The sequence below is a fragment of the Phymastichus coffea genome, unplaced genomic scaffold (genome assembly GCF_024137745.1).
Source record: "Phymastichus coffea isolate CEN01 unplaced genomic scaffold, Cenicafe_Pcof_1.1 PCOF00070, whole genome shotgun sequence".
In the NCBI taxonomy this organism is placed as follows: domain Eukaryota; kingdom Metazoa; phylum Arthropoda; class Insecta; order Hymenoptera; family Eulophidae; genus Phymastichus; species Phymastichus coffea.
Genome location: NW_026706881.1, coordinates 1,052,081 through 1,193,172, shown reverse-complemented (window position 1 = coordinate 1,193,172; position 141,092 = coordinate 1,052,081). Strand labels below are relative to the sequence as shown.

Sequence of the window (141,092 nt, the reverse complement as noted above, 5' to 3'; positions counted from 1 at the left end):
GAAGAATAGCATGTACAAGCAACTGCGGCAACAAACACTAGATCATCATCCTTAACATTGAGTCGTCTGTTGAGTCGTTCACGAAGCTTGATTAATTGACGATAATGGCAAACAAGTGAATTCAAATGAACAACCAATCATTCTTCTGAAAGACTACAATCCAGCATCAGCGTTGATTCAAGTTGAAACTACTCACGCTTTCATTGATAAAATTAGTCACAACCGAAAATGTCACCCGGCGAGGGTGCTCTCAATCAAAAACAGATCATAGCAAACGCGAGACTGAAGGAGCAACAAATACTTGGTTGTCTGATTGTTGAAATATTTTTAGCGGAAAAGTTTCGAGCAATCTGGAAAGTACGTCGTACTAAATATTTTAAGTGTAACAGTACCATTGTTAACTCAACTAATCGTGAGATTCAAGAGGCTTTGTGTGAAATTACTATAAGAATTGAAGTCTTTTTTTATAATATCAGAATCATTCTGGAATCGTCATATTCCTATACTGCGTTTACAGTCTACACCATGCACATACACTAGCGGCTATAGCGAGTTTATTACGAGTAAGTTTCAATTATTCAATTGAATTTTGTTTTTCATCCATCGGGATGAAAAATTTATGTTTTGTTTCATTAATTGTTTACAATTTGTTTGCAGCGATATAGCTCAAATACGCGCTTCTAATTGAATTCTCATATAAAAGCTAAAACATCAGTGGTTCATGATTCGACATCTGAATAGAATATTTTAGATACTTGTTTAATTCACTTATTTATCTATGATGCTTTTTATTCTGCTAATATATAATAACAACACTCAATGCCCGCATACAACAAATGCCAATTAGTCGAATACTTTCTTTTTCAATTTTAATAAATTTAAATGCATGTGTATCGATTAATAGGCACTTTTTCACCACTTCTCCCGCTTTTCTTGCTACAACGCTGCGCTCTCGTAAAAAAGGTTCACTCAAAACTTTATCGGATTTGAATGTATTTTTCCCGAGCCATTCGTGCCTCGCTGGTACTTGAAAAACGTGTGTGTTACAATATCGTTTGATTTATCTCCTGTTAAAACTTGACGTTTTAATAAGTGATTGGAAAAATCTAAAATTCATAAACGTGTATCGTTGCATGAACCTTCATTAATGCTTATATTTTTAATAAGCATAATAATACAATTTTTCTTTGATTGTGATTAAGACACATTATCACAAATAGTTTAACCCTCAAAATGATCTTCTAAAATTAAACATTCATAACCCATTAATCGAAATGTCTTTCGCTAATATCACACTAATTGAACATTTTCCACAGCATCAAGTGTATTTAGTGGGCTAGCCGTTCGAATTCTGCAATGAGCAGGTCCAAATTAATCCATTGTCGTCTAGCGAGGAACAAAAAATAATAGCAATCGCGAGGCCGATGTGAACATCATTAATCCATTAAAATAGCAAGAAGTTATAGGTCGCCAGCAACGTATTGGCCAGTCTTCCGTCATCTGCACTCTTTCATAAAGGTATGTGCTTCTTGACACGCATTTCTTCTAATGGCGTAATTAAGTGTAAATTTCTTCGCATTGAATGAAAGTCCGGGAGAATCAGAATTATTTTTGGAGGAACGTGTTTACTATTTCTATATCTCTTGGATCTCTAAAAGATTATTCGTTATTGGAAAATTGAATATTTAATTTGTTTTCATTTCACATCATTGGAATTGACGACATATTTAAAACTAGAAATTATATTGTGTTACTGTTTTTATTCCGTAAAAAAACCACTGTATGTTTATTGCATTATATATCTATCTGAACGGTCATTACGTAAAAAAAATTTCTTTTAGTTTGGCTAGCCCAAGGAAACTATTATAATATGATTCACTTTTTAATTTTTTAGATGAAGCGAGCAAGACCCGGACAATATACTGCTAGACACAAAAGGCGTATTGTCCAACAAGAAACTGCTAAGTCATTGACATATGTTCATAATATTATCAACCAATATTTAAATAAGAAATAAGCTTCGAAATGTAATAATGCCAGTGAATCGAATGCTGTAATTAATCGTGTTCCTTCCATAGATGCGTCTAATATTCTAATCGATAATGAAACAAACATAAAACTGCATGAAAAACATGAATATGTACAAGCCCCAACAGAAATTGATAATCTACAAAAGCAATTTAGTGCCAAACAGTGTAATATTATAGATCAAGAAGAAGAAAAAGAAGAAATCGATGAGAATGTGATTCTAGGATTAGATGAAATGGAAGAAGTTTACAGATATAGTGATTGTGAAGACGACTGTCTAGTTGAAGAAGAAGATGATCATGTAAAAAACACAGGGATAAAGTTGTTGAAGACAGAAGCAGACGATGCGTTTAAAAGTAATGATGAAAATCAAGTATCTACATACCAAAAATTTTTGACGCAAAAGAGTGAAGCTCCAAGAATATCCGAGCAATTACGTCACTTGCTTCCTCGCTGGCAATTAGAATCAAATATAAAAATAAAAGCGATGACTAAGTTATTGCACAAAATAAGAGTTGAAGTACCTTTACTTGATTTGCCATTGGACGGAAGGACTTTGGTTAAAACGCCTAGGAATACAGTTACATATGTTGTTGGCCATGGGCAATATCATCACTTTGGATTATTGTCTTGTTTGAAGAAAATCGTTGCAGGACAAAAATCAAAAGGTATCAAGAACCGAACGATTTAACTGATGATAAATACAGATGGGCACCGGTTGGTATTAGTACAGACAAGGATTTGTGGCCAATTTTATGCTCTGAAAAAATCACTAAAAAATTTTATATTATTGGTGTTTTTTACGGAACTTCGAAACCTGACGATGCTAATGAATTTTTAATATATTTTATAGAGGAAGTAAAAGAATGTATCAACAATGGATTTATTGTTAATGATGAACAATAACAATGTCATAATAGACGAAATAATTTGTGACACTCCTGCCAAAGCCTACATTTTGGGGATTAAGTCTCATTTTGGATATTCTAGTTGTACCAAATGTAATATAAAAGGCATACCTAAAAATGGCGTATGTTTTCCAGGAGAAGTTAGTACTGCTAGAACTGACCAAAAGTTTAACAAGTATGCATATATGAAAACGAAAGAAAGCGAGAAAAAAAAAGGAAACAAATCATCTGGTAAAAAATTTGAAGAACGAGACGGTCATCAAGTGAGAAAGACAATTTTAACAGAAATTCCAAAATTCGGACTAGTATCGAAGGTTCTGTTGGACCCCATGCACCTCGTGTTTTTAGGATTGATTAGAAAATTACTTTTTCTGTGGAAATTCTCTGCTATCGTCTACGATTATCAATTCATAAAATAAATGCCATATCTGCAGACTTACTTAAAATCGCAAATCACGTGCCATATGAGTTTGCCCGTAAGCCAAGAGACTTAAAGAACTTAAAACATTTCAAAGCGACAAAATTTCGACAAATTGGATTGTACACCGGTGTATTGGCTTTTAAAAATCACGTCGATACAAGAGTATATAATAATTTTCTTCTTCTCCATATAGTAATTAACATATTTAGTAATTCATTTTTAGCGAGAGACAATGAATGGATAAATTACGCAGAAAAGCTGAGTGTCAAGTTTGTAAAACAATATTAAAAATTGTATTGGAAAAGATATGTGTCTCATAACGTACACAGTTCCCAGCATTTGGCTGATTGCGTACGTCAATATGGAGAACTTGAAAATTTTTCAGCTTTCAGATTTGAAAATGCCATCGCCCAGATGAAAAGGTTCATAAGAAGTGGCTTTTTACCTTTACAACAACTTACAAAAATTAAAACTCGAAAAATATACCGAAATGAAACAAAAAATTATTAATGACCGCCCCTGCAGCCCTTAGAAATGCCAACTCCCAGCGAATTACAAAGATATTTCCTTCGGCATTCCCCAGCAACACAATATTTTTTTATAAAAGGTGGTTTTCCTGATAGACAAAACTAAGGGCTATATGCATGCCAAGTTTCGTTCGTCGCGCTCCCTAATAACCACCCCTGCAGCCCTTAGAAATGCCAACTCCCGGCGAATTTCAAAGACATTTCCTTCGGCATTCCCCAGCAACACAATATTATTTTATAAAACTTGGTTTCTCCTGATAGACGAAACTCAGAGCTACATGCATGCCAAGTTTCGTTTGTCGCACTCCCTAATAACCATCCCCGCAGCCCTTAGAAATGCCAACTCCTGGCGAATTTCAATGATATTTCCTTCAGCATTCCCCAGCAACACAATATTTTTACATAAAAGGTGGTTTTCCTGATAGACAAAACTAAGGGCTATATGCATGCCAAGTTTCGTTAGTCGCGCTCCCTAATAACCACCCCTGCAGCCCTTAGAAATGCCAACTCCCGGCGAATTTCAATGATATTTCCTTCAGCATTCCCCAGCAACACAATATTTTTTAATAAAAGGTGGTTTTCCTGATAGACAAAACTCAGGCTATATGCATGCAAAGTTTTGTTTGTCGCGCTCCCTAATAACCACCCCTGCAGCCCTTAGAAATGCCAACTCCCAGCGAATTACAAAGATATTTCCTTCGGCATTCCCCAGCAACACAATATTTTTTAATAAAACTTGGTTTTCCTGTTAGACGAAACTCAGAGCTATATGCATGCCAAGTTTCGTTTGTCGCGCTCCCTAATAACCATCCCCGCAGCCCTTAGAAATGCCAACTCCCAGCGAATTACAAAGATATTTCCTTCAGCATTCCCCAGCAACACAATATTTTTTTATAAAACTTGGTTTTCCTGATAGACGAAACTCAGGGCTAGATGCATGCCAAGTTTTGTTTGTCGCGCTCCCTAATAACCATCCCCGCAGCCCTTGCCCTTAGAAATGCGAACTCCCAGCGAATTACAAAGATATTTCCTTCACCATTCCCCAGCAACACAATATTTTTTAATAAAAGGTGGTTTTCCTGATAGACAAAACTAAGGGCTATATGCATGCCAAGTTTCGTTCGTCGCGCTCCCTAATAACCACCCCTGCAGCCCTTAGAAATGCCAACTCCCGGCGAATTTCAATGATATCTCCTTCAGCATTCCCCAGCAACACAATATTTTTTTATAAAACTCGGTTTTCCTGATAGACGAAACTCAGAGCTATATGCATGCAAAGTTTTGTTTGTCGCGCTCCCTAATATCCACCCCTGCAGCCCTTAGAAATGCCAACTCCCAGCGAATTACAAAGATATTTCCTTCAACATTCCCCAGCAACACAATATTTTTTAATTACACGTAGTTTTTCTGATAGACAAAACTCAGGGCTATATGCATGCAAAGTTTTGTTTGTCGCGCTCCCTAATAACCATCCCCGCAGCCCTTAGAAATGCCAAATCCTGGCGAATTTCAAAGATATTTCCTTCGGCATTCCCCAGCAACACAATATTTTTTTATAAAACTCGGTTTTCCTGATAGACGAAACTCAGAGCTATATGCATACCAAGTTTCGTTTGTCGCGCTCCCTAATAACCATCCCCGCAGCCCTTAGAAATGCCAACTCCCGGCGAATTTCAAAGACATTTCCTTCGGCATTCCCCAGCAACACAATATTTTTTTACAAAACTCGGTTTTCCTGATAGACGAAACTCAGGGCTATATGCATGCAAAGTTTTGTTTGTCGCGCTCCCTAATAACCATCCCCGCAGCCCTTAGAAATGCCAAATCCTGGCGAAATTCAAAGATATTTCCTTCGGCATTCCCCAGCAACACAATATTTTTTTATAAAACTCGGTTTTCCTGATAGACGAAACTCAGAGCTATATGCATACCAAGTTTCGTTTGTCGCGCTCCCTAATAACCATCCCCGCAGCCCTTAGAAATGCCAACTCCCGGCGAATTTCAAAGACATTTCCTTCGGCATTCCCCAGCAACACAATATTTTTTTACAAAACTCGGTTTTCCTGATAGACGAAACTCAGAGCTATATGCACGCCAAGTTTCGTTTGTCGCGCTCCCTAATAACCATCCCCGCAGCCCTTAGAAATGCCAACTCCTGGCGAATTTCAATGATATTTCCTTCGGCATTCCCCAGCAACACAATATTTTTTTATAAAACTCGGTTTTCCTGATAGACGAAACTCAGAGCTATATGCATACCAAGTTTCGTTTGTCGCGCTCCCTAATAACCATCCCCGCAGCCCTTAGAAATGCCAACTCCCGGCGAATTTCAAAGACATTTCCTTCGGCATTCCCCAGCAACACAATATTTTTTTAAAAAACTTGGTTTTCCTGTTAGACGAAACTCAGAGCTATATGCATGCCAAGTTTCGTTCGTCGCGCTCCTTAATAACCACCCCTGCAGCCCTTAGAAATGCCAACTCCCGGCGAATTACAAAGATATTTCCTTCAGCATTCCCCAGCAACACAATATTTTTACATAAAAGGTGGTTTTCCTGATAGACAAAACTCAGGCTATATGCATGCAAAGTTTTGTTTGTCGCGCTCCCTAATAACCACCCCTGCAGCCCTTAGAAATGCCAACTCCCAGCGAATTACAAAGATATTTCCTTCGGCATTCCCCAGCAACACAATATTTTTTAATAAAACTTGGTTTTCCCTTTAGACGAAACTAAGGGCTATATGCATGCCAAGTTTCGTTCGTCGCGCTCCCTAATAACCACCCCTGCAGCCCTTAGAAATGCCAACTCCCGGCGAATTTCAATGATATTTCCTTCAGCATTCCCCAGCAACACAATATTTTTTAATAAAAGGTGGTTTTTCTGATAGACAAAACTCAGGCTATATGCATGCCAAGTTTCGTTTTTCGCGCTCCCTAATAACCACCCCCGTAGCCCTTAGAAATGCCAAATCCTGGCGAATTTCAAAGATATTTCCTTCGGCATTCCCCAGCAACACAATATTTTTTTACAAAACTCGGTTTTCCTGATAGACGAAACTCAGAGCTATATGCACGCCAAGTTTCGTTTGTCGCGCTCCCTAATAATTATCCCCGCAGCCCTTAGAAATGCCAACTCCTGGCGAATTTCAATGATATTTCCTTCGGCATTCCCCAGCAACACAATATTTTTACATAAAAGGTGGTTTTCCTGATAGACAAAACTAAGGGCTATATGCATGCCAAGTTTCGTTCGTCGCGCTCCCTAATAACCACCCCTGCAGCCCTTAGAAATGCCAACTCCCGGCGAATTTCAATGATATTTCCTTCAGCATTCCCCAGCAACACAATATTTTTACATAAACGGTAATTTTCCTGATAGACAAAACTAAGGGCTATATGCATGCCAAGTTTCGTTCGTCGCGCTCCCTAATAACCACCCCTGCAGCCCTTAGAAATGCCAACTCCCGGCGAATTTCAATGATATTACCTTCAGCATTCCCCAGCAACACAATATTTTTTAATAAAACTTGGTTTTCCTGTTAGACGAAACTCAGAGCTATATGCATGCCAAGTTTCGTTTGTCGCGCTCCCTAATAACCATCCCCGCAGCCCTTAGAAATGCCAACTCCCAGCGAATTACAAAGATATCTCCTTCAGCATTCCCCAGCAACACAATATTTTTTTATAAAACTCGGTTTTCCTGATAGACGAAACTCAGAGCTATATGCATGCAAAGTTTTGTTTGTCGCGCTCCCTAATATCCACCCCTGCAGCCCTTAGAAATGCCAACTCCCAGCGAATTACAAAGATATTTCCTTCAACATTCCCCAGCAACACAATATTTTTTAATTACACGTAGTTTTTCTGATAGACAAAACTCAGGGCTATATGCATGCAAAGTTTTGTTTGTCGCGCTCCCTAATAACCACCCCTGCAGCCCTTAGAAATGCCAAATCCCGGCGAATTTCAAAGACATTTCCTTCGGCATTCCCCAGCAACACAATATTTTTTTAAAAAACTTGGTTTTCCTGTTAGACGAAACTCAGAGCTATATGCACGCCAAGTTTCGTTTGTCGCGCTCCCTAATAACCATCCCCGCAGCCCTTAGAAATGCCAACTCCTGGCGAATTTCAATGATATTTCCTTCGGCATTCCCCAGCAACACAATATTTTTACATAAAAGGTGGTTTTCCTGATAGACAAAACTAAGGGCTATATGCATGCCAAGTTTCGTTCGTCGCGCTCCCTAATAACCACCCCTGCAGCCCTTAGAAATGCCAACTCCCGGCGAATTTCAATGATATTTCCTTCAGCATTCCCCAGCAACACAATATTTTTTAATAAAAGGTGGTTTTCCTGATAGACAAAACTAAGGGCTATATGCATGCCAAGTTTCGTTCGTCGCGCTCCCTAATAACCACCCCTGCAGCCCTTAGAAATGCCAACTCCCGGCGAATTTCAATGATATTTCCTTCAGCATTCCCCAGCAACACAATATTTTTTTACAAAACTCGGTTTTCCTGATAGACGAAACTCAGAGCTATATGCACGCCAAGTTTCGTTTGTCGCGCTCCCTAATAACCATCCCCGCAGCCCTTAGAAATGCCAACTCCTGGCGAATTTCAATGATATTTCCTTCGGCATTCCCCAGCAACACAATATTTTTACATAAAAGTTGGTTTTCCTGATAGACAAAACTAAGGGCTATATGCATGCCAAGTTTCGTTCGTCGCGCTCCCTAATAACCACCCCTGCAGCCCTTAGAAATGCCAACTCCCGGCGAATTTCAATGATATTTCCTTCAGCATTCCCCAGCAACACAATATTTTTTTATAAAACTTGGTTTTCCTGATAGACGAAACTCAGGGCTAGATGCATGCCAAGTTTTGTTTGTCGCGCTCCCTAATAACCATCCCCGCAGCCCTTGCCCTTAGAAATGCCAACTCCCAGCGAATTACAAAGATATTTCCTTCAGCATTCCCCAGCAACACAATATTTTTACATAAAAGGTGGTTTTCGTGATAGACAAAACTCAGAGCTATATGCATGCAAAGTTTTGTTTGTCGCGCTCCCTAATAACCACCCCCGCCGCCCTTAGAAATGCCAACTCCCAGCGAATTACAAAGATATTTCCTTCAGCATTCCCCAGCAACACAATATTTTTTTATAAAAGGTGGTTTTCGTGATAGATGAAACTCAGAGCTATATGCATGCCAAGTTTCGTTTGTCGCGCTCCCTAATAACCACCCCCGCAGCCCTTAGAAATGTCAACTCCCGGCGAATTTCAATGATATTTCCTTCAGCATTCCCCAGCAACACAATATTTTTTAATAAAACTTGGTTTTCCTGATAGACAAAACTAAGGGCTATATGCATGCCAAGTTTCGTTTTTCGCGCTCCCTAATAACCACCCCCGCAGCCCTTAGAAATGCCAAATCCTGGCGAATTTCAAAGATATTTCCTTCGGCATTCCCCAGCAACACAATATTTTTTTACAAAACTCGGTTTTCCTGATAGACAAAACTCAGGTCTATATGCATGCAAAGTTTTGTTTGTCGCGCTCCCTAATATCCACCCCTGCAGCCCTTAGAAATGTCAACTCCCGGCGAATTTCAAAGACATTTCCTTCGGCATTCCCCAGCAACACAATATTATTTTATAAAACTTGGTTTCTCCTGATAGACGAAACTGAGAGCTATATGCATGCCAAGTTTCGTTTGTCGCGCTCCCTAATAACCACCCCTGCAGGCTTTAGAAATGCCAACTCACAGCGAATTACAAAGATATTTCCTTCGGCATTCCCCAGCAACACAATATTTTTACATAAAAGGTGGTTTTCCTGATAGACAAAACTCAGGCTATATGCATGCAAAGTTTTGTTTGTCGCGCTCCCTAATAACCACCCCTGCAGCCCTTAGAAATGCCAACTCCCGGCGAATTTCAATGATATTTCCTTCAGCATTCCCCAGCAACACAATATTTTTTTACAAAACTCGGTTTTCCTGATAGACGAAACTCGATGCATGCCAAGTTTTGTTTGTCGCGCTCCCTAATAACCATCCCCGCAGCCCTTGCCCTTAGAAATGCCAACTCCCAGCGAATTACAAAGATATTTCCTTCAGCATTCCCCAGCAACACAATATTTTTACATAAAAGGTGGTTTTCGTGATAGACAAAACTCAGGGCTATATGCATGCAAAGTTTTGTTTGTCGCGCTCCCTAATAACCACCCCCGCCGCCCTTAGAAATGCCAACTCCCAGCGAATTACAAAGATATTTCCTTCAGCATTCCCCAGCAACACAATATTTTTTTATAAAAGGTGGTTTTCGTGATAGATGAAACTCAGAGCTATATGCATGCCAAGTTTCGTTTGTCGCGCTCCCTAATAACCACCCCCGCAGCCCTTAGAAATGCCAACTCCCGGCGAATTTCAATGATATTTCCTTCAGCATTCCCCAGCAACACAATATTTTTTTATAAAACTTGGTTTTCCTGATAGACGAAACTCAGGGCTAGATGCATGCCAAGTTTTGTTTGTCGCGCTCCCTAATAACCATCCCCGCAGCCCTTGCCCTTAGAAATGCCAACTCCCAGCGAATTACAAAGATATTTCCTTCAGCATTCCCCAGCAACACAATATTTTTACATAAAAGGTGGTTTTCGTGATAGACAAAACTCAGGGCTATATGCATGCAAAGTTTTGTTTGTCGCGCTCCCTAATAACCACCCCCCGCCGCCCTTAGAAATGTCAACTCCCGGCGAATTTCAATGATATTTCCTTCAGCATTCCCCAGCAACACAATATTTTTTAATAAAACTTGGTTTTCCTGATAGACAAAACTAAGGGCTATATGCATGCCAAGTTTCGTTTTTCGCGCTCCCTAATAACCACCCCCGCAGCCCTTAGAAATGCCAAATCCTGGCGAATTTCAAAGATATTTCCTTCGGCATTCCCCAGCAACACAATATTTTTTTAAAAAAGGTGGTTTTCGTGATAGATGAAACTCAGAGCTATATGCATGCCAAGTTTCGTTTGTCGCGCTCCTTAATAACCACCCCTGCAGCCCTTAGAAATGCCAACTCCCGGCGAATTACAAAGATATTTCCTTCAGCATTCCCCAGCAACACAATATTTTTTTAAAAAAGGTGGTTTTCGTGATAGATGAAACTCAGAGCTATATGCATGCAAAGTTTTGTTTGTCGCGCTCCCTAATAACCACCCCTGCAGCCCTTAGAAATGCCAACTCCCAGCGAATTACAAAGATATTTCCTTCAACATTCCCCAGCAACACAATATTTTTTAATTACACGTAGTTTTTCTGATAGACAAAACTCAGGGCTATATGCATGCAAAGTTTTGTTTGTCGCGCTCCCTAATAACCACCCCTGCAGCCCTTAGAAATGCCAAATCCTGGCGAATTTCAAAGATATTTCCTTCAGCATTCCCCAGCAACACAATATTTTTTTAAAAAAGGTGGTTTTCGTGATAGATGAAACTCAGAGCTATATGCATGCCAAGTTTCGTTTGTCGCGCTCCTTAATAACCACCCCTGCAGCCCTTAGAAATGCCAACTCCCGGCGAATTACAAAGATATTTCCTTCAGCATTCCCCAGCAACACAATCGTTTTACATAAAAGGTGGTTTTCCTGATAGACAAAACTCAGGCTATATGCATGCAAAGTTTTGTTTGTCGCGCTCCCTAATAACCACCCCTGCAGCCCTTAGAAATGCCAACTCCCAACGAATTACAAAGATATTTCCTTCGGCATTCCCCAGCAACACAATATTTTTTAATAAAACTTGGTTTTCCTGTTAGACGAAACTAAGGGCTATATGCATGCCAAGTTTCGTTCGTCGCGCTCCCTAATAACCACCCCTGCAGCCCTTAGAAATGCCAACTCCCGGCGAATTTCAATGATATTTCCTTCAGCATTCCCCAGCAACACAATATTTTTTAATAAAACGTGGTTTTCCTGATAGACAAAACTAAGGGCTATATGCATGCCAAGTTTCGTTTTTCGCGCTCCCTAATAACCACCCCCGCAGCCCTTAGAAATGCCAAATCCTGGCGAATTTCAAAGATATTTCCTTCGGCATTCCCCAGCAACACAATATTTTTTTAAAAAAGGTGGTTTTCGTGATAGATGAAACTCAGAGCTATATGCATGCCAAGTTTCGTTTGTCGCGCTCCCTAATAACCACCCCTGCAGCCCTTAGAAATGCCAACTCCCAACGAATTACAAAGATATTTCCTTCAGCATTCCCCAGCAACACAATATTTTTACATAAAAGGTGGTTTTCGTGATAGACAAAACTAAGGGCTATATGCATGCCAAGTTTCGTTCGTCGCGCTCCCTAATAACCACCCCTGCAGCCCTTAGAAATGCCAACTCCCGGCGAATTTCAATGATATTTCCTTCAGCATTCCCCAGCAACACAATATTTTTTAATAAAACTTGGTTTTCCTGATAGACAAAACTAAGGGCTATATGCATGCCAAGTTTCGTTTTTCGCGCTCCCTAATAACCACCCCCGCAGCCCTTAGAAATGCCAAATCCTGGCGAATTTCAAAGATATTTCCTTCGGCATTCCCCAGCAACACAATATTTTTTTAAAAAAGGTGGTTTTCGTGATAGATGAAACTCAGAGCTATATGCATGCCAAGTTTCGTTTGTCGCGCTCCTTAATAACCACCCCTGCAGCCCTTAGAAATGCCAACTCCCGGCGAATTACAAAGATATTTCCTTCAGCATTCCCCAGCAACACAATATTTTTTTAAAAAAGGTGGTTTTCGTGATAGATGAAACTCAGAGCTATATGCATGCAAAGTTTTGTTTGTCGCGCTCCCTAATAACCACCCCTGCAGCCCTTAGAAATGCCAACTCCCAGCGAATTACAAAGATATTTCCTTCAACATTCCCCAGCAACACAATATTTTTTAATTACACGTAGTTTTTCTGATAGACAAAACTCAGGGCTATATGCATGCAAAGTTTTGTTTGTCGCGCTCCCTAATAACCACCCCTGCAGCCCTTAGAAATGCCAAATCCTGGCGAATTTCAAAGATATTTCCTTCAGCATTCCCCAGCAACACAATATTTTTTTAAAAAAGGTGGTTTTCGTGATAGATGAAACTCAGAGCTATATGCATGCCAAGTTTCGTTTGTCGCGCTCCTTAATAACCACCCCTGCAGCCCTTAGAAATGCCAACTCCCGGCGAATTACAAAGATATTTCCTTCAGCATTCCCCAGCAACACAATATTTTTACATAAAAGGTGGTTTTCGTGATAGACAAAACTCAGGGCTATATGCATGCAAAGTTTTGTTTGTCGCGCTCCCTAATAACCACCCCCGCCGCCCTTAGAAATGTCAACTCCCGGCGAATTTCAATGATATTTCCTTCAGCATTCCCCAGCAACACAATATTTTTTAATAAAACTTGGTTTTCCTGATAGACAAAACTAAGGGCTATATGCATGCCAAGTTTCGTTTTTCGCGCTCCCTAATAACCACCCCCGCAGCCCTTAGAAATGCCAAATCCTGGCGAATTTCAAAGATATTTCCTTCGGCATTCCCCAGCAACACAATATTTTTTTAAAAAAGGTGGTTTTCGTGATAGATGAAACTCAGAGCTATATGCATGCCAAGTTTCGTTTGTCGCGCTCCTTAATAACCACCCCTGCAGCCCTTAGAAATGCCAACTCCCGGCGAATTACAAAGATATTTCCTTCAGCATTCCCCAGCAACACAATATTTTTTTAAAAAAGGTGGTTTTCGTGATAGATGAAACTCAGAGCTATATGCATGCAAAGTTTTGTTTGTCGCGCTCCCTAATAACCACCCCTGCAGCCCTTAGAAATGCCAACTCCCAGCGAATTACAAAGATATTTCCTTCAACATTCCCCAGCAACACAATATTTTTTAATTACACGTAGTTTTTCTGATAGACAAAACTCAGGGCTATATGCATGCAAAGTTTTGTTTGTCGCGCTCCCTAATAACCACCCCTGCAGCCCTTAGAAATGCCAAATCCTGGCGAATTTCAAAGATATTTCCTTCAGCATTCCCCAGCAACACAATATTTTTTTAAAAAAGGTGGTTTTCGTGATAGATGAAACTCAGAGCTATATGCATGCCAAGTTTCGTTTGTCGCGCTCCTTAATAACCACCCCTGCAGCCCTTAGAAATGCCAACTCCCGGCGAATTACAAAGATATTTCCTTCAGCATTCCCCAGCAACACAATCGTTTTACATAAAAGGTGGTTTTCCTGATAGACAAAACTCAGGCTATATGCATGCAAAGTTTTGTTTGTCGCGCTCCCTAATAACCACCCCTGCAGCCCTTAGAAATGCCAACTCCCAACGAATTACAAAGATATTTCCTTCGGCATTCCCCAGCAACACAATATTTTTTAATAAAACTTGGTTTTCCTGTTAGACGAAACTAAGGGCTATATGCATGCCAAGTTTCGTTCGTCGCGCTCCCTAATAACCACCCCTGCAGCCCTTAGAAATGCCAACTCCCGGCGAATTTCAATGATATTTCCTTCAGCATTCCCCAGCAACACAATATTTTTTAATAAAACGTGGTTTTCCTGATAGACAAAACTAAGGGCTATATGCATGCCAAGTTTCGTTTTTCGCGCTCCCTAATAACCACCCCCGCAGCCCTTAGAAATGCCAAATCCTGGCGAATTTCAAAGATATTTCCTTCGGCATTCCCCAGCAACACAATATTTTTTTAAAAAAGGTGGTTTTCGTGATAGATGAAACTCAGAGCTATATGCATGCCAAGTTTCGTTTGTCGCGCTCCCTAATAACCACCCCTGCAGCCCTTAGAAATGCCAACTCCCAACGAATTACAAAGATATTTCCTTCAGCATTCCCCAGCAACACAATATTTTTACATAAAAGGTGGTTTTCGTGATAGACAAAACTAAGGGCTATATGCATGCCAAGTTTCGTTCGTCGCGCTCCCTAATAACCACCCCTGCAGCCCTTAGAAATGCCAACTCCCGGCGAATTTCAATGATATTTCCTTCAGCATTCCCCAGCAACACAATATTTTTTAATAAAACTTGGTTTTCCTGATAGACAAAACTAAGGGCTATATGCATGCCAAGTTTCGTTTTTCGCGCTCCCTAATAACCACCCCCGCAGCCCTTAGAAATGCCAAATCCTGGCGAATTTCAAAGATATTTCCTTCGGCATTCCCCAGCAACACAATATTTTTTTAAAAAAGGTGGTTTTCGTGATAGATGAAACTCAGAGCTATATGCATGCCAAGTTTCGTTTGTCGCGCTCCTTAATAACCACCCCTGCAGCCCTTAGAAATGCCAACTCCCGGCGAATTACAAAGATATTTCCTTCAGCATTCCCCAGCAACACAATATTTTTTTAAAAAAGGTGGTTTTCGTGATAGATGAAACTCAGAGCTATATGCATGCAAAGTTTTGTTTGTCGCGCTCCCTAATAACCACCCCTGCAGCCCTTAGAAATGCCAACTCCCAGCGAATTACAAAGATATTTCCTTCAACATTCCCCAGCAACACAATATTTTTTAATTACACGTAGTTTTTCTGATAGACAAAACTCAGGGCTATATGCATGCAAAGTTTTGTTTGTCGCGCTCCCTAATAACCACCCCTGCAGCCCTTAGAAATGCCAAATCCTGGCGAATTTCAAAGATATTTCCTTCAGCATTCCCCAGCAACACAATATTTTTTTAAAAAAGGTGGTTTTCGTGATAGATGAAACTCAGAGCTATATGCATGCCAAGTTTCGTTTGTCGCGCTCCTTAATAACCACCCCTGCAGCCCTTAGAAATGCCAACTCCCGGCGAATTACAAAGATATTTCCTTCAGCATTCCCCAGCAACACAATCGTTTTACATAAAAGGTGGTTTTCCTGATAGACAAAACTCAGGCTATATGCATGCAAAGTTTTGTTTGTCGCGCTCCCTAATAACCACCCCTGCAGCCCTTAGAAATGCCAACTCCCAACGAATTACAAAGATATTTCCTTCGGCATTCCCCAGCAACACAATATTTTTTAATAAAACTTGGTTTTCCTGTTAGACGAAACTAAGGGCTATATGCATGCCAAGTTTCGTTCGTCGCGCTCCATAATAACCACCCCTGCAGCCCTCAGAAATGCCAACTCCCGGCGAATTTCAATGATATTTCCTTCAGCATTCCCCAGCAACACAATATTTTTTTACAAAACTCGGTTTTCCTGATAGACGAAACTCAGAGCTATATGCACGCCAAGTTTCGTTTGTCGCGCTCCCTAATAATTATCCCCGCAGCCCTTAGAAATGCCAACTCCTGGCGAATTTCAATGATATTTCCTTCGGCATTCCCCAGCAACACAATATTTTTACATAAAAGGTGGTTTTCCTGATAGACAAAACTAAGGGCTATATGCATGCCAAGTTTCGTTCGTCGCGCTCCCTAATAACCACCCTTGCAGCCCTTAGAAATGCCAACTCCCGGCGAATTTCAATGATATTTCCTTCAGCATTCCCCAGCAACACAATATTTTTACATAAAAGGTAATTTTCCTGATAGACAAAACTAAGGGCTATATGCATGCCAAGTTTCGTTCGTCGCGCTCCCTAATAACCACCCCTGCAGCCCTTAGAAATGCCAACTCCCGGCGAATTTCAATGATATTACCTTCAGCATTCCCTAGCAACACAATATTTTTTAATAAAACTTGGTTTTCCTGTTAGACGAAACTCAGAGCTATATGCATGCCAAGTTTCGTTTGTCGCGCTCCCTAATAACCATCCCCGCAGCCCTTAGAAATGCCAACTCCCAGCGAATTACAAAGATATCTCCTTCAGCATTCCCCAGCAACACAATATTTTTTTATAAAACTCGGTTTTCCTGATAGACGAAACTCAGAGCTATATGCATGCAAAGTTTTGTTTGTCGCGCTCCCTAATATCCACCCCTGCAGCCCTTAGAAATGCCAACTCCCAGCGAATTACAAAGATATTTCCTTCAACATTCCCCAGCAACACAATATTTTTTAATTACACGTAGTTTTTCTGATAGACAAAACTCAGGGCTATATGCATGCAAAGTTTTGTTTGTCGCGCGCCCTAATAACCACCCCTGCAGCCCTTAGAAATGCCAAATCCTGGCGAATTTCAAAGATATTTCCTTCGGCATTCCCCAGCAACACAATATTTTTTTATAAAACTCGGTTTTCCTGATAGACGAAACTCAGAGCTATATGCATGCCAAGTTTCGTTTGTCGCGCTCCCTAATAACCATCCCCGCAGCCCTTAGAAATGCCAAATCCTGGCGAATTTCAAAGATATTTCCTTCGGCATTCCCCAGCAACACAATATTTTTTTATAAAACTCGGTTTTCCTGATAGACGAAACTCAGAGCTATATGCACGCCAAGTTTCGTTTGTCGCGCTCCCTAATAATTATCCCCGCAGCCCTTAGAAATGCCAACTCCTGGCGAATTTCAATGATATTTCCTTCGGCATTCCCCAGCAACACAATATTTTTACATAAAAGGTGGTTTTCCTGATAGACAAAACTAAGGGCTATATGCATGCCAAGTTTCGTTCTTCGCGCTCCCTAATAACCACCCCTGCAGCCCTTAGAAATGCCAACTCCCGGCGAATTTCAATGATATTTCCTTCAGCATTCCCCAGCAACACAATATTTTTACATAAAAGGTAATTTTCCTGATAGACAAAACTAAGGGCTATATGCATGCCAAGTTTCGTTCGTCGCGCTCCCTAATAACCACCCCTGCAGCCCTTAGAAATGCCAACTCCCGGCGAATTTCAATGATATTACCTTCAGCATTCCCCAGCAACACAATATTTTTTAATAAAACTTGGTTTTCCTGATAGACGAAACTCAGAGCTATATGCATACCAAGTTTCGTTTGTCGCGCTCCCTAATAACCATCCCCGCAGCCCTTAGAAATGCCAACTCCCGGCGAATTTCAATGATATTACCTTCAGCATTCCCCAGCAACACAATATTTTTTAATAAAACTTGGTTTTCCTGTTAGACGAAACTCAGAGCTATATGCATGCCAAGTTTCGTTTGTCGCGCTCCCTAATAACCATCCCCGCAGCCCTTAGAAATGCCAACTCCCAGCGAATTACAAAGATATCTCCTTCAGCATTCCCCAGCAACACAATATTTTTTTATAAAACTCGGTTTTCCTGATAGACGAAACTCAGAGCTATATGCATGCAAAGTTTTGTTTGTCGCGCTCCCTAATATCCACCCCTGCAGCCCTTAGAAATGCCAACTCCCAGCGAATTACAAAGATATTTCCTTCAACATTCCCCAGCAACACAATATTTTTTAATTACACGTAGTTTTTCTGATAGACAAAACTCAGGGCTATATGCATGCAAAGTTTTGTTTGTCGCGCTCCCTAATAACCACCCCTGCAGCCCTTAGAAATGCCAAATCCTGGCGAATTTCAAAGATATTTCCTTCGGCATTCCCCAGCAACACAATATTTTTTTATAAAACTCGGTTTTCCTGATAGACGAAACTCAGAGCTATATGCATGCCAAGTTTCGTTTGTCGCGCTCCCTAATAACCATCCCCGCAGCCCTTAGAAATGCCAAATCCTGGCGAATTTCAAAGATATTTCCTTCGGCATTCCCCAGCAACACAATATTTTTTTATAAAACTCGGTTTTCCTGATAGACGAAACTCAGAGCTATATGCATACCAAGTTTCGTTTGTCGCGCTCCCTAATAACCATCCCCGCAGCCCTTAGAAATGCCAACTCCCGGCGAATTTCAAAGACATTTCCTTCGGCATTCCCCAGCAACACAATATTTTTTTAAAAAACTTCGTTTTCCTGTTAGACGAAACTCAGAGCTATATGCATGCCAAGTTTCGTTCGTCGCGCTCCCTAATAACCACCCCTGCAGCCCTTAGAAATGCCAACTCCCGGCGAATTACAAAGATATTTCCTTCAGCATTCCCCAGCAACACAATATTTTTACATAAAAGGTGGTTTTCCTGATAGACAAAACTAAGGGCTATATGCATGCCAAGTTTCGTTCGTCGCGCTCCCTAATAACCACCCCTGCAGCCCTTAGAAATGCCAACTCCCGGCGAATTTCAATGATATTTCCTTCAGCATTCCCCAGCAACACAATATTTTTTAATAAAAGGTGGTTTTCCTGATAGACAAAACTCAGGCTATATGCATGCCAAGTTTCGTTTTTCGCGCTCCCTAATAACCACCCCCGTAGCCCTTAGAAATGCCAAATCCTGGCGAATTTCAAAGATATTTCCTTCGGCATTCCCCAGCAACACAATCTTTTTTTACAAAACTCGGTTTTCCTGATAGACGAAACTCAGAGCTATATGCACGCCAAGTTTCGTTTGTCGCGCTCCCTAATAACCATCCCCGCAGCCCTTAGAAATGCCAACTCCTGGCGAATTTCAATAATATTTCCTTCGGCATTCCCCAGCAACACAATATTTTTACATAAAAGGTGGTTTTCCTGATAGACAAAACTAAGGGCTATATGCATGCCAAGTTTCGTTCGTCGCGCTCCCTAATAACCACCCCTGCAGCCCTTAGAAATGCCAACTCCCGGCGAATTTCAATGATATTTCCTTCAGCATTCCCCAGCAACACAATATTTTTACATAAAAGGTAATTTTCCTGATAGACAAAACTAAGGGCTATATGCATGCCAAGTTTCGTTCGTCGCGCTCCCTAATAACCACCCCTGCAGCCCTTAGAAATGCCAACTCCCGGCGAATTTCAATGATATTACCTTCAGCATTCCCCAGCAACACAATATTTTTTAATAAAACTTAGTTTTCCTGTTAGACGAAACTCAGAGCTATATGCATGCCAAGTTTCGTTTGTCGCGCTCCCTAATAACCATCCCCGCAGCCCTTAGAAATGCCAACTCCCAGCGAATTACAAAGATATTTCCTTCAGCATTCCCCAGCAACACAATATTTTTTTATAAAACTTGGTTTTCCTGATAGACGAAACTCAGGGCTAGATGCATGCCAAGTTTTGTTTGTCGCGCTCCCTAATAACCATCCCCGCAGCCCTTGCCCTTAGAAATGCCAACTCCCAGCGAATTACAAAGATATTTCCTTCAGCATTCCCCAGCAACACAATATTTTTATATAAAAGGTGGTTTTCCTGATAGACAAAACTCAGGGCTATATGAATGCAAAGTTTTGTTTGTCGCGCTCCCTAATAACCACCCCCGCCGCCCTTAGAAATGCCAACTCCCAGCGAATTACAAAGATATTTCCTTCAGCATTCCCCAGCAACACAATATTTTTTTATAAAAGGTGGTTTTCGTGATAGACGAAACTCAGAGCTATATGCATACCAAGTTTCGTTTGTCGCGCTCCCTAATAACCATCCCCGCAGCCCTTAGAAATGCCAACTCCCGGCGAATTTCAAAGACATTTCCTTCGGCATTCCCCAGCAACACAATATTTTTTTAAAAAACTTGGTTTTCCTGTTAGACGAAACTCAGAGCTATATGCATGCCAAGTTTCGTTCGCGGCGCTCCCTAATAACCACCCCTGCAGCCCTTAGAAATGCCAACTCCCGGCGAATTACAAAGATATTTCCTTCAGCATTCCCCAGCAACACAATATTTTTACATAAAAGGTGGTTTTCCTGATAGACAAAGCTAAGGGCTATATGCATGCCAAGTTTCGTTCGTCGCGCTCCCTAATAACCACCCCTGCAGCCCTTAGAAATGCCAACTCCCGGCGAATTTCAATGATATTTCCTTCAGCATTCCCCAGCAACACAATATTTTTTAATAAAAGGTGGTTTTCCTGATAGACAAAACTCAGGCTATATGCATGCCAAGTTTCGTTTTTCGCGCTCCCTAATAACCACCCCCGTAGCCCTTAGAAATGCCAAATCCTGGCGAATTTCAAAGATATTTCCTTCGGCATTCCCCAGCAACACAATCTTTTTTTACAAAACTCGGTTTTCCTGATAGACGAAACTCAGAGCTATATGCACGCCAAGTTTCGTTTGTCGCGCTCCCTAATAACCATCCCCGCAGCCCTTAGAAATGCCAACTCCTGGCGAATTTCAATAATATTTCCTTCGGCATTCCCCAGCAACACAATATTTTTACATAAAAGGTGGTTTTCCTGATAGACAAAACTAAGGGCTATATGCATGCCAAGTTTCGTTCGTCGCGCTCCCTAATAACCACCCCTGCAGCCCTTAGAAATGCCAACTCCCGGCGAATTTCAATGATATTTCCTTCAGCATTCCCCAGCAACACAATATTTTTACATAAAAGGTAATTTTCCTGATAGACAAAACTAAGGGCTATATGCATGCCAAGTTTCGTTCGTCGCGCTCCCTAATAACCACCCCTGCAGCCCTTAGAAATGCCAACTCCCGGCGAATTTCAATGATATTACCTTCAGCATTCCCCAGCAACACAATATTTTTTAATAAAACTTAGTTTTCCTGTTAGACGAAACTCAGAGCTATATGCATGCCAAGTTTCGTTTGTCGCGCTCCCTAATAACCATCCCCGCAGCCCTTAGAAATGCCAACTCCCAGCGAATTACAAAGATATTTCCTTCAGCATTCCCCAGCAACACAATATTTTTTTATAAAACTTGGTTTTCCTGATAGACGAAACTCAGGGCTAGATGCATGCCAAGTTTTGTTTGTCGCGCTCCCTAATAACCATCCCCGCAGCCCTTGCCCTTAGAAATGCCAACTCCCAGCGAATTACAAAGATATTTCCTTCAGCATTCCCCAGCAACACAATATTTTTATATAAAAGGTGGTTTTCCTGATAGACAAAACTCAGGGCTATATGAATGCAAAGTTTTGTTTGTCGCGCTCCCTAATAACCACCCCCGCCGCCCTTAGAAATGCCAACTCCCAGCGAATTACAAAGATATTTCCTTCAGCATTCCCCAGCAACACAATATTTTTTTATAAAAGGTGGTTTTCGTGATAGACGAAACTCAGAGCTATATGCATACCAAGTTTCGTTTGTCGCGCTCCCTAATAACCATCCCCGCAGCCCTTAGAAATGCCAACTCCCGGCGAATTTCAAAGACATTTCCTTCGGCATTCCCCAGCAACACAATATTTTTTTAAAAAACTTGGTTTTCCTGTTAGACGAAACTCAGAGCTATATGCATGCCAAGTTTCGTTCGCGGCGCTCCCTAATAACCACCCCTGCAGCCCTTAGAAATGCCAACTCCCGGCGAATTACAAAGATATTTCCTTCAGCATTCCCCAGCAACACAATATTTTTACATAAAAGGTGGTTTTCCTGATAGACAAAGCTAAGGGCTATATGCATGCCAAGTTTCGTTCGTCGCGCTCCCTAATAACCACCCCTGCAGCCCTTAGAAATGCCAACTCCCGGCGAATTTCAATGATATTTCCTTCAGCATTCCCCAGCAACACAATATTTTTTAATAAAAGGTGGTTTTCCTGATAGACAAAACTCAGGCTATATGCATGCCAAGTTTCGTTTTTCGCGCTCCCTAATAACCACCCCCGTAGCCCTTAGAAATGCCAAATCCTGGCGAATTTCAAAGATATTTCCTTCGGCATTCCCCAGCAACACAATCTTTTTTTACAAAACTCGGTTTTCCTGATAGACGAAACTCAGAGCTATATGCACGCCAAGTTTCGTTTGTCGCGCTCCCTAATAACCATCCCCGCAGCCCTTAGAAATGCCAACTCCTGGCGAATTTCAATGATATTTCCTTCGGCATTCCCCAGCAACACAATATTTTTACATAAAAGGTGGTTTTCCTGATAGACAAAACTAAGGGCTATATGCATGCCAAGTTTCGTTCGTCGCGCTCCCTAATAACCACCCCTGCAGCCCTTAGAAATGCCAACTCCCGGCGAATTTCAATGATATTTCCTTCAGCATTCCCCAGCAACACAATATTTTTACATAAAAGGTAATTTTCCTGATAGACAAAACTAAGGGCTATATGCATGCCAAGTTTCGTTCGTCGCGCTCCCTAATAACCACCCCTGCAGCCCTTAGAAATGCCAACTCCCGGCGAATTTCAATGATATTACCTTCAGCATTCCCCAGCAACACAATATTTTTTAATAAAACTTAGTTTTCCTGTTAGACGAAACTCAGAGCTATATGCATGCCAAGTTTCGTTTGTCGCGCTCCCTAATAACCATCCCCGCAGCCCTTAGAAATGCCAACTCCCGGCGAATTACAAAGATATTTCCTTCAGCATTCCCCAGCAACACAATATTTTTTTATAAAACTCGGTTTTCCTGATAGACGAAACTCAGAGCTATATGCATACCAAGTTTCGTTTGTCGCGCTCCCTAATAACCATCCCCGCAGCCCTTAGAAATGCCAACTCCCGGCGAATTTCAAAGACATTTCCTTCGGCATTCCCCAGCAACACAATATTTTTTTAAAAAACTTGGTTTTCCTGTTAGACGAAACTCAGAGCTATATGCATGCCAAGTTTCGTTCGCGGCGCTCCCTAATAACCACCCCTGCAGCCCTTAGAAATGCCAACTCCCGGCGAATTACAAAGATATTTCCTTCAGCATTCCCCAGCAACACAATATTTTTACATAAAAGGTGGTTTTCCTGATAGACAAAGCTAAGGGCTATATGCATGCCAAGTTTCGTTCGTCGCGCTCCCTAATAACCACCCCTGCAGCCCTTAGAAATGCCAACTCCCGGCGAATTTCAATGATATTTCCTTCAGCATTCCCCAGCAACACAATATTTTTTAATAAAAGGTGGTTTTCCTGATAGACAAAACTCAGGCTATATGCATGCCAAGTTTCGTTTTTCGCGCTCCCTAATAACCACCCCCGTAGCCCTTAGAAATGCCAAATCCTGGCGAATTTCAAAGATATTTCCTTCGGCATTCCCCAGCAACACAATCTTTTTTTACAAAACTCGGTTTTCCTGATAGACGAAACTCAGAGCTATATGCACGCCAAGTTTCGTTTGTCGCGCTCCCTAATAACCATCCCCGCAGCCCTTAGAAATGCCAACTCCTGGCGAATTTCAATGATATTTCCTTCGGCATTCCCCAGCAACACAATATTTTTACATAAAAGGTGGTTTTCCTGATAGACAAAACTAAGGGCTATATGCATGCCAAGTTTCGTTCGTCGCGCTCCCTAATAACCACCCCTGCAGCCCTTAGAAATGCCAACTCCCGGCGAATTTCAATGATATTTCCTTCAGCATTCCCCAGCAACACAATATTTTTACATAAAAGGTAATTTTCCTGATAGACAAAACTAAGGGCTATATGCATGCCAAGTTTCGTTCGTCGCGCTCCCTAATAACCACCCCTGCAGCCCTTAGAAATGCCAACTCCCGGCGAATTTCAATGATATTACCTTCAGCATTCCCCAGCAACACAATATTTTTTAATAAAACTTAGTTTTCCTGTTAGACGAAACTCAGAGCTATATGCATGCCAAGTTTCGTTTGTCGCGCTCCCTAATAACCATCCCCGCAGCCCTTAGAAATGCCAACTCCCAGCGAATTACAAAGATATTTCCTTCAGCATTCCCCAGCAACACAATATTTTTTTATAAAACTTGGTTTTCCTGATAGACGAAACTCAGGGCTAGATGCATGCCAAGTTTTGTTTGTCGCGCTCCCTAATAACCATCCCCGCAGCCCTTGCCCTTAGAAATGCCAACTCCCAGCGAATTACAAAGATATTTCCTTCAGCATTCCCCAGCAACACAATATTTTTATATAAAAGGTGGTTTTCCTGATAGACAAAACTCAGGGCTATATGCATGCAAAGTTTTGTTTGTCGCGCTCCCTAATAACCACCCCCGCCGCCCTTAGAAATGCCAACTCCCAGCGAATTACAAAGATATTTCCTTCAGCATTCCCCAGCAACACAATATTTTTTTATAAAAGGTGGTTTTCGTGATAGACGAAACTCAGAGCTATATGCATACCAAGTTTCGTTTGTCGCGCTCCCTAATAACCATCCCCGCAGCCCTTAGAAATGCCAACTCCCGGCGAATTTCAAAGACATTTCCTTCGGCATTCCCCAGCAACACAATATTTTTTTAAAAAACTTGGTTTTCCTGTTAGACGAAACTCAGAGCTATATGCATGCCAAGTTTCGTTCGCGGCGCTCCCTAATAACCACCCCTGCAGCCCTTAGAAATGCCAACTCCCGGCGAATTACAAAGATATTTCCTTCAGCATTCCCCAGCAACACAATATTTTTACATAAAAGGTGGTTTTCCTGATAGACAAAGCTAAGGGCTATATGCATGCCAAGTTTCGTTCGTCGCGCTCCCTAATAACCACCCCTGCAGCCCTTAGAAATGCCAACTCCCGGCGAATTTCAAAGATATTTCCTTCGGCATTCCCCAGCAACACAATATTTTTTTATAAAACTCGGTTTTCCTGATAGACGAAACTCAGAGCTATATGCATGCCAAGTTTCGTTTGTCGCGCTCCCTAATAACCATCCCCGCAGCCCTTAGAAATGCCAAATCCTGGCGAATTTCAAAGATATTTCCTTCGGCATTCCCCAGCAACACAATATTTTTTTATAAAACTCGGTTTTCCTGATAGACGAAACTCAGAGCTATATGCATACCAAGTTTCGTTTGTCGCGCTCCCTAATAACCATCCCCGCAGCCCTTAGAAATGCCAACTCCCGGCGAATTTCAAAGACATTTCCTTCGGCATTCCCCAGCAACACAATATTTTTTTAAAAAACTTGGTTTTCCTGTTAGACGAAACTCAGAGCTATATGCATGCCAAGTTTCGTTCGCGGCGCTCCCTAATAACCACCCCTGCAGCCCTTAGAAATGCCAACTCCCGGCGAATTACAAAGATATTTCCTTCAGCATTCCCCAGCAACACAATATTTTTACATAAAAGGTGGTTTTCCTGATAGACAAAGCTAAGGGCTATATGCATGCCAAGTTTCGTTCGTCGCGCTCCCTAATAACCACCCCTGCAGCCCTTAGAAATGCCAACTCCCGGCGAATTTCAATGATATTTCCTTCAGCATTCCCCAGCAACACAATATTTTTTAATAAAAGGTGGTTTTCCTGATAGACAAAACTCAGGCTATATGCATGCCAAGTTTCGTTTTTCGCGCTCCCTAATAACCACCCCCGTAGCCCTTAGAAATGCCAAATCCTGGCGAATTTCAAAGATATTTCCTTCGGCATTCCCCAGCAACACAATCTTTTTTTACAAAACTCGGTTTTCCTGATAGACGAAACTCAGAGCTATATGCACGCCAAGTTTCGTTTGTCGCGCTCCCTAATAACCATCCCCGCAGCCCTTAGAAATGCCAACTCCTGGCGAATTTCAATGATATTTCCTTCGGCATTCCCCAGCAACACAATATTTTTACATAAAAGGTGGTTTTCCTGATAGACAAAACTAAGGGCTATATGCATGCCAAGTTTCGTTCGTCGCGCTCCCTAATAACCACCCCTGCAGCCCTTAGAAATGCCAACTCCCGGCGAATTTCAATGATATTTCCTTCAGCATTCCCCAGCAACACAATATTTTTACATAAAAGGTAATTTTCCTGATAGACAAAACTAAGGGCTATATGCATGCCAAGTTTCGTTCGTCGCGCTCCCTAATAACCACCCCTGCAGCCCTTAGAAATGCCAACTCCCGGCGAATTTCAATGATATTACCTTCAGCATTCCCCAGCAACACAATATTTTTTAATAAAACTTAGTTTTCCTGTTAGACGAAACTCAGAGCTATATGCATGCCAAGTTTCGTTTGTCGCGCTCCCTAATAACCATCCCCGCAGCCCTTAGAAATGCCAACTCCCAGCGAATTACAAAGATATTTCCTTCAGCATTCCCCAGCAACACAATATTTTTTTATAAAACTTGGTTTTCCTGATAGACGAAACTCAGGGCTAGATGCATGCCAAGTTTTGTTTGTCGCGCTCCCTAATAACCATCCCCGCAGCCCTTGCCCTTAGAAATGCCAACTCCCAGCGAATTACAAAGATATTTCCTTCAGCATTCCCCAGCAACACAATATTTTTATATAAAAGGTGGTTTTCCTGATAGACAAAACTCAGGGCTATATGCATGCAAAGTTTTGTTTGTCGCGCTCCCTAATAACCACCCCCGCCGCCCTTAGAAATGCCAACTCCCAGCGAATTACAAAGATATTTCCTTCAGCATTCCCCAGCAACACAATATTTTTTTATAAAAGGTGGTTTTCGTGATAGACGAAACTCAGAGCTATATGCATACCAAGTTTCGTTTGTCGCGCTCCCTAATAACCATCCCCGCAGCCCTTAGAAATGCCAACTCCCGGCGAATTTCAAAGACATTTCCTTCGGCATTCCCCAGCAACACAATATTTTTTTAAAAAACTTGGTTTTCCTGTTAGACGAAACTCAGAGCTATATGCATGCCAAGTTTCGTTCGCGGCGCTCCCTAATAACCACCCCTGCAGCCCTTAGAAATGCCAACTCCCGGCGAATTACAAAGATATTTCCTTCAGCATTCCCCAGCAACACAATATTTTTACATAAAAGGTGGTTTTCCTGATAGACAAAGCTAAGGGCTATATGCATGCCAAGTTTCGTTCGTCGCGCTCCCTAATAACCACCCCTGCAGCCCTTAGAAATGCCAACTCCCGGCGAATTTCAAAGATATTTCCTTCGGCATTCCCCAGCAACACAATATTTTTTTATAAAACTCGGTTTTCCTGATAGACGAAACTCAGAGCTATATGCATGCCAAGTTTCGTTTGTCGCGCTCCCTAATAACCATCCCCGCAGCCCTTAGAAATGCCAAATCCTGGCGAATTTCAAAGATATTTCCTTCGGCATTCCCCAGCAACACAATATTTTTTTATAAAACTCGGTTTTCCTGATAGACGAAACTCAGAGCTATATGCATACCAAGTTTCGTTTGTCGCGCTCCCTAATAACCATCCCCGCAGCCCTTAGAAATGCCAACTCCCGGCGAATTTCAAAGACATTTCCTTCGGCATTCCCCAGCAACACAATATTTTTTTAAAAAACTTGGTTTTCCTGTTAGACGAAACTCAGAGCTATATGCATGCCAAGTTTCGTTCGCGGCGCTCCCTAATAACCACCCCTGCAGCCCTTAGAAATGCCAACTCCCGGCGAATTACAAAGATATTTCCTTCAGCATTCCCCAGCAACACAATATTTTTACATAAAAGGTGGTTTTCCTGATAGACAAAGCTAAGGGCTATATGCATGCCAAGTTTCGTTCGTCGCGCTCCCTAATAACCACCCCTGCAGCCCTTAGAAATGCCAACTCCCGGCGAATTTCAATGATATTTCCTTCAGCATTCCCCAGCAACACAATATTTTTTAATAAAAGGTGATTTTCCTGATAGACAAAACTCAGGCTATATGCATGCCAAGTTTCGTTTTTCGCGCTCCCTAATAACCACCCCCGTAGCCCTTAGAAATGCCAAATCCTGGCGAATTTCAAAGATATTTCCTTCGGCATTCCCCAGCAACACAATCTTTTTTTACAAAACTCGGTTTTCCTGATAGACGAAACTCAGAGCTATATGCACGCCAAGTTTCGTTTGTCGCGCTCCCTAATAACCATCCCCGCAGCCCTTAGAAATGCCAACTCCTGGCGAATTTCAATGATATTTCCTTCGGCATTCCCCAGCAACACAATATTTTTACATAAAAGGTGGTTTTCCTGATAGACAAAACTAAGGGCTATATGCATGCCAAGTTTCGTTCGTCGCGCTCCCTAATAACCACCCCTGCAGCCCTTAGAAATGCCAACTCCCGGCGAATTTCAATGATATTTCCTTCAGCATTCCCCAGCAACACAATATTTTTACATAAAAGGTAATTTTCCTGATAGACAAAACTAAGGGCTATATGCATGCCAAGTTTCGTTCGTCGCGCTCCCTAATAACCACCCCTGCAGCCCTTAGAAATGCCAACTCCCGGCGAATTTCAATGATATTACCTTCAGCATTCCCCAGCAACACAATATTTTTTAATAAAACTTAGTTTTCCTGTTAGACGAAACTCAGAGCTATATGCATGCCAAGTTTCGTTTGTCGCGCTCCCTAATAACCATCCCCGCAGCCCTTAGAAATGCCAACTCCCAGCGAATTACAAAGATATTTCCTTCAGCATTCCCCAGCAACACAATATTTTTTTATAAAACTTGGTTTTCCTGATAGACGAAACTCAGGGCTAGATGCATGCCAAGTTTTGTTTGTCGCGCTCCCTAATAACCATCCCCGCAGCCCTTGCCCTTAGAAATGCCAACTCCCAGCGAATTACAAAGATATTTCCTTCAGCATTCCCCAGCAACACAATATTTTTATATAAAAGGTGGTTTTCCTGATAGACAAAACTCAGGGCTATATGAATGCAAAGTTTTGTTTGTCGCGCTCCCTAATAACCACCCCCGCCGCCCTTAGAAATGCCAACTCCCAGCGAATTACAAAGATATTTCCTTCAGCATTCCCCAGCAACACAATATTTTTTTATAAAAGGTGGTTTTCGTGATAGACGAAACTCAGAGCTATATGCATGCCAAGTTTCGTTCGCGGCGCTCCCTAATAACCACCCCTGCAGCCCTTAGAAATGCCAACTCCCGGCGAATTACAAAGATATTTCCTTCAGCATTCCCCAGCAACACAATATTTTTACATAAAAGGTGGTTTTCCTGATAGACAAAGCTAAGGGCTATATGCATGCCAAGTTTCGTTCGTCGCGCTCCCTAATAACCACCCCTGCAGCCCTTAGAAATGCCAACTCCCGGCGAATTTCAAAGATATTTCCTTCGGCATTCCCCAGCAACACAATATTTTTTTATAAAACTCGGTTTTCCTGATAGACGAAACTCAGAGCTATATGCATGCCAAGTTTCGTTTGTCGCGCTCCCTAATAACCATCCCCGCAGCCCTTAGAAATGCCAAATCCTGGCGAATTTCAAAGATATTTCCTTCGGCATTCCCCAGCAACACAATATTTTTTTATAAAACTCGGTTTTCCTGATAGACGAAACTCAGAGCTATATGCATACCAAGTTTCGTTTGTCGCGCTCCCTAATAACCATCCCCGCAGCCCTTAGAAATGCCAACTCCCGGCGAATTTCAAAGACATTTCCTTCGGCATTCCCCAGCAACACAATATTTTTTTAAAAAACTTCGTTTTCCTGTTAGACGAAACTCAGAGCTATATGCATGCCAAGTTTCGTTCGTCGCGCTCCCTAATAACCACCCCTGCAGCCCTTAGAAATGCCAACTCCCGGCGAATTACAAAGATATTTCCTTCAGCATTCCCCAGCAACACAATATTTTTACATAAAAGGTGGTTTTCCTGATAGACAAAACTAAGGGCTATATGCATGCCAAGTTTCGTTCGTCGCGCTCCCTAATAACCACCCCTGCAGCCCTTAGAAATGCCAACTCCCGGCGAATTTCAATGATATTTCCTTCAGCATTCCCCAGCAACACAATATTTTTTAATAAAAGGTGGTTTTCCTGATAGACAAAACTCAGGCTATATGCATGCCAAGTTTCGTTTTTCGCGCTCCCTAATAACCACCCCCGTAGCCCTTAGAAATGCCAAATCCTGGCGAATTTCAAAGATATTTCCTTCGGCATTCCCCAGCAACACAATCTTTTTTTACAAAACTCGGTTTTCCTGATAGACGAAACTCAGAGCTATATGCACGCCAAGTTTCGTTTGTCGCGCTCCCTAATAACCATCCCCGCAGCCCTTAGAAATGCCAACTCCTGGCGAATTTCAATGATATTTCCTTCGGCATTCCCCAGCAACACAATATTTTTACATAAAAGGTGGTTTTCCTGATAGACAAAACTAAGGGCTATATGCATGCCAAGTTTCGTTCGTCGCGCTCCCTAATAACCACCCCTGCAGCCCTTAGAAATGCCAACTCCCGGCGAATTTCAATGATATTTCCTTCAGCATTCCCCAGCAACACAATATTTTTACATAAAAGGTAATTTTCCTGATAGACAAAACTAAGGGCTATATGCATGCCAAGTTTCGTTCGTCGCGCTCCCTAATAACCACCCCTGCAGCCCTTAGAAATGCCAACTCCCGGCGAATTTCAATGATATTACCTTCAGCATTCCCCAGCAACACAATATTTTTTTATAAAACTTGGTTTTCCTGATAGACGAAACTCAGGGCTAGATGCATGCCAAGTTTTGTTTGTCGCGCTCCCTAATAACCATCCCCGCAGCCCTTGCCCTTAGAAATGCCAACTCCCAGCGAATTACAAAGATATTTCCTTCAGCATTCCCCAGCAACACAATATTTTTATATAAAAGGTGGTTTTCCTGATAGACAAAACTCAGGGCTATATGAATGCAAAGTTTTGTTTGTCGCGCTCCCTAATAACCACCCCCGCCGCCCTTAGAAATGCCAACTCCCAGCGAATTACAAAGATATTTCCTTCAGCATTCCCCAGCAACACAATATTTTTTTATAAAAGGTGGTTTTCGTGATAGACGAAACTCAGAGCTATATGCATGCCAAGTTTTGTTTGTCGCGCTCCCTAATAACCATCCCCGCAGCCCTTGCCCTTAGAAATGCGAACTCCCAGCGAATTACAAAGATATTTCCTTCACCATTCCCCAGCAACACAATATTTTTTAATAAAACTTGGTTTTCCTGTTAGACGAAACTCAGAGCTATATGCATGCCAAGTTTCGTTTGTCGCGCTCCCTAATAACCACCCCCGCAGCCCTTAGAAATGCCAACTCCCGGCGAATTTCAATGATATTTCCTTCAGCATTCCCCAGCAACACAATATTTTTTAATAAAACTTGGTTTTCCTGTTAGACGAAACTCAGAGCTATATGCATGCCAAGTTTCGTTTTTCGCGCTCCCTAATAACCACCCCCGTAGCCCTTAGAAATGCCAACTCCCGGCGAATTTCAATGATATTTCCTTCAGCATTCCCCAGCAACACAATATTTTTTAATAAAACTTGGTTTTCCTGATAGACAAAACTAAGGGCTATATGCATGCCAAGTTTCGTTTTTCGCGCTCCCTAATAACCACCCCCGCAGCCCTTAGAAATGCCAAATCCTGGCGAATTTCAAAGATATTTCCTTCGGCATTCCCCAGCAACACAATATTTTTTTACAAAACTCGGTTTTCCTGATAGACAAAACTCAGGTCTATATGCATGCAAAGTTTTGTTTGTCGCGCTCCCTAATATCCACCCCTGCAGCCCTTAGAAATGTCAACTCCCGGCGAATTTCAAAGACATTTCCTTCGGCATTCCCCAGCAACACAATATTATTTTATAAAACTTGGTTTCTCCTGATAGACGAAACTGAGAGCTATATGCATGCCAAGTTTCGTTTGTCGCGCTCCCTAATAACCACCCCTGCAGGCCTTAGAAATGCCAACTCACAGCGAATTACAAAGATATTTCCTTCGGCATTCCCCAGCAACACAATATTTTTACATAAAAGGTGGTTTTCCTGATAGACAAAACTCAGGCTATATGCATGCAAAGTTTTGTTTGTCGCGCTCCCTAATAACCACCCCTGCAGCCCTTAGAAATGCCAACTCCCAGCGAATTACAAAGATATTTCCTTCAGCATTCCCCAGCAACACAATATTTTTACATAAAAGGTGGTTTTCCTGATAGACAAAACTAAGGGCTATATGCATGCCAAGTTTTGTTTGTCGCGCTCCCTAATAACCATCCCCGCAGCCCTTGCCCTTAGAAATGCGAACTCCCAGCGAATTACAAAGATATTTCCTTCACCATTCCCCAGCAACACAATATTTTTTAATAAAACTTGGTTTTCCTGTTAGACGAAACTCAGAGCTATATGCATGCCAAGTTTCGTTTTTCGCGCTCCCTAATAACCACCCCCGTAGCCCTTAGAAATGCCAAATCCTGGCGAATTTCAAAGATATTTCCTTCGGCATTCCCCAGCAACACAATATTTTTTTACAAAACTCGGTTTTCCTGATAGACGAAACTCAGAGCTATATGCACGCCAAGTTTCGTTTGTCGCGCTCCCTAATAACCACCCCCGCAGCCCTTAGAAATGCCAACTCCCGGCGAATTTCAATGATATTTCCTTCAGCATTCCCCAGCAACACAATATTTTTTAATAAAACTTGGTTTTCCTGTTAGACGAAACTCAGAGCTATATGCTTGCCAAGTTTCGTTTTTCGCGCTCCCTAATAACCACCCCCGTAGCCCTTAGAAATGCCAAATCCTGGCGAATTTCAAAGATATTTCCTTCGGCATTCCCCAGCAACACAATATTTTTTTACAAAACTCGGTTTTCCTGATAGACGAAACTCAGAGCTATATGCACGCCAAGTTTCGTTTGTCGCGCTCCCTAATAACCATCCCCGCAGCCCTTAGAAATGCCAACTCCTGGCGAATTTCAATGATATTTCCTTCAACATTCCCCAGCAACACAATATTTTTTAATTACACGTAGTTTTTCTGATAGACAAAACTCAGGGCTATATGCATGCAAAGTTTTGTTTGTCGCGCTCCCTAATAACCACCCCTGCAGCCCTTAGAAATGCCAAATCCTGGCGAATTTCAAAGATATTTCCTTCGGCATTCCCCAGCAACACAATATTTTTTAATAAAACTTGGTTTTCCTGTTAGACGAAACTCAGAGCTATATGCATGCCAAGTTTCGTTTGTCGCGCTCCCTAATAACCATCCCCGCAGCCCTTAGAAATGCCAACTCCCAGCGAATTACAAAGATATTTCCTTCAGCATTCCCCAGCAACACAATATTTTTTTATAAAACTTGGTTTTCCTGATAGACGAAACTCAGGGCTAGATGCATGCCAAGTTTTGTTTGTCGCGCTCCCTAATAACCATCCCCGCAGCCCTTAGAAATGCCAACTCCCAGCGAATTACAAAGATATTTCCTTCAGCATTCCCCAGCAACACAATATTTTTTTATAAAACTTGGTTTTCCTGATAGACGAAACTCAGGGCTAGATGCATGCCAAGTTTTGTTTGTCGCGCTCCCTAATAACCATCCCCGCAGCCCTTAGAAATGCCAACTCCCGGCGAATTTCAAAGACATTTCCTTCGGCATTCCCCAGCAACACAATATTTTTTTAAAAAACTTGGTTTTCCTGTTAGACGAAACTCAGAGCTATATGCATGCCAAGTTTCGTTCGTCGCGCTCCCTAATAACCACCCCTGCAGCCCTTAGAAATGCCAACTCCCGGCGAATTACAAAGATATTTCCTTCAGCATTCCCCAGCAACACAATATTTTTACATAAAAGGTGGTTTTCCTGATAGACAAAACTAAGGGCTATATGCATGCCAAGTTTCGTTCGTCGCGCTCCCTAATAACCACCCCTTGCAGCCCTTAGAAATGCCAACTCCCGGCGAATTTCAATGATATTTCCTTCAGCATTCCCCAGCAACACAATATTTTTTAATAAAAGGTGGTTTTCCTGATAGACAAAACTCAGGCTATATGCATGCCAAGTTTTGTTTGTCGCGCTCCCTAATAACCACCCCCGCAGCCCTTAGAAATGCCAAATCCTGGCGAATTTCAAAGATATTTCCTTCGGCATTCCCCAGCAACACAATATTTTTTTATAAAACTTGGTTTTCCTGTTAGACGAAACTCAGAGCTATATGCATGCCAAGTTTCGTTTGTCGCGCTCCCTAATGACCGCCCCTGCAGCCCTTAGAAATGCCAACTCCCAGCGAATTACAAAGATATTTCCTTCAGCATTCCCCAGCAACACAATATTTTTTTATAAAAGGTGGTTTTCGTGATAGATGAAACTCAGAGCTATATGCATGCCAAGTTTCGTTTGTCGCGCTCCCTAATAACCACCCCCGCAGCCCTTAGAAATGCCAACTCCCGGCGAATTTCAATGAAATTTCCTTCAGCATTCCCCAGCAACACAATATTTTTTAATAAAACTTGGTTTTCCTGTTAGACAAAACTCAGGTCTATATGCATGAAAAGTTTTGTTTGTCGCGCTCCCTAATATCCACCACTGCAGCCCTTAGAAATGTCAACTCCCGGCGAATTTCAAAGACATTTCCTTCGGCATTCCCCAGCAACACAATATTATTTTATAAAACTTGGTTTCTCCTGATAGACGAAACTGAGAGCTATATGCATGCCAAGTTTCGTTTGTCGCGCTCCCTAATAACCACCCCTGCAGGCCTTAGAAATGCCAACTCACAGCGAATTACAAAGATATTTCCTTCAGCATTCCCCAGCAACACAATATTTTTTTATAAAAGGTGGTTTTCGTGATAGATGAAACTCAGAGCTATATGCATGCCAAGTTTCGTTTGTCGCGCTCCCTAATAACCACCCCCGCAGCCCTTAGAAATGCCAACTCCCGGCGAATTTCAATGATATTTCCTTCAGCATTCCCCAGCAACACAATATTTTTTAATAAAACTTGGTTTTCCTGTTAGACGAAACTCAGAGCTATATGCATGCCAAGTTTCGTTCGTCGCGCTCCCTAATAACCACCACTGCAGCCCTTAGAAATGCCAACTCCCGGCGAATTACAAAGATATTTCCTTCAGCATTCCCCAGCAACACAATGTTTTTTTATAAAAAGTGATTTTCCTGATAGACAAAACTCAGGTCTATATGCATGCAAAGTTTTGTTTGTCGCGGTCCATAATAACCACCCCTGCAGCCCTTAGAAATGCCAACTCCCGGCGAATTTCAATGATATTTCCTTCAGCATTCCCCAGCAACACAATATTTTTACATAAAAGGTGGTTTTCCTGATAGACAAAACTCAGAGCTATATGCATGCCAAGTTTCGTTCGTCGCGCTCCCTAATAACCACCACTGCAGCCCTTAGAAATGCCAACTCCCGCGAATTACAAAGATATTTCCTTCAGCATTCCCCAGCAACACAATATTTTTATATAAAAGGTGGTTTTCCTGATAGACAAAACTAAGGGCTATATGCATGCCAAGTTTCGTTTTTCGCGCTCCCTAATAACCACCCCCCGCAGCCCTTAGAAATGCCAAATCCTGGCGAATTTCAAAGATATTTCCTTCGGCATTCCCCAGCAACACAATATTTTTTTACAAAACTCGGTTTTCCTGATAGACAAAACTCAGGTCTATATGCATGCAAAGTTTTGTTTGTCGCGCTCCCTAATATCCACCCCTGCAAGCCCTTAGAAGTGCCAACTCCCGGCGAATTTCAATGATATTTCCTTCAGCATTCCCCAGCAACACAATATTTTTACATAAAAGGTGGTTTTCCTGATAGACAACACTAAGGGCTATGCATGCCAAGTTTCGTTCGTCGCGCTCCCTAATAACCACCCCTGCAGCCCTTAGAAGTGCCAACTCCCGGCGAATTTCAATGATATTTCCTTCAGCATTCCCCAGCAACACAATATTTTTTAATAAAACTTGGTTTTCCTGTTAGACGAAACTCAGAGCTATATGCATGCCAAGTTTCGTTTGTCGCGCTCCCTAATAACCATCCCCGCAGCCCTTAGAAATGCCAACTCCCAGCGAATTACAAAGATATTTCCTTCAGCATTCCCCAGCAACACAATATTTTTTAATTACACGTAGTTTTTCTGATAGACAAAACTCAGGGCTATATGAATGCAAAGTTTTGTTTGTCGCGCTCCTTAATAACCACCCCTGCAGCCCTTAGAAATGCCAACTCCCGGCGAATTTCAATGATATTTCTTTCAGCATTCCCCAGCAACACAATATTTTTTAATAAAACTTGGTTTTCCTGTTAGACAAAACTCAGGTCTATATGCATGAAAAGTTTTGTTTGTCGCGCTCCCTAATATCCACCACTGCAGCCCTTAGAAATGTCAACTCCCGGCGAATTTCAAAGACATTTCCTTCGGCATTCCCCAGCAACACAATATTATTTTATAAAACTTGGTTTCTCCTGATAGACGAAACTGAGAGCTATATGCATGAAAAGTTTTGTTTGTCGCGCTCCCTAATATCCACCACTGCAGCCCTTAGAAATGTCAACTCCCGGCGAATTTCAAAGACATTTCCTTCGGCATTCCCCAGCAACACAATATTATTTTATAAAACTTGGTTTCTCCTGATAGACGAAACTGAGAGCTATATGCATGCCAAGTTTCGTTTGTCGCGCTCCCTAATAACCACCCCTGCAGGCCTTAGAAATGCCAACTCACAGCGAATTACAAAGATATTTCCTTCAGCATTCCCCAGCAACACAATATTTTTTTATAAAAGGTGGTTTTCGTGATAGATGAAACTCAGAGCTATATGCATGCCAAGTTTCGTTTGTCGCGCTCCCTAATAACCACCCCCGCAGCCCTTAGAAATGCCAAATCCTGGCGAATTTCAAAGATATTTCCTTCGGCATTCCCCAGCAACACAATATTTTTTTACAAAACTCGGTTTTCCTGATAAACAAAACTCAGGTCTATATGCATGCAAAGTTTTGTTTGTCGCGCTCCCTAATATCCACCCCTGCAGCCCTTAGAAATGCCAACTCCCGGCGAATTTCAATGATATTTCCTTCAGCATTCCCCAGCAACACAATATTTTTACATAAAAGGTGGTTTTCCTGATATACAAAACTCAGGGCTATATGCATGCAAAGTTTTGTTTGTCGCGCTCCCTAATATCCACCCCTGCAGCCCTTAGAAATGCCAACTCCCAGCGAATTACAAAGATATTTCTTAAGGCATTCCCCAGCAACACAATATTTTTTTATAAAAGGTGGTTTTCCTGATATACAAAACTCAGGGCTATATGCATGCAAAGTTTTGTTTGTCGCGCTCCCTAATAACCACCCCCGCAGCCCTTAGAAATGCCAAATCCTGGCGAATTTCAAAGATATTACCTTCGGCATTCCCCAGCAACACAATATTTTTTTATAAAACTTGGTTTTCCTGTTAGACGAAACTCAGAGCTATATGCATGCCAAGTTTCGTTCGTCGCGCTCCCTAATAACCACCACTGCAGCCCTTAGAAATGCCAACTCCCGGCGAATTACTAAGATATTTCCTTCAGCATTCCCCAGCAACACAATATTTTTATATAAAAGGTGGTTTTCCTGATAGACAAAACTAAGGGCTATATGCATGCCAAGTTTCGTTTTTCGCGCTCCCTAATAACCACCCCCGCAGCCCTTAGAAATGCCAAATCCTGGCGAATTTCAATGATATTTCCTTCAGCATTCCCCAGCAACACAATATTTTTACATAAAAGGTGGTTTTCCTGATAGACAAAACTAAGGGCTATATGCATGCCAAGTTTCGTTCGTCGCGCTCCCTAATAACCACCCCTGCAGCCCTTAGAAGTGCCAACTCCCGGCGAATTTCAATGATATTTCCTTCAGCATTCCCCAGCAACACAATATTTTTTAATAAAACTTGGTTTTCCTGTTAGACGAAACTCAGAGCTATATGCATGTCAAGTTTCGTTTGTCGCGCTCCCTAATAACCATCCCCGCAGCCCTTAGAAATGCCAACTCCCAGCGAATTACAAAGATATTTCCTTCAGCATTCCCCAGCAACACAATATTTTTTAATTACACGTAGTTTTTCTGATAGACAAAACTCAGGGCTATATGAATGCAAAGTTTTGTTTGTCGCGCTCCCTAATAACCACCCCTGCAGCCCTTAGAAATGCCAACTCCCAGCGAATTACAAAGATATTTCTTTCGGCATTCCCCAGCAACACAATATTTTTTTATAAAAGGTGGTTTTCCTGATAGACAAAACTCAGGGCTATATGAATGCAAAGTTTTGTTTGTCGCGCTCCCTAATAACCACCCCCGCAGCCCTTAGAAATGCCAAATCCTGGCGAATTTCAAAGATATTTCCTTCGGCATTCCCCAGCAACACAATATTTTTTTATAAAACTTGGTTTTCCTGTTAGACGAAACTCAGAGCTATATGCATGCCAAGTTTCGTTTGTCGCGCTCCCTAATGACCGCCCCTGCAGCCCTTAGAAATGCCAACTCCCAGCGAAATACAAAGATATTTCCTTCGGCATTCCCCAGCAACACAATATTTTTTAATAAAACTTGGTTTTCCTGTTAGACGAAACTCAGAGCTATATGCATGCCAAGTTTCGTTTGTCGCGCTCCCTAATGACCGCCCCTGCAGCCCTTAGAAATGCCAACTCCCAGCGAATTACAAAGATATTTCCTTCGGCATTCCCCAGCAACACAATATTTTTTAATAAAACTTGGTTTTCCTGTTAGACAAAACTAAGGGCTATATGCATGCCAAGTTTCGTTCGTCGCGCTCCCTAATAACCACCCCTGCAGGCCTTTGAAATGCCAACTCCTGGCGAATTTCAAAGATAGTTCCTTCGGCATTCCCCAGCAACACAATATTTTTTTATAAAACTTGGTTTTCCTGATAGACAAAACTAAGGGCTATATGCATGCCAAGTTTCGTTCGTCGCGCTCCCTAATAACCACCCCCGCAGCCCTTAGAAATGCCAAATCCTGGCGAATTTCAAAGACATTTCCTTCGGCATTCCCCAGCAACACAATATTATTTTATAAAACTTGGTTTCTCCTGATAGACGAAACTCAGAGCTATATGCATGCCAAGTTTCATTTTTCGCGCTACCTAATAACCACCCCCGCAGCCCTTAGAAATGCCAAATCCTGGCGAATTTCAAAGATATTTCCTTCGGCATTCCCCAGCAACACAATATTTTTTTACAAAACTCGGTTTTCCTGATAGATGAAACTCAGAGCTATATGCATGCCAAGTTTCGTTTGTCGCGCCTCCTAATAACCATCCCCGCAGCCCTTAGAAATGCCAACTCCTGGCGAATTTCAATGATATTTCCTTCAGCATTCCCCAGCAACACAATATTATTTTATAAAACTTGGTTTCTCCTGATAGATGAAACTCAGAGCTATATGCATGCCAAGTTTCGTTTGTCGCGCCTCCTAATAACCATCCCCGCAGCCCTTAGAAATGCCAACTCCTGGCGAATTTCAATGATATTTCCTTCAGCATTCCCCAGCAACACAATATTTTTACATAAAAGGTGGTTTTCCTGATAGACAAAACTAAGGGCTATATGCATGCCAAGTTTCGTTCGTCGCGCTCCCTAATAACCACGCCTGCAGCCCTTAGAAATGCCAACTCCCGGCGAATTTCAAAGATATTTCCTTCAGCATTCCCCAGCAACACAATATTTTTACATAAAAGGTGGTTTTCCTGATAGACAAAACTAAGGGCTATATGCATGCCAAGTTTCGTTCGTCGCGCTCCCTAATAACCACGCCTGCAGCCCTTAGAAATGCCAACTCCCGGCGAATTTCAAAGATATTTCCTTCAGCATTCCCCAGCAACACAATATTTTTACATAAAAGGTGGTTTTCCTGATAGACAAAACTGAGAGCTATATGCATGCCAAGTTTCGTTTGTCGCGCTCCCTAATAACCACCCCTGCAGGCCTTAGAAATGCCAACTCACAGCGAATTACAAAGATATTTCCTTCAGCATTCCCCAGCAACACAATATTTTTTTATAAAAGGTGGTTTTCGTGATAGATGAAACTCAGAGCTATATGCATGCCAAGTTTCGTTTGTCGCGCTCCCTAATAACCACCCCCGCAGCCCTTAGAAATGCCAACTCCCGGCGAATTTCAATGATATTTCCTTCAGCATTCCCCAGCAACACAATATTTTTTAATAAAACTTGGTTTTCCTGTTAGACGAAACTCAGAGCTATATGCATGCCAAGTTTCGTTCGTCGCGCTCCCTAATAACCACCACTGCAGCCCTTAGAAATGCCAACTCCCGGCGAATTACAAAGATATTTCCTTCAGCATTCCCCAGCAACACAATATTTTTTTATAAAAAGTGATTTTCCTGATAGACAAAACTCAGGTCTATATGCATGCAAAGTTTTGTTTGTCGCGGTCCATAATAACCACCCCTGCAGCCCTTAGAAATGCCAACTCCCGGCGAATTTCAATGATATTTCCTTCAGCATTCCCCAGCAACACAATATTTTTACATAAAAGGTGGTTTTCCTGATAGACAAAACTCAGAGCTATATGCATGCCAAGTTTCGTTCGTCGCGCTCCCTAATAACCACCACTGCAGCCCTTAGAAATGCCAACTCCCGGCGAATTACAAAGATATTTCCTTCAGCATTCCCCAGCAACACAATATTTTTATATAAAAGGTGGTTTTCCTGATAGACAAAACTAAGGGCTATATGCATGCCAAGTTTCGTTTTTCGCGCTCCCTAATAACCACCCCCGCAGCCCTTAGAAATGCCAAATCCTGGCGAATTTCAAAGATATTTCCTTCGGCATTCCCCAGCAACACAATATTTTTTTACAAAACTCGGTTTTCCTGATAGACAAAACTCAGGTCTATATGCATGCAAAGTTTTGTTTGTCGCGCTCCCTAATATCCACCCCTGCAGCCCTTAGAAGTGCCAACTCCCGGCGAATTTCAATGATATTTCCTTCAGCATTCCCCAGCAACACAATATTTTTACATAAAAGGTGGTTTTCCTGATAGACAAAACTAAGGGCTATATGCATGCCAAGTTTCGTTCGTCGCGCTCCCTAATAACCACCCCTGCAGCCCTTAGAAGTGCCAACTCCCGGCGAATTTCAATGATATTTCCTTCAGCATTCCCCAGCAACACAATATTTTTTAATAAAACTTGGTTTTCCTGTTAGACGAAACTCAGAGCTATATGCATGCCAAGTTTCGTTTGTCGCGCTCCCTAATAACCATCCCCGCAGCCCTTAGAAATGCCAACTCCCAGCGAATTACAAAGATATTTCCTTCAGCATTCCCCAGCAACACAATATTTTTTAATTACACGTAGTTTTTCTGATAGACAAAACTCAGGGCTATATGAATGCAAAGTTTTGTTTGTCGCGCTCCTTAATAACCACCCCTGCAGCCCTTAGAAATGCCAACTCCCGGCGAATTTCAATGATATTTCTTTCAGCATTCCCCAGCAACACAATATTTTTTAATAAAACTTGGTTTTCCTGTTAGACAAAACTCAGGTCTATATGCATGAAAAGTTTTGTTTGTCGCGCTCCCTAATATCCACCACTGCAGCCCTTAGAAATGTCAACTCCCGGCGAATTTCAAAGACATTTCCTTCGGCATTCCCCAGCAACACAATATTATTTTATAAAACTTGGTTTCTCCTGATAGACGAAACTGAGAGCTATATGCATGAAAAGTTTTGTTTGTCGCGCTCCCTAATATCCACCACTGCAGCCCTTAGAAATGTCAACTCCCGGCGAATTTCAAAGACATTTCCTTCGGCATTCCCCAGCAACACAATATTATTTTATAAAACTTGGTTTCTCCTGATAGACGAAACTGAGAGCTATATGCATGCCAAGTTTCGTTTGTCGCGCTCCCTAATAACCACCCCTGCAGGCCTTAGAAATGCCAACTCACAGCGAATTACAAAGATATTTCCTTCAGCATTCCCCAGCAACACAATATTTTTTTATAAAAGGTGGTTTTCGTGATAGATGAAACTCAGAGCTATATGCATGCCAAGTTTCGTTTGTCGCGCTCCCTAATAACCACCCCCGCAGCCCTTAGAAATGCCAAATCCTGGCGAATTTCAAAGATATTTCCTTCGGCATTCCCCAGCAACACAATATTTTTTTACAAAACTCGGTTTTCCTGATAAACAAAACTCAGGTCTATATGCATGCAAAGTTTTGTTTGTCGCGCTCCCTAATATCCACCCCTGCAGCCCTTAGAAATGCCAACTCCCGGCGAATTTCAATGATATTTCCTTCAGCATTCCCCAGCAACACAATATTTTTACATAAAAGGTGGTTTTCCTGATATACAAAACTCAGGGCTATATGCATGCAAAGTTTTGTTTGTCGCGCTCCCTAATATCCACCCCTGCAGCCCTTAGAAATGCCAACTCCCAGCGAATTACAAAGATATTTCTTTCGGCATTCCCCAGCAACACAATATTTTTTTATAAAAGGTGGTTTTCCTGATATACAAAACTCAGGGCTATATGCATGCAAAGTTTTGTTTGTCGCGCTCCCTAATAACCACCCCCGCAGCCCTTAGAAATGCCAAATCCTGGCGAATTTCAAAGATATTACCTTCGGCATTCCCCAGCAACACAATATTTTTTTATAAAACTTGGTTTTCCTGTTAGACGAAACTCAGAGCTATATGCATGCCAAGTTTCGTTCGTCGCGCTCCCTAATAACCACCACTGCAGCCCTTAGAAATGCCAACTCCCGGCGAATTACTAAGATATTTCCTTCAGCATTCCCCAGCAACACAATATTTTTATATAAAAGGTGGTTTTCCTGATAGACAAAACTAAGGGCTATATGCATGCCAAGTTTCGTTTTTCGCGCTCCCTAATAACCACCCCCGCAGCCCTTAGAAATGCCAAATCCTGGCGAATTTCAATGATATTTCCTTCAGCATTCCCCAGCAACACAATATTTTTACATAAAAGGTGGTTTTCCTGATAGACAAAACTAAGGGCTATATGCATGCCAAGTTTCGTTCGTCGCGCTCCCTAATAACCACCCCTGCAGCCCTTAGAAGTGCCAACTCCCGGCGAATTTCAATGATATTTCCTTCAGCATTCCCCAGCAACACAATATTTTTTAATAAAACTTGGTTTTCCTGTTAGACGAAACTCAGAGCTATATGCATGTCAAGTTTCGTTTGTCGCGCTCCCTAATAACCATCCCCGCAGCCCTTAGAAATGCCAACTCCCAGCGAATTACAAAGATATTTCCTTCAGCATTCCCCAGCAACACAATATTTTTTAATTACACGTAGTTTTTCTGATAGACAAAACTCAGGGCTATATGAATGCAAAGTTTTGTTTGTCGCGCTCCCTAATAACCACCCCTGCAGCCCTTAGAAATGCCAACTCCCAGCGAATTACAAAGATATTTCTTTCGGCATTCCCCAGCAACACAATATTTTTTTATAAAAGGTGGTTTTCCTGATAGACAAAACTCAGGGCTATATGAATGCAAAGTTTTGTTTGTCGCGCTCCCTAATAACCACCCCCGCAGCCCTTAGAAATGCCAAATCCTGGCGAATTTCAAAGATATTTCCTTCGGCATTCCCCAGCAACACAATATTTTTTTATAAAACTTGGTTTTCCTGTTAGACGAAACTCAGAGCTATATGCATGCCAAGTTTCGTTTGTCGCGCTCCCTAATGACCGCCCCTGCAGCCCTTAGAAATGCCAACTCCCAGCGAAATACAAAGATATTTCCTTCGGCATTCCCCAGCAACACAATATTTTTTAATAAAACTTGGTTTTCCTGTTAGACGAAACTCAGAGCTATATGCATGCCAAGTTTCGTTTGTCGCGCTCCCTAATGACCGCCCCTGCAGCCCTTAGAAATGCCAACTCCCAGCGAATTACAAAGATATTTCCTTCGGCATTCCCCAGCAACACAATATTTTTTAATAAAACTTGGTTTTCCTGTTAGACAAAACTAAGGGCTATATGCATGCCAAGTTTCGTTCGTCGCGCTCCCTAATAACCACGCCTGCAGCCCTTAGAAATGCCAACTCCCGGCGAATTTCAAAGATATTTCCTTCAGCATTCCCCAGCAACACAATATTTTTACATAAAAGGTGGTTTTCCTGATAGACAAAACTAAGGGCTATATGCATGCCAAGTTTCGTTCGTCGCGCTCCCTAATAACCACGCCTGCAGCCCTTAGAAATGCCAACTCCCGGCGAATTTCAAAGATATTTCCTTCAGCATTCCCCAGCAACACAATATTTTTACATAAAAGGTGGTTTTCCTGATAGACAAAACTAAGGGCTATATGCATGCCAAGTTTTGTTCGTCGCGGTCCCTAATAACCACCCCTGCAGCCCTTAGAAATGCCAACTCCCGGCGAATTTCAATGATATTTCCTTCAGCATTCCCCAGCAACACAATATTTTTTAATAAAACTTGGTTTTCCTGTTAGACGAAACTCAGAGCTATATGCATGCCAAGTTTCGTTTGTCGCGCTCCCTAATAACCATCCCCGCAGCCCTTAGAAATGCCAACTCCCGGCGAATTTCAAAGACATTTCCTTCGGCATTCCCCAGCAACACAATATTTTTTTAAAAAACTTGGTTTTCCTGTTAGACGAAACTCAGAGCTATATGCATGCCAAGTTTCGTTCGTCGCGCTCCCTAATAACCACCCCTGCAGCCCTTAGAAATGCCAACTCCCGGCGAATTTCAATGATATTTCCTTCAGCATTCCCCAGCAACACAATATTTTTTAATAAAAGGTGGTTTTCCTGATAGACAAAACTCAGGCTATATGCATGCCAAGTTTCGTTTTTCGCGCTCCCTAATAACCACCCCCGTAGCCCTTTGAAATGCCAACTCCTGGCGAATTTCAAAGATAGTTCCTTCGGCATTCCCCAGCAACACAATATTTTTTTATAAAACTTGGTTTTCCTGATAAACAAAACTCAGGTCTATATGCATGCAAAGTTTTGTTTGTCGCGCTCCATAATAACCACCCCTGCAGCCCTTAGAAATGCCAACTCCCGGCGAATTTCAAAGACATTTCCTTCGGCATTCCCCAGCAACACAATATTTTTTAATAAAACTTGGTTTTCCTGTTAGACGAAACTCAGAGCTATATGCATGTCAAGTTTCGTTTGTCGCGGTCCCTAATAACCATCCCCGCAGCCCTTAGAAATGCCAACTCCCAGCGAATTACAAAGATATTTCCTTCAGCATTCCCCAGCAACACAATATTTTTTAATTACACGTAGTTTTTCTGATAGACAAAACTCAGGGCTATATGAATGCAAAGTTTTGTTTGTCGCGCTCCCTAATAACCACCCCTGCAGCCCTTAGAAATGCCAACTCCCAGCGAATTACAAAGATATTTCCTTCAGCATTCCCCAGCAACACAATATTTTTTAATTACACGTAGTTTTTCTGATAGACAAAACTAAGGGCTATATGCATGCCAAGTTTCGTTCGTCGCGCTCCCTAATAACCACCCCTGCAGGCCTTAGAAATGCCAACTCCTGGCGAATTTCAAAGATATTTCCTTCGGCATTCCCCAGCAACACAATATTTTTTTACAAAACTCGGTTTTCCTGATAGACAAAACTCAGGTCTATATGCATGCAAAGTTTTGTTTGTCGCGCTCCCTAATAACCACCCCTGCAGCCCTTAGAAATGCCAACTCCCGGCGAATTTCAATGATATTTCCTTCAGCATTCCCCAGCAACACAATATTTTTACATAAAAGGTGGTTTTCCTGATAGACAAAACTAAGGGCTATATGCATGCCAAGTTTCGTTCGTCGCGCTCCCTAATAACCACCCCTGCAGCCCTTAGAAATGCCAACTCCCGGCGAATTTCAATGATATTTCCTTCAGCATTCCTCAGCAACACAATATTTTTCAACGAAAGGTGGTTTCATTAATAAATATTGGTAAGGTCTATGTGCGTGTCAAGTTTCGTTTGTCGCGCCCCTGAATAATCACCCCTTCAGCTTTCTGCAATATTCGCTCATTGCTAATTCAATGTAAGTATATCTATATTTTTTATTACTGAAATTTATTTGTCTAAATATTCCGCTTAGTATTATTAAGTGAACAAGGTGTCAATAAAAATACCTTATCAGTTCCTTCATTTATAGTGGGGTTGGTAGGGCCTTCGGCATAGTTGCCGCTGCTGCTAGAGCGACTATAAACAGAGTTATGCCTGGGAGAGAATCGAGCAATATCATCGCAAATAATTATCTATTATTAATACTATTCCACATTGTTAATGATGTTGAATAATTTATAAAAAATTTTAACATATATTTAAATAAATTTATAAAATATATTGTCATATATATTATATATATATATATATATTGTGACGGTAAACGTCAAATTAGCGCTGACCATTTAGCTTAATTGCTGCATGTGAGGGCAGCACCTGCCGGGGGGACAGAATAGGTAACGAAGGAATTCGGCACGCGAGCAGACGGAACGCGCGCGACAAGATTTGAACCAGTGAAGCATAGACCATCGTATTGTCCGTCCGCTTACGCTATCGTTCATCAATTCACGTGCCCTTGACATCCACACGCTTCCGAAACAGCCGCAATTAGTAATCCAGGATTGCCGCCGCCAAGGAGCTGCCCAGCTACGAGTCAAAGGCCCGATCGAGAGAGAGAGAGAGTGTGTGAGGTTTCGCCATCGAGGGCGAAACCGGTGCGTGCGCGCTTTCGCGTCCCGCGAACAAAACATTAAGTGACTGTTCGGTGCTGTGCGATTCGCCGTGATTTTCTCCGATCGCCCGCAATTATAAGGTAAGCTGGCCAGCTTGATTTCGCGATCGCGAGCATAAAATAATAACTTGATACTAACTCTCGATGCGTGCATGTAACGGCTCTAATAATAAAGAGCAGCGAGCGTACCGGCAAAACGTGTTGTCGACGAGCGAACGTATACGTAAACAAACGCGCGGGCCGACCTTTTGTGAGTTTAGAAGGATAATAAAAGATCCGATTTACCTTACTAACAAGTGTTTTCATTGATCCTCTCTTCTCACATAGCTTCCACTCAATTTAGTTTAGGTTATAAACGATAATCGGTTGACCGGCGTATATTTTCTCGTGCTCTCCCGGATAAGCAGTGAGCATTAACGATTCACGCGTGTCCCCTTAGTATAATCACGCGACATAATAATTAAACGGTCATACCCCGTTACAATATATATATATATATATATATATATATATATATATATATGGTCAGAGAAGTATCCTTTATTCTGAATGATATTTTTTGTAGAAAAATTGTATATATATATTACATATACAATCATTAATTAAGTTATCTTCCTCTAAATTTTTCAGGCATTAAGACCTGCACATTATGTTTACATACTTATAGAACTATTACACGATTTTACGTTTCGATATGTCTCCGTCATCTTGCCACTCATATATTTCCATATAATCTTTTCGACATAGCCCGAAATATTATATAGGTTAACTAACTCAAATTTTGCTATGCTTTGACAAAATTCATAATTTTACGTTTACCAATCTCATTCAAACTAAAAATTACTGTGATAATACGAATTGTCCTAATTGAGTGTATTATCTTTAATCAGTTTTAAAAGTAAGATTATTAAAACCAATGATTATTAATGAATTTCTGTAACATGCATGTCAATATGAAAATTAAAGTTAGAATTGGATATTTTTTCAATAAAGTGTACATCTTATTGTAAGATTTCTAATGTAATTTTATGATTCTTGCAAAAAGGTGTTATAGTGTTTTATTGAATCTTATTTTATTTAATTGAAGTAATTTCAAACGACGTATACCTAATCATATATTTCATTTAATCAAATTTAATAAATTTTAATAATTTACAATATAAACAATACCTAATCATACATAATAAAATTTTACTTTATTTAGATTACTGAAGAATTAATGAACTATCAAATCTCATCTGTCCGACTGTTTTTTAATAAATTTTAATAAATGGCGGATGAAGCAACTTTTTATATTGGTCATATTTAATTGTAAAGGACTTACTGAATTATTTTCCGTAAATATTAAGATGATGAATTTCAAATTATATTTAATTAAATAGATTTTTTTATTATTATTAATGTTTTCGATGAACGAAAGCTATACCCAATCGCATTTAAATTAACCACTTTTTATGAAATCTACTATTTCTTACGACTAGTGTTATTTAGCCCGCTTCGCGCGCTCTTTTTTTTATGTTTTTCTATTATTTATTACGTTATTTGAACCTTTTACATATCAACTTCAAGATTTCAATGGACATGAATAAGTCATGCTGTTTAAAATAGACTACATACGTTAATATTTATTGATGAATAAAAATAGAACATGTACCCATTTTTTATTTAAAATCGATGAACTATTACTCGTCCTAAGAACGCATTATACTATTATACTATTATACAACACTAAACTTACATATTCAATAGTAGTGATTATGGCTTCAATCTTATATTATTATGAGTAATATTTCAAAGTATAAGAAAATTCTAAATTTCCCGTTCTATTTTTGCATCGACAAATCACAACGCTGGATGTCAGCGACTCATCTTTTTTTAAAGATAAGATAGGAATAAAATATGTAAAAAGTATAAAAATAAAAAATTAAAATAATTATAAGGCAAGGATAAGGATAGGATAGAACCATTAGCTGCGCCTAACAATTTAATTTTGTTGCTTTTTTAACGTATTGGTTCATGGTATCAAGTTTTCCATAGGATTCCTGTGTATCAACAGATATATTATTTTAATTTAACTGTTTTTTCCATTGTTCATCTGAAACCATTTGGAGAGTTTGTTTACATTTATAAATTACATTTCAAAATTTATTTAAAATAAATTCGCAGAATTTCATATAAAATATCAATTTACCATTCTTCTCAATATTTATCATATTTATCCGAAGCTAAACTTTACAATAAAGATATATTCAATTAATTTATATGAACAATAAATAAATGCAATTGAAGTGCATTAAAATTACTTTATCGTATTTTTTTAAAGTTTTTTAATTCCTACAAATTATTATACTTATTTGTATTGATAGATGTAAAGTACTTCAATTTATTATTATGACCGATTTACTCATAATTGTGACACACATGACGAAATTCAGTCAATTAGGTCATAAATAAAATTACTTCATTCAGCATCACTTTTTCATATAGGAAAATAAAAATATATAGGATTAGATACACTGTACGCGTTTTTATCTTCTATTTTATTTCTTATTGTTATATTAATATTAACATATTTAACATAAATTACTTTTTACAAATGTAGATTTTTCCATTTTTTTAAAAACCCATATCACAGCGGAAAATGTGTAATAGTGATAAAACACGTTTTCAAATTTATGATTTATTATATCAAAAACTGCAATAAATATAATCTTATACTATTTTTTTCTCAACGGGTTAATTTATTATTAAACTTTTATTCTACTTTTTGGATAAACATTGCAAAATTACAAGTTTTATTTTACACATTCAAAAACCAAATTTTCGATTATTAATAGAAAATATTTAGAGCAATTTCAACCTATATTATTTGTATAAAACGATTTCTTCGTTGTTAGTTCCATATTATGAGTGTATAAACAATATTACAGTCTACTTTTTTTACTTTCTTATCTTCAAAATTATCCGTAGGATAAATTATGATGATTTAAATTTTTATTTGTAAAATCTCAATTCTAAACCACACCTATACGCTTATTTTCCGCCACATAAAATATCACGCAATTATATCTCAGCCATCAGATCACTATACGCTTCAACGTGGCATCCATCACTTTTTTATAAAGGGAAAGTAATTTTGTAATCATACTTAATTAGTTTATATTACATTTTTTGAGCAGGGAAGGTATATAAAAATGAAATATAATTTTAACATTTCCGTTATAGTATATTTTATTTATTATTTTAATATATTTTAATAAATTAATTTTAATTATTAATTTTTTCTCTGGAACGGTATAATAATCTGAAAAAAAAAATAAAATAAATCTTAATCTTTGTATTTCGTGTACATATATTGATAAAAGCATAAATAATTACTCACGCTCGAATTTGTATGGCTGGCAAGAGCCTCGTATTGGGTTTTCCAATAGTTGGCCTGGCTTCGCCAATAGCGGGTGCTTCGCCTTTTCGCTGTTAATTTCTATAAAAACAAGATAATATGGTTATTTGCTTGAGAATATGAACCTGTAACTATATTATATGTATGTTATACTTACATATTTCAATTTTGAAATTGAGGTGCCCCTTTCCTCGTATTCATCATTGTAGCTGTAAAAATTCATTTTAACTTTAAATTAAATAGGAAAGGTGAAAAAATAAAGGTGACAAAACATGAGTTTGAAGTTCGCAACGTTGCGCTCCAACGAAACAAGAACGTTCGGCGTACTATTTTCACAGAGTTTTTTGCTTTTACAATGACACTGTAATCTATTGTTGATATTAGTATTGAAAAAAAAAGCAAGTTTAATACATATTTAACTATAAAAGAACATAAAAATTAGTATATTTTCCTAAAATTTCGTTTCCGTGATTATGACGTCTTTACTTATAATAACTTTTAATTGAAAACTTTTAAATTTTAAAAATGTCTATTTTAAAAAGTCGTAGGGGTAGTTTGCAAGGGTTCTGAGTTGACTGGCTTTTTCCACATATCCGCAGTGATAATACCTTTGATAAAAAGCACCGTTGCGATTATAAATTTTAGGTAATTGAAAGTTGATAAGTAAAGATGTAATAATCATGGAAACGAATTTTTAGGAAAATATACTAATTTTTATATTTTTTTATAGTTAAATAAGCATTAAACTTACTTTTTTTCAATATTAATATCAACAATTGGTTCCTGTGTCATGGTACAAGCGAAAAACTGTAAAAAAATGAGTAAGTGGAAACCGACCTTAATACGCCGAGCGCTCTTGCTTCGTTAACGCGCAACGTTGCGAACTTCAAACTCATGAAAAAACTACGCGCACGTAACATAGCATAGAGAAAGCGCGAGCGAGGGAGAATGACAGTACGCGCCTAAAGGAGATGTATGCGATTTAAAGAGAGAGATTGATTGATTGATTGAAATAGCTTTATTAGTGCTAAAGCCTGCTGAGGCCATATAGCACGAATCAAAATACAATGTTAAGTATAATTAATTAAAATTAATTAAACGAAAATAATAACTAGAAATAAATGGATATAAACAACAAAACAAAAATAACAATAAGACAACTTAAAGTTGGCTAAAATAGAAATATAAGCCCAGAAAAATAAACTACATGAGGTATAATAAGTATAGTAAGTAGGCCCAGCGCAGTAAGACAGAGAAGTCAAAGTAATCAGTATCATGCAGGCTAGATTTGCCATGTTCAGATCGAGCTAAGATCTAAGTTTATATAGGATCATCCAGCAAGTTGAATGTGTTCTTGACCAAATATTCGAAATAGGCCACTTTGAATGAATCGACTAAGGGCTTTAGTCTGATATGGACCGGAATTTTGCACCAACACTTCATAGCCTGCATACTGAATGACCTCTCATAGGTACTAGTACTGGCAAACGGCAAATCAAACAACGACGACGCAGTTTTCGCACACGCTCTTTCTGAGCGCTTAACATCAGTGCTTAGTTTCGGGAAGGCAGCAACCAGATATTCGGGTTTACCAATGACAAGAATCTTATACGTCAAAACCGCCATAAAATACTCCCTACTTAGTTCAATAGGCAACCAAGATGCCTTTTTATAGAACGGTTCCAACTTTAACTCACGGTTCAATCCGAACACAAAACGCACAATATTGTTTAACATAACCTGTAGCTTTCCATTAAGGCAATCCGGCAGATCACAATATACGAGGCAACAGTAGTCGAAGTGAGGGAACAGAAGAGCAGAAGCAAGCTGCTTTTTTAATTGCCACGACAGGAAGGCGGCCCTCTGTTTGAGTCGCTTCAGATCACAAAAAATCCTCGCACACACCTGCACTACGTGCTTGTTCCACTTTAATCTATCCGTCAGGGTGATGCCCAGATCTCGAATTTTGCTGACAAGTTTGATTGTAGAACCATTAATGAGTATAGGAGGAACAGCATTTAGGTCGAGGCGCATCATGTTCTGCTCAGACCCGATGATGATCGCTGTGACCTTGGAATAATTGAATGATAGGAGGTGCTCATCAGCCCATTCAACCACTAACCTAATGTCCTCATTTAGCCGCTCAACACAAGAAGGTATCTCGGTCCTCTTGCACTGCAAGTAGATCTGGAAGTCGTCAGCAAATAGGATAGCCGTATCCTTGTAGTGCTTTAGGCAATTTATGATACCATTGATGAGTATTAAGAATGCTATAGGACCGGGACTGGATCCCTGCGGTATGCCCGAAGTAAGGTCGAGAAACTCGGTGAGTTCACCATTTAGGTCAATAACCGCTTGAGATCGGCCGGTCAAGTATGAGTGGAACCAAGTGATAAATCGATCGGAACAGTTCAACAAACGCATCGATTTCAGCAAGATGACGTGGCTGACAGAGTCGAAGGCCTTCCTGAAGTCAAAGAGGACTAACAGGGTGACCATCTCCCTATCAATTCCTCGCCTAATGTCGTCAGTCAAACTCAACAATGCTGTTTGTGTACTATGGTGCTTCCGAAACCCTGATTGGGAATTTGACAGCAGCATATTCGCTTCCAGGAATTGGATCAATTTGTTAGTGACTAATTTGTCAAAAACTTTAGCGAAATGGGACAGGTTCGAGATCGGGCGTGTATCTGACTCGGTAGTGGGCTTAGGTACCTTTTTTAGAGGAATAATTGTGGCCCTTTTCCAAGTGTCGGGATAGCATGAAGTAGCAAGCGACGTATTAAAAATATCCGTCATAAATTTGGAGATCACCGGTAGGATATCCCTAAAATAGACAATTGATAAGCCGTCATAGCTGGCCCCTTTGGCCTTCGAAATGCTAGCCAGTGAGGACTGAAGAACCTCGTGATACGATAGGGGCAGCATATCGAAGACCTGTTGATCATTCATTAACGGAATGGTCAAAATGGAATTCAGATCATCCTCGGTGCACAGAGGATGAGCCGTTGCAGCAGAGGCATAATAGCTATTTAATTTGGCTGCATTAAATTGGATCAAAGGCGAATTTAAACGCGCTTCCGTAATGCCAATCTTACTTAGCAACGACCACTTCACAGAGACGCAACTAGTCATGTTTATATGTTCAGTAATGAATTTGTCTCTGGCTCGAGCTACGTCTCGCTTCAACCCCCTACGACTCCGCCTAAAATTAGCCAAGATGCTATTGCTGTTTGCTCGGATTGCCCTAGTATACAATTTATTTATAGTTTTGGATCGTTCTTTTAACATATTATTGAACCAAGGAGCAGGACATTTCCTGACCGTTCGCTGCGTCAATGGAGCATAGCGATCCAGCAGAGTGACAGCAAGGTTTCGAAAAATATCAAGTGATAGACACGGATCATACTTGACCACAGCGTCGAATTCTGTAGCTTCCAACCCTGCTATCAACTCCGATGCATATACGCCCGATTCAAAGTTTCTAAAGTCACGAGTTCTCTTAAGAACCGGAAGTAATGTTCTGGATTTGACTTTATAGTTAATAATCAGATAATCATGGTTGGAGATGAAAGGCGCATCAGATTTTTCGAAATGCTTGATTTTCTGACTTGAGTCAGTTAAAATAACGTCGAGCCATGTGCCGGCTGCAGTGATATGGTATGTCGGGCCAAATGGAACGTTGAAGAGATTATAATTATTTATAAGGTCCTTTAATGACCTACTGTAATATGTAGAGCCCATTAAATTCGAGTTCAAATCTCCCATGATAATTAAATTTGCGTATTTATGAGAGTAAAAACTGAAAATATGGAAGAAATTGTTCAAAACGTGCCCATTTGGGTGTCTATATACCGATGCTACCAGGAACCGTACATTGCTAGATAATGAAAGCTCTGCTATTATAAACTCCGTTTCATCGACACTTTTATTTGATGTATGCGATTTAAAGAGAGAGAGTGTGTGAGAGAGAGTGTGTGAGAGAGAGAGAGTGAGAGAGAGTGTGTGAGAGAAAGAGAGAGAGGTGTGCATTGAATACTTTTGATAAAATGTTTGAACTATTACACTCCGTCACTTACATCTATGCTACTATTACTTTTAGGATTGAAAAAGTTGATCGGTTGCCACTCGAATTTGTTGTATGGTTACGTCTTGTACTGATATAAGGAAATATTTAATGAGCAAAATTGCACGAATGTGAAATAAGAAATGTCTAGACAGTTTGAAAAACTATAAAGCGACTATTCCAGAAGTAAAACTACAGATGACTCGATTGCACCGTCCCAGTGTACCGATCTACATACTCAAAGCTCAGTTGGACTTCTTTTCCCCTTTGCAATAAATCATTAGCTCGCACCTGTTACAATTTCAACGATGATTGCCCCGGAATAGAGAGAGCGAGAGAGAGATTGATTGAAATGTGCTTTATTTATGCTAAGGCCTATTTGGGCCATATAGCACTGTACAATATTAGATTTGCGTATTAACAATATATAGATATAAAATATGTAATTTGAACATAGCAAATAGATAACAATAAAATAATTAGTCTAGATATAGAACAAAGTAAATAATTGTAAGTACATAGATCGTAGTACAAATAAACCTAATAATTAAGCTATATAATCTTATGTAATAGATCATTAAATATTTGAAAGTTTTTGAAAATTTAACACTTAAAGAAAAAGAAACAACCTCTCGTGAGTATTCTGATTAGGCGCGCAAGTATATAATAACAATTTATATAACAAATACAATTCATTATTAATTAAGTTTTAATTAATAATTAATTAATTAAGTCTGATCTCATGAACTGCAGGCGGAAATGTATTTGAATTCATGCTGTCACCAAGATTTCCTCCTCGAAAATACTATTTATATTGAGAAGATGATTAAAGTAAGCAACCTTAAAGGAGTCAACAGTCGGTTTCGACCTAATCTGAACTGGGATTTTGTCCCAAAGTTTCATTGCCTGTATACTGAAGGATTTTTCATACGTACTGGTACTGGCTAATGACAAGTCGAACATGGAGGTTGTTGCCCTCACAGTCGCTCTCTCAGAACGTCTGATGTCTGGACTCAGTTTAGGGAAGAATGGGACCAAGTATTCAGGCTTGCCCAAAGTAAGGATCTTATATGTTTGCACCGCCATAAAATAATTTCTACGAAGATTTATAGGTAGCCATAATAACTTTTGGTAAAAAGGCTCTAATTTGGTTTCGCGATTTATTCCAAACACAAAACAAACTATGTTATTCAACATAACCTGAAGCCTATCATTTAGGCAGTCGGGCAGGTCACAATATACTAGGCAACAGTAATCAAAATGTGGAAAAAGGAGAGCAGTAGCTAATTGTTTCTTAACCTGCAATGTCAAGAAGGAAGCTCTATAACGGAGGCGTTTTAGATCACAGTATATCCTCGCACATATCTGTGAGATATGGCTATTCCACTTTAGTCGATCATTCAAAGTAATGCCGAGATTTCTCAACCTACTGACAAGCCTCACAACAAAACCATTTATAAGAATAGGTGGTAGGACGCTCAGGTCAACTCTCATCAGGTTTTGGTCAGAACCAATGATGATGGCGAACACTTTAGAGTAGTTCAAGGTTAGCGAATGGTCCTTTGCCCAATCATATACCAGCTGGATATCCTCGTTAAGTAGCTCAATACAGGAGGAAATCTCAGACCGCTTGCACTGCAAATATATCTGGAAGTCATCAGCGAATAAGATACTCGATCTCTTGCAATGCTTGAGGCAATCAATGATACCATTGATCAAGATGAGAAATGCAATGGGTCCCGGACTAGATCCTTGTGGAATGCCAGATGTAAGATAGAGGAAATCAGTCAATACCCCACTCAAATCAACAACCGCATGTGATCGACCTGTCAGATACGAATGAAACCACCTTATAAACCCATCAGAACAATTCAAACGGCGCATAAGCTTCAGCAGGATGAAGTGGTTGACGGAATCGAAGGCTTTTCTGAAGTCAAAGAGGATGAGAATTGTGACCATCTCCCGATCAATTCCACGCCTAATGTCGTCCGTCAGCCGCAACAGGGCTGTCTGCGTTGAGTGGTGCTTCCGAAAACCAGATTGAAAGTTAGTCAGTAAACCATTAACCTCTAGGAATTGTATCAATTTGTTTGTGACCAATTTATCAAATATTTTCGCAAAGTGAGGTAAATTTGAAATAGGTCGTGTATCGGATTCAGTAACAGGCTTAGGTACTTTTTTAAGAGGTACTATGGTAGCTCTTTTCCACAAATCCGGATAAACTGATGTGAGAAGAGAAGCGTTAAGTATGTCGGTTATATACCTAGTGATCAGCGGGAGGTTATCCTTGAAATAACCAATCGACAGGCCATCATTGCTTACACCCCGTGATTTAGAAAAGCCAGCAAGCGATAATTGAAGAACCTCTGAGTATGAAAGAGACAATATTTCCAGGACAGGCTGACCAATTTTCAACGGGATGTTGAGAATAGTAGCTAACTCAGCATCACTACATAGTGGGTGCGCACTCCCAACTGAAGCATAATGCTTGTTGAGATCACTTGCGTTAAACTGGGCAAGAGGCGAGTTAGAACGCGCTCCCGTTACACCAATCCTGCTCAACATGGACCATTTTTGTGACGTACTACTTGCTTTTTGCAGATCCTTCAACAAGTAGCTATCCTTAGCCCGCATGACATCCCTCTTGAGTGCCCTACGACCCTCTCTGAATTCGGCTAGCAAATTAGAATTTTTCGCTCTGATTGCCTTCTGGTAGAGTCTATTAAGAGATTTACTACGTTCCTTTAGTGTATTGTCAAACCATGGGGCAGGGCATCTCTTAACCCTACGCTGGGCAAAAGGGGCATAGCGGTCCAACAATTGTACAGCTATCCGCTGGAAAATATCTAGTGAGATATTTGGATCACCTTTAATATTTTCATGGAAATCAGAATTCTCAATGTTGCTTATCAGCTCAGAGGCGAACAATTTAGCGTCAAATCTTCTGAAATCTCTGGTTTTCTTAATAATAGGTGAAAACTTTCTAGTGTTAATTTTATAATCCACTATTAAATAGTCGTGGTTAGATATAAAAGGAGCAATTGACCTTTCAGCATACTCAACTTTCGATTCTGAGTCGACCAAAATGACATCAAGCCATGTGCCAGCTGGGGTAATATGGTATGTGGGGCCGTACGGTATGCAGTACAAACCAAAATTTGTAATATGATCCTTCAAGGATTTCGTATAGTAAGATGTGCCCAAGAGATTTGAATTTAGATCACCCAAAATAATTAAATTTGTATATTTATTTGCATATAGGCTAAGAGTATAGAAAAAATTATTAAGGGCATGTCCATTTGGGTGTCTATATATGGAGGCGACAAATAAACGCTCATTTGAGGCTATAGTAAGCTCCACAATAATATATTCTGTTTCATCTGTGTTTTTAATAGCTGATTCGTGTAATACTTTGAAGGATATTTGGTTATTGATATAGAGCGCCACACCACCTCCCTGCATATATCTCCGGAAGTCAAAGTCTTCAGTTTTCCAGTTTGGATTCAATAATTTTCTGTCATTTCTTAACAGACTATAGTTCTCAATGAACACTTCATTATCCTGAATATCTGGATTAAGCCAGGTCTCACATATGGCAAATACATCAATTTTCTTTTCGGCTACCAATTCTTTGACCTCATCGACATGCGCTCGAAGGGAGTTAACATTTGCGTGAGCAAACCTAATATTATTGCCGCTCACAGGTTTTGGCTTAACACATGGATCCATTAGTTGTCACTCTATTTGCCTAAGGTCTTCCTCAGAAGAGATAGTAATAGTTTCGGATTTGTCCGATTTGCGCACAAAGACCACTGCATCTTTAGCCCAAACGTGTTTATAGCCTGCCTTAGAAGCTCTGTCCTTCGCAAGTATTTTAAGCTCATATATCATCTTGGGGAGCATTTCATAGAGCGTTACAAAATCTTTATCCGATCCCAATCCAAGGTCATTCAGGCTAATATTTCCATGCGCTCGTTTGTTTATGAGAACGTGCTCTCTAATTTGACAAGACTTAAATTTAACAATAATTGACTTTTTATTAGTCACTTTCGCTGACTTTTGCGGCTGGTTTTTCGGCTCGTTTGCTTGATTTTTAACATTAACAAATCGTGCTGAGAGGATATCGTTGGTAAGGTTTTGTAGCTTGAGAATGTCTAGTATTTTAGCTACGATATCCATCTCTCTGCCAGGAAAATCAGCCGGTAAGCCATTAATTTTGACCTCTGCAAGGGGAGTACCATGACTCCTTAGCTCTTTCAGTTGGTCTGTCTCGTCCGCCTGGACTCGAGCAGCAATCTCAAGGGCTTCGATTTTAGCAGACTGCTCAGCTTGCGCCTGATATAGCTCACTCTGTCTAGCCAGTACCTGGCTTATCATACGCTGATTGCCAAGCACCTTACCAAACAGAATAGCATCCCGCTCGTGCTGTTGCAACGTGCCCCAATTTTCAGGGATTTTGTCCTCGCACTCGAACATCATACGAGCAGACTGCGCATTTCCCGGGGAACCCGCCGACGACGCAGTTGGAGACAGCGCAATAGACTTATCCAAGTCGAGGCCCCTGGCCTCGGAGACCTTCCGCGCACGCGCCTCAGCCTGGTCCAATGCTCGCGGCAGGATGGGAGCTCTAAGCGGATTTTCCTCTGAAAGTAGAGCTGAAGACAGTTTTTGCCTGCAGCAATCCGCAGTTTTTGCACTCTCAAGCAGTTTGTTAAAGCACTTTCGGTGGCAAATCCGCTGACACGTGGAGCAAACCAGTCGATCTGCGCTATAATTCACACGCTGCTTACAGTGGGAACAGCTACGCAGATTTTTTGCAGGTCCCATGATAAACTATCTATTTATACACTATTTATAAACTATTTACAACCTAATTTTACGCTATTTTCAATCGATTTGACGCTATTTACAATTTTGGTTTCAACCTAATTGCAGTCCACAGCTTATCCACGATCGGCAACTAAACTACGCATTAATTCACTTGGACACTAGATTGAATCCACGAAACTTTCAAATTGTTAGTGACTTCGCGCCAAAGACGGTGACAGCACACTGTAGAATCGTAGCGGTGTGCGCAGTAGTCAGCGCATGCGTGGCCGCTCCAATCACTGAGGATAGACTAGCACTGGCGTAGCAAACCTAACCTCTTCCGTCGTTGTGATGTGGAAAACAGCGATTTATTTAATCAAGCCTTCATCCGTATTGTAAATGATAATCACAATGAAGGCTTGCAGTATAGCGCACGCAAGGTTGCCCTGAAAAAGCCGCCCGGGGGCGAAATAGTGCAGTTAAAAGGCCTTAACCCTTTGAAGCACAGTGTCCATCCTGATGGACACATTGATTTATTGCTTCTTTTGCCATTTTAGAACAACATTATAGATTTCAACAGGGTCTTTTGCATTCTTTCAGTTCATTAATAGTTCAAAAACATAATTTTGCAGTTGAAATCAATATATTGGGTTATTTTTTAATATTTTTAAATGAACAAAGAAGAAAAAAATTGAATTTTTGGGGAGAAATTCATTATTGACGCGAATAATGAGAGTATCCCTTTCAAATTTGGTATACAAAGGTTTTTGGGGTCGCTGAATAATAATTTGACATCAGATTTCAAAAATTGTGTATCCAAGATGGCGGATCTAAAATGGCGGGCAAGAAGATTTCCTATATTGATACCAATACTCTAAAATTCATATCTAAAGGGTTTTAGGGGTCGCAGATAACGATTCTGATATCAGGTTTCCGAAATAATGCTTTCAAAATGGCGGATATGTATATTTTTATATTGGCTTGAATACTCTCAAACTCATATCTAAAGTGCCTCAATCTCAGTGATAATCAATATCATACTAGTTTTCTGAAATTCTGCAGCCAAGATGGCCAAAGGATATGATTGATGTACATGCTTATTTGCATGACTTGAAAGTATAATATCTCAGAATAGTGGATACTTCTTTCACTAATTCTCGGCATTACCCGGAGCTTACGACGAGGACGTGATGAGTTCAAGCTCCATTTACGTTTTTTTTTGTATTTTTCATATTTTATATTTTTTTTGTATTTTTTATATTTTATATATTTTTTTTATTTTTTATATTTTTTTTATTTTTTATATTTTATATTATTTTTTATTTTTTATATTTTATATTATTTTTTATTTTTTATATTTTATATTATTTTTTATTTTTTATATTTTATATTATTTTTTATTTTTTATATATTATTTTCTGCATTTTTTATGTTTTATTTTAGTCAATGAGTGTCAAAAAATATATGGATGACTCCAGAAGAAAAGAGCCAATCTTTATTTATTTTTCGCAGGTCGGGGGTTGAGGGCCTTTTGGCGATTTGTATGAGCACCAAACACTTTGTATTGAATGTACTCTCCATGGGTCTGAGGGCCATATATATATATATATATTTGTTTTTTTGAGAGATTCATTCACCTAATCAGAAAACAAAATACTAGAATATTTGAAACAGAATACTAAATTATATTATTAGATTTGTTATCAGCACGACCGAAAACCCTTAGAAATTACGTTTCATGAAAATGAAGTCCCTAAAAATGAAATTTGATATCCGAATTTTTGGATCCGCCATTTTGGATATATTATTTCGGAAATCTGATATCAGATTCGTTATCAGCGAGCCCTAAAAGCCTTTACATTGAATTTTGAAGTATTCAGGCCAATATAGAAAATAAATGCCTGTCCGCCATTTTGAATTCGCCATTTTGGATACATCATTTAGGAAACCTGATATCAGATTCATGATTATGAATTATTAGTTATGAATTTTAAAGTTTTCAAGCGAATATAGAAAAAAATCTATGTCCGCCATTCTGAATCCGCCATCTTAGATGCAAAATTCGAACAATCTAATATCAGATTCATGATCAGCGACCTCAAAAACCCCTATATATAAATTTTCATCTAAATATCCTGGAGAGAAAAATGTATGCTTCAAAGGGTTAAAGTAGACAGAAACAAAACAGTGACTTGTCAATACTCACGAGAGAGAGAGAGAGAGAGTGAGAGTGTGTGAGAGAGAGAGAGAGTGAGAGAGAGTGAGAGTGTGTGAGAGAGAGTGAGAGTGTGTGAGAGAGAGAGAGAGAGAGTGAGAGAGAGTGAGAGTGTGTGAGAGAGAGAGAGAGAGAAACAGTACTTACGGTTGTCGACCATGCTGCCATCGCCCACGTCTATTATTTTGTCCATTCCAATGACCCAATGGAATGGGCGGGTTATTTTCATATGGCCCATTCCAATGGGCCATTGGAATCGGCGGGTGGACCACTTGTTCATTATGATTGGGCAGCGACAACGGTTCTTCATTACTTGGCGGCGACAACGGTTCTTTACTACTTGGCGGCGGCAACGGCTGAATGTCATTCGGTGGTGATTTTGAGGATATTTCCTCCACATCTTCCTCCTGGAAATTAATCAAAGAATTGAAATATTATTATAAAAAAAATTATTCATATGATGATATAATTTTAATTACCTTCAACGACGACTGGCTTTGTCCTCCTATCGCAGAGTTTCAGCTTGTCTGGACGCGTTAAGAGTAGCGATGAATATGACTTCACTATAAAAAATGAAACGAATAGCGGGTGTGGGGGGAGGGGCTGTGCTATACTTGACGCATTTCAATCTTCGCGGAACCTTTGTTTTCGTAAATTTGAAATTGACCGATAAGCAGAGATTTGTTTGAGGTCTACTATAATAAGAGATCTGTCCCAAAAGAATCAGACTTACCTCGATGTAAAATTCAACATGTGTTGAATTAAAAATGATTATAGGGAATGAAATTGCATGAAATTGTCTCTTACGATTGCAAAAAAATCGTAAGCTCTTGAGGGATAGCTTCTCGCATTTCTGCTTCTTAATATTGGTCAGAGTGATAATAAAAATTTTTTCATTATGAAGTTTGGAGGGATATGTTATTTTGTCCACATGGATTAATATTTAGAGGCAGAAAATTCAGAAGCTATCCCTTTGCATTGATTGTCATCTTTGACTAAAGTCCTGACAATAATGACAGTGCAAGAGGAGCCTGTTGCTTAAAAAAAATTACGTCAACTCAACTTTTTAAAAGCTAAAAATGCTTCAGGCTCTTTCATTACGTACAGGACTTTTGTCAAAGATGACAACCAATGCAAAGGGATAGCTTTTCAATTTTCCTGCTTCCCAATATTGATCAGGGTAATAATAAAAATTTTTTCAGTATTCAGTTTTGAGAAATATGTTGTTATGTCCACTTAGATCAATATTTAGAAGGATAAAATTGAGAAATTATTCCTTTGCATTGATTTTCACCTCTGACTAATGTCCTGTGAATAATGAAGCAGCTACAAGTTTTGTTTGCTTTTAAAAAGTTGAGTGGACGTAACTTTTTTGAAGCGTCAGGCTCATCTTGCACTCTGACTATTGTCAGGACTATTGTCAGAGATTACATTCAATGCAGAGGAATAGCTTCTCCTATTTTCTGCTTCTTAATATTGGTCAGAGTGATAATAAAAATTTTTTCATTATGAAGTTTAGAGGGATATGTTATTTTGTCCACATGGATTAATATTTAGAGGCAGAAAATTGAGAAGCTATCCCTTTGCATTGATTGTCATCTTTGACTAAAGTCCTGACAATAATGAGAGTGCAAGAGGAGCCTGTTGCTCAAAAAAAATTACGTCAACTCAACTTCTTAAAAGCTTAAAAAGGTTTAGGCTCTTTCATTACGTACAGGACTTTTGTCAAAGATGACAACCAATGCAAAGGGATAGCTTTTCAATTTTCCTGCTTCCCAATATTGGTCAGGGTAATAATAAAAATTTTTTCAGTATTCAGTTTTGAGAAATATGTTGTTATGTCCACTTAGATCAATATTTAGAAGGATAAAATTGAGAAATTATTCCTTTGCATTGATTGTCACCTCTGACTAATGTCCTGCGAATAATGAAGCAGCTATAATATAATATTAAGAATCAGAAAATTGAGAAGCTATCCCTTTGCATTGATTGTCATCTTTGACTAAAGTCCTGACAATAATAAGAGTGCAAGAGGAGCCTGTTGCTTAAAAAAAATTACGTCAATTCAACTTTTTAAAAGCTAAAAATGCTTCAGGCTCTTTCATTATCTACAGGACTTTTGTCAAAGATGACAACCAATGCAAAAGGATAGTTTCTCAAACTTCAAATATTAATATTATTATTAATATTATATAAATATTAATATTATATAATTAATATTATATAAATATTAATCTAAGTGGACATAACAACATTTCTGAAGACTGGTATTAACAAAAAATTGACTTTACATTGAGTGCATGAAAATTACTTGAAAATTACCCATTTATTTGATCTGAAATTCCAAACTCTTACAAAAGTAATTCTTTCTTTTGCAATAAATATATGCCTACAACTTCCTTTGACATTTTAATTATCGATTTACACCGTAGATTTTGTCGTGTAGAATAAAAAAGACTATAAATCTGTGTTCAATGAAAGGTTGAAAATTATTGCATTAGGTCAATGAAAATTGCTCTTTTAACTTATTAAGTTTAATTTTGACTAAAGATTCCAGGTTTCATATACATTTCAATCAATAACGTGAGCCGATGACTGCATAAAGTCAAGATCAATTGAAGACACATTTATTTTAAAATAAAAGAATCACTTGTATAAGATTTTACGCTTTCATTGCAATCGTAAAACAATTTCTTGCAATTTTATTCCCTATCATTTTTAATTCAACAAAAAATTTCAATAATAAAAAAGTTATAACCGAGCAAATTTAGTAGAACTAATGGGCTTATCGACCTTTCAATATCACTAACTTGTGAAATATGCTTTTTTTAAAAAAGTCATTGGAGACATTTTCGCATTAAAATGAGTCATATATAGAATATATACTATATTAAAAATAAGAAAAATATCTTTCGACTTAATGAGTGAGGGCCAGATAATTGAAGATTTACTTCGTTTATATTATTTATATGATCTGCAATAATTGCAGCGACACGAAGTACAGTTTGCTTATTCATTTTTCCAAATAATGTAATATTCTACACTTGTAAAATAATCTAATTAAAATAATAAATGATATTTAAAAATTAACTAAATATTTCTTCTAAATCACGTATTTCTTCAAAAAATCACAATATAATGACACTGTGACAAAACTGGATATTCGATGTTAGCTGTTCAAAGTCAACTACTCGACTAATCCTTGTGAGAGAAGTGCCGTTAGATGAAAGAGCGATAAGCGTCATTTGTTTTGGATGTTTGCGATAAGGAATTAAATTCGTGAAAATCAACAGGTATATTTAATGTGAAGAATGAAGGGAAGAAGGAAATGAGAAGAAGAAAGACCGAACGACACGCGCTTTTTTGTTTCTACAAGTCATTTGAAAACGAATCGTCATACGGGTAGGATGTAAAAATTACAAAATACATAGCTTCAATCGACGAAAGTTTGTTATGAAATTTGAAATATTATAATAACCAATATCACATTTTTTCAATGCGCGGGAGCTGCAGTTGAGGACCCAGACAATAGGGAATCTCCTTAAGACGCGCCGACACGCGAGAGAGAGAAAGAGAGAGCGAGAGAGCGAGAGAACGAGAGAGCGAGAGAGAGAAAGAGAGAGAAATAGAAATGACGATCGCAACACCGCCAACACATGATATGGCATAGTTCGCACTCTCTCGATTTTCATTTCTTTCCAAACTCTGACAACAGACGCACGGACGGAAAAATAAAAATGGGCCAGAAGCATTCAAAAGACGAGGTAATTATAAGATTTCTTTATTCGTTTCCATTGTAAGTAAGGCCATGAGGGTGAAACTAAGGGCGGGCGATCGCTTAAACTTTTTTCAGACATCTATATATGGATGTACTTAATATTCATAACGCTTTCAATTTAAAATATTTGTCTAATAACAAACCGGAATAAAATAACTTGTAAATTTCACTTATTGCTTCGGTATATAAGGCCGTGGGGGTAAAACTAAGGGTGGGCGATCGCTTAAACTTCTTTCGCACATCTATATATCGATATCCTTTATATATATACCACTTTTAGTTAATAATTTTTGTCTAATAACAAACCATCTCAAAATAACTTGTAAATATCACGAGTTTCCATTGTAAATAAGGCCATGGGGTTGAAACTAAGGGCGGGCGATCGCTTAAACTTTTTTCAGACATCTATATATGGATGTACTTAATATTCATAACGCTTTCAATTTAAAATATTTGTCTAATAACAAACCGGAATAAAATAACTTGTAAATTTCACTTATTGCTTCGGTATATAAGGCCGTGGGGGTAAAACTAAGGGCGGGCGATCGCTTAAATTTTTTTCGCACATCTATATATGGATGTACTTAATATTCATAACGCTTTCAATTTAAAATATTTGTCTAATAAAAAACCGGAATAAAATAACTTGTAAATTTCACGTACTGCCTTAGTATATATGTCCGTGGGGGTGAAACTAAGGGCGGGCGATCGCTTAAATTTTTTTCGCACATCTATATATGGATGTACTTAATATTCATAACACTTTCAATTTAAAATATTTGTCTAATAAAAAACCGGAATAAAATAACTTGTAAATTTCACTTATTGCTTCGGTATATAAGGCCGTGGGGGTGAAACTAAGGGTGGGCGATCGTTTAAACTTCTTTCGCACATCTATATATGGATGTACTTAATATTCATAACACTTTCAATTTAAAATATATGTCTAATAACAAACCGGAATAAAATAACTTGTAAATTTCACGTACTGCCTTTGTATATATGTCCGTGGGGGTGAAACTAAGGGCGGGCGATCGCTTAAACTTTTTTCAGACATCTATATATGGATGTACTTAATATTCATAACTCTTTCAATTAAAAATATATGTCTAATAACAAACCGGAATAAAATAACTTGTAAATTTCACGTACTGCCTTAGTATATATGTCCGTGGGGGTGAAACTAAGGGCGGGCGATCGCTTAAATTTTTTTCGCACATCTATATATGGATGTACTTAATATTCATAACACTTTCAATTTAAAATATTTGTCTAATAAAAAACCGGAATAAAATAACTTGTAAATTTCACTTATTGCTTCGGTATATAAGGCCGTGGGGGTGAAACTAAGGGCGGGCGATCGTTTAAACTTCTTTCGCACATCTATATATCGATATCCTTTATATATATACCACTTTTAGTTAATAATTTTTGTCTAATAACAAACCATCTCAAAATAACTTGTAAATATCACGAGTTTCCATTGTAAATAAGGCCATGGGGGTGAAACTAAGGGCGTGCGATCGCTTAAACTTTTTCCGCACATCTATATATTGATATCCTATATATATATGCCACTTTTAGTTAATAATTTTTGTCTAATAACAAACCATCTCAAAATAACATGTAAATTTTTTTATTTTTACTAAATAGCCTGCTCTGGGGGTGAGACTAAGGTTTGGCGATGGCTTAAACTTTATTCGTACGTTTCTATATTTATATACTTTATGAAACAGTCCCTCTTAGTAATTAATTTTTGTCTAATAGAAAAGTACGACTAGTAATTTTATAAGTACGTGTAGCATGGTATGTATGGACAACTGTAAGGGTAGTTGTGAGGGGTGTAATCGATATATGAAATTATTTGCATCACCTACACAACTATAGTGTTCTCTAGAAGCGATAATTTATATTATATATTTATATTTTTATTTTTGATATTTTCGTTCAACTCGAACGTTCGAAACTTCAAGCTCATCCGAAGGATTAAGTTTATCTGAAAGTAAAAAAGTTTATAATCAAGTTTAATACGTTACTTGAGATACTGCAAAAAAACAAGAATGAGAATTCTTGAAAATATGAGTTCAGTTGTCACTTCTTTTTTATTTTACTTCGTTGTAACTCTCATAGTTTTTATAATGAAAATGTATTATTTAACGAATATGTATTTAAAATTTGCAATCATTGATATAATTAAAAATTTTACATATTATTGTAAATTAAGCAATATATATTTGCATGTTTAATTATTGTAGTGATTGCTAGTTTCATTATCGATTCAATTTACATATTGTACTTTTAGATTGACAATTTTGTACCTGTCCAAATTATCTCATGTACAATATGTAAGGTTTCTTTTGCAAGTTTGCGTGGTGCGCTGTTTTGAAACAGATTCCTGATTAATCCACTAGAAGCTTTTCCAACTTTTCTCTGAAACATATAGTTGTTTCTCAAATTGTCCGATTTATTTATTGTTCATTCTGACAATAAAAAAAAATTCGCTCAAATACATTAAACCAAAAAATTTCGTCGAACTTATTTTCGCAGAGAAAAATTAGAAATTATAATTTGTTGAGGATAAAATCTGAAATACACAGTTAAATTATTAATCATTTGCTTTTAAATCGCAAGTTATTAATGTAAATAGAAACAATATAAATCGAATAATTTATTAATGCGATGATTTAATACTTATTTAAAATAAAGGGGAAAAAATGATCACACTATAATTATAGAACTTGACGATTCTTATAAACTGTAATTATTTAACTAATATTATGTAATTATTTATGTAATTATCATACAAAATATTTGAATAAAAGTTATTTTCTTCAAATAGCATATTTTATTATGAAAAAATCACAAATGTATTTGTTTTTTTACAATTATTTATTAGTTCCAGCAACGTCTCTGAAAAGTTGCAGCAACGTTGCACGTTCGCTCTAAATAAGTTTCGCATCGTTGCAGGAACCTTTCATCTCGCGGCGTCGGAAAAGAAATTTTTTTTCAAACGTCGCCGCAACGTTTTATAAATGAACTCATCGCGGATTGTTCACGTGATGACCGCGTATGAACGTTCCAGCGAGGTTACAGAAACGTTTCTTATTCGACGTTGCCACGACGTTCCTCTAGACTTTAACAGAAACGTTTCGGAAACAACTTTTTGCAACTTAAGCGGACATTGAACGGTCGCTGTAACCTTTCTGAAACGTTTCTAAAAGGTTTCCGCATTGGTTGCTTCGTTGCAAATTCGCTATTGTGGCAACGTTCTCACAACGAACTGTGTTACTTGGGATATGATACATCGCCAGTTATGGCACAACTTTTTATTGATCATATATGATACATTGTCAGTTAAAGGGTTAAGTATCATCAATAAAAAATTCATCCAAAGTTCATTCTAAATTTATACCGAATTCATATGAAATTTGCATGTTAATTTTCGGACAATTCGGATACGAACTCCGTACGAATTATGCATGAATTGTGCATAAATATATTATGAATCACATATGAATTTCATATAAATTTTGAATGAAAATTCATATGAAATTCGTATAGACATTTCAGCAGGGTTGTATTATTCGCTTTTGTTTTCATTCATTTTTTTTATTTAACAGATTTCGTGCAATAGCTGGAATCCACCCTATTTTTCAACGTCAAAAACATAAATGGAAACCAACACTGACTTGTTATTGCTTATCTTTTGAAGAACATGCATTTTAATCGAAAATGAATTGCCAATACATTCCTACTTACGGAGCTAAAATAATATCAGCATAGCTATATCAGGTACAGTAACATAAATCATGTTATTTTTTTCAAGGCAATGTAAAAAATATTTTAAAAAGTGTCCACTGCATCCCCATCTAGTTTTGCAAGTCTGATGTCGTGGTCAGTCAAGTGAGCCCGCTGCGGTTGCATAGACGAGCAGCGGCAAACTGCTTTACGCTGCAGCTTCAATGCGTTTTTACGAGGCGTTATTATACCTTCGTTGTGAATTTAGCTACGAAATAGCTTAAGGTGCGAGAAGATGATCGAGGGGCGGACAACGAGACTGTTTGAGCTATCCTCGAGCTTTGAGGAAAAGCACACGAGTAATTGGCCACGTATAGCTGACAAATGATACCTTGCCGATGACTTACGCATGAGAGATAACAACAATATTTTGGCGATTGCTAACGACACAATCCCCGATTGTTTTTATTCACTAAAATTCGCATATGTGTAAATACGTCGTTTTTATCATTTTTTGATGGGCATGTTAGAAGTTAAAAAAGAACTGTCAATCGTTTCCTTACGTACTTTAACTATTCCTTATGGTCGTTCAATTGAGTTCGCCTCAAATCCATCGACGTGCAACAGTACGCCACTATCTCGTAACATATTTACGGCATCGAATATCTAGCGTAGTTTCATGCGATATAATTGTTTGCAAGTACTTTCAACAAGATGTGTGGATGCGTTCCATAATTCATGTGAACGCTTTGGAATAACTAGATGTATACCTGGAGTCAGGTATACATACCGTAAGACCGCAAATACATAATCGAAAATCAAATTGAAATATAATTTGTTCATATACGACACATAGAATAAGACTATATTTCTTCTGAAACGTAATGAGCATGCGTACGCGAGGCGGTTCACGGTACAAGCGAACTTTGAGCAAACGATCGTTGAATATTGACTGACCTCACCGACATTACGCGTAGAACCTCTCGCACGTTTGATGACGATCTGCATATAAATAACGTAATATCTTTATATTTAGTATGTAAATATATGAAATAAAAAGAATAATTTATTAAAAACTTTACCCTTGAAACAATTGATAGATTGAGAATAAAAATAGCAGGGATTGAAATTGTAAAATGATCCCTTTAGCAATGTTTTGGAAACGTTTTTATATGATTGACGTTAAATTATTGAGAAACGTTTCTGAAACGTTCAAGAAATTGAAATTGAAAACTAACAGCACTGGAAAAAAATCGCACGGCAAAGTTGCAAAAACGCATCGGTAACGTTGCAAAAACCTAACGAAAAAATTTAAAATCTAGAACAAATCAGTTATCAAGGTTACGATAACTAAAATTTCTAACATGTTTCTGAAACAAATGCATACGGATCCTGATATGTCTTGGCAATGATTATAAAACAATGAATATTTTCATCGATGCCAAGAAAAAATCGGTTAGCAAGGTCTCTAAGAATTTTCGACAATGTTTCAACGACAGACATGAAACGTTTCCTCAAGGTTACGTGGAAACAATTGCAGACATTTTGCCAGTTGTAAGAACGTTTCTGGAACGCTTTCAACGCTTTCAAATGAAACATTCCTATGTTTCTGAGAAACGTTTCAGAAACATTGCTGAAACGGACAGAGCAGTCAGGGATACTATTCCAATAAGTATGGCCATATTCGAAATTTATGTAATGTTTACTCATTAATGCGCATCTGACTCTTGATCATAGAAGTATTTGATCATCATTTGAATTAATATTAGCGGTATATTCTTTGGACAGAAATTTTTAGTAATCCTTAGCACGTAGGATTAGTTTGTAAACACTGTAATGCGGTACATTACAAGGCCTTTCCTGAGTGCTGCATTATTTGCAACACCTCAGAAAGGCTATCCCCGTCCCTTGCCGCCCCGTAACCGGTTGCATAAAATAAAGATAAGCGCGCCCTATTCAGAACTATTACTCTTTTTTATGTCCGAACAACCACGCCGGAGATATGGATGAAACAAACTTGTCAAACGCGATCCGACGGACACTCAAAGAGCAGACAGAAAAAAGGAGCGCACCACGGAAAAAGAGAGCGCACGCACACACTCACTCACATACACTCCCGACCACGTGTTGCCGACCGGCGAAAGAAAAAGGGAAAACTTGACTGGGAAATGCAACGGAAATGCATGTTGATGACACATGCAGATCCGTTACACTCCCAGACACCAACACTAACACGCACGAGGCACTGACACTCCTGGGGCGAGTAGAAAATCGCCGATGAAGTGGCAGCCGACAATCAGCTGTGTCGGGCTGCCGAACACCATCGGCGACATCCTGAGCGCCACACACATGAATACCAGCAACCACACACACAAACACCCGGGAGAACATCACAGAACCGACACGGGAGCGCCCCAGGAGGCGCTCCAACAACCGGCACAAGGACACGAGACGTACGCGCTAGAAACTGAGCGGCCATCTTGAAGCGCCGATACAGACTGAGAGCGAGCGAGCGAAACAGACTGAGACAGAGCGAGCGAGACAGAGCGAGCGGAATAGACTAAACAAGAGCGAGCGAGACAGACGATACAAAATGATAAATAGAATAATATGCAAATGCGAAGATGAGGGCGCTACAAATGAAACGGCGTATATTATATACATATCTCTGACAATAAAATTAAAATTATAATTGGAAAATAATGAGCGTGGAACAAATATCGAATTGTAAAATTCGCACGCGGCCGACACCCCTATTATGATAGCGAGCGACAACTACCCCCTTTAGGTTTAAATAATAAATTAACTGACCGAATTTGAACCTCTGACAAAATTCGCTAGTGACGTCACGACCAATTAGCAAATTAGAATAAAATTTGATTTCCGTCCGGATAGACAAATAGATAAGAGTAGAGGTAGATCTTTTCCAACAACTAACGATAGCTACCTTAGTGGGGGGTGAGAGAGGGTAAATAACGACGAAAGTAGGAGAGTTAAGGAGGGCGCTGTATCCTTCTAATTTACATACGGACCAATAATAAAATATTCGGAGGGCGCTACCGATATCCGAATTAGCATACCGACCAATAATAACATTTCTTCTCGGAAAGAGGAGAAGAAAAGCGATCTTTGACCGCGAGAAGCCGATTCTCGTCCATTTTGCCACTGAATATCTGGATAGAAGGAGCCTCTATCAGCTAATCTCGCTGCCGAATTATTAGCGCTAGACGCCTTTCAGATATTTTTGCCAATTTTGTTTGCCAATACCGTAAGAAAAAAATTGTAAGTAGGCAAAGTGTTACTCATTTTTATTTAATCGTGGAGTGCGGGAATAAATCGTTCAGTGCCGAAGGTCGTCGCGACGCGTGGATCCGTCGACGCCGGTGCCTATCGGATCGTGCTGACCTGTCCGCCATTCCGTAGATATAAAGTGAGTGTTCGGTTTTACGAAAGAAAATTGCGATTTAGGATTCGCGCTGACCTTTCGTTAACTATTCATTAAGTGTTAGATGTTACGAATAAAAATTGCAATTTAGGATTCGCGCTGACCTTTCGTTAATTATTTATTACGAACGTATAGGTTTAATCAAATAAAATTGTCTTGATTAGCTATTTGTGTTGACCTTCCCGCCATTTCGCAAACCGAATGTGAGCGTTAGGATTAACCCATGAAAATTGAGATCGAGGATATTCGCGCTGACCTTTCGCTAATTATTTATTGCGAACATAGGTTTAATTGAATAAAATTGTCGTGCTTATATAGTTGTTGATCTTCCCGCTATCCCACAAATTGAACGTGAACGTTAAGATCAACCAAGGAAAATTGTGATTTAGGATTCGCGCTGACCTTTCCGCCATTTCCTAGATTTAAAGAGAGTATTAGGTTCATACGAATTCGAAGCAGTAGTTGAATTATTCGCGCTGAGCTTTTTGTTAATAGTTCGTTACGAACGTAGATTTAGCCGAATAAAAATACCGTGCTTATTCAATTTTGTGCTGATCTTTCCGCCATTTCGTAAATCGAGTGGGAGCGGTAAGATCAGACAAAGGAAATTCGCGACTGAGTTATTTGCGCTGACCCTCTCTCTTTGTTAATCGAAGACCGACCGGAAAATCATTAACGTTCCAATTAAATTGTATCCTTACGGATTTATAGTTATTCAGATTTTTACCGACCCTATTCACTCCGACCTCTTACTTTTACATTATTAAGATATCAATAAAGTGATTAATTATCTATGTATATATAATTTACTTTGATATCCCACCTCGACTGTATGCTAGTGATTTTCAGCCGTGAGCGGTTACATACGGGTATCACTAATTCGCTATATTTTTGGGTCACTCGATAGGTAACATATGCGCGATTTCGAACGTATTCACGACCTGAATCAAGGAGCCATCACCTGAGCTGCCGGCATACCCTAGTCAAGGAGACGTAGAAAAAGTAGGAGAGTTGGACACCAAGGCCTGAAGAGAGAATACAACGCGTATCCCCCGTTTGCCCACTCTGCGCAGTCGCCGTTAAGCAAACCGGGATACGCGATAACCCTACTGGCCTTACCCCCGACGATCGCCGTAATCAGCCGACGGTCTGGCGCCCTAAATAATCGGGGGTAGAGCCAAACAGGCCTTGTGGCGGAGGAAACTCGGAGCGCGGTCAACACCCCCGATATTCCCTGCCACAACACTGTCAATTACACTTGTAACTCGAACTTGCACAGTGTTATATTCCCCTCAGAAATTACCTTTGTGTGGTACATTATATTATTTTATCATCTTAATATTTCTTTTTCTTCGTGTAATTATAATCGTTTCACTCGGAAGGGAGTGATGTAACGGCCACGCACTGAGCGTGCGCATCTCACACATACAGACAGTCACATATACTTACTGGCACAAACACGCTTTTACACTACTTCAACCATTTCCAAGCGATGTTCCCGCTGGAACCGGAGAAAGGAGAGAACTTCTTGGACTCGAGTTTGATATCTTTGCTTAGGCCCGGTCCCATAGGTACGTACGGATGCGGACGGATACGGACGCGAATCGCAACTCTAGTAACATCACTAAAAATATCTAGTTCGATTATTTAGTACCAACACTACCGGTAGTGAGCAAAAGTGACGGTTGTTTAAAACTGTAGCGCCGAACGTACCACATTTAATGAACGCCTATTTAACCTTTACATTATTGCAGTCTATAAGATGGCAAATGATAGAGAATTGATAGACTTTAGTGGAATTAGTAATTAATAACTACAATTAGTGGAATTAGGCCTTAATTTTATGGAAGTATGTACTTGAATATATGAGAAGAAGAAGAAAATATATATAAATGATATGTATTAATCATCCCAAAAACTTTTTTTACATTAGCATACTCATCAATAAGCAATATTCATGAAAATTTGAAAAGTAAATTGTAGACCTGACATTGCACATTAAATGTGGTACGTTCGGCGCTACAGTTTTAAACAACAGTCACCTTTACTCACTACCGGTAGTGTTGGTACTAAATAATCGAACTAGATATTTTTAGTGATGTTACTACAGTTGCGATTCGCGTCCGTATCCGTATCCATACGTACCTATGGGACCGGGGCCTAAGCAAAGATATCAAACTCTTCGTCAAGTCAAAAAACATGCGCGCCTGCGCACAAGTCAGTTGATGGTATAAAGAGCTTGCGTTAAGTTAAATCCCACTGGTACCAATAAAACCGAACAGAACATACGCACTGAAATCGCTCTCGATGGATTCCATTATTAAATTGTCAATAAAGTTGTACTGTCTTAAGTGGGAAATAATTAATTCATAGATCAATAAATTCTAGTAATAGTGGTATTTTATTAGTTCAACCTTTAATTACATTGCTATCCAACAAATCCTATACATCTTTCCGTTTCCAAAAGCCACCGCCATCTATAGTAAAGTAAAATAAAATAATATAAGTGAAGTTAGCGTACAAACATGAAGTCAGCTGAAAGTTATAAATGTGTACATATGTCGAGCTGGTCGAGCATGACTGCGTGATGCAGTAGAGCTGTGATCTGTAATTCATTCATTCAGTGGCTGTGGTAAAAAGTAAAAACTGTCAACATTTATAGTGCCTCTTTCTAACTTAAAGTTAAATCTCTTATATTTTTATTTTATTCCTTTCTTAGAAGTATTAAGAAAGGGTTTAGTTTTCATCATTAACTATCAAACAATATAAAGTCGTCTTCTCACTCAGCGCTTGTCATCAGTCGTGCATTTAGAAATTGTTTATTTGTGATACTTGCAACTATTAAAGTTCTATCATGGAAACCACAAGTGAAGCTCATGAATACATTAATTTTATGGAACTATTAGGTCGATTGAAGGTAAATGTCGACGAGAAAACTGCAACTTAAATAAAATTCAATTTTATAAACTTGTTATATGATCCTCAAAATATTTAGAAAATTATTCTATAACAAAAAAAGAAGCAATCAAGTACTTAATGACAATTCAGAAAAGTTTAATAGAATGCATGTTTAGTAAGAGTAACTCATGTTCAACTATATAAAAATATATGCATCAAAACTCAAACAGATTGTATATCAACTAGTAGTGTGTTGAAACAAAATTCTTTTACTTTTAGTAGTTAATTTTTAGTTAATTTAGTAGTTATCTGTGACCGATACACCTATTATTCCTCATTTCCTTAATTTAATCGATCAAAACATCTCATTCATTTCAGCACCTAAAAAGGACAGGTTGGGTAATTAAAAATATTCCTGACCCTGAAACTATTTCAGGACACATGTATAGAATGGCTGTCTTATCTTTTTTAATTGACCCAAAAGCAAACCTTAATAAGATGAAGTAAGTGATTGTGTTTACATTTATCATCATTTTTTATCAAATGTTCATGCTTAATAATTATTTTATTTGTAAATTCTTATTATTATTGTTTTTTAAATATTTATTAACTAATAACTCAATATTTAATTAAAGAATGATAATCGAAAAAAAACATTATGTTGCACATTTAGTTTGAATTAGTAAGAATAATTGTATTCTTCGCAGAATTATGGAAATGGCTTTGGTTCATGATTTAGCAGAATGTATTGTTGGTGATATTACACCACATTGTGGAGTTTCTGCAGAGGATAAACATAGAATGGAAGATGAAGCAATGGAAGAAATTTGTAAAAATCTTGGAGCCAGAGGTGTTGAAATGTTGAAAACATTCAGAGTAAATAATTTCTTATAAATAATAAGATACCATTTTTGGAATAGTTTGGTTTACTAATTTTATGAATTTTGTATAGGAATATGAAAAACAAGAATCACCAGAAGCTCGCTATGTTAAAGATCTAGATAGAGTTGATTTGTTATGTCAAGCATATGAATATGAAAAACGAGATGAGTGTCCAGGGGAATTACAGGAATTTTTTGATGCATCACAAGAAAAAGTAGAACATCCTTTTTTAGCAGCTATTGTCAAGGAAATCAATCGCAAACGTAAAGAAGTCACTCCTGAAAAACTGCTGAATGGTAATTGATGATAACTTTAAATAGAATACTAATGCTTCAATATGTTAATTAGAATTATTTAATTTGAAAATTAATTCTACCACTTTTTACTATTTTTGAAGTTATAATTTGTGTTATTATTTGAATTCAGTATGTTCAATGTTTAATTTTTAATACTGTTGTTGGAGTTCTTAGTTAGTGCTGTTCAAAGTAAAATATTTCTGAATATTTTAATTTATATCTTCATACATAGAAATTTTAATTGGCAATTATGTGATGTTTTACCAAACTTGTGTTCTATAAGTAACAACTTGAGATTTATAAAAGTATTTATAAACTTAATTATACAGTAACATATTTTAGTTGACAGTACATTATAAGCAATAAAGTACTCATTTCAATAATTATATTGAAATGAAGTTAATGTTGGACTGAGAATGTAAATAATAAAAGCATTATGGTTATAGTGATAGTGCGCAATTATTAACATGTGCTTATTGCAAGTGATTTGGTTTTATATGAAGCATTATCATTTATTTTCTAAACATTATAAATTTGAATTAATTCAGAAAGAATTTTTTTTTTTAATTTTATAAGTACATGAAATAGTGAATCAAAAGAATATTAAATTTTAAGTACACAAATGTGTATGTCAATATTCAGAAAGAATGTAGTTATAATGGAAGAATTTAATATGCAATCAATTTTTAGATATCAATAGATAGTATGAGATATCTCAGATCATAGAAATAATTACAAGACTTTAACAAATTTTTATAAGTACAAATAAAAATATATTTATGACCTGTAAATAAACTGAGAATAATTTTCAAAAGTAATATTTATGCAATAAGAATATTATATATCATAGAATATTGTGCATAAAAAATAATAGCTAAAAGTATGTTTCTGTAATACTATCTTGAATAAAGTTAAATTTTTCTTAAATTATCTTTTAAAAATAACTTTATCTTATTAAAAAACAATAATTTAGGTAACATGATTCATAAATTGAAATTATATGCATTTTGATTGGAGCAATTTCTGTTTCCAGCAATTTTGTGTCTAATTAAAAACAATACATATAATTTCAATAGGTTTATTGAGAATTAAACTAACTTTAACAAATTAGAGAATAGCTATAATCTTTCTTACAATTATAGTACATTACGATACAAGTGTGTGAAAATAGATTCTTAGAAAATAGAAAATAGAAACTCTTCCCGAACATGTGCCGTACCGTATTTTTTGATACGATGTGTGGAAAGTGCGATTTTCAACGCACGTTTTTTGATGAGCGTGCAGGAAAAACGCACTTTCCGCACGGAGTGTCGAACAAAAATTATTTGACAATTCATTTTTTAACTGTAAGAAAGATCATAGTTCTTCAAATTTGTTAAACTTGTTTTGTCTGTAATATACTTTATAGCCTTGTAAAAAGCTTCTGAAACCTTGGTGGTTAAAATTAACAATTTGCTCGAAAGTAACCCTGTAAGGATTAATTTCAATAAACTTCTTGAAACTATGTATATTGACATTTTTATGAGTAGCTCGCAAAAGCAAAATTTTGATTAATCAAACATGGCTGTTTAATGTATGTTTTAGACACTTTTTTAAATATCTATATAAAATAAGAATCTACAAAAATTATCATAAAAAATATAAGCTTTCCAACCATTGGTCAAAATATAACTACAAGCAAATTAAGAGAGTGAGCACAGAGAAAGAGGAATTTCGAATGCTAAAACAATAAAATTGATTTTATGTATAAATTATTAACATAGGATATTTTATCTTTAAATTTTTTATAAATTTAACAGCATAAGTTGTCCTCACAAAGTGTGCACAATAGCAAATTTAACTTTGCATAAATTTAGTGCTGACTCGATTATTAGTGTTATATAATAAATATGACTAACTTTCATATTATTTTACAAACATAACTTTGTAATTTTATAGTTAGTATAACTTTTACATTGACCAGGTAAATCATGGTTAAAGACAAAAAATTATGAGAAATGAAAATACTCTTCAAATAACATCATATGTAATGAAAGTTTTTACTAAGATAATATTTGGTACACATAAATATGTTTTTTATTATTTAGATTATAATGAGCCTTTAACTATAAATTTTTTCATTGATTCAAATAAAAAATGACGCTTTAAATGGATATCAAGCACTGAAAAAGTTGGATTTTTAAACATGTTTGGTAAGTAGGAGACCTCCTCTTTTCTCCACACATAGCAAGTTAAGTTTTTCTTCTTCCAAATGGCTAAAAATCACCTACTTATCGATAGCCCACATCCTACATCCATGTTAACATGTAATTATTTAACTAATGGATTTTTATTTCTTTTGTTCTTTGTGTAAGTATACCTGTATACCCAGGAGTTTATCCTATTTTGGAAGGATCTTTATTAAGCTATTTTTATTAAGCTAGGAATGATTTTACTACACAGGGAACTGAATGTCTTGTACCAAATGAACTTTCCATTCAATGGTAAAGTATAATCTTGAAAAAATTCATCCGATAGATGCATTGTGATTCATAAGAGCTTAAATATCTAACGCAGTGAAGGGGTTAGAAGTAAATACGTGTACAATGAGGGAGAGCCACGTGGGGCGATGAAATTTACATAAAAATGCCGGTTGATGAACAGCTGGTCATTCGCGGCTCACGGTATGATCAGTTATTGGATACCGGCTCGCGGTATCAAGTCGATCGAATGCCGTAACGGGGACGCGAACTGTAGTATTATACCCTGTATCTATGCCTATACTTATGCATGAGTAACTGGTTTACATGTTGCTACGATCGAGTTCGCTTGCTCGTTTCGTCAACGTGCGCAACCTATACCACCACAAGTCACGACACTGACCACTGTGAAGACAGTACCTAGGAACTGCACTCAAAATTTTATCAAATTGCCAATGTACACTACTGGTGCACCTGACTTGTTTTGTCACACGACTCACTTGACTGTATCTAGTAGATTAAACGGCTCCATTCGAGAGATAAGGCAGCAGCTGCTCAGTCGGCAAGGGCAACATAAACACGGCGCAGTCCTAAAGCCCGCGAGTCGCCATAACGTACGACCATCGTCCATCGCTGGCCGATATCGTTTCGTAAGTATTACTACGCTTGCGCACATTCGTTTTCATCATCCTTTACTTCGCGTATATTACGTCATTTCGAATGCTAAACATTTACATCAAAGCTCTAATTATCTACAGTTTCATTTCGCTTTAGTTTTCTCCTAATCAAATTCAATGTATGACCTATAATATTTATATATATATATTATTTTTTTTCAACGTCATCCCTTAACTGCCGCATCGACCTGTAGATTACCCCTGCATATTTCAAATGCCTATATTTAAGAATTAAACATTTACGATAATTACTAGTGTTAAGTTCTGCCGTTTGGCACATATATTTAATTTTTTTCATATTTTTTCAATATTAAATTTGATGTTGCTTAAGTAACTACTAGACAGTATAGATAGAAAAATATTTAAAATAAATACTTTATTAACTAGCGTGCACGAAAGCCCGGTGTAGAGCATCCTTATTATACCCCACAGTTGTAGCAGTTAAGGCTTATTTCTTTAATTTACTACAATTCGATATTGTATTTTATTCAACAATCTTCGCTATTTTCCGGAACAAAAACAAGTTGCATATTATAAGCTCATTTACAGATTTTCATTTACAAAGAAAACTGCATGACTTGGAGATTAAATTGATCGTACCAAAAAGCGATTTGTGGCAAAAGAATAACTGATTCGTATTTACGAATATCAATATTTTAATGCCTGTGATGTTCTGCTTACGTTGATATATCCGAATGAATCTAATTAGATACTTACTTGAAATTGATAAGATGCTACTGTTTCCTCAAATTAATCAATAATAATTAACCAATGTTAAAGACTTACTAAGCATTTACTAATGATCATTGATGGAATAAAGGGGTTTAGAGATTTTATAGATATCTCTCCACTTATATGTTGTAAAAATGTTTTAATTATCACAATGTTAAAGTTCATTTTATGTATCGAATGCAACATTACAAGCTGACAAACATTTGAATGGATTTTCATACATAACTGAATAAATTGCAGTTTCAGATTATTCAAATATCTCTGAATTAATTGTCTTTTAATGGCTTTATAATAATTCCAAAAGTAAATTAATGGATAAAGTAGCATACGAATCTTTATTCAGAAATAAATTACGAGGATTGGTCCACAAAGCAACGCAAAATGTAGATCGATAAATCTTGTTTATTGGTACTTACTTAATTGGTCATCAGTAGACAAAATTCGATAATTGACTAAGAATTTGATAACGTGAATTGCGCAATGGAGTGATCATACCAATGTCAATCCGACAAATATTCATAAATTTTGACTGCAAACAGACTTCGCGATCGTCTTTATGAACGACTTATTATATTATCAAGTATGTTATCTTTTGTTTGGAAATTATTATTCAATGTGAAAAACATCAAATTTAGCATTTTCACTTCACATATTCACGGAACAAAAGAAATTCCGTTTGGAATATATCTTATTGTTAGAAATATCATTCTTGGTTCAACAATGTTTGATTGGTATTATACATTTTGTCGAATAAAGTTATACTCAGAATTATCTGTGGGTGTATAATTTTGCAAATATCATTTGAAAATCATCTCATATTAAGAGGAAACCAAAAGGTTTTTTGTTTTCGGAATTGATGAATTATAGACAATGAATATATATGTGCAACCTTTTTAAAAATAAATAATTTAGATTTAAGCAAATTACGACAGTGAAATGACACTAATATACTTGAAATTGGTATGTTTAAAAGCCGGTTTTATAAATTAATGTTTTATAGTAGTCACTTCTTTAGTTGCTTGGTTATTGATCACAACAGAATTAGGCACAGAAGTTGTACGAATGCAAATAGAAAAAATTTGGTTTAATGTATTTGCAAAGGATATATTTCTACGTACAGACTCATCGAAATTTATTGAAGTTATACTTTATTTAATGTTTTTTTTTTTCTCGTCAAATAGAAATTTCAATCTTTAACTAAAAATGACGCATGTGCTGTATTAAATTGTTAATGAAATAGTTTACAACATGTTTTATTAATCATTCAACTGGCACATATACGCGTATAACTACGGGACGTTTTGTGAGGTAGAATCTGTCGATTTTTTCAACCTTTTTAGTGAAAAAGAAACGTCAGAAAGAAGCAATTGTTGGTTATTTAGCACCGGAAAAACCTTGTCCTCGTCAGATCAATAAATTGTTTCATCGACTTGTTCACCATTTGTGAACCGAGGATAAACCAATATCAATATTATAAGTACTTTATTGCTCAAATCTTTGATTGATGAAAAATGTTGAATGTATATGAAGTGGAAATCAGATTGTCACTCGGCTCGAGATGCACTCGATCGTTATAGTTGAGCATTCGCTGTTTTCTTTCATTCGGATTATGCACAAGGACAGATCATGGCGTCTGTGTTGCTCGATATGCGCTCCAGTTGGACGATTTGGCGCAGCCAAAGCCAAATATATCGAGAGGCATGGGCGTAATCGATGTTTAATGACTGCCGTTGCTTTGTGCTTATTGTACAATAAGCACAAAGCAACGAGCACCATTGAGCAATTAAAGTGCGTAGGTATAGGTAGAGTGTATTTGAAAAGACGGAAATGCAGGTGTGTGTATGTAGGAAAGCTATTATTCAGCCTGGCGGATCGGGCAACAACAGTTGCGATTATCAAGCGAGCGCGCGACGAGTAGGTCCGAAAGTGGGGACTTGCAAGAGAGCGCTGAAAAGCCAAACCGTAGTTGAACAGCAGCAGAGGAGGCAGTCATCGACGGGTTGCCGCGCAACCGATCTGCCTCCGTCGCGCCAGTTGCTGTTTAGTCGATATATAGGTCCGAACGCGAATCCTTATTGCACTGGAGACTTGAACGCGGGCAAGTCGATCGCGATCCGTGCTAGCGTGATTCTCTGCATTTGCCCCCCTCGCTTATTCTTGCAAGAAAGGGTCGACGGCGCCGTGTAATTCGAGCCCTTTCCGCTGTTCGTCCCAGTCGTACAATTTCTCTTATTTTCTTCTAGCCTTAGCACTTTGTTCCGTTGATTTCTTATGCCGAGCGTACACTCCCAGCCAAGCTTTATCCATCAAAATTAAATTTAACGCGTTGTCAGCTCAAATAAAGTCTATTCCAGCTGCAGTTCAGTCCAGGGATCGAAGATGAGCGAAACAGCAGTCAACGGGAACTCGAGCGAGGATAACTGGCAAAACGCAGACGAGCTTTTGTCCAGATTCGACAAGAACAAAGACGGAGCTCTAGACCTTGGCGAATTCCAGGAACTTTGTCTCGAGCTCTTTGGCACGGACGAAATCGATAGACACGGGGACAAGCTCGTCGATATCTTTCAGGCGCTCGACGCTAATTCGGATGGCTTTCTCGACGACTACGAATGGCAAACGTAAGTTTCACTATATTCAGCTTTAGCACATTTTCAAGGTATGCTGACGCTTCATTTCAATATGTATTTCATTCTTGCGCATTTCCTTTTCAAAAGAACTCGTTTCCATTATCTGTCTTGTTGTAATGTTCATTCTAGTTCTTAGCCAATTGCTGAAATATGCTAATTCCTTTTCAGCTGCTACGACAACTGGCTGAAGGTTGTTATAAAACCAGTCAACATATTTTTGATCGTCGATGTACAAAATGATTTTATCGATGGAACACTGGCTTTGAGAAATCTGGGCTTAGGTCAAGATGCAGCTGACATCGTGGGACCAATTAATACCCTTATTACAGACTGTCATTGGGACAAAATTATCTATTCCCTCGATTGGCATCCACCTAATCATATTGGATTTTATGATAATTTGCATTTGCGTGAGCTACATCCCGATTCTAAGGTATACTTAAGTTACATCAAACCTATATCATATCTTTTAGCGTTATTGCAAAGTTGCTAATATACGTAGGTTACCACGCATTTGTTATTCAATAAACGAAATAAGTATGAAATTTTGCATCTATTGTCAAGTGGTATCCAAATTAAGTTTTCGTTTACATGTTAAAGTTAGTAAAATTGACATCGGTGGATCTAGCTATTCGAATTTTATAAAATACGATTAATTATATATTTATTAATCAACTCCAATTCATACACCAATTACAGGTAAAAAAGGAGGATGCTAAAGTTTTTGATACAGTGTTATTTTCGAAGCCTAAACGGGAACAAAAGTTGTGGCCGATTCACTGTGTTTTTGATTCATGGGGTGCTCAATTACACAAAGATCTCATTATAGCGCCAAACTCTATACAGGTAATTATATTAACTCTTGAATGTTTATCGGTGAAACTTTTAGCGATTTCTTTCTTTCACGCCTAATTAATATTAGTTAAAACCAGCGCATTCATAACAGTTCATAAATTTTAGTCAATATAATACATGTAGCTTTAATGATGAGCAGACTTCTCGGTTGATTTTTTTAGCAAAGAAAGAAAAAAAACAAAATAAAACAAAAGGATATTACGCAACCACACTGTGATAATCGCCAAGGGCTTTCATTGTTTTTAGTATTATATAACTAATACGTCATTTAATATCTATACATACATAACATAGTCTTATTGACGATTAAATAACAAAAACAGCGAGTGACTGTGAAAGATATGTGTTAGGTGAAAACTACCAGCAGATATAAGATATTATAAGAGTTTAATATTGTACTGTATAAACACAAATACTTATCAAAAGTATTGCAGATATATTCCTTTAAAAACTATTATCTAGATATTTCCTTTTTTCAAATATAAAAAATAGAAAAATATTTCTTATTTCAACTAAAAAATAATTTTTTTACATAGATATTTTACGCGAAACACGAATACATGATGCTAATGTCACTGTATCTATAGGCTCTACCTAAACATATTGTGTTCAAATGAAATGTTGATTTTCTGAAAATAATTCTTTTTCTTTTTCCTTTTATAAAAAAGAGATAAGTCTGAAAGTGATCCCAGTTTATTCGTAATTTGATTGATTGAACTATGGTTACGCGGGTTACTATTTGTAACGGCATGTATGGGTCTGTAAGCGAATTGGTAGCAAAAATAGCAAATCGGTGGTAATAAATAATTCGAGTTATTATCAACTGATTGAATAAATAAAAAGTAAGATGATTGGTAGATAAATCAGAAAAGAAATAAAACACACATTCACCCAACGGCCTAACCTTAAAATAATATGGTAAAATAATCTTAATGCGCTTAACTACATTTATTCTTAGGACATGTAAACTTATTGAATATTTATCTTATCAAGTTTAACTTCCAATAAATATAATCAACAATAAAGAGAATCATAAATCGATGTTTTACACGAAGTACTCTGAAGTTACTTCAGCTGTTATAGTGCTGTGTAATTACTTGAAAATATTTTCAGAAATTAAATTTATAAATGTAATTATGAAGTCGAAAATGTGAGGGATGAATAGATAAAAGATGATACAGTAACGTTGATTGCTGAAAATGAAAATTCTGGAATTTAGTTTGTGAAAAGCACTGCCCCAAATAAGCTGAAACTGACTTTCAGTATTTTTATTAACAAAATACATCTATTAATATGGGGATATCGTACAAAAGGTTTAGAACCATATTTAGGCAAATAAATGTTAGAATATAAAAAACATATAATTGTCAGGTGCAGCTTACAGTTCGATTTATTTAAAAAACAAAAAGAAAGAAACGAACTTAGTGCACTTCCCATTACCTATAGCTAAACACCTAAAATTCTGCTACATTATTATATTTGAAATTTCAATTAAATCAACAAATATAATTTTAATTGAATTTTTATTTGCCAATTAATATCGGCGGATGTTATGTCAAAGCATAGAATTGTTTGATGATGTGGTGTATTTTAGAATTCCGCTTATCAATAGTTATGATTTGATTCAAGCACGTGAAATTGAATATTAGTACAAATGAAAGATGAACGTGCGAAGCACGCTTAATGACACTGGTTGCAATAAAATCGTGAAAATGAGACGAACGAGCGTAAAAAATGTACTAAAAATGTTACAATGAAGTGATGCAAAAAGTCTTTCATTACATTAAGTAGGCCTTACTTCTTTTTAGCATTAGATATTGAAAGTACATGTTGATGAAAATAACAATGAATATTTGTTAGATAAAGAAGGGTCAAGATCCAGAGGTGGACAGTTATTCAACATTCTTCGACAACAACTTGGAAAAAGCGACAGAGCTACCGCAGATCTTGGAACAGTTGGGCGCAACGGACATTTACATGTGCGGCCTGGCGTTCGACGTGTGCGTCTGCTCATCAAGCTTGGATGGCTTACGACTCAATTATCGAGTGGCCCTCATTGAGAACTGTTGCCGCGGCGTGGATCCCGTGCAGATGGCTGGGGCTAAGAAAAAGATCACCGAGCGGGGCGGTCTTATTCTACAATTGGAACAAGTCAAAGCTCACGTGGAAGGCAAGACCAGGAGCCTCGTGATGGCGTTACAGGGCGCCAAAGCTCTCGCTAAGCGACGATCTTTGCTCTAGTGAACAACTCTGTCGATTCAAAGTCGCAATGCAGGACCTGCTAAATCAATATGTACTGAAAAACACGGAGATCTGAGTAACATTAATCACGTCAAAAGTAAATAGCAATTCAACCGAATACGAGCAAGTTGCGCTTAATAAATAAATTTATATATTTGACAATATATTTCAAAATTATGCGAAAATTGCAAATTCTAGCATATTACTGAAGCATATATTCTTTTACAAAAATGTCCATTTATATCAATATCGATTTCATGGCACCCCCGGATGGCCATGTTGCAATTTCAATGGCGATACCATGTCCTGCGGTAAACTTTTCCGTTATCTGTGAGATCATTGGCTAATACACTGTATAGTTAGACACAGACTTGAAATTTTAACTTCACTTTTGAGCCTAACCTTAACTTTAGCTGTTGGTAATAAATATATTTTTATTATGTAAAGCGAAATCGAGTTGGTATACAATTTCTGCCTCAACTATGCATCAAATTAGCCGATGACGTCATAACTGAAAACGTTATTGACACATGCACAACACATGCGCTTCAACGTACTTATCACTGCCCAAGCACACACGCGGCCCGATAAAACCGGCATTTCATCTTGTTTCTCCACTTTATTTGTTTTTTATTAGTTACCGTTTTTTTAGAAAGTACCTGAGTTTTTCCGAGGTCGATTTTATTTCGAAACATATTTTTGTAACTTATTACTTGTGATACATATTTTGAACAAATTGATTGAAATAAAAAATGAACAGAAAAGAAACGTTACTTTTCTGCTTTCATGCAATGCAGTTGTATAAATTTTGCTTGCGGGTCGAGTCTATAATTCAAAATCCAATTGAAAATTGCTTTGATGTATTTAACACTGGCTTTTTCCTTTCGCGGATTACGTTGTGTGCCTCGCATCCAGTGTTTCTAAACCCTTTTACTAATCACATTAGCGACTAGTATTTATATACACGCAAAATATTTTATAGAACTTAGTTGTCATTCCTATTTTTAATGTTAGGTTTTAGATACCTTATTTTTTACGGTTTTAAGTATACTCACAATTATTAAAATAATATCAAGATCTGATAATAACTAAAAAAAGATTTCGTATGCCATGTACAATTTTTTTAAATCTTCTGGTAACGGTAATCCATTTACAATTCGATGGTTGCGGTTATAAATTTGAATATTAAATAGTATACACACTTATAAATTTATCAATACGTTACTGTGTAATATAATTGTAATTATTTGATGTGTATTCATTCATCATAAATTCAAGTTTACCGTGTTATTGGTGAATCAATAAAAACTCGATGCTTCACACGCTTGATTTTTATTTTACTAAACTCGACTATTAAAACATACCTTCATTTGAAAAATTATCTATGACAACTATAAAAACTAATGGAAAATTATATACAGGTTGACGATAAGTAATAAATAATTTAAATATATAAATAAACAATGACGACGAGAGATGCTTTTCGCAATATAGCTATATCATGCTGATGACGAAGATATAGGTATATGCGTAGGTGAATGCAAACGACGAGCAAAATTAATCAAGCAATCAAGACTTTCCGAGCTATTCGATCAATTTTATTGGCTGACTCGTCGTCCTCTGACAATTCACAAATATATCTCTGCCGCGATCCACAGTCTTCCCCCCTGTACAGAAATATCCTCGAGACAGGGTTGTACTCAAGCTTGAGGCACCTGTAAATAACGCACGATAAGTTGGAAAAAGATCGGTTAGTTAGGAGTTGGTGCTTACCTTCCGTCGCCGACGACATTTTGCTTGGTGTCGTGCTGAACTGGTCTCGCGCTTGCGGCCCAAATCCACAAGAGACCTGGATTCAGTCCGCCCGTCCAGTAGCTTTTGTTCTTGACCTTCTTGTCGCTTTGCAAGAATGCCACAACATCTTGATTTTCCTCGACGGTTTCGAATTCGACGAGATTTCCGCCCATTCCACGGCACAGACTCGCCGATGACTTCCAATCGTATTCGCGAACACTGAAGTGGTAGCAAAACTGCCCCACCCTCGTGTAATTATCCGGACATGGCTCTAAGGCGGGCAACGTCAAACATTAGTATTCTGATTGACCGATTATACGACCAATAGACAAATCAGAGCTATCCGTACCTTTGGATTTGTTGTTACCCGCAATGACGTAGTATATGAGCTCTTCGGCTCTTTTCAAGCGCTTCTCCAAGAAATCCACTCGGTAAACTAGTTTTTCGATCGCTCCTGTCACGGCCACGATCATTTCATTGCATATTATTATAATTATTAGCAGCTCACTCTCATCCCGGCTATTGCGTCAGTGAATTACTCGTGAGCGCTAATTGCTTACTTTCGCTAAATAAAAGTACCGATAGTTCGCAGGTTGATCGCGATTAGTCAGTAATTCAGCCATTCGAGCGTTCAGATTGACGATAATCTTTCATAATTACTCAACAATCATGCAACGATTGTAAGTTGATCGATTTATATATAAGATCTTACCGAGTAGATAGAGATCAGTTTCGGAGACGTCCCTCTTGTTGGGCGGAGAACCTTTGTTGGTCGGCGACACTTTGAGAGTTGTGTCGCCAAGTTTCATCACTCGTGAACTTCGGCAGCAGTAGTTATCGCCCGTAGAAGTGAGCCAGTCCTCAAGAATTTCGCTCCAGGGACCAATTGATTTTGTTTTTGGCAAATTTATGCTTTCGCCTACTATTGTTTCGTTCCATAAAGGCTCTCGTGCTGAAACACATTCCGTCATTATTTACTAAAACTGAAAAGTAGACTTTATTTATGAAAAATTGACTTGTATAATATAATAGCGTACGGATGAACAGACTGTAAACACAAACAATAAAAAAATCCGACTTATTGTACAGTTTGAAATCGTGCAATAACCCAATACAACGTGTAGCAGAAGTCTTACGATGGTTCTTAATCGTAAAGCTGAACAATATGAATAACCGCAAAGAACAAGCTTTGAGCCATTATCTGCATAACAATTGTATCGTATCCCAAAGTAGATTATTTATAAAAATGATTGTATAAATAAAGAGTCATAGGACTGATAAGAAAGAATTACCATGTCTAGCAAAGACCGCACTGAGCGTTGCAGCGACGAGGAGAAGGCGAAGAACGTTTAGCATGGTCGCTGGCCTCTGAAACAAGATGTGAACGTCGATCAAATAATGCGCCGTAGCGAAACGTCGGAGAGTGAGGAGATTCGTTGGTGTGTTTATCCGAGTGAAATGGTATAATGAGCGGCGGCTCGCAGATCGCGTGGAAATTTGCATAGCGCGCGAAAGGTGGTCCTACGGTGGCTCGACTTTCTCCTGGAAATACCGGGCTTCACTGCCTCCAAGTTGATCTTTCTACGCTCAGTTCCAAGAAACTTACATTTGTCGTAGAGCCCTCACGGCTCGACCCTATGCAGAAGTCCAAAAGATTTGTCGCGCTTGCAACGTCGCGCAGTCGCTCGCTCCAATAACTTGGCAGAGAAATATGACTACGAAAACACTCGAGCGGCAAGTGCCGCTACGTTAATTCAAAGCGAAACTGAAAGTCGGCAAGAGGAAGAAAATTAGAATCGGGCGTGCAGCGACGCGCTCGCGAGCTAATGGCTTGCCAGAAGTGGGTCGTTGCAATTGCGTTGCAAACGGGTACAAGCAGACAAGCAGGCGGGAGTCTGCCCAGTCACTCACGTGTTGACGAGCGAAGGCAAAGACGAGGCAGAGGAGTCGTCGCCGGTCAGGAGGACAATGCGCGCGCGACGTGCATCGCTAGCGGACTGAGTGGGTCTCGAAGGCCGGCCGGAGCGAGCCGTGCGACGGCAATCCTGAAAAGCAACTGGCGCCCGGGATCCGCTGCGGGCCACTTTCTCCCACCGTGGCCGCGGCTCGCCCGCGCGCCCACCGCACATCAGCCACACTTTCTTCGACCTTGTCGCACGTACGCGCATAGGTCTCTTTTCGACAGCGATGACGTCTGTGCGAGCGACCGGCCGACCTGCCGATCATTATCACTCGGATCTCCAAGTCGCGTCCGCGACTGTGAGACGCGGATGCACCGTCCGTCGTAGTCGCTCGGGTTGAGAAAGCGGATGTCTGCTGGTCTTCTCAAGCGCTACCGTTACTGCATCGATACATCGTACACTTTAGCCAGCTGACAAATAGCAAATCACATTTCCACCTCGGACGGCCTGTCGTCATTGCTACACCATTGACGATAAGCTTTCTTTTATTTTCTAAAAAATCACACATTTTATTATTCGTTCACGAGTCCCGTCAATTAAATTTGTTCAACGCTTCTTCTTCGAGTAGAAGCGACAGAATTTCAAGAATAGCCATCAAATTGTTTTTTAGATCAAGAAATTAGCATCCACAATCGGTTGATTCAAACGAAAGGCTATTCCGTGTAAATCCATTAACCTACTAGCCTTATTGTTATGATGATTCAAAACAGATTTGGATATCCTACTTTACAGCGTTACTTGTACTTTCATTAGTGGCAATTAGCAACGTGTATCAACTTGTCACTTGAAGAATCATTAAAAATCCGTCAATGTGCTACGTTATGACTTGTCGTTGACAAAAGATTGACCGATAAAAAAGAATGCGGCCTACTAATCGTGATTTTCACATTTATTATAGGCCTGTCCAGCGAAGCGAGCAAGCGGAAAGTTGTATCGATTCTTTGTCGACTTGTGAAAGCAGTAAATCCAGGAAAAATGAGTTGCGTTGACGATTGTATGAGGTAAGATTTTTATTAAACGACGCAAAAGGTACATACAAAGTATTCTCGGCACGACTGCCGAGAATGTTGCAGTGTAGGCAATAATCTGTACAACACAAGAGATGCGGGAGTCTCTCGATCGGAAGCTTAAAAGTAGACGGTCAAGTTGAGCTGTTCGTTGTTCGCATGGCTGGTGCTTGCTCGAGCTTCCGCTGCTATTTCCACGCTGTCGACCGTCTGCTCGACGAGACAGAGACAAGCAAATGAAGGCTCGAGCGGAACTGACGAGTGTTGCGGAGGTCGGAAAAATGCGAAAGGTCAATTTACCCGATCGTCGTCGTCCCACGAGAGTTTCTTCACTCTCCTGGACATGGACTCGGCAGGCCAGGTCGGCGCCAACGAGTCCGGCGGATCCCCCGAGAAGTTGGAGGAGTTCTGCGAGCCCGTTTCCAGATTGTTGATGTTGCTGCGGGCGCTCAAGTCGTTCATGTTCTGCACGAGGCCGCCGACGTTGGGTATGTTGGACGTCGCCGAGAGAGCGGGTGGCTCGGGCGCAGGCGCCACTTTGTGCCTCGAGTACAGCGGCATTTGTCGGCTCGACATCACGCCTGCGAGTCGGCGTTCATGGCCATGAAACGAACCGTCTGTCGACGCACTTACCATCAGCCGGGCCCATTTACTTTTCATTGTCGCGTTGTAGCTGTCATTGTCCTCTCCGAATACCGGATTGTCAATGTCATTGGACGCGCATCGCCTCTCTCGCGATATTTCCAGGGTGTCCTGTAGAATGCTGGCGCCCAATATCTGCGGTGTAGGGCTCAAAGCCGACGGGACTGGCGACTTTTCTCGGTACCCCGTGCCAACGGAACTCACGGATCCCCCGCTCTTCGGCCTTTTGCTGGTAAATCATTGAGCTCGATGAGAATCGCCTGGCTTCGCACCACGATCGGGGCAACAAGCCTCCGTTAACTTACTGCTTGTAAATATACAAAATGAGAATGAGTATGACGACTCCGAGGAGGCCGAGAACCGCGCCGAAGACCGCGACCAACAGGACGCTGCTGCCGAGCCAAGCGGGAGCTGCTCTCGCTGCTACTGGCGTTGTGCTGGCCACGTCGGGCAGATGTACTATCACTGGTATCATGCTCGATCTGTTCAGCAACAAATCATTCGGTGAAAATCATTCTACCAGCACAGACGAGCAATTACCTTGGAGGTTTGCCCGTGTCGGAAGCAATTGCGACTAGCCGAGCTATGCTGCCGTTGAATGGTCCCATTGATCGCAGAATCAGTTCTCCGTTATCACGAATTTCAAACGACCTAGACATATATGTTCATTTATTCCAAATGCCTATCGGCTACGCCCATTGCTCTAATATAACATTACCTAGCATCCGGTCCCCTTAAAGACAATGAAACTCGGTCACCGCGGTCGCCGTCTGCAGCTTCAAGTCTACCTGTAAACATCGTACATTGCAATGCTTAAGATACGCCCATGAGAATGAATGAAATATTTTCTGTTAATGTACAAAGTCAGCAGCACTATAAAAGATGTCTGCAGTGATTTTGATATCAAATAGAAAATGTTTAATTACCAACGATGGAACCTTCCCTCAAGGTTCTAGCGTGAAATTCATATCTAGGGTGACGAAATCTTGGCTCCCATTCGTTGACATCTTCTACTGAAATATTGACTCTTGCCGTGTCGTTCTGCAACGGGAACAAATATTAGCAATCCTATTGAGCTGAGTATTCATATCAAACTATCAGCTTACGTTATGCTTATCGGTAACATGAACCAGAAAACTATGTTGAATCCTTCGCTCGTAATCTAAGTTCCCTTTGAGAATCAATTCGCCCGAGTCGGTAATGTAAAATCTCTCCAAATCTTCGGTAGCACCAACTAGCCAAAATTTAAGATTCTGCCAATTACAAGCGTGTAATAAGGTCAGTTTGTTTATAATCAGATTATTTCACCGTCACATGTTTGAAAAGTGCAACTTACCGGGTCAATTTTATTGACACCCGCAGTGAGAATAACGCTGCCGGGTGGCGTATTTTCGGAAACACTTGCCTGGTAATCTTTCAGCACAAATCGCACTGGTAAACGTCCACCGATCACTCCTGAAAATTCAACGTCGTATCATTGCTTGGACGTAGACTTACTGGCAGAAAATTATATTTCTTACCATTTACGGAATCATCTTCTGTACTTCCTTCTCTAGAAACAATAACGGTCGCCAAAGTATACCGATCGGGATTGTCTATTTGAGTTGCCTGAAAAACGAATATTTTTTTCGAACATCAAAAATATCAATTTTTTAAGAAATCAACGCAGATAGAAGAACCTGCACCGGAATGGCTGGGAAAACGTTCGTTTTAATGGAAATTATTTGTCATCACTCAATACGTAATGTACAAAATACTTTCAGTCCGGTCAACTTTTAGGTCCATTCCGCTCTAGGTTGGTATACCTTTTGCTTACAGACCTTAATTACGAGTGTTGCCGAAGAAATGAGTTCGTGATCTTGCAGTGGACGAATGATAATCAAATCGGCCGTTTCGGAGTTGAGCGTGAGAAATGGCAAAATCGCGCCTTGTATAGAATACCTTACGGGAGCGCTGATGCCTACATCTTGGTCTACCGCCTTTATCGGTGCTGGATCAACGCGTAAAATTTTTCTCTAAAAACATTGCGATTTCATTTATCCAACTGATCAGCATCGCCTCACAATACCTGTTATTTACAAAATAACATCATACCGTTTTTATTTGCAATGGAACATATACTCTGTATTGGTCATTGAGGAAGGCAGGATTTTGATCGTCCGCGTCGATGACATTCACGTATAGTATAGTCGTCGATGATTGTGGCGGATTTCCATGATCCTGAAAATATTTCGTTCTTTTAAATTCATTCTTTTTTCAATGGGAACCGTAGCCAAGGACAACTGTAACCATACTTGCGCGCGTATCCCCACGGAAAAATTGCTAAGAGTTTCGTAGTCCAGAGGCTTGCGCAGAACTAACGTCCCCTCCAGAGCATTTGCAAAGACGAAAAAATCCTGTAAAACAAGAAACCTCATTGAAATTCGATCGCTGCATTTTATCCCTATCTTATTTACATAATATCGTTTTACTCCATAATATTTACGTGCGCTTCAAATGTGTTATCATTCAAATTCTGTCAATCAATTTTTATCGTGACAATAACAAATATACATCAGAGCATCGTGCATATATTTACATGCAAATAATCACAATAAACTGCTGTCGTCATCATAGAAGCATATCATTTACAGCGTAATTAACGTCTCGAGTTTTTTTAATGTTACCTCTAGCGACACTTTTAGCCAAACTTTGCAATCCACGAAAATAAGCTGCGTGAGCAATTTCAAATAGTTTTACATATTGAGCATAAGGCAATTAATTGTAATATTGGATGAATGACTCGAGTAGTGTCCCGGCAGAACCTGCCAAGTCGACATTTTGTGAAAATTGAGTGACCACTGAATTCTTTGAATGTTTCGAGTGAGTCTTGTTGAAGGTATCATCATGTGGTACGAGCAAGATCTAAGTGATGCCAATCGATTGAGTAGTTTTTCTTGAAAATTCCGGGCGATGACGGAGAAACGAGCCGAGGGATTCTGCCGGGACATTATCGAATGAAATACTCAACACGGGCCTACTTACAGCGTGAGGCCCCGGCAGAATAGAATATTGAACAGTTGAATATGGTCCCGGCTGATCGGCATCCACCGCTCTAACACCTTGCAGTACTCGTGTGCCCACCACAGTCACCTATAAGTTACGAGAATGTCAGCTGATTAATCTCAACATCAACAGCACACAATGATGCGTTGCGTACCTCGGATATATTGAGCACGTAGGGCGCATTGATGAATTGTGGAGCATTGTCGTTAGCGTCGGTAACTCTAATATTTACAGGTATGATGAAACCCTGAAATTAAGCAAAAGGTGCATATGAGGAATAAAGAAACATAGAAGAAAGCGCAACGGGGTCATACCGGGTCGAGTGTATGCTTTCTCTCGCAGATAACATTGATGAAGACGCTGGCAGGCCCGTCGACACCCTCTTTGTCAAGGGCTCGAATGAGCGTCAGATTCCGCGAGTAGGCTGAGAACTGGACCGGGCTGTCGTCCTCTTTGAGCCGCAGATCAATGTCACCCTGGGGCCCCGGATCGCCGAGGACGCCGAGGACGCCGATCACGTCGCCGACCTTCATGTCCTCGCTGACGAACAGGTGGGCCGCAGTCGCGCCGTTCTCCAGAAAGCATCGCGTATCTCGTATCACTGCAAGCAAGTGGGACGATCGCTGCTGCGTGTCGGTGCTGCGTGCCGTTGAAAGCTTTCGAGCAATGCAGCGCAATTCGGAGACGCAGCAGCGTGAGAGCAACTTGTGGCGCTCGCAAGGGTCCGAAATAATGCGGCGAGGCCAGGCTCGCTTCGACATCCGGCTGCGCGCCGTTACTGCGGTTTTTCGCGCTGCCCGTCCTGTGCCCGCGGGAGAAACCCGTTTCGCGTGTCATCTTCGCCTTCCTCAAATTTCACGCTACTGTCCCGAGGCGCGAGCGAGCAACGACGAGCAGTGCGCCCTGTCCTACTGTCCTGGCGCGATGCTCGTGATGCTCGTTTGCACACTGGGAAATGCCCGCCTTGCAAAATTACGAGAGCAACGGAAAAACAAGTATTATACACGTATGCCGTGTACCGTTGCTCCAATTAGTACATTCGCTTTTCGCGTGACTTATATAACCGTCCGCTATCCGCGCTAAAACGCTAGACAGAATATGCAATAAGCAGCGCGATGGAACGCACGTTCAATTAATTACGAAGCCGCGCCGCTGGACAACGCGCTTCCATGCACGAGGCGCTTACGCTGCGCGGCTCCGTGTAGCTGCGAGTTGCGCAAAAGCCCGCTTCGAACAATAACAGACAACTGTACCGTTTTCGTTCTCGTTGCCGTTGTAGTTTTCGTAATCGTACGAGCGAGCAAAGCCGTCTAGTCGACGGCGAGATGGACTGGGAAAAAATTGGAAAAAAGTCGGAAGAAATGTGGAAAAGCAGAGTGGAGCTCGTCGAGGCCCGTTGGTAGCCGTTCGGCAGACGAGGACCGAAGGGCCTAGCGAACCACTGGATGTTCCATTTCGTAGGATGCACGCACACTTGCTCCACATATACGTGCGAGCCGAGAATAAAACGGCGAGATAGCGCGTGATAGGCGTATAATGTATACACGTGGCCGGCAGGCAGCCGCAGGAGCCCGGCGCGCTTCCTCGGAGCGGAGTTCCGGTCAAGCTGGCCGCGCCGCGCCGAGTAGCGCCGAGTAGCACCGAGTAGCGCCGAGCAGCGCCGAGCGCGCCCCCGCGCACGTCCTTATTTCGCTCGCTCTACAAACTCATTTTCCTCCTCGCTTCGGACTTTCGCCGAAAAGCGGCGGCTCGATCGGTCGGTCGCTCGCCCTGACAACCTCCTCGAGCGCCGCAGCGACGCGTCCAGCTCGGGGCCTCGCGTCACGCGATACTTCAAGACGCGCGCATCGCTCGTGCGTTTCGATCGCCGGTGACGAGCGCTGCGCCGATCGCGCGCAACATAAAAACATTCCGATTGCTCGAGCGCTTTCCAGACGCACAGCCTACTCGGAACGGCTAGTTAAGTTTGCCCGACTCTTGCAACAGGACTGCGCGATCAAGGCGAAGGATATGTATCTTTGCTTGCTGTTTGGCCCCATTCGAATACAATAATAGCTTCTTCGCTACAGTATACGTCTTCACAAACGACTGTCTCGTAAAAACGCAGCCAAGGCGCAAATAGCACTGGCTCAAGGAACTTGGCTCTTACTCATTTTATTGCACTTACAGCGAAAAGATTCACCAAATGACCGGAAATTTACCGGCAATTCAGTCGCTTCCTTTGCACACACTCCATCCTCATTTTCAACGCATCACCAACATTCAAACATGCATACATTTCCATCCTACAATATCGATTTTATATAGTATTGGAAAAAACGTCTACTAAAACGAACTGCAGTTACCGATCGAACGGCAAACCAATGCTCCGTTTGCGTTTTCTCGACGAGCAAACCAATCATTTTTCTTGATTATAATAATTTCGAGAATAATAACAGATACGTTGCTTGTTTTTATTGAAACGCGGTTTATTGCACAATCGCCCGGTCTGCATTTTCGTTTCAAAGTGCAAACTCGTTGTGAAATAATAACATGTATTCACTTGAAATACAGCCAATGCATATTTGAATAGTTACAAAATTGATTAATATTTTGCGTGGCTGGATCGAAAATCTTGCCTGAAACGAAATTTGCGCAGCTATTGCATCTGGGGCCTACTTACAGTTAACCGCTATTTATTCGCGTGCTTCGACCAAATTCAAGTGGTCGTTAAACGGCGATGCAAGTACTTGTAATAGCGCTGCTAGTGACGCAATGTCATCTCCGCGTGACAACGAAAATAGATACGCCAAGGCGAATTTTTCCGAGCACATGTTACGACGCTTTAGTATTGCGAGTTCATTAGCCAGAGTAAATACAAAGCTCAAAGTGAAATGAGACGAGCAACGGTTCTACAGAACTGCATAATAAGACGCGAGTTGAAACTTACATTGACCCGAGGCTCCATGAAGAATGCAGCAAAGCAGTATCAGAATTTTGAGAATCATGAGCTCCATGTCAATCCGAGGTCTCCATCAAGCTGCTGGAATGTTGCCTCGTACATCTGCAAGTGGTAAACTTTCTGAAAGGTTGTTTATCGCTATAAGAATACTTGTTTTACTCCTAATAATATCGTAGCAAAGCTTCGATTGCGTCACGGAGGTTTGCCTGCGTACTAGCCCGATCGATCGATCCAGACCACGTGCGATCGAACGAAACTCGATTTATGAGGCGCTAATTCGGGTGTGCGGTATATACGTATACGCAGCCGAGAGGAGGAAAGGGCAAAATCGCGCGCGTGCTCGGCCCAGCGTGGATCGAGCAGGTGTCCAGACGGCAGAACGGGGGGCGCGGGAAGAAGCGAGCGGAAGAAGCCGAGCGAACTGCGAGAGGTTGCGTCAAGGAGCCGAGGAGCAGTGCCAAGCGATAGCCTCGGACCTTTCCCCAGCGCCGCAATCACACGGCTGCTCGCAGGGAGGCGCCGGTGGCACGGGGGAAATCTAATCTATATCTCGGACGATACGGATTATTCGCCGGCGCGCGAAAAAAAGTGAAAACGAACGCGCGCTTTCGGACGGGCATGAATTAACGCATCTGATTTCACCGTATCGACGCCGAGATTAATGGGCTCGGCGAGCGAGAAGGCGAACCAACGTAGCGCTTCCCCGCGAGCTGTCTATTGTTCATCGCAAGGGTCAGTTGCGCCCGCCTCCGCTGAGTTTCACTGCTGCTCGCATTACAATTAAGCCTTACTAATTTCACTCTGCTATCTTATAAACATGAAAAAACTTTCGCTGTCGGGACGGTTCGTATCACGAGATGCAATATACTCGTACTTCTGTATGCCTTTCGCCATTGCTCGATGCGCGTAGTTCCTTAACAATCAGCGAATAACAAATAAACCCATAGAAAATCCAAATTTGCTACCGGAGAAAGCCGAGATGAGTTGAAACGTGAAAGTGCGGCTTGCCGTGCTCGTAATCGCAACTAGATATATAACACAAGATAGATTAATTGCGCGCAAGGTGTGCAGCGATCGAGAGGATATATACGACAATGGCGGCAGCGGCGGCTGCTTTATTGTCTTTTTTTATGGCGCGGTTATTTGGCCGCAGCCGACTCGTCGGACGCTGAATAAATTTGGCGAAAGCGAGGCGTGCGTGATAAGTCTGAAAGGCCGAGGGGACGAGCGGATGTCGGGCCCTCGCGTGCGCCGCGTTCCGTACCCGCGTTCTCGCGCTGCTCTGGACCGGCTCTTTCTCAAGCTGGCGGTGCGGCGCCTCGTTGCGGCTAGAAAGCATGCCGCACGCCTGAACGAAACGTCGCGCTTCGTTGCCGCGCTGTTAATTTGACGGACGCCGCTCTCGTGCAGACTGTCGCGCGATTTTTTTCGCCGCCGTTGCCGCCGTTGCCGCCATTGCGTGTGCTGCGCTCTTGTTGCTTTTACGCGGCGCTGCCTCGTTATGCGCCCGACTTTCCATCGGCAGACGAGGAAGCGCCGAATCCAACGAATCCAATGTCCGTGACAAGCCGCTTGCGTCGCTCTTTTTCCGTATTTTACGCAAACATCCTGGCTTAGCATCGAGCATTGCATCGACGACGATCTGCTAGCTGCATTTTACAAATTGTCTAGCAGCTTGGCAGCAAATCGTTCGTTCGCGAGCGGAACCGACTGGCTTTTACGTCGATGAATCAATTGGCCGAGGCTCGAGTACAGTGAGCTTTCGCTGCGCGTCGAGCATGACCTATGCTATAAGCGATCGATCGACAAAAGAGAGCGCGGAGAGAAAATACTCGAACAGAAATCATACGTTGCGGCAATTATCGGGAAAAAACCTGCAATCGCATCGAAGCCCAAGGGAATGACTCGGCAGCAAGGCAAAAGGAGTAGCCGCGCACGAATGCTGGTTCCTTCGGCACTTATTTGCACCCTGAGTCGCACATGGCAAAGAATGCGACGGCAGCGATTGGTCCTAGAATCTCAGTCGCGACGCAGCCGTCCGTCCGTTGATTGGCGAATGCGGGTCGGCGTGGTGCGAGGCGTACGCGATCCGAATGGTTCCGGCGCACGTAAGTTCCGCTGAACAAAGGACAAGCGTGAGCTTGTAAGCCGGAGAGCAGGCAAAATGCCGCTGGCGTTTGGCCAGAGGAAATCCGAGAGACAGGCAGAGAAGAGAGCTGCGCTTTCTTGGCTGCTTTGGCTCGGAGCGACAAATCGATGGGAACACGTGGGGGGCGAGTATCGAGCGTTGCTCGGGGCTGCACGGGACATCCAGTCGGGAAGCATAGCCCGTGGCCGCCTCTCTTTCCCGAACGTTACGTCTACTTGGCTGAGCAACAAGTGTCCGAGGCTCGAGTTCGACGATAACGCAACGCGCGCTCAAATAGAACTCCGCGAACAATGCCGAACGTGGTCGAGGTGCGTGTGCAACATTGCGATGCGAACGCAACGAAAACGCTAATAAAACGATAAAACGGGGCGCGGTGCGCGATGAAGCAAAATTGTACGGACTCACCACGAAATTCCTATCGAGCGTGCCATGAAGGTCCGTTCTTTCCGGCGCAGCTGCCTTGTGTGTACAACAGTGCATTCACCCGCATTCATCGATAATTCACTTGCAGCGAGCGCGCTCGCACGCGCGCCGGATCAATCGACGTGCAACTCTTGGCGCTGCAATTGTTCTCGGTGCAATCACTGCTCGATCGACATTCCCCGCTCTCGAGCGAACTGCCGACGGGCCGACGGGGGCGCTCGGCGGATTTCCGACGTACGCGGGCAGGAGACGCGCCGCAAGGACAGACGGCCGGCGCGCGCGTCCGCTCGGCGTTGCTTGCGTTGCGATCTGGACGGCGCGGCCAAGTAAGGCACATACGCGCGCGGACGCCGGAGCGAAGCACCGGGGGAAAGGAAGTCGGCGGCGGCGGCGGCGGCGGCGGCGGCAGCGGCGGCGGCGGCGGCAGCGGCGGCGGCAAAGCAGAGAAGAAGGGGAGAGAAGCAGCCATCCGCTACCGGACAGGTGTTTGCCGAGGGGACACACTGCCGCGAGCAGCTCAGCTCTCGCACGCCTGCCTCTTTTGCCTGACGCTGTCGCTGGGACAGGAAAGCGGAAGGCGAGCCCGATGTGTCCCCGCCAAGCCGAGCTTACGCGCTTGCAACGAGCTGCACGTGGCTTCGCGTGAATCAGCTCGCCTGCGTCGCGTAAACTCGGAGGCGGAATTCCGAGCGCGTTGGGCGAAGCCGCGCGACGGGTCGTGCAATTGGGTCAGGGCGGAGGGTCCGAGCGATCAAGCGCGCTTCACAGGCGATCGAATGGGCGTGTTACGCGTCGACAGGTGGAGAATCGCGCGAGCGCGTACGAGCAGCAGTGCCGCAAGGTCAGCCAGCGTCACGCTCCGCTGCCCGCCTCTGAACCCTTTTCCCCTTTGCACCGAGGCCACGCTCGCGTCGGCTCCGGCCTTATCGCCGCCCAGACATCTCCATACTCGCTATTATTATTATTATTAACATGACGCACGCCCTGTGCTGCGCTTCATCCGCGTTTCTTTCTTCTCGGAACAGTCCTTTGTCCCGTCCTCGCCTCGCGTTCGCAGTGCACGACGAGCGCCTCGGAATCCCAGCTGCTGCGTCGCCTCGTCCTTTTCACCGATCTCCCTGGTCCTAGCCGCTTTTATAATGTGCACTTTATCCGATTAACCTCGTTACAAGTATTATTAGCATTGAACGAACTTTTCCACAGTTTTCTTTTTATGCAGTGTTTTTATCTAATCTGTGTATACCCGTCAAAGTCCCATCCTCGGAGGTTTTCCCATAATTAATCCAGCCATATATGCACAGCAACATTACACCATTAGCGCTCTCCAACAGAAAAGAATATGTAATTGTGCAGGATTGTGCAATGCCGCATTATGGTCAGCGCATACTGGCATCTCGTTGCATAAGTTTGCCCTTCTCCAAGGAGAGCCTGGACAACTAACTCCACTTCCATTCAACAACGTTTTCTTCGTATCAACGACTCAACGTGAAAATCAATCAAACGACAGCTCAATCATTTACAGCTTGATAACATTGAACTCGGCTACCACCGACAGATATGACATCAAATTCCGCGTTTATATAATGATTCATCTCAAATTTTTGGCTCCAATCAGGCCTCACCTTAACTACTTTACGTACAACTCTCTGAATAATTAGTTGGTGAATTCTGAGTGAAAATACGAAAAATTGAAAGCTAAGTAGACCAGTGCGTGGCAATTCAATTGGCACAAACGTTAGTAATGAAGAAACCGCAAAAAGAAAGCGGTCGATGATATGTTTGTTGGAAGAAAAGTTGTCATAGAAATTTAAATAGAAAAGAATTTGAAAAACGGAAAGCGCAGTTCTGGAACAAGATGGTCCTGCAAAGGTAATCCTGAGGTGCAGCCGGTGCACTACGAGTACATCGTGGCCCTGGAGCAGATCAGTATGAAGGTGCGAGTCGAAATACTGCGACTGTCTGCAAGATGACCAATACTGAAATGAAGCGACAAGATGATGAGATTACGCTGATAAGGTGCAAGATCCAACACGAGTAGTCGAACAAGAGAACCTGATGGTACTCTCGGATTGTAGCTCCTGCATTGTAAAAACAGCTGCATGGCCGAGGGTGTGGACAAGCTCCAACTGGCTAAACGACTTGATATACGAGCCACTGCTGACGAATACACCAATCTTGTGGGACGCTCTGGACGATCTTCAAGAGCACTGCCATATGTTCGATCGTCTTATTTCCACATGGTCTGTCGAATTTGTCGTATCGAGTCCACGTCTTTGTGCACCATAATAATTGACATTGGAATCATGCATAAAAAAATCAATGGCGTGCAATGTTCATTTGAGCGTAAAAGTCATCGGCCAGTATCGTTGAAATCGAGCTGATTAAAATCAGAATGAAAAAAGCTGTACAAAGCGAGTGCCTGAACGCCGTCAAGCAAAGAGTAAATTCGCAATAAAAGCTGCAAAGCAAAGAGAGAAAGAAGATAAAAAGATCCGAAGAGCGAGAGAGAGAGAGAGAGAGAGAGAAAGAGAGAGACAAATCGGCGATGGCAGCGGGAGCAAGAAACGCGTTTCCTTTCATCGCGAGGCGCATCGCCTTGCACTTCTCACGGCTCGCACTGGGCGTACAACCATTTCACGGGCTAATGGCGCGAGTCGGATCACCCGCCACTGGCGACTCTATACATATCTGTCGTGGACTTTTCACGGCCGTATAATTGCAAAGCACTGCGAATAGCCCAGTTCTCACGGAGCCTAGCTTACGATACGACTCGATGCTATTTATTTCCATTTGTCTCGTCGACTGCTCCAATGCTCGACGACTGCTGCTATGCTTTTAGTAGATCTTGACGTGGCACTTCAATCTGACTTACTCGCGGGCTAGTCGACCAACAACGATAGTTACAAGGTACTTCGACGGAAATAACAACGACGTCTATGATTTCGTCTATTTGTACGACAGGATACATAAAAATTCATTTTACATGTGACTTGGCGTCTCACTCTTTTATTAGGTCGTATACAGGTTATTTGCAAAATGTCTAAACTGTCGAAAATGCATTAAAATACTGCCTAATGCTGAAAAAAATATCTAGACGACAATTGGACAATTATTTTTAAAATATTTAGAAATACTTGGCAAAAATGAACTGAGAAGGCGGTGTTTATTTCTGATAGGTGCAATGCCATTAGGAGCAGATTAAAATCGGGTCAAAATCCAGCGCAATAGCTGCAGAATGACGTGACGCGTAGTTTACAAAAGACGTTGCTGCACTTGACAGGAAGTGCGGGACGCGCTCAGCTGCAAATCGATAACATTATAGTTGCAAGAGAATGATTGCCGTGTTTGCTTGCGGATCAATGAACTCCGCTTTATTCGAGCTGCGGAAAAATCTATTGTAGAGAGTTTTCTGTATGCAGAAAGAAGGCAGCAAAACGCTTGATTTATTTTGTATCTTTATACATGTATGGAAAATAAAATCATGGCGCACAGGTAAATTTGGGAAATACTTAAGAAGCGAAACACCCATCTGCAGACATTTTTAGCTCGATTCGCACGAAAAAGATTGTCACTTACATTTGCCAATACAACAACATCGAGACATGGAACATATTTACAGCGAAACTTTTCGCCGCTTGTGATTACAAGTGCAATTACAAGTGAATTATTTTAAATGCTGCCTTTAACAATAGACTCTAATTATAACACCTATACTCAATTTTTTAAACTTCATATGGTTTTCCATTTCTAGAAAGTTAATCATTTATCAGCTGTATAATTATAATTATATATAGCATGCCGAGTCTCTATATCAAGCTTTTACTCGAGAGTTTTGTACTTGTAACGTATACTTTGGTAATTGTCTAGCAATATTTTACGGACACATACACGTACAATTATCATTTGAACATGATTCCGACAATAATACCGAGGCACAATTGCACGACTGCTACAAGCACCGCGATAATAAACGCGAATGGACAGTTATGCAACGTAGCGGTGCGAAGCAATTGAGATTTGCAAAGAATATCTCTGCGAAAGTCATTATTCAGCATTATAAACTTGGTAAAAGTAAAGTATCATTGGTGGAAATGGCGTTTAATGATTGCGAAGCAGATCGCTTTCACTGGGAACAATCGCAACGATTTGTTCCGAGCGGCGCTCCGGTAAAAGTGGTGGTGAGCCGAGAAGAAGATTGCTGCCGCAAGCTTAAATCATAACGGCGAATGCGATATTGAATCGGAGTCTGGTAACTGGCAATTGGGCGAAGCACACTCGTAGGCGTCATCTAGAATCAGATCGGATGCCGGCGATTCGCTGCGACACGGCAACAATAGCAGCTCTCGGCGAGGGCGACTCGAGGCGAACGAAAGGGACCAGCTGCGAGAGCTTTCTCATCACAGCACCGGTGTTCCGCTCCACTGGATCTGCGCGTCCTGCCACCTTAGCAGCGAGCACGTGAAACGGCGTCATTCAATGAGATTGTCGCCGACAGCCGTTGACGCGCGCTTACTTGCTGTGTATGAGCTTCTCGAGGGGCGTCGCGGCAATGTCGACGGTGTCTCTGGCTGCGCCGGCGCCCTCGATGCCAGACGCGCTCTCGCGGGCGCGCGTGTCCACGGTGAGCGTGGCGTGACTGCCGCCGCAGGTGTAGTATTGCAGGTCGAACCTGGGCCCAAGGTCAAGCGAGTAGAGTAGCGAGGCCTGGCTGGCTCTGCTCGGTCTTACCGTCTCTCGGCGTGATAATTGCGCAGCAGCTCTCTGTTGGTGTTGAACAGGACCCCGTGGTGGCCGAGGCACAGCGACACCCAGATCGGCAGGCTGGGCGTCTTCAGCCGGGAACCCGGCACCTTGTTCGCCTGGCCGTCGCCCTCGTGGATGAGGAAACCGATCTCGCTGCGCACCAACACGCCCCATTGCGGTATGGCCTGGGAATTTTCGGAATTGCGCTCATTATTTGGATAGTGCTCCCCGCCCTCGAGCCATCTGCATTCGTTAGTCTGATATTATGCAAATTCGACCGCCCAGCTTTCTCATTGCGTTAGATTTGAGCTCTGCACCTCGCGTCATTTGCACGACCGACAATCAAGTTGCCTTTCGCGCTGCGTAAATAGTCAAAATACCAACGTATGTGTTTTCGTCTCCGACGTGCACTACGCCATTGTGAACGTGGGGCGATGCTCGCCCAGTGATCGCAAGCAACACCAGGCTTATCGGACCTTCTTCGGGAGATCCGCCAAGAATCGATGCTCTTGGATCTTCCAAGTCGTTGCGAACTCTGCAAATATTTTTCATTATTTATGATTTTACCAATTTTCACTCTGCGAGCTACGTGACGAATCTACAAACTTTCCACAGCATTACTTCTAATCATTTATCAAATTATCGACGTTCGAAATATTTTTTAGCTCTTTTGACGATTAATTATTGATCGATGATAGACGCAGTCGAATGCTATTGTTTGCTTTTTTAACAAAAAAAACAGCGATATCAACTAATACGCTGCTAAAAATATCGTAATATTGATATAACACCGTTACACATTTTTTGAATAATTTATGTTACGAATAATTGTAAGTATTTTCAAGCTTTCAATCCAATATTTTACAGCGCCCGAATCTTACTTTTAAGTCCGACCATCTGTAACAGCAATGAACAGTAACGTCATGACTCGCGGTTTTTTTACAACATTCATCAATGGAATTATAAGTAATCTCATGGGAATATTTCAATCTTTTAGCAACTATGCAGTTGACACGATAATAAATTGTTTTATTTAGGTTGCAATGTAAATATACACACTACACTTACATGTTTTGCGGCGCATACTACAGTCGACAGAATTTCTATACTTTACTTTAACGACATTACATCACGCAAATTTTGTAATGTCGTTATCAATGTTGCATTGCGTTGCGAGTCTAAATACAAAATTTGTCAATTTATAGAATTGTGCAAAAGCTCAACGGCTCGACTTGACCCGAGCTTTCGAGCACCTGACCATTATCTCGAGCAGACCATTATCTGAGCATTCGAGCATCAAAACTATTTAGATTTACTAAGTATACAGTTGTGAATATTTATTTGAAGTATACGATCTAATTGATTTGTCGAAGTTATACGATCACTGTAGATATTTTCAATGTATTTTTTACGAAAGTTCGCGTTTGAGCCAGTTCTGGCTTGGCCGAGCTGTGGCTCGAATTACTTGAACTTTTCAAACTTCTAAAGAAGTATAATCTATGTCATAGTTCTTGTAATGCTGTTTCATTATTATTTACCGAATATTACTAAAATCAGAAATAATTTATTCGATACGAGGCGAAGATAACGTACTTGGATAATCCTCGGGATAATATAGCACTGTATAAAAGTAATTGAGCTCCAGGACCTCCTTCGTCTTGGAACTGCAAGAATTTATATTATTTGTCCATTCACGCAATATGCAAAGTTTCGGAAATAATCAATACATACCAAGTATAAATATCGTTTAATAAAGATTTCTAAATCTTCCAAGGTAGTGAATTCAAATAAATGTAGCTGTAAAATTCAGGTTTTGGAAATGAAATTGTTGTTTTCTTCTTTTCTTGCTTTTAGGACGGGAAAGTGGGAATACGCAATATTACGCGGAAAGAACGCGTCGACAAGAATGGAGCTTGTATCGACTTGCAAAAACTTTGTTCACGCCTTAACCTTTGGTTCTCACCTTCATACATTTGGCTACTTGCCACATCAATTAAGTGCTCAGAAATGAACTGGGTGAAATCGTTGGTAGGAGTTAACGAGCATACAGAGTGCACTTCGCAAAGGAGTTTGCCACTATATCGAGGTGAAATAACATCCGTCGTCTTAGCAAGACAGGTGAGGAGCGCCGTTCAGTTATTTGTTATTACGCAAAAAGAACGTGTCGAGCGGCTGAAAATCGGTGTCGGATCGGCTTATACTTACCGTTGGATCAGAGCGCGGTCGAGTCGAGAGAGGGCTCGATGCGAGTCTCCGCGGCTGCTGTTTCCATAAAAGAAGAAGCGAGAAAAACAAGAGACGCGAGACTCGGAAAAAGACCGACTCTGCAACTCGAGCGCCGGTATCGCTAACAACATTTCGAGATGGCAAACCGACGTACAGTCTCCGTCAGCCCATCCTGAAAGTATTGCACGCTGTGCTGCAGGTAGGGGGTGTCCTGCGGCAGCGCGACCACGGCCCTGGGCAGGCAGAGGCCGGCGGTGCAGCCGGCGCCCTGCGCCGCGAAGCCCCCGGCGCAGCGCCAGACGATCTCGGCCAACGAGGCGTTCAGCACCTCCAGCTGCTTGTCGTAGCTGGGCTTGAGCAGCCTGCAAGCGAGCGGACCAGTGAGCGAGGCAGCGGCGACGGCGGCGGCGGCGGCCGACACGCACAGGTCCGGCGAGCAGAGCGCCTCCTGCTTGCTCAGCCTGAAGAGGAAGTGCTTGAGCATGGTGGCCTGCACGGCGCTGACGAGGCCGCGCGTGGTGTTGCGGGGCGCGCGCAGCCCGAAGCCCAGGCCCTGGCCCGCCGGGCGCAGCGTCAGCCCGGTGCGCGCCCACTCGGCCTTGGGCGGACTGGCGCAGCTGCCGAAGACCAGCGCGCGCAGGCCCATGCAGGTCTGCTCGTCGATGGGGGTGCCGCCCGCGACGGGCGTCTTGGCCAGCGCCCTCGAGGTCCTCGGGTAGAGCACGCGCTCTGCAAGCAGCACGGGTTACTCGCGCGCACTCGGCCGCGGCTCCTCGGCGCCCACCTGGCTGCAGCTCGTCCGGCTCGGCCATGAGGGCGGCGCACTTGGCCGCCCTCGCCGACAGGCTGAGCAGCCTGTGCGAGGCGTCGCACACCGTCGAGCTGTCGCGCCTCATGCTCCGCGGCGAGCTACTGCGGGCCGAGCCGGCGCGGCACTAGCGGCAGCCCGGCGCGCAGCCCATTAGCGCTACGCGGCCTCGCGCCCTCGCGCGCTCCGCGCGACCGCGTAGCGCGCGCGCGCCTCGTGTCACTGCCGGCGAGCCTCGGCCGTGCGCGTCCTAGCGCCGCGCGACCTATTTATAGCCAAGCGCGACTTCGCCGCCAGCCTGCCGAAACCGTGGATTCGCGTGTGCGCCACCGACACCTCCGATTGTTTTCGAATTCGACCCGGAACAACCGACGCCTGTCAAACTTTCCGACAAACTGACAAATTCATTTCTAAGTTTCTCACTCCGCCTGTCGATCTCTTTTCGGAGACTTGCCATCTTTCCGTAAATACGTTTCAGCCTCTACTACTGTCAATTCTCGTTTTCATTCCTCGCTTCGTTTTTCACTTTTCCCCCTAATATTTCACTTGGAACGATAGACATGGCTAGGACGTGCGACGCTATATTGCTAAATTTGGAAAAGTCAGGTTTTCTTGTTGGAAACGTATATCGCGGGAAATCGGCAAACGTCGTATCAACGCTACCTTTATCTGAATGTATGAAATACTAGATTCGTTGTTCAAGGATACACGCCTCATTATATGCGGGATCGTCAAGGACTTTGCGTTACAAATGATTGTATATAGATATACATATTCCAGTTGATATATCATGGAAGATAATTTATACGTTGGAAGAAACGTCGAGAAGAAGCAATTATACGAAACAATATAATAACGTTGATGATACTGGAACAAGTTTCGATTTTAATGCGATACTGTTTACACCTAATTGGTCTTATCTATTGAACATCTTTTGTAAAAATTGAAGGTAGAAATAAGTCGTTTCATTTTTATTAATATTTGTTTACGAAATACATAGTACGATATAGGCAATAATTGCCCACTTTTCCTAATCAAACTTTGAAACCTAAATATTGCAAACGTATCTTCTCGAAAAATATGATCTAGATTGGCCCTGTTTTCAAAGAATTAAATTAACCGAATTTATTTAATTAAAGTGGAAAGTAGTGGTAGCTTAATGAATAAAACGCAGGATTCCTAAACGGAGGAGGTCTGGATTCGATTTACGGTGGATACCAATAATGTCTTTTCAAAAAAGCAGATATGTATAAAGTTAACATAGCCATAGTGGTTCCGAAACCGACCTTAAGTTGTTCGTCCAGTAATGAGAGATGAAGGTGGGGTGACGTCCTCCGGTTGTCTATAGGAAGTTTACACCAGGAACTAAATATATGTGAATAACGACTATTTTGGAATGAGCTAGGTCGATGCATCTTGATGGTCAAAGGTACAGAGCAAAAAGAATCGAGTATTGAAAAGGGAGGAATGTCTACTACACTATGATAGTGAGAAAGATACCCTAAAAGTCCAAGAAGGATAGGCAGAACAAAAAACAAATAGAAATGGCAAATGAAATCGTTATAACCTGAGCACTTTATTAAAATTTATTGAAAGATATTCATTGAAAAATTTATTTAGAGATGAAGAAACAAATTGGAATCGCGAACAATTTATCGGAAGAATGAAAAACGATATGCTGAAATCGTCAAATCTCCGGTAGATCAATCCCAAGAATCTAAACGCGTAAAATATAGATATTTTTATTACTATTGTTAATACTAGATTTCAGGTTCTTTTCAAATTCTACAAAGTTATATTCCTAATATATTTATATGCATTATCTTCGGTTCTCTATAGTTATTGGAGCATATGAAGAATTCGATAACTTTTATTATATCACAATTGCCTAAAAAGGCGCACACGATAATCAATCAGAACTTCTAAAAATATGAAAAAATCGAAGCCTAAAGATAATTAATAAAAGTACTTTTATCTCACGCAATAATTTTCAGAAACTTATTTGACTTGATGTGCAAGAGATGAAATTATGCAAAAGCCAAACTTTTCACTTTTCGCAACAAACACTGACATAGTAAGTGCACCGTCAGTTCATTGACATAGCATTCAATACGTGAAGCTGCATTTAAAGTACAAGCGTGCAATCTATTTTATTGACTATCTAACATTATCTATAAATTGATATCAATTATTTATTTTAATTATGTATTAACGATCCCGTTAATTATATATTAATGAAGAAAAAAATATTTTATATTTATTTTATATATTTAATTTTGTAAATGGTTGTCAGATATATGAAAAAATTACTTATTTAACATATAAATAATAGGGATAATTATTAATTATTTATTTTAATCAGGCCATAGACCGAGTATTTAACGCTGACTGAACATCGTCATGAAGTTAAAAAAACATTTATATTGTATATTTTATCGATCGTAAGAGAAGGAATTCGTATATAAATTAATTAATTTATCTATTATAGATTACAGAAATGTTCTGTATGTGCTTCGTTTATTGGAACAATTAAACTTAATTTGATATAACTTCAAAGTTTAAATTTAATAAAAATTAAAATTGAAGAAATCATATAAATTCTATAGAATGTTGAAAGAAATTACACGTAAAAAAATTAATTTGATATATTGAAAAAATAATCAACTTGGAATAGTCACCGAATAAGGCTTTTCTAAAATAGATTTGCGAATTTCGACACGTGATAATACATGAACGATTAGGTTTTAGGCGTCAAATTCTCAATGCGCTACCCTAGTCGACAGTTCAAGCACGAATATTACTTTCTTCGCCTCGCAAGCTGTCTTTTACTCATCAAGTTTTATGAGCTTCAAGGCTTCGCGTACAGCTGTAAAAACGCTTGTTTAACCTTGTCTTTTTGTACTCGTTACACAAGGTATCAATTGTTAAAGTTTTCCGACATATTTTCAAATCGATGCATTCCCCGAACAGAAACATTCATAAAGCTGAGGCTGACTTGTTTCCGCTGATGCAGATTGACATTGAAATACGAGAAAACTTTGACTGGCAACGACATCCATCAAAACGTCGAGTTTATTAGAATCTACTCAGTATAGGTCGAAACAGTGATTGCGCTATTAACAATCCGATGAAATATATTGAAAAATAGAAATGAAATAAGATCGAGAAAAAAATTACCTTCTTTGTAAGCGATCGAATAATTTGCGAAGCAAGGATGCATGACATAAAGATGGAGTGAAACGTTTCATGCTTCACTTTGTCGATCCGATTTAAAGTATTTCACAACACTCTCTTTGAAAAGCGTATCGCCGAGACACTGTTACATTTAGCATATAACGAAAGTCGATTTCGTAAAATTGTCATAGACGTGACATGTAGCAAAATTAAAATCAACTCAGGGATGGTGAATGAAAATCAGCGGCGATAGCTCGCTCGAAAGTGAACATGTTGGATCGCGTTATGAACGGATTGATTAGCGTATTTAATGCGAATCTTTCGTGTGAACAGTTAGCTGCTATGCTGGAAGGAGCTAGTATAGGAAGATGGCATGTCTCGAGCCGTGACTAAGAAACGAACATCGCGCGTATCGTGCGGAAAGAATGAAGATGCGTGACGAGTGCGTATGATTGAAAACGCAACGAGCGTCTTCCCAGATGGTACCGATAGCCGATAAACATCGCTGTATTTTCAGTAAAAGCTCGCTCGAAGCTTTCGGGAACAAGGCAATCTATAGTAGAAGCGAAAGAATGATAGTTACTTTCAGCGTCTACAACTCCATTCATTGCGAGAAATGCCGTCGAAGCTGACCGAAAGCACAGCAGCAGCGTCGCGCTTTTAATCGACTGCAAGTAGCGCGTGGCTCGAGGGCCAACGGACGTAAGTACGTTGATACAAGAATAGGAAAAAATGAGCGGCTAGAAGTTGCTGCTGACGGCAAAAAATCGAAAAAAAGCATTGCTAGGGAACAAAATAACAGAGAGAGGGAGAAAGAACGGCGGCGGCAACGGCGGCGGCGGCGGCGGCGGCGGTAAGGCAGCAATGGAACAACGAGAGCTGGCTGAGAACGGGGCAAGCAATCGAAGGAGAGCCAATGCGGCGCAAGGCGCTGCGTACCTCGGTCTCGGAGATAGGTAGGCTTCTCGCGGCGCAGCTCGGCCGGCCGGCAGATGAGCGTCCGGGGCAAGCCGGCAACGGGCAGCGGCGGAGGCGTCGGCGGCGGTCGCTCGTCCGCGAGACTCGCCGCGAGCTCGTCCATGGGCGAGCCGATGCGCGATTACATGCTTGCCGAATCGCAGCAGAACCGGATCCGAGGCGGGCGGAGTCTCCAGCGCGCGCGTTGCATGGACTGAGGCGGCTAGCGCTCTCGGCGTTGGCCCTCGCCGTTACGGCTCGCAGGCGAACCGCGAGCCCAGGCAACGTTGCGAGGCTCTATCGGCACGTGCTCGCATGCATGAATCGGCGTAATCGCACAAGTGGCGCGCGCCCCACCCGCGGCCTTCTCTATATAGCCCGAGTCTCTCGCTGCCTCGCGGCTGATGGCCGAGCCCCGGAGCCTCGCTGCTCGCGCACAGCTGAGCTTTGCCGTGCGACCCCGAGCCAGGCCGCCGCTATCTGTTCCAAGGCGCGCAAACTGCGCCCGCGAGCTCGTTAAAGCGTCGATACTTCGATAGCAGCCCAGCGCGGGCACACCTGCCTATTCCGCCGCGGCGCGCTCTTCGATTAACCTTTTCAGCCCGATCTTCTCTCCTTGCCCGGCTCATCGATTAGCTAGCCACGGTGCAGCGCCGCGATCTATCCAAATCTTGATTCGCCGTTCTTCTTGTAGATGCACTTTTGCCATGCGCAATTGTAAAAACTCCTTATCTCGACGATATTTGCCCGTGCAGGAACAAAGTTCTTAATCGCGCTACTTTTGCCGCGGATATCGTGCCAAAGACAAACAAGCCTACACGTCACAACCAATGCGATCGCTTCTTTTCGGAATAACTTGCACGTCCAGTCAGCTTCTTAATAGTTCCGTGCTAAATCTTGCCTGCAACTATTGAGTTGCCGGGTGCAGACCTCGTTTCAACAATAATTATATATATATGTCAATTCCGTAGTTGAATGTTGCTCTTTCGAAGCAATTCAGCGTGGACAGGTGTTGCGTGCCACTCTCGAGACAGAGAGCACATTTTTTCCCGTTGCTAGAAATTGACCGAACAATTCTATTTTCACTTAAGTAGGCGATTACCGGATGGTGCTAAGTTTCGCGAGTATCAAGGGCTTTGATTGACTTTGAGAACTCTGGCAAGTCCACGCCATTCAACGGGAGAGAAAACAAGATCAACTATATCCATGCACGCCAACTAATTAAAATCGACAATTATTGCTTGCTGATTGTAAATCCACCACCGATCGAGTGCAAGCAACGATAGCATCGAAACCTAAGAAGCGAATGCTTGCACTTTTTTTCGATTATCGTGCAGTACATACGGTTACCGCGCGCATCATCGGAAATTGCTTTTTTTTAATTTCAGGTTTCATACAGCTATGGCCCGATATCATATTATGTCAAGGTCCCTGCATACGTCCATAGATATACAAGCAAGCTAATGGTTCATTCTCGCTGCAAAGTTCAGCTTAGATAGGCATCTTAATGCCGAGAAAGAAATCGACTTCAGCTCGTTCAGCCAAATCATTTTGTCCAAGACCTTTTGAAAATCACTTTTCCAGTACACGATACGGCAAAGTGATCAAAACATAACTATACGTTGATTTTCCAAAATTCTAGTCTATATATATATACGAATAAGCTGAAATCGATTCACGGTCCTTTCCTTACTCTAATATACTCATTTTTAAATGTTTTCCGTATAACGAAGCTTATTCTCAATTGTGATATTGTACTTGAGAGATATATAAAGATTGGAAGACAGTAATTATGTAGATGTAACTAGAAAAACTTACAAATACATTAGACATGTAATATGAAAGTAGTATTCTGATCGTTGCAATAAAATGGGACATATTTGAGAAAAAGGATTGATTTAGAATAATATGCTACGTTCACTGGAATTTATAGGTCTACTAAAATATTGTGAACCGAGTCTTTACTAATGTTTTGAAATTGCCGCCACAATTAAAAATAGTAAGCGGAAGAAAAGAAATTTTACAGTAGCTGATCGGCAGCTAATTGCACGGTAAGTGTGCTTGTTACCGCGGCGCTAAGGCTCAGCCGTGGAGCTCCTTGCATCATGAAAGTGTTCAAAGTTGCGTAGAAATAGTTGTGCACGGCGTTGATCGAGCGTAAAATGTTGAGAAGCGCAGCTAGACTGCAAGCGTCGATGGGAAATTGGCGAACGGCGTTGGGCAAAAGTAGGATAAGGAAGGGAGCGAGAGAAGAGGGAAGCAAGTGGGTTGGCCGAGCGAAAAGCTGGCGATTAAGCGGCGGCTCGTGGAGGCATGGGCAGAAGCGTGCAAACTTACCGCCAAAGCTGGATCGATACTGGCGCGAGTCCGTGCTCGCGTTGGCCAACGCTCTCGCCACGGCATTGAGCTTCCATGGGCCGCTGGACTTGCTCGCCGCCGGCTTATTGCCCTCAGCACGCCCGCTGAGCACACACAAAACACGCCTCTTTACATCTACCGCTTTCTCCTGTCGCGCTTCGCTTTTACCATCTCTTATCTCCTGGCAAATCAGCCCCTTCTTCTCCGCGTTGCTCCATCTCTCTCCGCTTTACTTTTGTCTTCTATTGCGGCCATCGCTACTCTAATCTACACTAAGGTGTATCTATTTCCTTGCAAAACAGCGTATTTTTCTTTTTCCCAAAGCCCCGTTCTAATCCTAATTGAAAGATACGCGTTTTCACAGCGACAGACTACGAATTTTTCTTACTTTTACTGCGAGTTCCTCGTTAACCCAACTCCTACTGAAATCGACGCGTTCAAATGTTGAAAAAAGAAAAACCTTGACTAGAACTTTTATTTACTCCAAATCATAATAGGTATTTGTTTCGTTATTTCCTCTAACGTGGATATTTGATATGGTCTCTACCGCGCCAATTTCGTTCAAATCATCGTAATTCATAAAGTGCAATGTACGTTTGAGCCTCTGTCTTACCTATTGTCCGCATTACCCATTGTCACAGTACTGTTATATATTACAAGTGTAAGCGAATAGAATAGACGAATGCAAGTCTAACGGCTGGAGTGCAAGAGTTGAGTATACGTGCCGAGTATACGGCAGCAAATATGAGTGCGTTCGGCAATTAAGCTTGCTTAGAGTTCTGTATCGGAGAAATCGCCTCGTCTTTGGCATCCAACTAACGAGCTGCAGGCTGCTACTTCGATAAATCGATAGAGGACGAACGACGAGTTTAATTTGATTGGAGCTTGCGATGCGCTCGAACTGTATGCCCAAACTGGAGTACGCTCTCGCATGGTCATTTTGCGCGCACTCGTTGCACCTGACGGAGGAATACGCTAATATGAAATGTACGACCGGCAAGGCTTTTATAGCGATAGAACAAATGCACGCACGTACGCCAAAGGCCTGGCAAGGCAAACGGTCGGTAGACCGATGTACGACACATCCAGTTACCTCAACTGATTTCAAATTGCTCAAGTGCGATAGTTACCACAAGACATAATAGGCCAAATCGTCGCCTTCTATATTTCAACTGGCATTGCAGCATTCGCAGGATCACATTGGTCAGCAGTGGACGCTCGTGACTGAAGGGCAGTCGACGCTGCACTCGAGTGGAAGGAGCGCACGCTACGTCGTTGCATCGAATCGCCAAGAGTAATCAGAGAATCGAGAACCGACAAATCGTGTAGCGTGACGTTGGTTCGTTGCAGGTGGTCTAGCAGAAGACCAAGAATTGAGCAGCGCTCGCTGTAGCCGAACCGTCGTGTCCGAGAGGCTGAGCTCCGGCGCGCCGGACTCGCGACAGCCGGTTCAAGCGCGCCGAGCACTCGCGGAGCTCCACGATCGCTGCCGCACGCGCTGGTAGGGATAGTAATGCCAACTCGAAGCGAAACAAAGACGCCCAAATAAAGACAGGGGAGAAAAGTGAAATTGAGTATCCGTCACGAAAGTATCGTGGCTCGCGCCTTCCTCCCGGTAAATCGCTTCGACCTTCTGGCCTAGCTGCCTTCGAAGCTTCGCGCCCGCCAACCAGCTGCGCCAGCTCTTATCTTCATCTAAACGTCGTGCCGTCTTCTACTCGATCCGCGTGAGCTTATTTTACGACATGCCATTTATTAATTCTCCATATTACTTTCCTCCCGCTCTCCGTTTCTTCAGTTTAGCTGACAACCTTACAAGTTTCAAGTAATGTTCAAATGCAATGCGTTACAATTACATTTAGGGTTTAAATAGAAATACATCTGACTCGCGCTTGCATGCCGAGTACAGCCAGGCGATATTGACTGTTTGATTTGATATGTGTCTACTTAAGAACAAGCTTCAATCAGCGTTTCATCAATTGGACACATTTACTGGCTTTATTTTAGTATATTTCAAGTGCATTTAAGCTTGCCTTAATTACATAGATTTGTTCAAGTCGTATAATGAAATACAATGCAAGTGATCTCGATCACAGCTAGAATTCTAAAAAACTTTAGTCTTATCGAACTCGCACGCAAACATGGCAAAATGCATTGGGAAAGAACAAATTCACGAGTCGCAGGAGTTGAGATAAGCGTATCATCGTAATGTAAGTATACCAAAGGAAAAAGTAAATTTGGAGAAGGTCGAGAGCTGAGAAAATGGAGAAAAGCTAGCATCGAGCGTGCAGGATTGTGGCGTCGCGAGCGGCAGGTACCAGGGCGCGAAAGCTACATGAAGCAGAGAGGGGGGAAGCAAGGGTGGCAGGGAGCGGGGAGTGTGGCGAGCACGTTTATCGTGCCAAGCGTGACACTCGTGCGAGTCGCAATTGTACAGTTAAGCTTTTTAATATTTAAATATCAAATGACTAGGTCACTATACTTGCAATACTATTTTTCTCAACATTTATTTTACATGATTGTGCTTGCCTAAATACAATCAAGACTTAAATCAAACGAAACATTTAACTAATAGCTTGATAGGGTTTATCTTTTATGAAGCACAGACATTATAAAATTTGTCAAGGTCAAAGAAGTATGATAATCTCTAGAACGATTCAAATGCGAATGTTTTAAAATTGATAATTAAAACATAAAACAAAAAGATTTACTCATTCAGTAGTAAAGCACATGCTATAAAATATAAACTGACTTCGCAAAAAGAAAAGGATATCACTGCCGGCTCTTATGTTGTTATCTCTTGTCTTAACGGATTATTACGACTTTGACAAGTAGTACTTACAGTATTTACACACACTTAAGTACATTATACGACCGGGGTGTGTAACGATCGCATGCCTAGTTTTCTTCTTTTCGAACAGAGGATGGTTAGTTTAACGAATAACGTGATTTATTAATTACATTTCGTAGTAAACAATGCTTGTACATTTAATTACTATCATATTTTTCGGAATGCCCATTAAATACCAGCCTTTGTAGATAATATTTTTACTTTCATTGTTATATACTGTAAAAAAATAAAATATTTAAAAAAATAATTGCTCTTTTATAACATATCGCGTAGTAAATGAATAAAAAGATATCTACGCTGATTATACCACCATAACAAATATTTAAAAATCACTTTCGAACTTGACCAGAAGCTTATTTTTGCCAACATTCTCTCCTACTTTGCATAAAATATCATCTATTATTCCGTCAGATGTTGCTTTAATCAAGTGCTACAAGTTAAAAACAATTATTCGAAAATTGCACGTATCAAAATTGAATACAATTCCAATACTTTATAAATCATGAATGTACCTCCATTTTCATTGCGACGATGACGAGTAATGGATCACCAGCTTTTACTTTATCTCCCCTTTTCACCATTATTTTATCCACAATCCCTGGCATTGGACTAACAGCTGAACCAGAAGTTGTGTTATCTTGATCTGATAATTCTTTTACATAGTCAGGTGATGGTATAGTCAATCGCCACTTGCGATCCTAAAAGATTAATATTTATTATGTTTAACGTTTCTCAAACGTTTTATTTTTAAAAGAAATCAAAGTAGAAACAAATTTTACGTTGGTAAACAAGTAAATTTCGTTGCCAACTTTTACAATTCGTGACTTTTGAATAACGCCGTCAATGTCCGATTTTAACTCTAAAGAATTCCCTTGCTTTCTCAAGGTGCCACTGACGATCCTCCAAGGTCCAAGATCATTAGTTCTCATGAAATACACATCAGGTTCAGTGTATTTTATATCAACAAAATGTTTTTCTTCTCCAATATGAAAATCAATGTGTCTGTTTAAGAAATGATTCAACCTTGCCCTAGTTTCCACGACAAAAGGATTAACAGGATCGGCAGTTGTAATAGTATTCTTTAAAGAGCTCATCTCTTCGTATAAAATTAAACCTAGAGCACCTTCAGCTAAAATTCGATTTGGAACTTGTAATTTAGGGAATAATGATTCATAATTTTCCTCTATGAATCCGGTATGAACTTCGCCGTTGCGAAATTTCGGGTGCAAACAAAGATCTTTTAAAAATTCAACATTTGTCTCCAAGCCTGCAATCTAAAGATTAAATGTTAGTGTGAATTGTGAAATGTGTATGTCATCAAATTGGAATATATTTCTCCAAACTCACGTCATATTCCGAAAGCTTGGATCTTATTACGTTTAAAGCTTCGTTTCTATCTTTTCCCCAGACAACCAATTTCGCTATCATTGGATCGTAATGAACGGATACTTCGTCATTCTGGCGAACACCGGTTTCCACTCTTATATTTTCAGCAATTGATGGAGGAGTCAAATGTATAAGTTTTCCAGCTCCAGGCAAAAATCCACCTCGTGGATCCTAAAAGATAAGATATATTTGAATTAAAGATTTCTGCTTTCAATGTTGATATTTTAAATATTCATAATTACTTCTGCATAAATTCTAGCTTCAAAAGCATGACCATTTAATCGAATTTCTTCTTGTTTCATTGGCAATTTCTCACCAGCTGCAACTTTTAACTGCCATTCAACGAGATCTGTACCTGTTATAGCCTCTGTGATTGGATGTTCAACTTGTAAACGTGTATTCATTTCCATGAAATGAAATTTTTGAGTATGTCTATCCATTATAAATTCTACAGTGCCAGCACCAACATAGCCTACAGCTTTTGCTGCTTTAACTGCAGCAATGCCAAGTTCTGCTCTAAGCTCTTCTGAAAGTCCAGGCTACAAATAAATATTTAAATAAAAAGCTCTTAATAAAAAGAAAGTTATGGAAAAAAAAAACTCTAACAGCAGGAGCTTCTTCAATAACTTTTTGATGTCTTCGTTGAATAGAACAATCTCTTTCAAACAAATGAACTGCATTCCCGTATCTATCAGCAAAAATTTGCACTTCCACATGCCTTGGTTCAGCAACGTATTGCTCCAAGAGTACAGCTGAATCTCCAAATGATTTTTGAGATTCAGTTCTTGCAGACTCTAATGCTTGGAAAAATTCAACTTCTTTCAAAGCAATTCTCATTCCTTTGCCTCCACCACCTCGTACTGCTTTAATCATCAAAGGAAAACCAATTTTTTGAGCTACCTTCAACAAAGTTTCATTAGATTGGTCTTCTCCATGGTATCCTGTAAAATTTGAATTATGATTACCAAAATCATTTGTATAATGTCATTAAAAATGTATATCAAAGAAACCTTCAATTATAGGTACTCCAGCTTTAGCCATAATAGATTTTGATGTGCTTTTTATTCCCATATCCTTAATAGCTTGAGCAGGTGGTCCAATGAAAATAACATTCCGTTTTTCGCATAATTCTGCGAATTCTGTATTTTCTGATAGAAACCCATAGCCAGGGTGAATGGCTTGACATTTGGCATTTTTGGCAATGGCTATAATTTTATCTTGTCTTAAATAACTTTTAGTTGAAGGAGCTGGTCCAATATAATATGCTTCATCGGCCAACTCAACATGCATTGAGTCCTTGTCAACATCACTATAAACTGCTACAGTCTTTACTCCAAGTTTTTTGGCAGTTCTTGTAATGCGGCATGCTATTTCTCCTCTATTAGCTATAAGAATCTAAAAATTTATTAATCAAACATTTTATTAAAAATCAGTTTAAATTCAAAAAATTCAATTGTATTTTAAAATTTCAAAAAATTACCTTACCTTATCTATTTTAGTATTATAGTTTGATAGTTTTATTGAAAATGTTCGTTTTTCATAGGTTAACGTTGTTCTGGAGAGCATAAAATTAAGTATTTGTAACATAGATTGATAATTCTTTTTTATTGATCGATTGAATTTCAAATAAATTAGCTTATATCAAAAACTTACTTTTTGATGAGTGATTTTAAATGTTTTAGTCTATACATATTTTTATAATAGAGTAAAATATAAATTAATTTACTACAATTCGAAATTAAGGCAAAAGATAAATTTATTCCAAAGCATATATATATATATATATATATATATAGATGATCGACGAAAACACATTGGCCCCCTACCTATCGTACATACATATGTGCGTATTTACTTACGTAGTTTACGTACACACATAACGTATGCGATATATATATATATATATATATATATATATATATATATATATATATATATATATATATATATATATATATATATATATATTATAATGTTTAATCTCGTCTTAATGATCTTTCATGTGCATGACATGTATGAATGGTCACTATGTAATGATAATATGAGCAATAATATTTATTTGTTGAACAAATGGTAATAAATTGTGATATTTTGGTTGAATTTCTATAAAAATCGAATGAAAACGCTATATTCAAATTTAATTACTATACTGATCTGGGAGTTTTCAACTTTAAGAAATTCTTTTAATAACAAAAACTCAATTATACGGGTTATTAATAAATTTTACTATCCTTGCTAATCAGGCATACTTTTTCTATAATTTTTCCGGATCAATTTTCGTCAATTTCCGCCGAGTTCCTCCATCCGTTAGAAAGTCATATTTGTTTTTAACTCTGTGAATACTAATTGTTTAATTGAAATATAAATTAAAAAGCAAAATTTATTATTTTTAAGTTTATAAACTGAACCAACTTTGACCGAAAAGTATTGCATAATCATTGAGAATATCAACAATATAGTTTAAATTTGTCAATAACTTTTTGTAAACAACTACTATAAAAAGAGCAACTGGCTTTTTGGAGAAAGCATCTTGAGAACAATTGTTTAAGCTGTCGCACGCCTTATTATTGTTATTTTTTTTAATTGGATGGAGATTTCAAAGAAATCTTATCAAACGAAACCTACTCGATCAGTATAGTATAGTAAAACATGTATCTATGTGGTGATGTGAATTGTCATTGTAATTGCTGAAAAGTATTTTTTTGTAATTTTTACATAAAATCACTTAACATTAAGACTCAAAATGTTCAAGTTTGAAAGAATAATTATTCAAACGTGTAAAAATAAAAAATTCGTTAAACCAATATCGTTCGCAACAAAAAAATTTACCACTGATAAAATACCTACTGATACCTCGCAAAGTTCTGGCACTCAACAAATTTTGCACGAAAATTCACACGAAAACAAAAATAATAATGAAAAAACACCATCAATTAGTGATTTTGTAAAAGCATTTGCAAAGCAGGTTATGTATACCAAAGAAGAAGAATATAAACAGCAAACAGAACAGAGTCAATCATTTTCTAGCTTGCTAAGGCATTCTAATTTGATGCATGTAAATTTCATAAAATAACTTCATAATCAAATTCTATTTTCTAAAAATTTTTTTTGTTAATTCATTTTAAATAATATTTCTTTTCTCAGCTGGGAGATCCTGAAGGCAAAATTGTCATAGGAAAAATTTTTGAAGTTGTCAACAATGATCTGTACATAGATTTTGGTTGGAAATTTCACTGTGTTTGTACTAAACCAATAAAAAATAATAGGTATTTAAATAAGTTCAGAAGAGTGAATGAATATATATTTTATTTTATTTATTGGTTAATAAATAAATTCTATTTTAGTGATTATGTGAGAGGAGCTAAGGTGCGTTTGAGAATAAAAGAGTTGGAGCTTTCTACAAGATTCCTAGGATCTACTAAAGATATAACTATACTAGAAGCAGATTGTGTACTCCTAGGCTTAGTCTCAAGTCCAACAAAAACAATTAAGACTGTTGATAAATCTACTGCAACAGCAGTCTGAAGAATGCAATATATAAATGAAATGGAAACGTAAAATAAGATAGTTTTAGATTAATCAATGTTCAATAAAAATTAAATACATTAATTTTTCAAGTTTAAGCTGTGTATTATTGCAAGTTCTATGTAAACTATACAACTTAAGTAACAATTATATTTATAATTCCTTTATTTGAAAGACATCAATCACAATGAATTACTTTACATCTTGTCCTGTAGATGTCGTATATGGTGAACTGTAGAATACTACTATATATACATACATGTAATGTATATAAATGTACATATATATATGTCTATATACATGTAATGTATGTACATACATACATATAGTCTCCATGGAACAGACTAAACTGAGTAAAAGAAGAAAAGAATGCGTAAAAACTTAAAGGTTAGGTTCTCTGTGTATTATGAGGTTTCTGTTTAACAACAATCTCGCGTGTTCGCCGACTCTTGCAGACTACGTAAAAACTAAATCTATTCACATCATTATTTTATTTTATTATATTTTCTTTCAGAAGATAAAACTCCAAAATGGTTTGTACAAACTTTTTTTACTGTTGCAGTTATAATATCGATTCAAACAAAAATTTAAGATTAAATTAGCTAAAAAATCGTTTGCATGAAATTTCTTACAAATGTTTCATGATTTTGTCCATATTTCAGGAATCAGACATTTGCAGAAGTTGTAGAAGATCTTTAGATGAAACAAATGAAAATAATATTTTTCAAAAAGAAATATTAATAAAGTCAATTGACTTACAGAGTATTAACAACAAAAAATGGTCTATGAAAGTGTCTTCTGCAATTGAATTGATTACTGGACAAAAGGTACTTGAAAACCTATTCTGTAATTATCTTTTTTCTATAAAAACGTTTTATTTACATTAGCTACAATTTTTTTAGGTTCTACAAGAAATGAAGCTACCACGAAAATTGTGTCAAGTCTGTTTACAGAATGTTGAGGCTTTTGTTAACTTTCGAATCCAGTTAATAAGATCTGAGGAAATTTTACTTCAATTAGGATATTCAGATTCAAAAGAAACAATTGACAACAAATGCAGGGAAACACAAAATGTACCACCATTACACCCATCAATTTCTGTCTCAAATGTGAATAATATAATAGAAAAATCTGAAAATAATGATAATCTAACAAAAAATGAATCAAGTAATCGTCTTTCAATCCTGAAACCAAATGATGAGCGTACCCCTAAATCAGTACCTGAAGATCTTATAAATGTTGATGACAGTAGTGTATCTCTTGATATTAATAGTCATGATTATGATAAAGGGACAAATGCTTTTTTAATAAGTAAATTAGAAAATGATCAAGAAAATAATAATCATAATGATTCAGATAATTCTGCTAATAATCCAGAACATAGAAATGAAGATATAGCTATTAAACAAATAGATCATGATATTGAATCTGAAATAGATGTTTGCTCAGGTGAAGATGATGAAGTTTTAGAATTAGATGTACAAAAACAAAGGAACGAGACGGTTGAAATAAATAGTTCATCAGAATCCGATATTGAAGTTTGTGACTATGAACCTGTTGGGAAAAAAGCCAATTATAATACATTTTCTCCTCCTGTAAGATATTAGCGAACTATATAACAATTTGTAAATAATTGTATGTACTATATATATATATATGTATATTATATGTACTAAATACTAAATTAGTTTTATAATATTGTGAATATAACATTGTTATAGAAAAAATTTAACATATTTTTCAATACATGAAGATGTAATGAATAATTGTGAATGTAATTGTAACTATAAAGTATCTCAAAGTAACTGTGATAAGAATTTTTAAATAAATTTTGTTTGTTTGAAAATTGTGTTATATTAATAAAAATTAGGAGATGAAAATTAACTCACAAAAGTTATGAAAAAACTGAACCTTATAAGCAACTTATCAATAACTCCACTATATTTAGTTTTCTGTAATAAAAAATTCCCAAAGGTGAATACTCTGATCGGTAGAAATTGAATCTCAGCAGCGTTTTAATTTAGTTTTTACGAAATAAATGTGTTAAATTGTTAACAAAAATAGCACGCAATTTTTCTATCCAATCAAAATATCAATATATAAGCATAATAAATATAATAAATATTTATTTTTTATTATAGCGATATAAATATACATGCATTTGAAAGATTAGTAGATATGCTCACAAAAGAGCTGTACTTATAAAAGTAGGTTACTTTTCAAATAACCAGTATTGTCAACTACTCTATAAGATAGGCAATAGGAATAGATTTATTTTCTTGAATAACCGTCAATGTTAATTATTCCTTAGAATTGAATTTGTTGAGCCCAGATCAAACTATAAATACTAATTAACATAACTAATTATTCAAATAAAAATAACTTATCCTTAATAATGGTATAAAGTTGGAGACAAAGAGCGAAGTATATCATATTCAGATTCGACTCGCCTAAAACACGAGTAATTTTTTTATAAAACGCATATTTCAAAAGTTATAAATTTTTTAAAGTGTTAATTTCTTAAAATGAAAAAAACAGTTTACTCTATGAATCTTCGCTCACAAATTAATATAATCAATTATTATGATATATATCACTCGCAGACGTAGTTTTTGCAATCAACAACTCTTTCTCAGCGATTCATGTAAATACACATTGAAATTACAATTGGCAAGTCAAAATTGTACAATAATTAAAAATAATCATTATAATCATAATAACTTTCATAATTTTGAGTATTGCATATAATTATTGTCATAGTTGATAAAATAATAAATATAATTATTACTATAACATTATAAGTATCATTATAATATTTATTGCCATATAATATATGTATAATAATTGCGAAACTGCTCTATAATCTTTTTCGATACTCCGTGCGCAAAGTGCGTCTTTCCCGCACACTCGGCAGAAAACATAGGTTGAAAATCACACTTTCCACACGTCGTATTAAGTAATTTCTTTTTAAGGTCTTCCAATACGTGTGCCGTATGACTCACCGAAACAGCATTACTGTTTATTGCAAAAAGTACGTCTTCCAGTGATCTATTCTAACAATGAATATATATATATATATATATATATATATATATATATATATATATATGTATATATCTATATCAATTTGTAGACGAAGATCTACAGAATGAGTAACTTTTTTCCATTTTGAAAAATATTAATTAGATCAAAAGTTATTAACAGCCAAAGTTAGTAAAAAACTTTATATTACCGACTTTAAAAAATTTGTAATTTTTGAAATATGCATTTTATGAAAAAAGTGCAGCATACCATATTGCCTTAAAATAAGCCATAATTACTAAAAAAAAGTCCGGTTGAAAAAATTCCTTTTTTCCTAATTTGTTTAAACAATTGCATTTTAAACAAATGTCTACCATTTTATCGAAAGATCTAGTAGTGGATTCGGATTCAGGAGGTAAAAATATATGCTGATAAGTTTTTACTTGGGTGGTCGTTAATGCATACCGAAAGGTACCCATGCAGCTCCCGGACTGTTATCGACGTTGTCTACTGATCTTTCCAATGTTATATTTATCGCTATAATGAGATATAATTGTATGATTATAATAATATTGTGGTTGGATAGAAAAATTGTGCGTGATTTTTATTAACGATTCAACGCATTAATTTATATAATAATAGGATTAAACGCTACACAGGTTTGATTTCTAATGATCAGAGTGTTTAACTTTTGGGATTTTTTACTAACGAAAACTAAATAGCGCAGAGTTATAAGTGAGTTTTACTTTCCTCGATAATCATGCGCAGTCTTTCTATAATTTTTCCAGCTCGATTTCCTATTGAGTTGCTTGAACCTGTAACTATTTTTCTTATCAGTGTCGACAAATAGTACACGACTACACGTGTTTGACATCATATTTTCAATTTCAATGCAACAGACAAGTAACATAAAGTATGTGTAAAAAGTAATTGCATTATTACGGGAATTAATTTTTGTAGTTTTATAAAGTTACATGTATTTGCGTAAAAGATGTTTCAACGCACTAAAAATTTGAAAACAATATTTAACCTTTCAACATTTCAAAAATTACGTCTTGAATCGAAAACCAGAAGATTTTTTAGTGAAACAAAAGATGACAATCCATCCAAAGAACCAGAAAATGATTTTGTTTCAAAACTTTTGAAAGATTCTACTACGTATTCTGAATTGAACAATACAGAATGGGCAACAACTCCTTATCCTCAAAGTGCTGGTGAAGTTGCAGAGGATTTAAAAACTAAAAAACCTGTAATAGATCCTTCAGAAACATCAGTAATTTTATTTCCTGGACAAGGCATTATCAAAGTAGGAGACGTCAAAGAATATTTGAAATTTCCAAGAGTTAAAGATTTATTTGATATTGCAAATGATATTCTTGGTTACGACCTTTTGAAAATGTGCTTAAAAGGTCCACAAAGTGTATTAGACAGGACTGAATTTAATCAACCAGCAACAGTAGTACGTTCATTGGCAGCTCTTGAAAAATTACAAGAAGAAAGACCTAGAGTGATAGACTCTTGTGTAGCTGTAGCTGGTTATAGTGTAGGTGAACTTACAGCATTGATATTTTCTGGAGCTATGCCTTATGAAGAAGGGCTTCGATTAGTTGCCGTTAGAGCTGCAGCAATGCAAAGTGCTTCAGAAATGTCGGCACAAGGAATGGTGTCATCTTATTGTACACCTACAGCAAAGGCATTTCAAATATGTGAAAAAGCTCAGAAATGGGCTGTGGATATTGGAGCATCTGATCCAGTTTGCAAGTAAGTTTTTATTGTTACACTTATCTTTGGTTTTATTGCAAGAACTTACTTTACTTATTACATTTATCAGATAGTCAGATGAATCATATTAATTAATTAATTGTACTTATTTGATTAATAAAAGTTTATGTAATTAATTGCTTTCAAGGATTGCAATCTATTTGTATACCCAAGGAAAAGTTTTTGGAGGATCTGATGAAGCTCTTCAGTACATACAAAAAAATAGCCAGAATCTTGGTTTGAAAAAAGTGCAGAGACTACCAGTATCTGGAGCATTTCATACAACTTTAATGCAACCAGCTCTTAAATCATTTATCAAAGCTTTACGTAAAACTCCATTTGTTGAAACTAATGTTCCTGTTTACTCCAATTATTCTACAAATACATATACCAGAAGTATGAAGGTTAATCATAAATATTTAATTAAACAAATTGTGTCTCCGGTAAAATGGGAACAAATAATACATAAAATATATGAAAGACCACAAAATATACCATTCCCAAGAACATTTGATATGGGATCAAAAGGGACAATGAAAACGATATTGAAGATGATTAATGCCAAAGCTGAAGAAAAATGTTATGTGTACTAATTATTAATATGAAATAATTTTGTATATAACATATAAATCAAATGTAACAAAAGATAATGTAAAAACTGTAGATATGTTGAACAAAAAAATTAAAAAATTAGAGAAGGTTTTTCAATAAAATATAGTGAAAATATTTTATTCATTTATTTTATTGATAATCATCAGAACTCAGAAGAAAAAGAAATTAAAGAACAATGATGCAAAGTTTCATCACCATTCATGAAATGAAATATTCACTGAGAAATATTTCAAATATGTTACACAATCATTCACGTAGCATTCAAACATTTTTTAAATTTACATTTAAAATAAAACAATTATTTTAGATTACATTGAAGTGCCTTGTATAATATTTTATAATTTATTATGGCTCGAGATTCTTAACTGTTATAATTCAATTTTGCATCAAAGTTAATGTTCATTTATATGCATAATGTAACAAATTTTTATGAATAGTTTTTGAACACATTTTTGTAGACTAGTAACATTCAATGGAGATAGGTATATTTTTAAAATATGGAAAACATCTTCACACTATCAAATGATATAGATTTGTTTGTAATTTCCATAGACCTTTAAAATAGGAGGGAATCGGTCATAATTATTTATTTTCAAACAAAATAAAATAATTTCCCTGCAATAAAAATCTAATTGATAATAAAACAAAAAATTAATTTTAAACAAATTTTATGCAGTATTCTCATCAGTACAAAATCTTAAATGTAACAAGCAATTTACTTTGTCGGTATTATACTGATGAATTTTTCTAAGTGCTTGAAAAGTGATTAGTATTAAATATATACTTGTAAAAAATTTTCAAATAGTACAATAAAAATATAAGATAAATCAATAAATTTGAAAATATCGATAGTTCTCATTGATTAAAAAACGTTGATTTCAATAATTTTTAGAAAATGAATCTTATTACATAATGTGGATCTGTAATTTATGATAAATTTATCATTTGCAATAAGCTATATATTATTTTGTATTCACACAAAGTATAATAATATAAATTAATATTCTATTTTTTTTCTTATTTTGTAATATAATATATAAATATAAAACTGGTCACTACAGTTTTGTTAATATTGTCGATACATCTGTTAAATGATTTTGCAATTTATTACTTTTTTGTTTACAGTAATTAAAAAAAAATAAATATCTTCAAAATTTCAAAACTAAAAGGTTGCAATATATACTTTAATTAAAGTTGTAAGAACTCTATCAATATTTCTTTTGTAAGTCATTAACTCATTGAGACTTTAATAACAATATTATTATTGACATTTCAGTGTAATAATGAGTTTGAGTAATTTACTTATTATAATAATGATTTACCAATCATTAAAATGACTGGAAATCAAGTTATTGGCAATTCTAAGCAATAATAGAATTCAATCTCTTTTTTTTAATAGCAAGATGAATTTTGAATTCATCTAAAGCAATATTCGTAGTCAAATCTGAGCTATTAGCTTATTATGCTTAAATATTTCTTATGTGTCGTGGTCGACGTATTAATAAACAACAAGAAGTTAATCCAGAGCTAACTTTTGCAAGTTCAGAAATCGCTAATGATTTTGTAGAAAACTCGACTTTTTCATCAAAAACTTTACTTGATTGAGGTATTTCATCATTTGCTCGATGAATAAGAGTGCCATTAACATATAAAACGTTGGCTGCTTCATCTTCGGGAACAGTCAAAGTTTGATAAGTATAGGTCGCTTCTCTTTCAATCCTCTGAAAAGATAAATTTATAGTAATATAGTATAGTTCATATACAAATTAAGTACTGATAAAACAATTATATACTTTAAGCACTTCTTGTGATTCTTTTCCAGCACCAACACAAATGACATCAGGTCCGGCTATTGTCACTAAAGCTTTGAGACGTTTAGATTCAGCTACCTATGAATAAAAAGTATATTTAAATTCTAGTAATGTTCATGTTTTGCATAAAAATAATTATTGCTAGATATACCTTTATAGGAGCACAAGGATACTCTGGAAAAGCTGCAGCAACTGCTCTTGCTCCAGCTTCATTTGTGAATTGTGATAACCCAACAAAAAATTCCCTTCCTAAAAAATACAATTATTTTAAGAAACACACCTTAACAATATTAATATATGTCAATTTGAAATGAACCTGTAAATAAGACATCTCCACCATCTAAACGTGCACTTTTATCAGCCATTTCAATTAATGGAATATCCAATTCTTTTTTAAAAACTGCTCTTATTATTTCAATCTGAAACAAAATTTTATTCTAATTAGTTTTTAATTCAAGATAGTAATAATTAAATAGTTTTAATTATCTGTAAATTATACTGATATTACAATAGGAAGACTAAATCACTAAAACTTAATTTTGATAAGTATTGTTGATATAATGTAACAAATAAAAAAAGTAGTACTAAAATTTTGCAACTGCTATTAGTTAATAATAAAACCATGAAAGTATTATTATAGTTAGATTTTCTATCAATTAAGTAATAAAAGTTAAAGAATTGCTGATTAAAAGTTGTAGAAAATTAAGAGATACCAGACATAGATAATATTCACAACAAGGTGCTGGGCATTAAATAATAATGTATACAATTTGCACGACCTCGTGAGGCAATTGAAAAATTAGAGTACTGAATGTGCTTTGTATTTAAAGAGACGCGAATGAGATCACGCAACGATCAACGCACCGGTGGATATGTAATTAATCAAATGGTATATGTTAGCGCGTGGAATGTTTGGTCAATGGGCTTCATCGGTTTAAATATTAAGTTTACATACCTCTCGAAGTCTGGATGGTTCATTGGGTCGAGCGATAAGGGCAATGCCATTGCAGACAACAGCCGTGTCCTCGACGAAGACGCAGAGGGGCGAGCTTTCATCCGGTGGCATCTCAACGACATCGATCCCGAGCTCGCGCAGTTGCTGAGCCAGCGCCTGGTGCTGCTTTCGAGCCTCGTCCAGCTGTACATCGCCCCGACTGCGTAACGACTGCGGAATCCGGCATAGCACCGCGTGCGTGTAACGCACCGACATGCCTCTTTCTTACTTTTTAGCCAAACTACGTAGCTTTGAGTTCTTAACGTGGCTAAAATTTCACTGACTGCTCCGTAGCTGCCTTGCAGGATCAATCCCAATCAGCAACCGCGCACACGCGCTCTTTTCTGGATCCTTGTTAACGCTCTTTCCTCAGCGTATCCTATAGAATACTGTACAGTGTCACTACCGGGGCTCACTTTTATTTGTCGCTACTTTATATATAGTGGCTATAGTCTATTTTGTTTCCCTTGACAGTCGAGTCGCGACCGTACATACATGCTCCTAGATTATATACGTCAGAACACATACGTTACAACGTGTTTATAGCGCATACACTCACGCAATGTTTTCTTTTTAACCCGTTAGTACGAATAGTCTCTATCCTAAAAAATTCTAGTATTTTTACATTTACACTACATTATAAAAATTATTTTTTAAAGTTTATAATTGAAAGCAATAATTAGAAATATATTTAAAAAATTGTTATACTTTTTTAATGGGAACGTTAGTGACAAGAAAAAAAAAATATTTTTTTTTTAAATATAGTTTATTTTCATTAGCCGTGAAAAACTTTGATTACAACAGTAAATATTTACCTAAATGATACAACCAAGATCCGATTATAAAAAAAAATTATAGTAACAAATTTTTATGAAAAAAAAAATTGTTTCATATAAGTATTAAAAGCCCTTATAGTTGTAAACAATTAACTACTATTAATAATATTTTCCGATTTTTTTACATGCTTATTTTTCTATATTTTATAAAAAAAATAGCATGGTATTTTTTTAGAAATACTTCTAACTGACTTAAAGTACAAGTTGAAATACATATTGTGATGAATACATAAACATTTATAAACATATCAATAATCTATAGATGATTTCCTTTCTTTTTATATATAATTATTATATACATTATTTTTATAACAAATACCTAAATGTAATTTAATATAATAAATTACTATATTAAACATATAAAGCTATTTATATCACAGCTGGTAGACCGTTTAAATGGCATTTTCAATAAAATCAATGGAAAAACGTCAGTCGAATGATTTTCCTGATATCATGCATATCTTTGGAAATTATATACCTAAAATATTTCTTTGTAATTTAAACCAATCTACAAATTTTTGCTTGGGAGTTTTTTGTTGCATAAGAACTCTTGCAGCTTTATGAAATTTCTCTTCATTCCTGCGAATATACATGGCAGCATCTTGCTCCAATTGAGCGATTTTTTCTGGTCTTATCTCAACCATTGTTAACATTTCTGTTAAATAAGGATTAAATCTATAATATGCATGATCTGGTAGAAGATCATTAAGCATAATATGTACACCTAAAATAAAAAAAATAGATAGATTTACTAAGATTTAAAAGATATCAATATCAATTATTCCCATACCTTCGGTATCTGTTGCGCTATCCAGAATTTTGTAAAACTTATCCTTCCAGCTGGATGCCGTTGCTTCTTTTTTATTTTCAATAGAATTATTTACATTAAATGGAGTTCTTCCAGTTCCAAATGATACTACACATTGTATAGAATTATTTGGCCACAATTGTTTAGCTTCATGAATAGCAACTGCACAAGGATTGTTGACCATTATACCTAAAAATAAAAATAATTACAATGAATCATACTGAGTTATGAAAATAAACTATGAATTGCAAATTTTATAGGTTCTCACCTCCATCTTGGTGAAGATATCCTCCACACTTAAATTCTTCAAAATAGCTTGGAGCTGCTGCGGATGCTCTAACTGCTTCCCATAATTTGTGTTTGTGAGAGCCCATATATTGACTTTCTACACCAATAGGAATAGTGTAATTTCTAAAAACATAAGCCATTACACGTTCATGATTGACTACTGCTGATATGGCCGAAAACTGAAAAAAGTAATATTATTTTTGTTATTTTTTATGAAATATATGATTAAATATTAACAATTTTTCTTTAAATACAAATACCTTTGGTGCAATCGGATCACGTGTGGTTTCAATTAAATCTTTATTGCCAAGTTGTTCTTTTAACATTTGTTCCCATAATGCTGTGTCATAGTAGGAATGGCTCCAAACTAAACTGCTGGTACCACGTAGTGTGCTCTGTGTAAATATCCTTGTACTCAGTTCCTTATACAATTCAGAAATCTCATTTAAAGACTTTCTTTTATAACCTCCTGCAAAGGTGATTGATTTGCTGTTATAAATATGAAATAATTTGTTAAACCATACAATTCTCTAATGGCCTTTCAGTGATTAGTTCATATAAAAACTATAAGATTATGAAATTAGCCATTAAAAAATTTGTAAATTGGATGATTAAGGAGTATGATTACCTTTTACATCATCTCCATTTATTGCTGCATGAAAAAATGATATTGATATCACGTAATGTCTTGATGTATTTAGATAATATTATGCAGTTAAAATTTAATACATACCTAAGACTGCTGATAAAATAGCTCCTGTGCTCACTCCACAAATGTAATCAAACATTTCATGGACTCTACAGCCTGTTAACTGTTCCAGTTTTTTGAGCATTTCTAAAACTAAAACACCACGAATACCACCACCATCAATAGCTAGAATCCTTATTCCTCGACCAGGTAATGAATCTACATGGCCTAAGACTGCTAAAGCTTCTCGTATGGATCCTAGAAAGTCAAACCATTTGTTTGTACATTCTAATAATTTATTTTATGCTTGTAATGAAACTTTCAATGTCTACCTCTAATTTGTTCATCTTTGGTTGATTCTCGAGTCCTCAGAAGGATTCTAATAGCTCCATCTTTAACAGCATGATGCCTGGCATCAGGATATTGCTCAATGTGTTGCAGTAAATCTTCTATCCTCTTCCATTTTGAAGCATTTGATTCAGCATAGGCTATACTAGTTAAAATATGTCTTGTTCTTGACATAATACTGTTTTTTGTAACACTAGTTTTCAAGTTTGTCTTCCATTTGGGTACTGCAGGTGTCTGTGGTACATCTTTGGTTTTACCAGTTAATTTTGGCATTAAAGCTGACAGTACTTGTGGTAAATAGTAATATGGATCCCTTGAATCTACAGTACTTGACAAATCCTTGACAAATCCAAATTAATGAATTTTAATGATTTTCTTTTTAAATATAACATAAGAAAGGTGTATTTTCAAACTATTACCAATTTAAGTTGCTGTTGTGGAATTGCTTTTTCTTTAACAGGCAATGTAGCAACACTTTGCACAGCTCTATCTTTCTCATCCATGTTTTTCTTTACATTTTGTTCTTGAATCCTTGACTCATCAACCGGATACTTTCTTACAGATGCAATTTGTGCGTACGTTAACTTTTGAAAAAGATCCATCCATTCCTTACTCAATATCAGTTGTAAATTTTTGTCATAGCTATTTTTATTGAAAAATTCTTTGAGTTGACTGAGCAGCTTTAATCTATTGTGTATGGACATCTTAGTTTTATTTAGGATATTTATTGATCCTGTATCAGATAGTTGACTTGCCAATGCATTTGAATTTTCCGCAGCATTTCTGCCTGCAGCACTTTCTGTCAAGGATCTGCAAATGTTAATGAACACAAATGCAAGTTGAAAAGATAATCATTTCAAAACAACTCAGATAGTGAAAGCAAGCTTAATAATTTGATAAGGTTGTACAGCTGTATAGCCAATAAACTATCTCTCTTAACCTCAACACCGTCGGTATAAAGTTTATTCACGGTACCATAATATGATATTAAGAAAGAAAATAAAGAAAAAAATATAAATTAAAAAATTACGTTTTAGATACGTATAGATGCTAAGCACTGGTATTTATCGCCGCCATATTCAAAAGATTGCATATCAATAAACTCTGAATTAGCTGGTATATCAGGTGGCGTATTGAGCGCACGATCTTCTATGTGATATATGGATCGAATTTCAAACGACATCTTAGTCCGAAAATTTTTTTTTTAATATAAGTAATTATTTGCAAGAACTGTTTTCAATTGAAAGAAACTACTTTTTTGTTCATTTTTGAGTAAAAGTTTTTTCGGTAAGCATGAAATTTTCGTTAAAATATTGTCTTGTATTGTATGTATGCATATATACATACCTCGAAAGTGCAACACATCTTCGGCAGTGTCGCACATGTTTGCTTAGAGACATAGCCTGTAGATGTATTTTTGGCTGATCGCTCTATTTGCTCGAGTTAACTTTCTGTACTAATCAGCTCCTCTGATCTATCGAAATTGTAATGTACGTTGAGCTTTTTATATTCTTGCGAATGATGCAATCCTATTCTAAATTGTATTTTCGTTAGCTTTTGTTCCCGTCTTCTCCCCGATCGAGATACGTAACTTCTTTTTCAACTCGACAAGAATACTAAATGAATATTTTTAGTTTTCAGGGTAGTGTGTAAGTTCAGTCTTTCCTTTGTCTACACTTTCGGTACTGATAATACAAATTATAAAAAACACTATACGTAGACAGCTGTACTTTGAAGCTTCTACAATATGGTCTTGTTGCCTATTTAGATAAAAGTCTATAGAGTTGTTCAGATAAAATAAGTTAGTTAAAAAAAACGAACGAAAGTCACTTATAATGCCTTGCTAGAAAAATAAACAGTAAAAAAGGTCGAACGATAAATATCGCCGTAATATGAAAGTGAGAAGTACGTTTGAGTGAGCGTTAATGGTTTACTGAATGTTGTTGAAAGCTTCGCGGCTTTTTATAGACGTTAGAACTTGTACGCTGACGTAGTATAGCGCTTCAGATGTCGCCAGGTCGATCGTACGATGCAGCGGCTTTACTATTTACAACTATTACGCGTGGCGAGCGCTCACCTCACCGAATTGGTATGCTCTGTTTTCTTTCCTGTCTCGAAAAAATTTGCACGTGAGCTTGCTTTGCGTGATCAATCTGTGTGCCGAAGAAAGTGTACGAGTCCCGAATGCTACTTGTCAAAACAAATTTCTGTTTGTGTTTTTCAACTTTTCACCGCGCTCCGCCCATTTTTCTTATTATTCACCTTCTTTATCCGGCTCTTATAGTTTGTTTTCATAAGGGAATTTCGCAATTTTCATGACGCAGTTGTTACTTTGTTATTGTCAATCGGTCGTTCGATTACCATTCCTTTGCAATCACAATGAATTAACTGCAGTGTAACGTTTTAAGATTCTTCCAAATATCATAGTGCAATTTTTTCTTGAAATTTATTCTTTCCAAACTTAAAAATAAACTATGATGGTGCACACAACTGAACACTTATAGTCGTCAATTCTGTTGATTTAATTTTTAAATACTTGAATAATCTAATTGAAATGAGATTGCGAAAAATCATTTTATTTATTCGATGTCTCGAGGATTTGCAAAATAACTTTAGTACTCTCAACCAATATTTTTTCTACAAATAAAATAAACGATAATATAATTGATGACGTAAGTTTTGGCTGCACTATAATTTTTGTTATACTCATTAATTTACATTTCCTATTTTAGCTTGACGAGTTTATTCGGCTCATTTTATCAAAACTACGTATCAACTGATAATAGTTACTGCCACTCTTCGTCATGCAATATTTACATTTTTTTGAAGATAGTATAAGATAATATAGAAAGTATTAACACTTCAGAAGACAATTTCTTTATTTTCCAATCGGATTAGAATATCCATATTGGATATATAAAAACAACATTTGTTCTGACAAATGAGCTATATTATAAGTATAATAACTTTTAACTTTTGATAGTACTGTACTACGTTTTTTGATAACCATTTACCAGTACGTCAAGTTCGAACAAAATAACTTGTCATTGTTAAGAAAATAAAATACATAATCTTTTACATTATTTTCTTTTTTTTACAATTAAATTGTTTGAATGGTGCCTAATTCGAATTGATCGCGCTTGAATAAATTGTCAGTTTACTTATAACTTCAGTCGAAAATCAAATATGAGACAGTGATCTTTTTACAAATAGGTTATCATCGTTTTGTACTCAAAGCGGGTAAGCTTTGGCAGCTATATAGTGTTAATAGTGGCGTGAAAAATGAAAGGAGGGGGGGGGGGTGCTAGAAATCGAAAGTTTTCAACAAGAAATGTTTACAAGTACTGTTTTCAGGGTCGTACTTTCAGCGAGTACAGCGAGTCAAGTTCAAGACTAATAAATGTCGCTAGAGACCCCAAGATCGAGTGCCGGACTCACCACCCCGCGCACATTTGAGGAAGTATTCTCTGATTACGATAATTTTCAGGAGTTGCTGGATGAAACCGAAAAATGTATCGACGAACAAGAGGTACGCACTGAGAATGTTTTAAACAAGCATCGATGTATAACCTTATAAACGAACGTTTTTTATTATAGGAATTGTGGTCTTGCTCAAGCTCTTCCAGCCATTTGTTGAATAACGATGATGTCAAGTTGAATGTAACTGAAAATTTCTATTGTAACAAATATTTCAGTGTAACAGATATATGAACTCTGATAATGTCGCCGTTACAATGCTATAGGCAATAGTATCGCGATTGGTCAATGCATGTTTCGACTACAACAAATGCGAGAGCGAAAATTTGGACAAGCTTTCTCTCTTAGAGATTAAATTTACCGAAGAATTGATGGCCAGGCATCGACAAATGTCAAGTCGCGTATAGCTAATTAAACTCTATATTAGCCCGACCAAATAACGGATGTTCATAAAAATTCCAGGCAACTGATGATCGAGTACGAGAAAAAGATACGAGATTGGTTTTCCGAAAAAAACGTTTTGATCGAAAGGCTGAAGCGCGAAAAATACAATGCCGATATCGATAAGATGAGGCTGTCGGAGAAACTGGAAACAGTATCAAAACATTTGCTGAGTCTGGAAGACGCCTTCAACGACGTGCATAAGTATAAGCTTTTTGCAATTGATGTTACATAAGACCCACAGGAAACTTTGAAAAAAAAAGACTTTTCTTAGGAAGTATGAACGTGCAAAAGTTACTATAGAGCTTTTGAATCGCAACACGGAGATTTTGAAAAGTAGCATGCACGATCACGAAGAGTGCATGCAGCAAAAACAGCAACAATTTGATCGGTTGAAGGATCACGCCGTGGAAAGACTTAACCAGTGAGTATGTTGCAAGCAAAGTTTTATGGAACGAGAGCAAAATGTTAATCAAATAGAGGAATCAATGGATTAATGGCCGGGGAACTAATAATGGAGGCGAAAAGGGAGGGCTGATAATGAAATATAAACCTCGTTAAAGAAAGCGATTTCCCCAATGAAAGAGGGGCGTCGATTACAAATCAATGTTGCCTTCGCCCGGTTTCAGAGCCAACGTTCAGCTCGACCTGGCCGAGAAAAGTTTCGCCTCCGAGCGCTCGTCTCTGCTCGAAGCTTTGAAAAACAGTGAAATTCAAGCTCGGCAACTCAGCGGTCAGCTGGAGCAGAAAGATCGAGAGAACGCCGAACTGTTCAGGTTTACGCTCTTTCCTCTGCAGATCAATCGAACTTTGCTCTTGTACAATTCCACGACTGCTCCTTTTCAACAGAATCTGCGACTTCCTTTTGCAAACTTTCAAGGAGCCGAAGAACTATTCTTCCGACGACTTGATTCAGTCCAATGTGACCAAGTGGTTAAACGATACGCGTACGGTTTCCAATGTGGACGACGTGCGAAAAGTGGAGTAAATTTTTTTAGCAAACAGTCTGGTGAATGAAATTGGTTTTATGTCGATCACAACTGCTAGAAGCATGATAGCATGAGCATCGTTATCGAGCCCAACGGAACAATAAGATGAAATTGTCGCAACGCAGTAAAGTCGACAAATTGGCAAAGCGAACAATTTGATTTGCGGACCGACCGGCAAACAAGTCGATCTTCTAGACTAATACGATGTTTGCACTCGCGCTATGACGACGCGGAGCGAGATTGCCGAATGGGGCGAGAGGGAGGGAGGGTAGGCGCACGCACGTGTAGTATTCAGCCGAAGAACTCGAGACATGACGTAACTCTGATTCGACAAATAATCGCGCAGAAATCACAGGCCAATTGCGCGTGACGCAAGTAGACTTTGGCTCGGTCAGTGGCATGCTAGGTACACGCACGACACAGTTGTATCGTAGCTTAGCATAGTAAACAAAGCTAAGACGCAGGAGCGCCGCTCGAGAAAGCGATTGGACAGAGGCTCGTTGCTTGCCGCACCGATTGGCTCGGACGGAGGCTCGTCCGAGTCAGACCACTTGGGAATGTCGACAACAGCTGTTCGCGGAATCGCAGCCGCCTATCGGTCTATCAGTTTGTACTCGTATTGCCAATTGCCAACGCCTGGACCTGCGTCTCTTGACTTCACTGGCCTACCACCTCACCGCATTTCTTTGTTTTCCCTGCCAGCTTTTGAATTCAAACTTTCATATAACTTACTTTTGCAAAAGAACAGCGTTGCCGAAACAATGCCAGCAGGCTGTTGTACATTATGCTATGCAGACGAAAACTACACTGAAAAGAAATCTTTTTATCAGCAGAAATTTGTCTCTTATTACAAGTCTTTTTCTTACTCTAAGCAATATTATCTGGTTAAAAAGAAGACTGTGGAAGGTATTTTCAGAGCTACGACAAAACTCCAAATCGTTATTTATTCGATGTAATACTGTAGCACTCCATAAGCTGAATTTAAATCTGATAGCAATGACATCGATACTGCCGACCACATTTCAAAATTACGCTATTCTTCAACATTATTTTTTCAGTATACATATAGAAAAATAAAGTTGCTTGCAATTATTGCTGATTTTTATTAGACTTCTGCAAACGCTCTGCTCAGCTCAACTTCCAATTCGTGACACCTTGAATCTCGAATTTTTGGGGACCCCAAGTCAGCTTCAACTATCAAGTTGACATTTTTATTGTTTATTAGTATATTCAAATTGAATATATTAATATTTAGATTGAATATTAGTATGTTCAATCTGAAACTACTATAAAATTCAGCGGTTTTTAATTTTTTTTCTTAAGAAATCAAGCTCAGCAGGCTTAAAAAACTCCCTAGTTTGAATTGTTCGAATTTTTCAAAAAGCCTATACATAATTTTATAAAAATTTTTCGAGCTTCGAAAATTGAGTCATGACAAGACTGAGATCTAATTTTATTAGATCCATTAAAAAATATTCTTTGTAGACTTATAGAAAACTTTGGGAATTCCAAGCAGCTCAAATGTTCAAACTCTAGAGCGTCCCGATTTTTTCAAAATTAGTTAGCTTTTTCAAAAGTTTTTATTATTGCATGTATATACCTACTCCTAATTGTAACGAGTAGCAGTTTATAAAACCATTTAAGCAGATTAAGTTCTTGAATATTTCGTAAAAATTGTAAATGTTGTCATAAATTTACGTGGGTTTCACGCAATAAGATAATTCGCATTTGAAAATCTCAAAAAGCTCTGTCATATCCTTTGTTCTAATTACAATTTAATTAAAGTATTTAAAATTTGTCGATGTAAAAAGTATTTGACTATACAATAGAATAAATGGTATTTATTTGAAAAATGTGAAGAAGGCATTATATTAATTATAACAATTAATTGTTCAGTTTTTTTGTCAGCACAGTATGAAAACTAAGCAATATTTATGCGTAAATATTGTATAGGTGCTTGCTTATAAACACAATATCACATCTAAATTACAACCCCCTATAAATGTATAGATGCGTAGCACGTAGAAATGGGGGCAATGAGTTGTAGCTTATAACGCAGATTTATTGCCCAAGCTATCTGGTTTAGGACGATTTTCGTAGTCGAAAATATATGGAATACGTGTACAAGTAATTCGACGTGCAGAAAAAATATTTGATTCTTCAGTAGGTTCAATAATTCAGGTGATTTCGATAAGGCTTAGTGCTAGCATAGCTCAAAGTTACGTTTGAACATCAGCCTACTCCAACTAACTCGTAGGTGGATCGCTTAGATACGTGTGTAGCAACAATCTTGAATTGCTTAATTGCCAAGATCGAATAAAGATCCAATTTTTTACCGGCAATTAGAGGTGCAAATCCTTGTTGGATCTAAATTGGTCGGACAATCTCAATTTACTTTATGCTTAATTATAAATGTTAAACAACAATCCAATAGTTGTTAATGTAATGATTGATTTGCAAAATTTTTTATGAAAAAACTAGAGCAAGGAATTATTTTGAAATATTTGGTAAAGCTGTAGCCGACACGGATATCGTTATATAAATATGCGTTAAAAACGAGATCATTTACTCCATGATCATATTCTTTCATGAAGCAAAATAATCGACATTCGCATACTCATACAAACACTTTTGATATTTAATTTATACTCAAGCAGTTCTGGACATTGGCAACTGTTTTATGAGAAGAAAATAAAAGAGGGCACGAATAAATATAACGATCAAACTCAAGTTATAAAATCAATAACAAATAGAATGCGTATTC

General features: G+C 38.9%; 13 protein-coding genes and 1 long non-coding RNA gene across 22 annotated transcripts; 7 read left to right on the top strand and 7 right to left on the bottom strand.

The window, feature by feature from the left end:
• Positions 1-50,528: 50,528 nt before the first annotated feature.
• On the bottom strand, positions 50,529-62,022 carry LOC131667772 (uncharacterized). The gene is made up of 3 exons (XR_009302217.1): positions 61,784-62,022; positions 50,704-50,755; positions 50,529-50,627 (listed from the first exon to the last, which is right to left on the bottom strand). It is a non-coding gene; the product is annotated as an uncharacterized LOC131667772 (long non-coding RNA).
• Positions 62,023-75,050: 13,028 nt separating this feature from the next.
• LOC131667769 (5'-deoxynucleotidase HDDC2) lies at positions 75,051-77,578 on the top strand. Its single transcript, XM_058941444.1, has 4 exons — positions 75,051-75,514; positions 75,874-75,998; positions 76,203-76,371; positions 76,448-77,578. The coding sequence occupies exons 1-4, from the start codon at positions 75,452-75,454 to the stop codon at positions 76,679-76,681; spliced, it is 591 nt and encodes a 196-aa protein (XP_058797427.1). The 5' UTR covers positions 75,051-75,451; the 3' UTR covers positions 76,682-77,578.
• Positions 77,579-78,602: 1,024 nt separating this feature from the next.
• On the top strand, positions 78,603-87,570 carry LOC131667768 (nicotinamidase-like). Of its 4 annotated transcripts, none has more exons than XM_058941443.1 (5): positions 78,603-79,782; positions 82,896-83,159; positions 83,337-83,601; positions 83,868-84,014; positions 85,884-87,570. In XM_058941443.1, exons 2-5 carry the CDS (start codon positions 82,921-82,923, stop codon positions 86,262-86,264), a joined length of 1,032 nt encoding a protein of 343 aa, XP_058797426.1. In that variant the 5' UTR covers positions 78,603-79,782; positions 82,896-82,920; the 3' UTR covers positions 86,265-87,570. The 4 variants fall into 4 exon arrangements, with proteins under 4 accessions (XP_058797426.1, XP_058797425.1, XP_058797423.1 ...); XM_058941442.1 differs by having other exon boundaries at positions 78,604-79,782; positions 82,886-83,159; XM_058941440.1 differs by lacking the exon at positions 78,603-79,782 and adding an exon at positions 82,470-82,597.
• Positions 87,571-87,825: 255 nt separating this feature from the next.
• Positions 87,826-90,090, bottom strand: LOC131667739 (uncharacterized). Its single transcript, XM_058941392.1, has 6 exons — positions 89,970-90,090; positions 89,351-89,426; positions 88,771-89,010; positions 88,408-88,512; positions 88,038-88,329; positions 87,826-87,979 (listed from the first exon to the last, which is right to left on the bottom strand). Exons 2-6 carry the CDS (start codon positions 89,412-89,414, stop codon positions 87,826-87,828), a joined length of 855 nt encoding a protein of 284 aa, XP_058797375.1. The 5' UTR covers positions 89,415-89,426; positions 89,970-90,090.
• Positions 90,091-91,036: 946 nt separating this feature from the next.
• On the bottom strand, positions 91,037-101,227 carry LOC131667758 (protocadherin Fat 4-like). Of its 2 annotated transcripts, none has more exons than XM_058941428.1 (18): positions 101,208-101,227; positions 97,643-97,756; positions 95,028-95,314; positions 94,868-94,960; positions 94,693-94,800; positions 93,963-94,064; positions 93,763-93,888; positions 93,489-93,683; positions 93,189-93,276; positions 93,005-93,123; positions 92,775-92,921; positions 92,595-92,709; positions 92,387-92,456; positions 92,209-92,319; positions 91,974-92,150; positions 91,680-91,897; positions 91,327-91,607; positions 91,037-91,236 (listed from the first exon to the last, which is right to left on the bottom strand). In XM_058941428.1, exons 2-18 carry the CDS (start codon positions 97,707-97,709, stop codon positions 91,147-91,149), a joined length of 2,394 nt encoding a protein of 797 aa, XP_058797411.1. In that variant the 5' UTR covers positions 97,710-97,756; positions 101,208-101,227; the 3' UTR covers positions 91,037-91,146. The 2 variants fall into 2 exon arrangements, with proteins under 2 accessions (XP_058797411.1, XP_058797410.1); XM_058941427.1 differs by lacking the exon at positions 101,208-101,227 and adding an exon at positions 100,209-100,522.
• Positions 101,228-103,224: 1,997 nt separating this feature from the next.
• Positions 103,225-112,347, bottom strand: LOC131667730 (inactive ubiquitin carboxyl-terminal hydrolase MINDY-4B). 2 transcript variants are annotated; one of them, XM_058941379.1, is made up of 9 exons: positions 112,117-112,347; positions 107,621-107,924; positions 107,350-107,557; positions 106,701-106,766; positions 106,563-106,633; positions 105,354-105,504; positions 104,955-105,154; positions 104,740-104,895; positions 103,225-104,669 (listed from the first exon to the last, which is right to left on the bottom strand). In XM_058941379.1, exons 1-9 carry the CDS (start codon positions 112,256-112,258, stop codon positions 104,624-104,626), a joined length of 1,344 nt encoding a protein of 447 aa, XP_058797362.1. In that variant the 5' UTR covers positions 112,259-112,347; the 3' UTR covers positions 103,225-104,623. The 2 variants fall into 2 exon arrangements, with proteins under 2 accessions (XP_058797362.1, XP_058797363.1); XM_058941380.1 differs by lacking the exon at positions 112,117-112,347 and adding an exon at positions 107,980-108,230.
• A 4,219-nt stretch (positions 112,348-116,566) lies between these two features.
• Positions 116,567-120,477, bottom strand: LOC131667708 (methylcrotonoyl-CoA carboxylase subunit alpha, mitochondrial). The gene is made up of 10 exons (XM_058941331.1): positions 120,383-120,477; positions 120,215-120,284; positions 119,740-120,124; positions 119,336-119,670; positions 118,972-119,268; positions 118,691-118,900; positions 118,123-118,617; positions 117,856-118,041; positions 117,640-117,773; positions 116,567-117,559 (listed from the first exon to the last, which is right to left on the bottom strand). Exons 1-9 carry the CDS (start codon positions 120,418-120,420, stop codon positions 117,666-117,668), a joined length of 2,124 nt encoding a protein of 707 aa, XP_058797314.1. The 5' UTR covers positions 120,421-120,477; the 3' UTR covers positions 116,567-117,559; positions 117,640-117,665.
• A 675-nt stretch (positions 120,478-121,152) lies between these two features.
• Positions 121,153-122,352, top strand: LOC131667709 (small ribosomal subunit protein bS1m). Its single transcript, XM_058941332.1, has 3 exons — positions 121,153-121,784; positions 121,874-121,995; positions 122,074-122,352. The coding sequence occupies exons 1-3, from the start codon at positions 121,473-121,475 to the stop codon at positions 122,252-122,254; spliced, it is 615 nt and encodes a 204-aa protein (XP_058797315.1). The 5' UTR covers positions 121,153-121,472; the 3' UTR covers positions 122,255-122,352.
• A 261-nt stretch (positions 122,353-122,613) lies between these two features.
• On the top strand, positions 122,614-124,059 carry LOC131667766 (putative uncharacterized protein DDB_G0285495). 2 transcript variants are annotated; one of them, XM_058941437.1, is made up of 4 exons: positions 122,618-122,641; positions 122,769-122,787; positions 122,917-123,081; positions 123,157-124,059. In XM_058941437.1, the coding sequence occupies exons 2-4, from the start codon at positions 122,785-122,787 to the stop codon at positions 123,859-123,861; spliced, it is 873 nt and encodes a 290-aa protein (XP_058797420.1). In that variant the 5' UTR covers positions 122,618-122,641; positions 122,769-122,784; the 3' UTR covers positions 123,862-124,059. The 2 variants fall into 2 exon arrangements, with proteins under 2 accessions (XP_058797419.1, XP_058797420.1); XM_058941436.1 differs by having other exon boundaries at positions 122,614-123,081.
• A 1,648-nt stretch (positions 124,060-125,707) lies between these two features.
• On the top strand, positions 125,708-127,731 carry LOC131667760 (probable malonyl-CoA-acyl carrier protein transacylase, mitochondrial). Its single transcript, XM_058941430.1, has 2 exons — positions 125,708-127,036; positions 127,185-127,731. The coding sequence occupies exons 1-2, from the start codon at positions 126,267-126,269 to the stop codon at positions 127,627-127,629; spliced, it is 1,215 nt and encodes a 404-aa protein (XP_058797413.1). The 5' UTR covers positions 125,708-126,266; the 3' UTR covers positions 127,630-127,731.
• Positions 127,732-128,704: 973 nt separating this feature from the next.
• LOC131667763 (N(G),N(G)-dimethylarginine dimethylaminohydrolase 1) lies at positions 128,705-131,016 on the bottom strand. Its single transcript, XM_058941433.1, has 5 exons — positions 130,415-131,016; positions 129,776-129,878; positions 129,611-129,708; positions 129,442-129,537; positions 128,705-129,369 (listed from the first exon to the last, which is right to left on the bottom strand). Exons 1-5 carry the CDS (start codon positions 130,667-130,669, stop codon positions 129,115-129,117), a joined length of 807 nt encoding a protein of 268 aa, XP_058797416.1. The 5' UTR covers positions 130,670-131,016; the 3' UTR covers positions 128,705-129,114.
• Positions 131,017-131,302: 286 nt separating this feature from the next.
• On the bottom strand, positions 131,303-135,395 carry LOC131667743 (calcium-independent phospholipase A2-gamma-like). Of its 3 annotated transcripts, none has more exons than XM_058941396.1 (9): positions 134,769-135,395; positions 133,841-134,231; positions 133,406-133,760; positions 133,119-133,331; positions 133,014-133,037; positions 132,646-132,854; positions 132,366-132,564; positions 132,080-132,286; positions 131,304-132,013 (listed from the first exon to the last, which is right to left on the bottom strand). In XM_058941396.1, exons 1-9 carry the CDS (start codon positions 134,819-134,821, stop codon positions 131,760-131,762), a joined length of 1,905 nt encoding a protein of 634 aa, XP_058797379.1. In that variant the 5' UTR covers positions 134,822-135,395; the 3' UTR covers positions 131,304-131,759. The 3 variants fall into 3 exon arrangements, with proteins under 3 accessions (XP_058797380.1, XP_058797379.1, XP_058797381.1); XM_058941398.1 differs by lacking the exon at positions 134,769-135,395 and adding an exon at positions 134,452-134,564; XM_058941397.1 differs by lacking the exon at positions 133,014-133,037 and having other exon boundaries at positions 131,303-132,013.
• A 616-nt stretch (positions 135,396-136,011) lies between these two features.
• Positions 136,012-137,305, top strand: LOC131667738 (uncharacterized). Its single transcript, XM_058941391.1, has 4 exons — positions 136,012-136,093; positions 136,776-136,950; positions 137,019-137,081; positions 137,165-137,305. The coding sequence occupies exons 2-4, from the start codon at positions 136,822-136,824 to the stop codon at positions 137,303-137,305; spliced, it is 333 nt and encodes a 110-aa protein (XP_058797374.1). The 5' UTR covers positions 136,012-136,093; positions 136,776-136,821.
• Positions 137,306-137,439: 134 nt separating this feature from the next.
• On the top strand, positions 137,440-138,327 carry LOC131667737 (transforming acidic coiled-coil-containing protein 3-like). Its single transcript, XM_058941390.1, has 4 exons — positions 137,440-137,543; positions 137,614-137,763; positions 137,969-138,115; positions 138,189-138,327. The coding sequence occupies exons 1-4, from the start codon at positions 137,467-137,469 to the stop codon at positions 138,325-138,327; spliced, it is 513 nt and encodes a 170-aa protein (XP_058797373.1). The 5' UTR covers positions 137,440-137,466.
• Positions 138,328-141,092: the final 2,765 nt, after the last annotated feature.

What these genes read in the sequence shown, in the direction of transcription:
- LOC131667769 (XM_058941444.1), top strand. Translation starts at nt 75,452, where the DNA reads ATGGAAACCACAAGTGAAGCTCATGAATACATTAATTTTATGGAACTA. An exon ending in AACTATTAGGTCGATTGAAG is followed by an intron (nt 75,515 to 75,873) that starts GTAAATGTCGAC and finishes CATTCATTTCAG; the next exon opens with CACCTAAAAAGGACAGGTTG. An exon ending in AAATGTTGAAAACATTCAGA is followed by an intron (nt 76,372 to 76,447) that starts GTAAATAATTTC and finishes AATTTTGTATAG; the next exon opens with GAATATGAAAAACAAGAATC.
- LOC131667768 (XM_058941443.1), top strand. Translation starts at nt 82,921, where the DNA reads ATGAGCGAAACAGCAGTCAACGGGAACTCGAGCGAGGATAACTGGCAA. An exon ending in GACGACTACGAATGGCAAAC is followed by an intron (nt 83,160 to 83,336) that starts GTAAGTTTCACT and finishes ATTCCTTTTCAG; the next exon opens with CTGCTACGACAACTGGCTGA. An exon ending in TAGCGCCAAACTCTATACAG is followed by an intron (nt 84,015 to 85,883) that starts GTAATTATATTA and finishes AATATTTGTTAG; the next exon opens with ATAAAGAAGGGTCAAGATCC.
- LOC131667739 (XM_058941392.1), bottom strand. Translation starts at nt 89,414, where the DNA reads ATGCTAAACGTTCTTCGCCTTCTCCTCGTCGCTGCAACGCTCAGTGCG. An exon ending in TGCGGTCTTTGCTAGACATG is followed by an intron (nt 89,011 to 89,350) that starts GTAATTCTTTCT and finishes AATGTGTTTCAG; the next exon opens with CACGAGAGCCTTTATGGAAC. An exon ending in AACTGATCTCTATCTACTCG is followed by an intron (nt 88,513 to 88,770) that starts GTAAGATCTTAT and finishes TGGCCGTGACAG; the next exon opens with GAGCGATCGAAAAACTAGTT.
- LOC131667758 (XM_058941428.1), bottom strand. Translation starts at nt 97,709, where the DNA reads ATGGAGCTCATGATTCTCAAAATTCTGATACTGCTTTGCTGCATTCTT. An exon ending in TTCTGCCGGGGCCTCACGCT is followed by an intron (nt 94,065 to 94,692) that starts GTAAGTAGGCCC and finishes CTTGTTTTACAG; the next exon opens with GATTTTTTCGTCTTTGCAAA. An exon ending in ATGTTACCGATAAGCATAAC is followed by an intron (nt 92,710 to 92,774) that starts GTAAGCTGATAG and finishes TTCCCGTTGCAG; the next exon opens with AACGACACGGCAAGAGTCAA.
- LOC131667730 (XM_058941379.1), bottom strand. Translation starts at nt 112,258, where the DNA reads ATGGACGAGCTCGCGGCGAGTCTCGCGGACGAGCGACCGCCGCCGACG. An exon ending in GCGCTCTGCTCGCCGGACCT is followed by an intron (nt 107,558 to 107,620) that starts GTGCGTGTCGGC and finishes GCTCGCTTGCAG; the next exon opens with GCTGCTCAAGCCCAGCTACG. An exon ending in AATTATCACGCCGAGAGACG is followed by an intron (nt 104,896 to 104,954) that starts GTAAGACCGAGC and finishes CCTTGGGCCCAG; the next exon opens with GTTCGACCTGCAATACTACA.
- LOC131667708 (XM_058941331.1), bottom strand. Translation starts at nt 120,420, where the DNA reads ATGTATAGACTAAAACATTTAAAATCACTCATCAAAAA. An exon ending in CCAAGCTTTCGGAATATGAC is followed by an intron (nt 118,618 to 118,690) that starts GTGAGTTTGGAG and finishes TTTAATCTTTAG; the next exon opens with ATTGCAGGCTTGGAGACAAA. An exon ending in AAATTTACTTGTTTACCAAC is followed by an intron (nt 118,042 to 118,122) that starts GTAAAATTTGTT and finishes TTAATCTTTTAG; the next exon opens with GATCGCAAGTGGCGATTGAC.
- LOC131667709 (XM_058941332.1), top strand. Translation starts at nt 121,473, where the DNA reads ATGTTCAAGTTTGAAAGAATAATTATTCAAACGTGTAAAAATAAAAAA. An exon ending in GGCATTCTAATTTGATGCAT is followed by an intron (nt 121,785 to 121,873) that starts GTAAATTTCATA and finishes TTCTTTTCTCAG; the next exon opens with CTGGGAGATCCTGAAGGCAA. An exon ending in AAACCAATAAAAAATAATAG is followed by an intron (nt 121,996 to 122,073) that starts GTATTTAAATAA and finishes ATTCTATTTTAG; the next exon opens with TGATTATGTGAGAGGAGCTA.
- LOC131667766 (XM_058941436.1), top strand. Translation starts at nt 122,896, where the DNA reads ATGATTTTGTCCATATTTCAGGAATCAGACATTTGCAGAAGTTGTAGA. An exon ending in AATTGATTACTGGACAAAAG is followed by an intron (nt 123,082 to 123,156) that starts GTACTTGAAAAC and finishes CAATTTTTTTAG; the next exon opens with GTTCTACAAGAAATGAAGCT.
- LOC131667760 (XM_058941430.1), top strand. Translation starts at nt 126,267, where the DNA reads ATGTTTCAACGCACTAAAAATTTGAAAACAATATTTAACCTTTCAACA. An exon ending in GCATCTGATCCAGTTTGCAA is followed by an intron (nt 127,037 to 127,184) that starts GTAAGTTTTTAT and finishes ATTGCTTTCAAG; the next exon opens with GATTGCAATCTATTTGTATA.
- LOC131667763 (XM_058941433.1), bottom strand. Translation starts at nt 130,669, where the DNA reads ATGTCGGTGCGTTACACGCACGCGGTGCTATGCCGGATTCCGCAGTCG. An exon ending in ATCCTTGTGCTCCTATAAAG is followed by an intron (nt 129,538 to 129,610) that starts GTATATCTAGCA and finishes TTTTATTCATAG; the next exon opens with GTAGCTGAATCTAAACGTCT. An exon ending in AATCACAAGAAGTGCTTAAA is followed by an intron (nt 129,370 to 129,441) that starts GTATATAATTGT and finishes TTATCTTTTCAG; the next exon opens with AGGATTGAAAGAGAAGCGAC.
- LOC131667743 (XM_058941396.1), bottom strand. Translation starts at nt 134,821, where the DNA reads ATGTCTCTAAGCAAACATGTGCGACACTGCCGAAGATGTGTTGCACTT. An exon ending in AGATGTGTTGCACTTTCGAG is followed by an intron (nt 134,232 to 134,768) that starts GTATGTATATAT and finishes TAACATTTGCAG; the next exon opens with ATCCTTGACAGAAAGTGCTG. An exon ending in CACAACAGCAACTTAAATTG is followed by an intron (nt 133,761 to 133,840) that starts GTAATAGTTTGA and finishes GGATTTGTCAAG; the next exon opens with GATTTGTCAAGTACTGTAGA.
- LOC131667738 (XM_058941391.1), top strand. Translation starts at nt 136,822, where the DNA reads ATGTCGCTAGAGACCCCAAGATCGAGTGCCGGACTCACCACCCCGCGC. An exon ending in AATGTATCGACGAACAAGAG is followed by an intron (nt 136,951 to 137,018) that starts GTACGCACTGAG and finishes TTTTTATTATAG; the next exon opens with GAATTGTGGTCTTGCTCAAG. An exon ending in ACGATGATGTCAAGTTGAAT is followed by an intron (nt 137,082 to 137,164) that starts GTAACTGAAAAT and finishes ACAATGCTATAG; the next exon opens with GCAATAGTATCGCGATTGGT.
- LOC131667737 (XM_058941390.1), top strand. Translation starts at nt 137,467, where the DNA reads ATGAGGCTGTCGGAGAAACTGGAAACAGTATCAAAACATTTGCTGAGT. An exon ending in GCCTTCAACGACGTGCATAA is followed by an intron (nt 137,544 to 137,613) that starts GTATAAGCTTTT and finishes GACTTTTCTTAG; the next exon opens with GAAGTATGAACGTGCAAAAG. An exon ending in GCCGTGGAAAGACTTAACCA is followed by an intron (nt 137,764 to 137,968) that starts GTGAGTATGTTG and finishes GCCCGGTTTCAG; the next exon opens with AGCCAACGTTCAGCTCGACC.